This window comes from Dama dama, chromosome 8 (genome assembly GCF_033118175.1).
Source record: "Dama dama isolate Ldn47 chromosome 8, ASM3311817v1, whole genome shotgun sequence".
In the NCBI taxonomy this organism is placed as follows: Eukaryota; Metazoa; Chordata; class Mammalia; order Artiodactyla; family Cervidae; genus Dama; species Dama dama.
Window position 1 is genome coordinate 31828320 of NC_083688.1, and position 144179 is coordinate 31972498.

Here is a 144179-nt window from a genome sequence, read left to right on the forward strand (position 1 = left end):
TAAGTGAAGTCAGAAAGAGAAAGACAAATATCATATGATAACACTTTGTGTAATCTAAAGTACAACATAAATGAAACAGAAACAGACATTAAGAACAGACCTCTGGATACCAAGGGGGAGGGGGTTTGTGGGGAGGGTCTGAGACTTTGGGATTAGCAGATGCAAACTATTACATATAGAATGAATAGACAATAAGGTCCTACTTCATGGCACAGGGTGTTATATTCAATATCCTGTGATAAACCATAATGGAAAAGAACATAAAAAAGAATATCTATATATATGAAAAGTGTTGAAAGTGTCAGTCTCTCAGTTGTGTCTGACTCTTTATATGTGTGCTTAGTTTCCCTTGCTATCATAGGTCAGTTAAAATCTTTAGTTTTCTCCTTCCACTTCTACTAACCATGGGTTTATTTGGAAATGTTTTAGATAGTTGCAGTGTAGCTTAAAGATTGAAGGGGACTTGGGGGGACACCGGGGAATCAGCTAGAAGGTGATGGGGAAAATCTAGGCGAAAATGATACAACTGGACCTGTAAGACAGAAATGGGAAAATTTGAGAGTAAGTTGGGAGGGGGGGAGGGAATGCAAAGATTTGGCAGTGGAGTGGATGGGGACGGGGTGAAGGGGTGAGTAGTAGTTAGTGTCTATATATATCTAAGTGAAGTTGCTCAGTCGTGTGCGATTCTTTGCAATCCCATGAACCGTAACCTACCAGGCTCCTCTGTCCGTGGAATTTTCCAGGCAAGAGTACTGGAGTGGGTAGCCATTTCCTTCTCCAGGGGATCTTCCCGACCCGGGAATAGAACCCAAGTCTCCCGCATTGCAGGCGGACGCTTTACCCTCTGAGCCACTAGGAAAGCCCATCTGTATATATGGCTATCACAGAAAAGCCTGGGGTGGGGGTAGAAGAGGAAGTGGGGAAAGAAAAGAAAGATACTTTCTTAGGAATCAGAGAGGCATCTTCAGTGTCACAGCAAAGCTTTTCCAAACAAAGCAACTGTCGAAATAGCACTCCTTATAGGGCTTCCCTGGTGGCTCAGACGGTAAAGAATTCGCCTGCCAATGAGGAGACCCAGGATCCACCCCTGGGTCCGGAAGATCCCCTGGAGGAGGGCATGGCAACCCACTCCAGTTATCTTGCCTGGAAAATCCCATGGACAGAGGAGCCTGGCGGGCTACAGTACACGGGGGTTGCAAAGAGACACGACTGAGCGAATAACATAGATAATACTTGAAACTTCTCAGCATGTGACTTTCCAGTGATTAAATTCAGTGAAAGTTCCTTTGAATCTTCTCAGTTTTTTGCATTTATCCCTCCAGACAGCCTGTGGCCCCGCCCCCTTTCCGGCCAACACAAGGGTCCAGCGGCGGCCGCTCCCCTTGCCTAGGCCCCGCCCCACCGGCTAGCGTGCCCCTACTTTTGGCGCGTTTCGGCCTTGCCCCGCCCACGCCGCGCGCCCCGCGCGCCCCGCCCACCCCGCGCGCCCCGCCCCCTAGGCGTCCCGCTGGCCCAGACCTAGGAACTGCTTGGGCTTGGGGGCAAGGAGTCGGGTCGCGGGTCTCCGGTGTCTCGGAGGTTGCCCGAGCTCTCCCAGCCTCCCGCCTTCGGAGGAGCCTACCCCGCGAGGGCGGGGCGATGCAGGGGAACCGGCAGCCGAGGGTCCGCTCCGGGAACCAGCCTCATCCCGCGCCCGCCATGAAGCCGGCGGGCAGCGGGGCCTGGGCCCACAGCCGCGCCGCGCTTGACCGGCTGGAGAAGCTGCTGCGCTGCTCACGCTGGTAAAGACCGACTCTCGAGGGGGCTGCCGGGAGGGTCGCGGCGTGGCCAGGGGGCTCCTCAAACCTCCGATTTCCTCCTCTCATTCCCGCTCCCCTTCCCGCCCCCTGTTTGGGCGGGCGAGTAGTGTTAGTACCTGCCCAGGGATCTGGCGTGCTGCAGCCTAGGGGGTCGCGAAGAGTTCCACGCGACTTACGACAACAGGGATCTGGTGTTCGTTCTCCCCAGTCTGGCCCCCATTCAGTCCTTTCCCGGAGACTTTCTGTCTTTCAGTTGCACCAAACACCATCTAAGATGGTAGTTTTTGAACTTTAGCGGGCAAAAGAGTCTAGAGGTGTGGCTAAACAGGAGGATCCCAGTTCCCGCCTCCAGAGTTTGAATCGGTTAGGGCTGAGGCATCTGCACTGTTCACCTTGCCCCTGGTTCTTGTGTCCAGGGTAATTTCAAAACCTTAGGCCCAGGGCTGTAAGGTTTGAAGAGGCCTGCTAAATATAAAGCTGCAGTCACTTTGCTGAACTGGCCCCTTTGACCAGTTCTCCGTCGCAGCCTTATTTGGGGAGGGGAAGTTTTGGGTACCCTTGTTGACAATTGACTGAAGATGCCAGTGTAATGGACACTGCCAATTGCTCATTCAATTCCACATTTCCTTGGTTTGATCAAAGACTGTGTGGTTTGGGATTCCAGCTCCTAGAGCTGCTATGTGTTATTAACTTTTGCTTATTTCCCTTCATACTGTTATACCATAGGAATCCTTTCATTTCAAGGTTTTCATTCCATCATTTTTGTGTCTGGTACTCCTTGCTTCTCCTTTTCCTGTAGTTTCTCCTAATATAGAGGTCAAGAAGGTCTATAAAAACAGAAAAGGGTTTGTCTCACTTTTCGTGCTCAAAAATCATTTATTGAGCCCCTGCTGCGTGCACATCGCAGTATTTCTGCATCACTATCACTCTGGCAGCTGTTCTCTCTGCTTGTGACTGTTCTGTCATATTTCTTTTTTGGACTTTGTTTTCTCACTGTGATTTCCAACTTGCAGAACTTAGTTGTACAGAAAGCATAAGTAATATAGCAACTTTTTCAAATTGAAAGGACTTAACTGTCAGAGTTTTGTACTTACATTTTGTTTTACAAAAACTTAAACACTTGTGACGAAATGACATCATAACACTCTAGAAAAGTGGCATGTTTGTACATGAAGACATTCTGATTATGTGTGTTTTCCCATAGTTCACAGGTCATCCATCTGAGAATAAAAAATTTCAAACAAACCGGCTCTGCCGGTTGTTAAAACAGAAGCAACTGTAGTCACACCTTTAAAATAAGTCAATGAAAGTTAGACATTCAGATGGTACATTTCAGCATGGAAGGCGTGAGGATAGCAGCATGTTGCTTCACTAGACAGTAGAGTTCGACTATTGGGGTGGCCACTGTGGTGATTATCATAGAACAAGTGATTGACAATAGTTGTCTTTTTTTTTTTTTTAATTTGGCTGCATTCAGTCTTAGTTGCTTCACCTGGGACCTTTTTCTTTTTTTGTTTTGTTATGTGGGAGATCTTTCCTTGGCGGCACACGGGGTCAGTAGTTGAGTCACTTGTGGGCTTAGTTGCTGCAAAACTTGTGGGATCTTAGCTACCCAACCAGGGATGGAATGCGATGCATTCCCTGCATCGCAAGGCAGATTCTTAACCACTGGACATCAGGGAAGTCCTACAAGTGTCTTATAAAAATGCAGAAATACAGCCTGCTTGCTGAATGGTTTGGGGGAAGGTGGACAAAAGAGGTAATCTATGGGAATAACCTATAGGTTGTCCTCAAATCTAATAAGGCCAGTTTCAGTTTTATCCCCACCAGTATTTTTCCAGTTTTACTAAAGTGAGCAAACAATAAGAGCCAAAAGACTGAAAGTAGACATCAGTAACTAGGTCCAGACTTTTAATACAACTCATCCTGCATGGTTAATAATATTTAGCTCCAGTGATTGAAAACAAAAAATTAATATGTGAACCACTGATGGATTAACTAAATCTTAGCTATTCCTTTTGTGCTTGTTTTAACATAGGGCTCTGCAAACTCTAAGAGTCATATGGTACATATTTAAGGCTTTGCTGGCCACACACTGTCTGTTCTTTTATTTTTTACAACCCTTAAAAACATAAAAAAATTCTTTTTTTAAAATTTAATTTAATTTTTTTTTTATTAGCTGGAGGCTAATTACTTCATAATATTTCAGTGGGTTTTGTCATACATTGATATGAATCAGCCATAGATTTACACGTATTCCCCATCCCGATTTTTTAATGAAAGGTTGTTGTTGAACGATAAGACGCGGGATTCTTGGCCTCCGGAGGAGATGAATTCAATCCGGGACCAGAGACGAGGCTGGATCGCTCAGAGCTTTTGTGTAATAAAGTTTTATTAAAGTATAAAGGAGATAGAGAAAGCTTCTGACATAGGCATCAGAAGGGGGCAAAAGAGTACCCCCTTTGCTAGTGTCAGCAATGGAGTTATATACTCTGCAATGAATCCAAAGAATGTCTGGAGGTTGCAAAGACCTCACCAGACCTACTCTCATAATTTACATTTTAAGATAACAGAGTTGGCCAGAAGGTTTAATCCAAAGATTGTCCTCAGGCAGGATACATCCTTGTAAAGACCAGACCTACTCCCATAATTTATGTTTTAAGATAACAGAATTAGCCAGAGGGTTTAATCCAAAGACTGTCCTTAGGCAGGATACATTATTGTTATATAATCCTAAGGAATGTAGAGGAAAAAAAGTAAAAAAGTTTGTCCTTTCTTCCTCCTTCAATGTCCCAGACCTCTCTCTCCTTGGGGACCCCTAGACTTCTTATCAACCTGCCTAGGAAATGACTCTCTCATTAGCTCGAAGGCTATACAAAAACAGGCTTGATTTGGTGCATAGGCAGTAGTTTGCAAAACTATGTTAAAACATCTCAAGGTTAAAAAATCCTTTTTGATGGGAAATTTAGTGTCAAATGGGGTTTAGTGTTTAGAGATGATCAGTGTTCCTCTTCCTGTCATTGCACATTTGACATTGTCTGTGGCGAGTAAAGTATGGGAGAAAACCAGCCCAGTCTTCCCACTTAGGCTTTGTCTAGTGGCCGTATCATAGCTTGAAAGGAGCAACTCAGGATGTCCTGCTTCTTGCTTTTGCTGCGCATCATTCAAAACAACATCATATTATCTGCAGTTGTGTGTCAGTATGTCCTTTTTATAGAGCTTCACAGTTTTACCCAGTGGGCTAGTGATTACCCCAATTACCCTGCATTCAGCTTGCAGCTGTTATCCATCTCCCTGTTCCCAGCTGTCACCTGTCCTGTGTAGCACATTGTATCTGTTTTGGAGCAAGCATTACTGGTGGGTGAGGGTGGATTGGCTACATTACAGGGCATCCTTTCTTGACCTTTAACATGAGTGTGACTTCAAGGCGAAGCTGATGAAATTGTTCAAGAGGCCAGATGTGACATGCCTCACAACTAGATAGTAGCTATTTAAAGATTTGGAAAAATGGTGGCAGGAAGACTGTCGGTTTGAGAGACTGATAGAAAGCATGAGAATAATGTGTTCCTAAAGGAAGTAGGAATTAGGAAATGTAGTGGGAAAGCCCAGGTGTCATTTGTCACTGTTTTGTGAGTTAAAATAATTAGATACCTCTTGATATATATTTTTTGGTGGGGGTTGGAGTTTAGCATCTAACACAATTTTAACTTGGAATTCTAGTGACTTTGTAAAAAATTGAAGTGTAGTTGATTTACCACGTGTATTAGTGTCTGGTGGACAGCAAAGTGATTCAGTTATCATATATGTACATTTGTTCATATTTTCCATTATGGTTTATTACCATAAACCATTGATAGTGAATATTCTCTGTGTTGTATTATAGGTCCTTATTCTAATGATTTTTTAAATCAACTTTTAGTAAAAAGTAAAAGCATAGTTTCGTGTTTTTTAAGATAGGTGATTTTATTTTTCTAAATTATCTCATCATTTTATTAATAGTAAAGGTGGTTGACATTGTTTTGAAGTTGCATAGCTTAGTGGTTAAGAGAATGGATTTTGGATCCTGGCTTCACATCCTGGCCCAGTGATTTTGGACAAATTATTTCATCTTTATATGTTTCATTTTCTTCATCTGTGAGATTAGTTAGTAGTTTTTTACTTTGTAAGTTTGTTAAGAGAATTAAATGCGTTAATATTTATAAGGTACTCAGAGCAGTGTGTGTTCTGTTTGAATTGCTATATGGATGCTTGTAAAATAAAGGATAGAATTCCTGATGCCAGCATCAGGAATTTGTCTTTCTTCACTAGTTCTGATTGTTCAGAGGCATTTTTACAGGCCATCGATCCTTTGATGGGATGATTATTGCCTTCATTGTTAGGACAATGAGCAACCGCTGAGGCACTACCTGTGTGCCCTGATGCTTTCCACCCTCAAGGAGGGTATCTTTAGCTGTAAGAGGTGAAATGTGTTACCTAATACACAATCTAGGGTGAATTAGGGGCTGCAGAAATGAGTACTTGTGTAGGCTAATGGAGGAAAGCTTCCTGGGCTTTTGAATTGGGATTTGGATAGACTTTTATAGGTGGAGCCGGATAGAAGATTATAACAAATGAAAATATGCTAAAAAGTATATAGAATAACAAGGGAGTGAGTCAGGTGGGCAGAGTTAGGACAAGGTCAGATCCTAGATTAGAAGCATTGTTACTCCCTAAGGAAAGCCACTTATCAACCTTTCCCTGGACTCTGGCATCCTCATAAGTAAAATGAGGAAAACGGATGACTTGATTTTTCAAACTCTTTCCTGTTCTCAGATTCTGGAATTATTAGCGTGTTTTGGATGCAAAATATCATTTAAAACTTTTTAGTTAAGTTGGATATACACATAGAAAAGGGCACAAACCATTGTATAATGTCCTCCAAATTGTGGGATTTGTTTACTTCTGTGATATTTTGATTTCTTTGATTGACACCTGTCTCTTTCACTTATACTACACATTTCATAAGGGTAAGTTCACATTTGCAGCCACAGTGTTGGACATATAGTTTCTTAGTGTTTGCTAAATTAAGGTATTAAAGCATTTAGGTTAAGGTTACATTGCAGGTGGAAGTACAAGAGGACGTTGTTAGTTCATTTGAAATGCCAGGAATCCTCTATAGGTTCCTGGGGGATAATTACCCATAGTAAACATCGACTAAGGCATCATCATCACATCCAGTCCCATCATTTCATGGCAAATAGATGGGGAAACAATGGAGACAGTGACAGACTTTATTTTCTTGGGCACCCCAAATCACTGCAGGTGGTGACTGCAGTTATGAAATTCAAAGATGCTTGCTCCTTGGACGAAAAGCTGTGACAAACCTAGACAGCATGTTAAAAAGCAGAGACATTACTTTGCCGACAAAGGTCTGTATAGTCAAAGCTATGGTTTTTCCAGTGGTCATGTACAGATGTGAGAGTTGGACCATAAGGAAGGCTGAAAGCTGAATTGATGCTTTTGAACTGTGGTGCTGGAGAAGACTCTTAGAGTCCCTTGGACTGCAGGGAGATCAAACCAGTCAATTCTAAAAGAAGTCAGTTCTGAATATTCGTTGGGAAGACCCATGCTGAAGCTCCAATACTTTGGCCATCTGATCCAAAGAGCCCAATCATTGGAAAAGACCGTGATGCTGGGAAACATTGAAGGCAGGAGGAGAAGAGGATGACAGAGTACAAGATGGTTGGATGGCATAACAGACTTTGCTGCAGTCCCAAGGGGTTGCAAAAAGCTGGACAGGAGTTAGCAACTGAACAACAACAAGAACAACAACGCTTCAGGGCACATGCAAAGGTGCAGGTCTTTTCCCTAGGGATTTAGGGCTAGAACCAGGACATGCACAGTCCTGTGACAGGCTACACAGACTTGATGTTATTTAGGGCTTGTGACTGCTAGGGAAACTTAGCAGACACATTGAGCACCCTTTAGTTACTGACCTCTGTAGCAGAGGAGATGGTCTTGCAAGTGAAGTTACTGTTATGCAGGTCTGGGCCTGAGGAGAGTTTCAGGCTCAGAGTTCAAATTTGAAAGTTACCAGCAAATACATGGCAATCGAAAGCATACTCCTGGAAGTGAGTGGGAAAGAGGGTATAAAAATATCGACTTAAAAAGTCACAACCTAGAATTTGAGAGTTATGTTTTATTCGGTGGGAATTTTTAGCACTTCCAGCACAGGAGACAGCAGGTCAAGTAACCCTGAGAGAATTGCTTGGGGGCTGGGAGGAGTCAGTTTACATAGAAGTTGCAACAAAAGGTGGGTAGTCTGAATATCAAAAGTATTTTTGTGAATTAAAACTAGATATCTCAGGTTAAGGAATTTAGCACTTTTCTAAAGTGCTGCACTCAATATGCCAGCAAATTGGGAAAACTCAGCAGTGGCCACAGGACTGGAAAAGGTCAGTTTTCATTCCAATCCCTAAGAAAGGCAATGCCAAAGAATGCTCAAACTACTGCACAATTGCACTCATCTCACATGCTAGTAAAGTAATGCTCAAAATTCTCCAAGCCAGGCTTCAGCAATACGTAAACAGAGAACTTACAGATGTTCAAGCTGGTTTTAGAAAAGGCAGAGGAACCAGAGATCAAATTGCCAACATCTGCTGGATCATCAAAAAAGCAAGAGAGTTCCAGAAAAACATCTATTTCTGCTTTATTGACTATGCGAAAGCCTTCGACTGTGTGGATCACAATAAACTGTGGAAAATTCTGAAGGAGATGGGAATACCAGACCACCTGACCTGCCTCTTGAGAAACCTGTATGCAGGTCAGGAAGCAGCAGTTAGAACTGGACATGGAACAACAGACTGGTTCCGAATAGGAAAAGGAGTACGTCAAGGCTGTATTTTGTCACCCTGCTTATTTAGCTTCTATGCAGAGTACATCATGAGAAACGCTGGGCTGGAGGAAGCACAAGCTGGAATCAAGATTGCTGGGAGAAATATCAATAACCTCAGATATGCAGATGACACCACCCTTATGGCAGAAAGTGAAGAGGAACTAAAAAGCCTCTTGGTGAAAGTGAAAGAGGAGAGTGAATAAGTTGGCTTAAAGCTTAACATTCAGAAAATTAAGATCATGGCATCTGGTCCCATCACTTCATGGGAAATAGATGGAGAGACAGTGGAAATTGTGTCAGACTTTATTTTTTTGGGCTCCAAAATCACTGTGGATGGTGACTGCAGCCATGAAATTAAAAAGACGCTTACTCCTTGGAAGGAAATTATGACCAACCTAGATAGCATATTAAAAAGCAGAGACATTACTTTGCCAACAAAGGTCCGTCTGGTCAAGGCTATGGTTTTTCCAGTGGTCATGTGTGGATGTGAGAGTTGGTCTGTGAAGAAAGCTGAGCGCTGAAAAATTGATGGTTTTGAACTGTGGTATTGGAGAAGACTCTTGAGAGTCCCTTGGACTGCAAGGAGATCCAACCAGTCCATCCCAAAGGAGATCAGTCCTGGGTGTTCATTGGAAGGACTGATGCTGAAGCTGAAACTCCAATACTTTGGCCACTTGATGCGAAGAGTTGACTCATTGGAAAAGACCCTGATGCTGGGAGGGATTGGGGGCAGGAGGAGTAGGGGACGACAGAGGATGAGATGGCTGGATGGCATCACCGACTCGATGGTCATGAGTTTGAGTAAACTGCGGGAGTTGGTGATGGACAGGGAGGCCTGGTGTGCTGCGATTCATGGGGTCTCAAAGAGTCGGACATGACTGAACGACTGAACTGAACTGATGTATGGGAAGATGCATTCCCGGCTCACAGAAGTATTCCTTTCATAGGCATCTCAGCTATTTGGGGCCAGTGGCCTCTGGGCTCACTGTAGGGAGTGGCTGCACGTTACTGACTGCTGGATTGGGGGTATTGTTTTCCCTCCTGGTTGCCCTTGCTGCTGCTGCTAAGTCACTTCAGTAGTGTTCAACACTATGCGACCCCATCGACGGCAGCCTACCAGGCTCCCCCGTCCCTGGGATTCTTGCCTGGAGTGGGGTGCCATTGGCTTCTCTCCTAGTTGCCCTTAGGGCTCAGAAAATCAGGGTTGAAGTCGCTGACTGTGATCCTTGTTTACTATACGGCAGGAATACTCCATCTCTCAAAGGTGAATGCCTGTGTCTAAGCCGTGAAACTCAGTATTTGAACATCAGGTAGGGGAAAGAAGTGAAGTGAAGTGAAGTCACTCAGTTGTGTCCGGTTCTTTGCGACCCCGTAGACTGTAGCCTACCAGGCTCCTCCATCCATGGGATTTTCCAGGCAAGAGTACTGGAGTTGCCATTTCCTTCTCCAGGAGATCTTCCTGACCCAGGAATTGAACCCAGGTCTCCCGCTTTGTAGGCAGATGCTTTACCATCTGAGCCACCTGGTAGGGGAAGTGATACTTTAAGGACCGGAGTATCAGCAGTTACTTAGATACTGTTTTGCTTTGATAGAAATGGAATATATTGGAAGACAAAATAACCAAAACTGTTTGAGTTGGATATACATGATATTCTCTGTGGCTTATCTGTCTCATAATAGCAGATTCTATTCTATTAGACATTAATGTATAGAATTCTGTTAACCCCTTTGATGTTTGACTCATTGATGTATTCAATATTTATTGACACTAAATAATTAGATATGCATATGACACCAACTTATGGCAGAAAGCAAGAGTTTCTTGATGAAAGTGAAACAGGAGAGTGAAACAGTTGGCTTGAAACTCAACATTCAGTAAACAAAGATCATGGCATCCGGTCCCATCACTTCACAGCAAATAGATGGAGAAACAATGGAAACCATGAGAGACTTTATTTTGGGGGGCTCCAAAATCACTGCAGATGGTGACTGCAGCCATGACATTAAAAGATGCTTGCTCCTTGGAAGAAAAGTTATGACCAACCTAGAGAGCATATTAAAAAGCAGATACATTACTTTGCCAGCAAAGGTCCATCTAGTCAAAGCTATGGTTTATCCAGTAGTTATGTATGGATGTGAGAGTTGGATTATAAAGAAAGCTGAGTGCAGAAGAATTGATGCTTTTGAACTGCTGTGTTGGAGGAGACTCTTGAGAGTTCCTTGGACTGCAAGGAGATCCAATCTGTCCATGTCCATCCTAAAGGAAATCAGTCCTGAATATTCAATGGAAGGACTGATGTAGAAGCTGAAACTCCAGTACTTTGCCACCTGATGTGAAGAACTGACTCATTTGAAAAGACCCTGATGCTGGGAAAGATTGAAGGCAGGAGGAGAAGGAGAGAACAGAGGATGAGATGGTTGGATGGCATCACCGACTCAATGGACATGAGTTTGAGTAAGCTCTGGGAGTTGGTGATGGACAGGGAGGCCTGGTGTGCTGCAGTCCATGGGGTCACAAAGAGTCGGACACAACTGAGCGACTGAACTGAATAATCAGACATGAATTATTTTTCCCTGTGATTTACTTGAATCTGACATACAGAATAACTGTGCAAAATAATATGCTTTCCTATCATTGTCCATATTCCTTTATTTGCTAGCAATTTTATTTTTTCCCCTCAAGAAAAAAACCCAGGTTGTTTAATTAACTTGGTGAGCCTTTGCAGTTTGGTAAGTGTGTTGGTCCACGCTTAAAAACAGCATGGGGATTTTCTGAAATGCATGAGCACTGTAGTAGCTGTCTTTGTGTTTGTTGTTATTTAGTCGCTAAATCAGGTCCTTCTCTTTTGCGACCCCATTGACTGTAGCCCTCCAGGCTCCTCTGTGGAATTTTACAGGCAAGAATGCTGGAGTAGGTTGCCATTTTCTCCTCCAGGGGATCTTCCGGACCCAGGGAAGTCTCCTACTTGGCAGAAGGATTCTTTACCTCTGAGCCACCAGGGAAGCCCAGTAGCTATCTTGCCTAATACTAAATAGCAGTTGATATCTCATGGAAACTTAGGGACCAATTCAGTTCAGAAATAGGTCTGCCTCAGTATTGTGATCACAACTGAATTTACTTTCTTTTTCTTCTTTGCAAAGAAAATTTTCTGTCAGTAAGACTTTTAAAAAAAAATTTGTTTTCCCGACTTATTTCTTCACTTAGTTATAATCCTCTGATTACAGGTCTTTCTAAATCAACTACATGTAAAGTAACAAAAGTATGATGGCAGATGGAAAAAAGTAAAGTAGCTGAATTTTCAAGGTGCAGAAATCCGGTTACCATGCAAGTGTATTTTCTTATTCCTCTGGAGTTTTTCCCCTATATATCAGGCAAAATACAGGGTGGAGATAAAATAGTATTGCTGATATAAATGCATTTTTGTATGTAGTCTTCTGCTTGATTCATTCCCTAAGGATTTATTGAAATCACATAGCACCATGCTAGGTAGGTAATGGTGTGTTGGGGAGCTCAGAAAAAAGGAAAGTCAAGATTTCTTGTCCGTAGGACTACGATCTATTTGGAGACTTAAAAAAAAAAGGAATCAGGAAGATAAAATACAAAATACTTAGTTTTCTTTTTTTTTTTTTAAATTTATTTATTTATTTATTTTTTCAGTGTGTTTTGTCATACATTGACATGAATCAGCAATAGATTTACATGTATTCCCCATCCCGATCCCCCCTCCCACCTCCCTCTCCACCCGATTCCTCTGGGTCTTCCCAGTGCACCAGGCTCGAGCACTTGTCTCATGCATCCCACCTGGGCTGGTGATCTGTTTCACCATAGATAGTATACATGCTGTTCTTTTGCAACATCCCACCCTCACCTTCTCCCACAGAGTTCAAAAGTCTGTTCTGTATTTCTGTGTCTCTTTTTCTGTTTTGCATATAGGGTTGTCATTACCATCTTTCTAAATTCCATATATATGTGTTAGTATGCTGTAATGTTCTTTATCTTTCTGGCTTACTTCACTCTGTATAAGGGGCTCCAGTTTCATCCATCTCATTAGAACTGGTTCAAATGAATTCTTTTTAACGGCTGAGTAATATTCCATGGTGTATATGTACCACAGCTTCCTTATCCATTCATCTGCTGATGGGCATCTAGGTTGCTTCCATGTCCTGGCTATTATAAACAGTGCTGCGATGAACATTGGGGTGCACGTGTCTCTTTCAGATCTGGTTTCCTCAGTGTGTATGCCCAGAAGTGGGATTGCTGGGTCATATGGCAGTTCTATTTCCAGTTTTTTAAGAAATCTCCACACTGTTCTCCATAGCGGCTGTACTAGTTTGCATTCCCACCAACAGTGTAAGAGGGTTCCCTTTTCTCCACACCCTCTCCAGCATTTATTGCTTGTAGACTTTTGGATAGCAGCCATCCTGACTGGCGTGTAATGGTACCTCATTGTGGTTTTGATTTGCATTTCTCTAATAATGAGTGATGTTGAGCATCTTTTCATGTGTTTGTTAGCCATCTGTATGTCTTCTTTGGAGAAATGTCTGTTTAGTTCTTTGGCCCATTTTTTGATTGGGTCATTTATTTTTCTGGAATTGAGCTGCAGGAGTTGCTTGTATATTTTTGAGATTAATCCTTTGTCTGTTTCTTCATTTGCTATTATTTTCTCCCAATCTGAGGGCTGTCTTTTCACCTTACTTATAGTTTCCTTTGTTGTGCAAAAGCTTTAAGTTTCATTAGGTCCCATTTGTTTAGTTTTGCTTTTATTTCCAATATTCTGGGAGGTGGGTCATAGAGGATCTTGCTGTGATTTATGTCGGAGAGTGTTTTAAAAATATGGAACGCTTCACGAATTTGCGTGTCATCCTTGCGCAGGGACCATGCTAATCTTCTCTGTATCGTTCCAATTTTAGTATATGTGCTGCCGAAGCGAGCACCAAAATACTTAGTTTTCAACATTGGTTTCCAGAGCCCTGCTTGATGCCATGTGTGGAACTTTAGAATATTTTGGTCGTAAGTCACATGTTAACTTGGCTTATAAAGCTACCTAACTAGATTAGTAAGCCCTTTAGGAAGGAGTATAATGCAGTCAGCTTTGTGTCCTGTGTGTATCTGCTGTAGAGTACAGGTTCTGCAGAAGTGAATGATACGGAAACAATATTCCAAGTGTTTCTATGCTTCTTTGTTTAGTGTCACTTTTATTCTGTCATCCTGGAGAGTATTTGGAAAATGTGTTGGGCTTGAATAGTGTTGGAAGAGGAGGAACTGTTGATATATTCTAGACTGGGGACAGTCTGAGCAGTCCTCGGCTTGGCATTGGACTTAAGGTGTTTGAGAAATGTTAACAGACACTGACGGGTGTGATAAGAGCAGTTTTTGCTTTGGAGTAATCAAATTATGAAGAACTGTTTAAAACTGAGTTTTAAAACCTGAAAGTAATACATGTATATGCCAAAGAATTAAAATAACACAGTATACAGTCATTCAAGATTTGTTAAATGAATGACAAGTAAGTCTGAACCTTCTTCAAGAACCCACTGCAATCAATTACTTGTGTGTCCCTTAAGTGGTTCTCCATTTGTATAAGCACTTTGTACCTCAGATGAGAGGATACCAATCATCAGGTAGATGTATCATGATTTATTTAACCATTTCCTTGGTAGAAATTTAGTTTCCAGTCTTGTGCTATATAAACACAAGACTTAGCCTAGAGTGAATGTCCTTGTCCATGTGTTTTTACATGTAAAATTTTAAAATTGAAATTATGCCTGAACACAGTTGACAAAATCAATGACTGAACTACTGTAATGAAACATTCTTTTGCCTCATTCCTGTCACCTTTGAGTTCTGTACTCCAGGTGCAGCCTCTTTCATCTCTTAGTTCTTTTAACTTCCACGTGACCAAATGTGTTTCTATTGCTAGTTCTAGATTTTTTTCCATTTTGGACATTATTTGTTTATTTTGTAACTTAACTACTCTGAAAGATGACTTTTCTGATTACCAGTGATCAACTTTCTACTGTGGAAGATGACTGGATAGCGTATTCAAAGTACAAAATAATTTTTAGTCATTGCTGTGAAGACCTAATATCCATTGTCTCCCTTGAGATGACTTGTGCTATTCTGAATTCTTTAGAAAAATATGTATGTATATATATCTAACGTTTTATCTTAGTCCCTGGAAGCTTTTGGTATCTTGTTTAGATAGATATCTTTACTATTTTGAAGTTTCAGTTTTGCAAGCTTCTGAGATTATCTGAAAAATAACTTGCTGGCAGTAGAATAGTTGAGTTAAAGTTTGGCACATTTAAAATTTTGATAGGTATTGTTTGTTTGTGATAAGAATTCTTTTATTCCAGGGAGTCTTCTCAGCGGAGCTCTAGACATTTGAGGAAGTCTCACTTTTGACAGAAATTGGTGTCACCTTCTGTGTAGGGAATCTATTCTTTGAGCTCTTCCATTAGAATTCTTTTGAACTACTTCCAGCTTTGGCTATAACACTCCTCTCCCTGCTCCCTCCCCTAACTCATACAGGCATGCACTTTTCATTCACTCTCCCACTGTCTTTTCTCATTTAACAGCAATAAAAAATATTTTCAAGGTCATTAATTAAAATAATTACTATAGTTGACCAGTTGTTTATAGTACTGGATTCATTTCTAATTGCACTGTAGTATCTTGTTGCTGGGGTGAAGGGTAAGAACTGTAGATCAAGAAATTCATTTTAGGAAGGAAATTTATGTTTATAAATAGAATCAAGTCATTGAGTCACGTATTGGCAGAGAAAGCCAGAAGGCTCTGGGCTGCATCCTGAGGGTACACCTCCACTGAGAAATAGGAAAAGAAAGAACTAAGGAAGTATTGAACTCAGCAAATTAAGAAAATTAAAACTCAGGGAAAGTTTCAGGAAAGAAGGTGAGGTTGATGTTATTTCACAGGGATGTCGGGGAGAATGAGGACCAAAACATGTTTTGGAGAGCATTGTGAACAGGCGGATGGGAGTTAAAGCTAGGAAGAAAAGGCAGATTAGCTCAGTGGTCCCCAACCTTCAGGATCTAACGCCTGATAGTCAGAGATGGAGCTGATGTAATAATAATAGAAATAAAATGCACAATAAACGTAATGCTCTTGAATCATCCCCAAACCCCACCCACTCCCCACTCTAGTGCATGGAAAAATTGCCCTCCACGAAACTAGTCCCTGTGCTATAAAGGGTTGTGGACTCCTGGATTTGCTGGTGAGATTTCTTACTTAAGATGTTAAATATACAAGAAAGGGAAGAGCTAGAGTGGACGGGAGAGTTGGGGGTAGGGTCTAAAGGGTTTTATTTTTTTATGTTGCAGTAGAGATTAGCTTTGCATGTTTAGATGCAGCTAGAAGATGAAAGGTGGCTATAGTCATGTGAATAGACTCTTTTAGAAAGCAGAGAAGATAAGGGATCCAAGGACAAATAGAGCAGCACATTTTAAGAAGGAAGAATGACTGAAGGAGGTCTTTCCCTCTGAACCTGGAGGGTGGGGAAGTAGGAATAAATCTGGTAGGACAAAGCTCACACTGTTTGGCTTCAGTAAGATTAATGGGATTTAGAGCTTGGGCATTGCTTTAGTAGTCTATTCATTTGTTTGTTTACTCACAGAACACCTACTACATCATTTTAGTAGAGATACAATGGTGAGGAAACTACCTGATGAGTTTTAGAGACAAGTTTGTATGTATTTCTGTCTTTTTATAGTGGTTATTCAGAGCCTGAGTGCAGGCATGGAAGGAGCTGACTGAGGGGTCTGTCTAGCATTGTGGATTGGCATTCTTGAGTTTCTGAGAGGTTGGTAAAACTAGGGTGATGGTGAAGATGGTGCTGAAGCGTTTAAAACTCTGTGGCCTGGGCTGGTAGGGAATCCAAGCAGCTAATACTGAATGGAAGGCTCTCCAGGTGGAGAGCAACCTGAATGTGGAGGTTTGGTCAGGGTGACGGGATAAAAGGGAGGGGGGATATTATGATAAGAGGACTTTTGGTCACACCACTTTTGAGATCTCAGAGGCAAAGCTTGTAATGAAGTAGAGTTTAACACACTTATTCGGAGATCAGAGGTTAGGTTTGGTAGCTCGAATAATGAACAGAAATTATAGGACCAGCGTGAGCATTGTAGCGGAGATCATCTGAATTGCCAGAAGTTGCCGGCACCAGTCATATTTTTGTCACTTTGTTCTATATAGTGTGATAGAGAAATCAGATGTTCTGAGTTTTTAAAAAGTGATGGGTTTTATAATGTCAGTGAGCACCATTTTCAATATCTTGAGAATAACATTGTGGGCGTGCTCTGTTTTTAGCACTCTTGCTGAAAGCTCAATTTCACTTTAATGTTCATATCTATTAAAATGTGCAGTGTGATGCATTTGATCTTTCAAGAAACTTAGAGAGCTATTTTTATTGATACGTGAGATGTGTGCAGAGATAATTGGATAATAATGATGTAAATACCGAAAGGTCCTAGGGTTAGTATAATAAACTAGAAAAAGTTCATTTTTAAAAAGCTTTACTTCTGTTTTTTCTTACTTCATTACGCCCTCTGACTTTAATGACTTGATCTGTGTTTATTAGTTAAGTAGCTTTACCTTCTTAGGATTATCAAACTTAGCAGGTGTTTTTTGATGGACAATGCTGGGGATACGTAATTTTCTGCAGACCGCCAGCCTGACGATTCCTATTCCCGGTTGCTTTAAAGAATAAAACAATTTCCTGTAAGTAGAAAGAATAGCTGCATTTCTGAAAAGACATCTGTAAAAAATAGATGGCTACTTGACAACAACTGGAAAGCAATTTTTTTTAATGGGAAACCATAAATTTTTATGGTCAAGGGGACCAGATGTCCTATTTTTCTATGACAGTCTTGGTTTACACTTGCTATTCTATCCAGTTATCACTCCCCTTCACTCTCAGAAGTATTTTCATTTGGACAATACACTGTACAGTCATTCTATTTGTGGGTCTCATTTTGAGATTTATGGTCTACACTTTGAATCATGAATTGAAAGAAGTGGCCAGTGGTTGGTTTTATTTGAAAGAGGTTCAGAGATATTGAGCAAAGTTGCTTCTTTCTATGATTTCTCAGCGTATGCATTATAAAAAGTGTTACAGTTTGTCCTGAGTTCAGTAGTTGCTATTTGAATTCAGCAGATGTGTGATGATACAGTATTTAATCAGGGAGTTACAGCCTTTCAAATGAATATGACCTTAATATCTTATGTTTTGAGAAACAAGTACAGTAGTGTTGGGTCTTGGACTCGTGAAACGTTGGGTAAAAAAATGTTTAACAGTGACCTAAGTCTTGATTATTTTTCTTTCTTCAAACAGCACTAATATTCTGAGGGAGCCTGTGTGCTTAGGTGGATGTGAGCACATCTTCTGTAGGTAAGTAATGGTGGCTTATGATAGATAGACACACACATTTAATGTAAGTGTATTTTTTTAACCAAGGTAATTGTCACGTGATCATGTTGATACTAGTATTACTTTCTGTTGTATAACTCTCATGGACTGCAAAATGACTTAATGTACATTATCTCCTTTTGATCCTTTTATTTGTCTTAATTTACAAATCAGAAGCTAAAAGGTCAAAGAGGGTAACTTATCCACTGGTACAAAGCTTAGAAAATAGCTTTACTGTTTGGGGAGAAAGTTTGGGGGAGAAAATTAATTACTATATAATTTAAATATGCCTCTCTTACCCTTCCAGTTAATTTTGAATCTAGGCCTCTGCAAATTGTGAAACCTAAGTTCTTATCATTTACTGTAGTAGTTTCTGAAGGCTGCCATAACAGAGTACCAAAAACCAGGTGACTTTGAGAACAACAGAAATTTATCGTCTCACAGTTGTGGAGGCTAGAAGTCTAATAGCGAGGTGTTAGTGAGGTTGGCCCCTTCTGAGGGAGGTAAGGGAGTATCTGTACCATGCCTCTCTCCTACCTTCTGGTGCAGAATCTTTGGTTTCTGGCAGCATTTCCCTTTAGAGATACATCACTCTGCTCTTAGCCTGCAAGTTCCCATGGCAGTCTCCCTCGTGTGCCTTTTGTTGTTGTTGAGTCACCAAGTCGTGTCCGACTCTGCGATTTCATGGACTGCAGTAGGCTAGGCCTCCTTGTTGCTCACCTTTTCCCAGAGTTTGCCCAAGTTCATGTCCATCACATTGGTGATGCCATCCAGCCATCTCATCTTCTGTCGCTCTCTTCTCCTTCCACCTTCAATCCTTCCCAGCATCACAGTCTTTTCCAATGAGTGGGCTGTCCATATCAAGTGGCCAGAGTAGACTATTTGTGTCCAAATGTCCACTTTTTATAAGACTAAGAATACCAGTTATATGGGATTAGGGTGCTCACTCTAATGATCTCATCTACACTAGATCAGTTACAAAGACCTTGTTTCCAGATAAGGTCACAGGTCCTGGGGTTTAAGACTTAAGCATCTTTTTGTGGGGGGACACAATTCAAGCCATAACAGTTCCTATGAAATTATATCTACTACAGCCCTGGCTGAGAGGTTAGAATGTTAGATTTTCACCTCATCTTATTTCTTATTCAAGAGGAAATCAATTAAAGGAGTGAATGTCTTAGTTTAATTGTCTGTGAGACAGGGTTAATATATCCTCCTTTGAATCAATCTTTTAATTATTTCAAGTTATGACTGTGATTATCTGGCATGAGCAAACTGCGATATGAAGTGTAAGCACATGTGAAAGTAACACACTGTGTCACTTGGGTGCGCTGGGGACTGTGGGAGGCGGCTGTGCTTAGGGTCTGAATCTTATTTCTATGTAGAAACACAGGTCTGCTCCATGGGGCACAGCCAGCAGGAGGATGGGGTAGGAAAAAGTATCTCGTGCCTACCTGATAACTCCATTTGGATGACGAAGCGGGATGCCAGGCTTAGTATGTTCAGAGCAGATCTGTTGCTTGTCCTAGCCTTTTCCCTGTTCCTGCCTCCGTAATCTTCATAGCAGTAAATGGTGCCATTGGAATAAATGGTACCAAAGTTGCTCAAAGCAGAAACCAGTAGGCACACCTGGCTGCTATTTTTCTTGCTTATCCCATATCATAAAGTTCTCCATTTCACCTGAAAATGCACCCTAAGTCTTTTATTTTCCCACTTTTCTATTTCCTGTTTATGCTTTTGTCCAAGCCACTGTCAAATGATCTCTCTCCAGCCTATTGTAAAACGTTCAGAGCTGGTCCCCTTCCCCATTTTCTACATTCTTGTGAGTGATCTTTTAAAAATCTGAGCCACATTTCATATCATTACCACTCTTAAAATCCTTCAGGGGTTTCCTTTTACAATCAGAACACTCTGCTCTGGGGTCCACAAGACTCTGCATGGGGCAGAGCCCCTGACTGCCTCTTGGACCCGCTGTTCAGCCACCTTCTCCTTTTGGGTCATTGAACATGTCAAACTCACCCTGCCCCAGGACTTTTGCACTCACTGATTTTTCCATCTGAGCTGTACTTCTGCCAGATGTTTGTGAGGGTAGCTTTTCATCAGTTGTGTTTCAGCTCAAATATTACCTCCTCCAAACGTCTCCCATAATGCCTGTCTGAAATTCTGTCCGCCAGATTTTTGTGAGCCTAGCTTTTCATCAGTTACATTTCAGCTCAAATATTACCTCCTCCAAAAGGCCTCCAATAATGCCTATCTAAAATTTGTCTGCTTCCTGTCTCCACTCTGGAATAAGCAGATGTATTTCATTTCGGGGTTGTACTCACTGTATATAATAGATCAGTTACACATCTAGAGCATAACAAACTTGAAATTGTGTGTAAAGCATGCGTATATGTGTGTGTTCCATACCTTTAATTGGATTCTGAAGGGATCTGTGATTTAAAACAACCAATGAAAGATTAAGAGAGGCATGAGAACCATCTTAAGAGAGAAAATGGTTGTCCATATGTGAACAGAAGAAAGAACTGATTCAGTGTAGTTTTGATTCATTTTCATTATATGGTGCCAAGAATTAGGGTAGCTGTTTGTGTTTCTTGGAGATTTGGAGATATTAAAGCTGTTGACCAGTGCTGTAAATGCCGTGAGGTTTTGTTTTCATTTTGGGGAGCTGTGCTGTGCATATTGTGGAATCTCAGTTCCCTAACCAGGAATTGAACCTGGGCCATGGCAGTGCATGCCTGGAATCTTAACCACTAGGCCACCAGGGAACTCCTGCCATGCAGTTTTGTTTTTTTTTTATTTATTTAATTAATTTATTTTAATTGGAGGCTAATTACTTTACAGTATTGTGGTGGTTTATGCCACATCGACATGAATCAGCCATGGGTGTACATGTGTCCCCTGATCTTGAACCCCGCTCCCTTCTCCCTCCCCACCCCATCCCTCTGGGTTGTCCCAAAGCACCGGCTTTGAGTGCCCTGCTTTATGCATTGAACTTGCACTGGTCAACCATTTTACATGTAGAAATATACATGTTTCAATGCTATTCTCAAGTCATCCTACCCTCGCCTTCTCCGACTGCCATGCGGTTTTAAAAGATGGTTTTAATATGTCGCAGTGCGGCTGAAGCCTTGGAGTCAAGGGAAGATTGGTAGGAACACAGGTTTTTATCTTACTGACATGTTCTGGCAGCTTCAGAATGTCATACTTTCATGCCAGTCCCTGATAAAAGTAGTTCATGAACTCTCAGATGTAAATTTTCAAGATATGTGGCAGGGGAACCCAGACATTGGGCTCAAACCACTTTGCATTCTTGAAAATTGAGCCCCACAAAGAGCTTTTGTTTATGGATGTGTGTTTTTCCCATGTAAAACTGAGACATTTAAACAATACTAATTCGTTTAAAAATAACAATAATAAACACATTGCATAGTAATATTAAAGAACTCTTTTTAAGGGAAAATAACTCTGGCAAACCAAAGACAAAATGTCAGGTTGGCACTGTTTTTACATTTTTGCAAATTTCTTTGTTTTGCTGAGTAGAAGACAGGTTAAATATTCTGAAGGGGGCTCCTGTGGGAGGAGTCGTCTGCCTGCAGACAAGATGGTCACAGGAAAAGGGGTGTGGTGTTTGGAGGAGATGTGGCTGTAACGGCTATTATTTTACCCCTTCCTGCTGCAGCCCATCTGGTGAAGCTAAAGAAGGGGCGGAAGGTTTATTTTTTTGTTTTTTGTTTTTTTTTTTCCAACTGTGCTGTCCAGGTTGCAGAATCTCAGTTCCCCAACCAGGGACTGAAGCTGCGCCCTGGCAGTGAATGCCTGGAATCCTAACCACTCGGCCACCAGGGAACTCCCACCATGCAGTGTAGAGGGTTCTTGTTTCGGGATTCACAGATAGGTTTCGGGGGGAATTGTGAACAAAAGCTTGTGCACATCTTCATCGGAATCACAAATGGTGTTTTTGTGCTGTGCTGTGTTTAGTTGTTCGGTCTTTGCCACCCCATGGACTGTAGCCCACCAGGCTCCTCTGTCCATGGGGATTCTTCAGGCAAGAGTACTGCAGTGGGTTGCCATGCCCTCCTCCAGGGCATCTTCCCAACCCAGGGATCGAACCCAGGTTTCCTGCATTGCAGGCGGGTTCTTTACCATCTGAGCCACCAAGAAATTTAAGAAAAGTCTTTCTAACTATGAGATTGTAACTCTTGGACAGATAATCTGAGGTCATTTAACTGAGTCTGCAGATTAAAAGTACCTGAAAGAACCAAAATCTTTCCTCAAAAACTACTTTATAAGCCTTTAGACACTTGAACACAAATAAAAGAAAAAATACCTTTACCTCTGTCTTTGCAGTAATTTTGGGAATTTCTATGAAGCACAGTGTTAGGTTTAGAATAGGAAAGATTCATATGCATGACTTGTATGCATTAGGGACTAAATTTTTTTTTTTTTTTTAATCTCCCTCTGTACTCTCTTTAGAAGCTATAGATTTATTTACAGGGAAAAATTATGCAGACTCTTGTCTGGCCAGGTATAGTCTCTTCGTAGCAAGTTACATAAGCAACTTTAGATGTGGATTGCATGCTGTGTGCGTTAGTGTCATGTACTCTTTCAAAAACACTGTTTTAACTGATATTTTATGATTGACCAATGTTTATTAGAACAGCCTTTGCTTCATTTACTTCTGTTTACGCGGTTTATTTTTTGGAATTTAGATCCTGCTGAATGTGTGTTGACATCTGTATATTTTTTAATCCTTTTTAAGTAATTGTGTAAGTGACTGCATTGGAAGTGGATGTCCAGTGTGTTACACCCCAGCCTGGATACAAGATGTAAAGATAAACAGACAGCTGGACAGCATGATCCAGCTCTGTAGTAAGCTTCGGAATTTGCTGCATGGCACTGGTTTTTCAGGTAAGAGGGAAATATCACTGTCTCTCTTAAATGACTGAGGTTCGTATTGATTTTATAAATGTATAAAATATGAGTGACTTATTTCAGATTTGAAGGTTTATAATGTTATGAATCAAGAGGTGACAGGCACCTTAGAGATAATTAAGTCTGACTCCCTTATTTTATAGATGAGAAGCCAGGGTCCAGAGAAGTTAAATGATCTTGCCTGAAGTCTCCCATACAGTTAGTACCAGGAGCAGGAGAAATAAAACCTGTTTCTTTTGATTGTCAGTTCTGAGACTTTTCGTCACCTACACTACCCGCTTTTTGAGTTCAGTTCAATCACTTAGTTGTGTCCGAGTCTTTGTGACCCCATGGACCGTAGCACGCCAGGCCTCACTGTCCATCGCCAACTCCTGGAGTTTACTCAGACTCATTTCCATTGAATTAGTGATGCCATCCAGCCATCTCATCCTCTGTCGTCCCCTTCTCCTCCTGCCCGCTTTTTACTGTTAGAATAATTTCTGTATAATATATATGGAGTAGTGATTTTTGTCCCTAGTAATAATGATTTTGTCCTTAAAACTCACTTAAATATCACTTCACAAGACAGAATGCAACCTTCTGAGTATCACTTTCCTACAGATTTATTAGATGTGCATATTTTGAAAGAGCGAAAACCTAATATTCATTTTCTTTTCTATTTAAACAGAGGTTAATGTTTTTCAAATTGTTCTTAGACTCTGTATTAACTATGTATCTTCCCATTGTGCTTTCTGCTGAGAGCTAATCAGCTGTGGAAAGAAAGTAAAGCATTCTGCATCTTCATAATCAGATATTGGAATTGGTTTTTTATTGACCAGATAATACCATGTTAGCTTGTGTTTATCGGAGAACCTTTTCTTGACTGGTAGGATGCCATGAATGATTGATTGAGCTCATATAAAATGGTAGAATTTCCATGTTTTCAAATTTATGGCCTTCTTTTCCCACATGATACGTTATTGTCAACTACTAAAGGTGAAGTTGTTTAGGCAAAATAAATAAGACAACTACTTTGAGTCTTACTGACCAGGTCCATATTTTTGAGAAGACTTTGAACCATAGTTTACCAAAGAGAAGTTTTCTTTATCTAGTTTTCTGATTATTGTATTAAATTCTATTCTTGCATGATAAAATGTGCTATGGTGATAAAGTTCTGCTTATTTTCAGATATAATTTTATATACACATATTTTTAAAAGTACTTACTTTAAAAAATAGCATAAACCTATTTAAAGGCATAGTGAGGAAAAGTTTTATTAGTTCATCTGTGTTCTTTTCCTTCTTCATCAGAGACAGTACTGATAGTGTTTTACTTTATACTTTAAAAAGATGGGTGTATGATCTGCTCCCTCCCCATCCATATACCATTGATTAGGCAGGAATTCTTAATCAAGAGTCCACGCATCTTTAGCAGTGTTGAGGGTGGGGATTAGTGATTCTCTTGAGTTAAGTGTACAATACGAAAAATGTCACGTCTGTGTGAAAGTGGCTTGCATCAGGTTCTTAATATGTGGCCTTTTAGTAATGTTGGCCAGGCACTGAAATTTGGGTGCAATTTTGTTTGTGGCTGTAATGATGTTCTGATTTGATTCTTCTTCAGCTGCTGTATAGTCAGATATTAGCTTGCTAGGACTGCTGTAAAAAAGTCCCACACACTGTGCGTTAAACAACAGAAATTTACTGTCTCATCATTCTGAAGGCTAGAAATCAAGGGGTAGGTTAGTTTGGTTACTTTGAGGTCTGTGAGGAAAAGATGAGTGCCAGGCTTCTCTCTTTGATTTGTAGAAGGCGGTCAAGTGGTATTCTCCATATATGCATGTTTGTGTCAAATTTCCAATTTTTGTTTGATCATGGTTCATATTGCATTAGAGCCCCATTTTCCTCATCTTTACTAATTATATGTGCAATGACCCTGTTTCCAAATAAGGTCATGTTCTAAGGTAATGGGATTAGGACTTCAAAATGTGAATTTTGGAAGAGACATGGGTTAGCCCCTAAAGAATTACTGACACTTCTGATGGTGCTAACGGGGAGCAGCGTAACCTGCAGTGGGTTGCTTATAGTCACTTCTGGCTCACTGGGGTCTGCGTGCCATGTGGTGCCAAGAGGAATCAGGGGGCTGGCTCCTCAAGGAATTTTACTGTTAGTTAGTGACGTTTGAGTTATCAATATGGTTTTCACATTTCATGGACCTTGGAATATTAAATGCCTTAATATTTCATCATTAAAAAAGAGAGGTAGGAAAATTGCTGAGTAGAGAACAAGTTTTCGTGTGGAACCTGAAGCCTTCTGAAATTCTTTCTCATCTAAGAGCAGACGTGGAACGTGGGGAGTGAATTACAGTGATTCACTTTCCAAAGGCCATTTTGTGTTTGTTTTCCTTATTATGACGAATGATGATTACATTAGTCATTAGCAGACTTGAGCTGTGCTGGCTTTAACATTTTACTTATTTTAAAATGAATTGAGAGTTCACTGTTTACCTAACCTATACTCAGAGTTGCAGGATTTTTATTCTGTAGGTGAGGAAACTGAGGGCCTAGATTTTGCACGGTGGTCATATTATCAGTATCTTGCCTGTTATTTTATCATTTAGTACAATACTTTTGTTAGAAGTGTGGGTATTTTGTTGAATTGTGTTAGAAAAAAATTGGTAGTGTTAAGACTAATTCATATCCTAGAGACTAAGCTTAATTAAATCTATTAAAACAAATTCTTACATTTTGGTTTCAATAATCCATTTTATAATGGTAATATCTCTTTTGGTATATTTAGAGAAGATGAAATGCATCTAGAATATAAATTTCTATCTGGATGTGTTATTTCCATGGTACAAAGTATTTTCTACTTCTTGTGAGCTGCATCATTATCACCTTTTCCTCTCAAGGTTTAGCCTCCCAAAACAGGTTTAGTCTTGAAGGGAATTGAGGTGGTTTCTTTTGGTATATCCCTTTGTGTCTTTATAGTTTATGCCATATATTTTTATCTAGCAAGTACTTCTAAAACAAAATATTAGTACTTCTAAAACAAAATATTACAAGGCAAACTAGATGACTATGTAAAGGGAGCTAACAGTTGGTGACAAATAATGGTTCATCCTCTTTGTAATGAGGAACTTGGAAAATAATATCATTATAAGATAAAGGTATTAGATTAAGTGATTCCTAAGTTCTAGCTCCAAAATCATATGGTTCTATTAAATGGTAATCTGTTGAATATGATTAATTAAGTGTAATGGTTGGACAGAGCCACACTTTCTCTATTTTTTTTAAACCTGTAATTCACAATTTATCTTCTGAATGAACCTTGTTACTTTCATTTACTATAAAATATATAATTACTGTAATTAAAATGGGTAATTAGGAAGAACTTGTCAAATCATGGACATCGTATATGGTATACTGGAGACAAAGAAGCCTAATTTATAGTAATACTTTCTAAAATGAGCTTTTAAATACTTGAACAGATTTTTCTTGGTTCAGTGTTCTTTAAAGAGAAGAGATTGTCATAAATTTTTCTGACAACCATTTATGGGTAATTTTACCTTATTCTTTAAAACATAATCTGCTTTCTACGAGTGGCATTAAACTTTAAAGTTTTTATTTTCTCTTGCCCTCCATCTTATTAAATCAGACATTGCAGGTGCTGGCCAGGTTTTGTGAAGCATATGTTGGTGTTGGTGACATTAAAAAAAAAACAGCAACACTTTGATTAGGCTTTCATGGGTCTCAGTTTTCCTTGCTGTTAGAAAAGGTTTTGGGAGAGATGCTGGTCTTTCTGTAGCGAATTGCATAGTGTTTCATATATGCTATGACTTTTTTATAATAGATGAAGATGAGCATTTGAATAGCTGTGTTGCTGCTGTCTTGTTTTAAATAGAACTGAATACTTCTTAACTCACAAAATAATCATTCTTTAGTGAAGGCGTTAATGTTGCACAGATGGTAGCAAAGTATTTTCCTTTGATTTTTAATAAGGGACTAGTTTGTCAAAGAGATTTCTCGACTTCTGTTGTGAAACTTACAATAGAGAATAATTTGAAAGGCACACAATGTACATCATTATAATCCTTTGATGAAGATTAATGATAGCTAAATCACATTTGCTAATTGCTTCCCTTTTCTATAGTTTATTATTAAATTTTAAGAAAAACACTTGGCTAAGCAGCTCCTTAGCAGCACGTATGTCTCCGTTCCTCGGTGTTTTGTGGGGTACTCAGAAATATTTAAATTCAGAGAGTAGAATTCTTTCAAATGTCATCATCATTAAGAAATTTACTATGCAGAGGAAGAACCAATATTTTTCTTCATGAAATGAATATGATAATTTATCATGCTTAAAAGCATTCACCCGTAAAAACTGTTGTAGCTGTTGATAGTTTGATTTATGTTCCAACAGTGGTGGTGTTTTCTCTTTTTACAATCTTAACTTAGTTATGTTGTGTAACTTAGTTATACTGTGTAAAATCCAAAACTTAAAATCGTGTTTGCTGTAGTCGTTCTTGCTTAGTGAGGACAAGATGCATTATCAAAATCATCCTGAGTAAATTTATTACTGGATGATTAGTGAGATAAATAAGGTTATTGTGTACATGTAAATTACATGAATATATGCTATCTTCATTTACTCCTTTATTTGTGTTCCTCATTTTAAAGTCTGTTGTTGATTATGTTATTACTGAAGAAAATATGTGCTCCTCAGTTTGAAGTTCTGTTGTCTTTTTAGGTTTAGATTTTTTTAGTTAATTATGTTATTACTACCTGTAAATCTTAATTTTCCTTTAAAATGCCTAATTCTACATTTTGTAAGTTTTATAACTGTTAAGGACTTCAGAATTTAATGTTTTTAGTTGAAAATGTCATCAGCTGTGTTTAATATTAAATTAAAAAAATCAAGTATGAGTTTTTACAGACTAGCAAAGGATTAACTTTTAAGTCTTTGTAATTCTGAGTCTTTCTTAAAAAGTAATTCTGATACTGTTTCATTTTGACCTTTTCTTTCGTCTCCAGATTATGTTGGAAAGGACTTAGTTTTGAAATCTATTTGTCACTGCAGAGAAAAGTGACATTTAGATGTTGAATTTAGATGTAAATCTGTGTGACTGGATCTTCATTTGGATTGTCTTTATTTCCAAGATCCTGTCTTAATTGCACTTTTCTGCGCATCAGTTCAGTTCGGATGGAAAAAGGGTGTTAGAGGGTCTGCTCTCACTCTGAGACCCCCTTCTCCTTCCAGCTGGCTTATCGTTAACTGACTTTTCAGTGCAGTGGCTTCCTTTCCATTCCCAGGAGGAAGGAATAGCTTCTATGGAGTGAGTGGGGGTTTCACTGAATTTTTTTGCTTGACAGGGATCACATCTCTGAAATTTCTCCAGAGATAAATACAAGTTGATTTTCAAAATCCAGTGTTTCATTTTTCTGAATCTGTTTAAAGAGCTGTTTTTTACTTGGCAGATCTATTTATAAAGAGAGGAATTTTGTACTTAAGAAACATGAGGTGAAGGAATACCCCAAAGGGGTTTTGAACTTTAGAGAGGATCTGAGAGTTTAGTTTATTAATCCTCTCGTGTATTAAAATAATTTTAAACTGTTCTTTGTGAATAAAGAGTATCTAAAAGGAGTTCAAAAATAATATTTCATAACTTCTTTTCCTCTTGCTAATTTTTAAGACATGAGAAATGTTGAAATGTATTCCCAGAAACAATAGAAAGATGAAATTAAAATTACTGTGTATCTCTTTAAGTATGAAAGCTCCGTAGGAATAGCACACTTGACAGTTGCACCGTGTAACATCCATCCATGCTTACTTCCTACTCAGTGGCTGTTAGCGGTCCTTAGGAGTAGGATGCACAGCTTGATTTTCTTCTTAAAGCAACTTAGTGTTAGAACTTCATTAAAATTTTTCTCTAGATTCCATAATGTAAGAAAGATTTTATATAGAACTCTTGGAAAAGAGTCTGCCAGCCAGTGCAGGAGGTGCAGGGGACGCGGGTTCCATCTCTGGGTGGGAAGATGCCCTGGAGGAGGGAATGGCAACCTACTCCAGTATTCTTCCCTGGAGAATCCCATGGATGGGGGAGCCTGGTGGGCTACAGTCCATAGCATTGCAAAGAGCCAGACACGACTGAGCACTCATGCGTGCTTCAGCTTGAATGAAGAGTGACCTTTCAAGAGAAAAACATGAGTCAAATAACTTCCTTATTCTTTTTTAAAATAGGACTCCTAGTTATAGGAGATTCAGTCTGTGTTAATTCGGGGAGTAAGCATTAGGCAATATGAAGTTATTTGTTGGTCATTGTCAGTCCTGTCAGATGATCCTGGTGATTGTGGTTTTTCCAGTTTCCCTGCTTTTCTGGTGTTCTTCATAACTGAAGTGGCCTCTTGATAATCCAGTGTGTGTGGAGAGAAGAGCACTGGATTGGGAGATGGGAGACTCCCTCTTCTTTCTTTTTAACTTTAATTCCTTATATTTAAAATGAGAGAATTGGACAATCCCTCAACTTTCTTCTGGCCCTTAAATTGAATTCTAACCTCTCTTGTATAAATACCAGTCAAGATTTAAGAGAACATACCAAATAATTTATTCATCAATTCAGCAGTGTTTTCTGAGCACTGTTTATGTGCTCACCACTGTGCTGGGCTGACTGGGTTGGTTTTACCTGTCCATACGGAGTGAGAGAAGAGACTGTTAAGGGAATATTTTTGAATAAAGGTGAATGGGCTTAAGGGCAAAAAAAAAAAAGGGGCAAGAGAGCTTGAAGAGGGACCACTGTTCATTCTCTATTTCTGGAGCCTCTGTTAATAGGCAAGATTGGTAGGTCCGAAAAAATAAAATACACATAAAGATTATACTATATGTTGTGTAAAGAAAAGGTCTCTTCCCCTTATGTGTCCTCTACTCACCCTACTGGGCTTCCCTCATAGCTCAGTCAGTAAAGAATCTGCCTGCAATGCAGGAGACCCAGGTTCGACTCCTGGGTTGGGAAGATCCCTTGGAGAAGGAAATGGCAACCCACTCCAGTATTCTTGCCTAAAAAATCCCATGGACAGAGGAGCCTGGTGGGCTACAGTCCATGGGGTCGCAAGAGTCAGACACGACTTAGCGACTAAACCATCACCACCACTCACCCTACTATTACCTACAGTACTGTTTCACTTCTGACGCCAGATGTGCGGGTTTTCCACACATCGCACCCTTAAGTGACACCCTTAAGCTGGGTGTCAGTTTACCCAATTCTGACATTGTCCACCTGGAGATAGTGTCAAATCTTTCAGGTTAGGAGTCCCGTAAGACTGCCCCCACTTCCTCCTAGGTGCCACTCTCAGGCCAGCTTGTGCTTCTGACCCACTGGCTATAAATTGTAGGCTCCTGTCAACACCTCGAATTTGAATAATTTGCTAGAGTGTCTCACAGAATCCAGGCAAACGTTTTACTTACCAGATTCCTGGTTTATTATAATAGTATATACCACAGGAAAGCCAGACAGAAAGAGGTGCATAGGGCTAGGTGTGTTGAAGGGCAAAGGGCTTCCATGTCCCTTCTGGGTGTACAGCTTCCCCAGCACCTTCACACGTTCATCAGCCCGGAAGCTCTCCAACTGTGTTTTGGAGTTTTGTTTTTTAATGGAGACTTCTTTATGTAGGGGCGTGTGTGTGTGTGTGTGTTTGTGTGTGTGTGTGTGTGTGTTTTGGAGTTTTGTTTTTTAATGGAGACTTCTTTATGTAGGGGGGTGTGTGTGTGTGTGTGTGTGTGTGTGTGTGTGTGTGTGAGTCGCTCAGTCATGTCTGACTTTGTGACACCATAGACTGTAGCCCACCAGGCTGCTTTGTCCCTGGGATTCTCTGCCCAAGAATACTGGAGTGAGTTGCCATTTCCTTCTCCAGAGGATCTTCGCAAGACAGAGACTGAACCTGGGTCTCCTGCATTGCAGGCAGATTCTTTATGGTCTGAGCCACCAGGGAAGCCTGATCAAGGTTTTGATTGATTAACTCATTGGCCTTTGGTGATTGGCTTAACCTCTGTCCCTCTTTTCCTGGAGGTCAGGGGGTGGGATTGAAAATTCTAACCCTCTAATCCTTGTTGGTTCCCTTGGCAACCTGCCTCCGACATTAGGGACTTTCTGATATCTTATTAACATAAACTCAGGTGTGGTTGAACTAGGGCTTGTTATGAATAATAAAAGACACCCATTTTATCTTTTTTTTACTGGAGCTATTTCGGTAACTAGGAACACAATTAAATGTAACAAAAGATGCCCCTGTGGTTCATATAGGAAATTTCAAGGGTTTTAGGAGCTCTGTGCCTGGTACAGTGGGCTTTCCTGGTGGCTCAGTAGTAAATAATCTGCCTGCCAATGCAGGAGACACAGGTTCAATCTGTGGGTTGGAAAGATCCCCTGGAGAAGGAAATGACAGCCCCCTCCAGTATTCTTGCTTGGGAAATCCCATGGACAGAGGAGCCTGGCGGGCCATAGTCCATGATGTTGCAAAAGAGCTGGACACAATTTAGTGACTAAACAGCAACAACAACGGTGGACAAAGACCAAATGTATATTTCTTATAAATCACAGTATTACATATAGTATGTATTTAGTGAAAAGTTTTAATTTTTACTTAGTGAAAACTTAGGAATTCAAATGCCAGCTCAGTCACCAATTAGGTGTGTAACTTTATACCAATTTTATTTTCTGTTTGTTTAATTTACATAAGAAATATAAGAGAACATTCTTTTAGTAACTAAGTAAGCAGTATGAAAGTGTGTAGAGTAAAATGTGAAAGTCCCCCTCTACCCTTTATTCCCAACCAAAAAACACAAAATCTTTTTCAGAGGTACTGTTTTTAGTTAACTTTCCTAATCTTCCTTTTTATGAATTTATGAAAGTATTTGAATATAAACACAATAGAATTTTTAAAATGTAAATAGGATTGTACTACACTTAAAGTGTCTTGAGGATCTTTGCATGTTAGTTGACATGTATAGCAGCTCCATAAGATTTTGTAATAAGATTTTGTAATTATGGAGCATCATAGTTCACTGATTTCCAGTTGATAAACACTGACTTTTTTCCTCAGTTGGGCTATTACAAATATTGCTGCAGTTAACACTCACACATCCAGATTTGCAGGCACATGTGTGACTGTTTTGTATATTTTGTAAGATAGGTTACTAGAGGTAAAATTGCCTTGTGAAAGAGTATATGCTTAAAAAAATTTGCAGATATTTTATCACATTGCTTTTGAGATTCCTCAGTGTACCTTTGCATCTGTGATGATACTTGGCAAAGGGCCCATCGTGGATTCCTACACATACAGGTGGTTGTGATACAGGAAAGGAACTCTGAGCTTTGGGGAGTTGACTGTATATAACACTAGTACTCTTGCCTGGAGACTCCCAGGGACAGAAGAGCCTGGTGGGCTAGAGTCCATAGGGTTGCAGAGGTCAGACGTGACTGAAGTGCCTTAGCATGCCCATAGACAGCAGAAATGGGCCTGCTTTTTTCCCTGGGGAAACAGTTCTGCTCCCTCAGGGTTGCTTGCTGCACACACAGTCCTGAGAAATGGCCTGGGTAAAAAGCATCCAGGGCCTTGCCTTCTTGGTACACCCCACAAGGGCATGTCGGTGCTCGGGAGCCTGGGCAGATTGTCCCTGCCAGCACCAGTGTTTTTTCTCTAGGTGCATCCAGTGCTATAAGCCAGAGACATATGAATTGTTTTTGTCACCTTCTTCTCCTTTATTCATTTCATCACCAAATCCTTTAAATCTTATCTCTTAAATATTTTTCAAATAATTCTACTTCTTTCTCTATTATCACCTCCCTAGGCTGTTATCTTCTACTTATATTACTACTTTGCCTCTTAACGATTATTCTTGCATCCACTCTTGCCCTCTTCCAACCTATTCTCCCACACTCCAGTCAAGAGGGAGCTTTTGAAAACACAGATATAATCATGCCACCTGATTGATGTAAAACCTTGTAGTGGTTTTCTTCTGCTCTTAGCATAGGTTTTGAAGTCTTTAACATTGCCAACAAGAATTTGCATTGTCTGGTAGTTTCCATATGTTCATTGTTAGTATATAGAAATACAGTTGCAATTGAACTTGGTATATTGACTTTGTATTCTATGACCTTGAACAGTCACTTGTTTTATTAGTGGTTTTTTGAGAGATTCTTTGGGATATTCTATATAGCCAATCAAGTTAGCTTTGAGCAGATACATTTTTATATCTTCTAATTCATGTGATTTTTATATTTCTTTCTTAACCTTGGTGTGCTATCCAAGACTTTCAGTGTGATGTTGAACAGGAATGGTGAGAGTGGACATCTTTGCCTTGTCTTGATGACAGAAACAAGATAATAGGAACAAAATAGTATTCCATTTTTCTTCATTAAGGATGGCACTAGTGGTGTGTAGTTTTGTAGATGTCCTTAGCACGTTGAAGAAGTTTCCTTCTATCCCTAATGGTGAGCCTTTTTAAAAATAATGAATGGACACTGGATTTGGCCAGTGTATATATTTTTCTATATCTGTTGAGAGAAACCACCTGTTTTTCTTTTTAGATTTTTTTATAAAGAATTATATTGATTAATTTTCAAAAGTCCTCTTTTAAAATTAAGCATCAGCTAATAAGTTTTTATTTTCTCTTGACTTTATTCCCTCCCCAGATAATAAGTCTTAATTTTTTTGACTACTGTTTATTAATAAAGTCTCTCCTGTTAATCTGTTAATTTAGTATAGCATTTCCCCATGACTCTTATCACTTCCATACAGCAGACTGTATGTTCTAATTATTTGTTTGTATATTTTGTCTTTTGCAGTGGCATATAAGTTTCTAGAACATGGTCTGAAATCAGGTAGGACTCTGTAAATATTTGTTGAATGAGGATATTTGCTTTCATAATCTAGGAAGGAAGGAAGGGGTACACAAATAAGAGGCGATACACCTTAGGAAAACTATCAACACAATTCTTTGAGAGCCCAAGATGGGAGAGATTAAGTTCATGTAACAAATTTCTTTTCCTTTTTCCTATCCTTTTCCAGATTTGAAAGAAGAAACATCTAGGAAAAGTTTTTTTAATGATGCACAAAATAAAAAGAATTCAATAAAAATGTGGTTTAGTCCTCGAAGTAAGAAAGTCAGATATACTGTGAATAAACTTTCAGTGCAAACCCAGCCTTCTGTGAAAAATGATGAAAATGCTCAGCAGACCTCCATGTATGAATTTGTCTCTACGACCCCTCCGGTGGAGGTTTCTGAGAGGCCTAAGAAGCCTTCCACAAAGTCTAGAAAAAAACAGAAAAAGAAAACTTTAGCTGAAGTCAACCAAAAATGGAATTTAGAGGCAGAAAAGAAAGATGATGACCTTGACTCCAAAAAAGAAAGTAAGGAAAAGCTGGTGTCCTTCTGTAGCCAACCATCTGTGATTGCTAACCTGCAGATAAATGGTGAAATAGACTTACTAGCAAGTGGGTCTGTAACAGAATCTGAATGTTTCGGGGACTTGGCTGAAGTCTCTTTACCATTGGCTGAGCATATAGAGTCTCCAGAAATTGAGAGCAAGAATGAAGTAGTGACTCCTGAGAAGACAGTCTCTGCAAACTATCTTCCGTCCAAGAAGTCCTTGCCATCAGGTTGTAATGGGAAGCGTGGGCGTCACAACAGAGTTTCCAGTCCTGTTTCTAAGAGATGCAGAAGCAACAGTCAGAGCACTGGTGGAAACTCTGCTAAGCAAACAGTGCTGTCAGAAAACATGCCATCGCCTGGCTGTTCTTCACCACCTTCAAACAAAGTTGGTGACACGTTAAGGAGGAAAAGCATTACTATATTGGATGAATCCATTAGCCTTTCACCAGGTACGCCGCCTTCTTCACTGAACAGTCCCAGTTACAGACGAATGATGTGTAGTCCCTCAGCAACGAAGCTGAGGCCCATTAGCCTTACAGCTGTGAAGAGAAATCATCGAGGAGAGACTTTGCTCCATATTGCTTCAATTAAGGTAGGATGCTTACTGTGAAATACAGCTTCACAATGAGACCCAGTATAAAATGGTTTCTTTGGAGTTTGTGAAAAATGACATGATTACTAGGCTAATAAGCCTGATCAAAAGTGGTACTTCCTATGAACCGGGGAAGCAAGAATTGATAGGGACTGGAACCCTACCTCAGAGCGGGGGCCCTGGGGCCAGAGGAGCGTGACCTTGCAGGAGAAAACCAGTATTTCCGTATTTCAGCTTCAACTTTGCCAAGTGCTTTTGCTTTTTTCTATTCCATAGTGGTTTTGCTTGGGCTTCCCTCATAGCTCAGTTGGTGAAGAATCCGCCTGAAATGCAGGAGATCTTGGTTCAATTCCTGGGTCGGGAAGATCCCCTGAAGAAGGGAAAGGCTTCCCACTCCAGTATTCTGGCCTGGAGAGTTCCATGTGTCGTCCATGGGGTCGCAAAGAGTTGGACATGACTGAATGACTTTCACTTTTCACTTTCAATGGTTTTGTTAAGTTTTCTCCATTTTGTTTACCCATTCTTCTCATGCTTTATGGATATAGACACACCATTGCCACATGTCTTTTACCCAGCTTCTGAACTCATGGCAGTTCGAGAAGGCATGAGCTTCTCTATGTTTGACCCTCCTAGAGGGCCCGTGCAGAGTCCGGGAGGTCATACTACATGGCTTGTGCATTCTTCCAATGACTGGAAATTTGAGTGTCGTGAATGACTCCTGTGGTTCACCACAGAGGGACTTCTCTGGGCCCCACAGCCAGCCCATTCCTTTCAATAGCCCATTCTTTGAGTGATGTCTGTTTATTGCCTCTATACCTCGGAAGTGGCAGTATTTGTCTTTTGGAAGCTACCTCTTCTGCTGCGCTTGAGGTGTACTTGCAGTGTTACTCCTTGAACGTGACACAGGTGGTGGACATTGAGGGAGCACTTAGTGATACAGCTGCATAGACTTTGGTTTGTGAATTCGTGCAGGTGTTATGCAATGACAATATGGAAAAGATTAGTACTGAATTAGGATAGCTTTTGTGATCTTACAGTAAATTCACTGGGAAACTGTTAGGTCTTTTGCATGGGTAGAGAACTTTGGGAGGTCTGGAAAGAACCCCTCAAGACCCATGAGCATGAAGGTGGTGAGCATCATAAAATGTTTGGGAGGAACATGGAGTCGGCTGAGTCCAGATATATTCTTTCTGTGTAGAAAGGAAAAAACACAAAAATGAGTTTCTTCTAATGCTTTTCTTTTCTTGTTTATCTTCTAATAAATGATGAATGTAGAATACTCTTTGTCTGATTCCCCTGTAAGATGACTATTTTCTAGGCAGTCCATGTACTTTGAACAACTTGAATTTTTGGAGTTGGCTCTAGTTCCATTTTAGTCTGATTTTTGCAAGGTATGGTTTAAAAAAATCAGACTTTATTTTTTGTCTTCTTTGTTTTATTTATATATATATGTGTGTGTGTGTTTGTGTATGTATTACAGTAGGTATAACAGTATTAACATTATAGTGTGTTATTAATGCTTTATAGATATAAGTAGCTAGCGTAGTAATCAATTTCCTTTGTTCATTTTTCTAGCTAATACATGAATGTAGACTGCTTTCGGGGAATTATTTTCTGCCCACCAGTTAAGCATCCACTTACTTTGGTAGAGAATTTTTCTTTCAATCATAAGAATCATTTGTCTTATTAGTGGGGATCTCTAGGACCTAGAGTCCAGGCCATGGTTCGGCAAACTCTTTATTAAAGGAGAAATTAAAGCGAATATTTTCAGCTCTGTAGTAATATGGTCTTAGCTATTCAACTCTATTTTAGTGCCAGAGTAGTCATAGACAATATTGTAAACCAGTAAAGCTTTGCACACAAAGTCGGGTATCAAGCCTTCAGGCCATAATTTATCTATGCTCATCATGGGCCATGGAAAAAAGCCCAGGGGAATCTTAAAGCAGGAAAATATGGTGGTATGATGCTGTCTTGGTGAATTTTCTCCATTGATAATGTTCAAGATTGCTTCAATGCAAGTTTTGTCAGATTGTCATTTTACTTAGAAATTATAATGCCAGAACTAGAATTTTGATTCTCTGCAACTTATCAGATACTGTTTTGTCACTCACTGGCAGATTCTGATACAGTACCTTTAAGAAAAGTTAATTGATTTCTATTGTTTTTTAAATACCTATTTAACAGTAATGTTCTTTGAAAAATTTTTTATAAGTAGAATGTATGCTCCTGTCTCAGCTTGATTTTAATAGTCAAAACAAATACTTCAAGAAAAATCAAAGGATTTATCAGTATATTTATCTTTTTATAATAGTATTCATTTCACTTACTATCTTGATTTTTTTGTTTGCAACCCAGAATGAATAATCCATGCATACTTGAAAACCGATTGCTGTGGTTCTGCTGTCTTGTTTGGGCTGTCTATCCACCTACTTCAGAAGAGGGTTTGAGGTGACCCTAAAGTTAAAACTATAGTTGACCCTTGAACAAGGCAGGGCTTAGGAGAGCTGACCTCCACACAGTCAAAATCCACGTGTAACTTTGGACTCTTTAAAAAATTAATAGCCTTCTATTGACTAGAAGCCCTTACTGGTAATATAAACAGTCAATGAATACATATTTTCTATATTGTAAGTATTATATACTGTATTCTTACAATAAAGGAAGCTAGAAGTGAAAGTTGCTCAGTTGTGTCTGACTCTTTGCGACCCCATGGACTATACAGTCTATGGAATTCTCCAGGCCAGAATACTGGAGTGGGTAGCCATTCCCTTCTCCAGGGCATCTTCCCAGCCCAGGGATAGAACCCAGGTCTCCCGCATTGCAGGCGGATTCTTTACCAGCTGAACCACAAGAGAATCCCAAGGAAGCTAGAGATACGTGTTAATTAAGAAAATCATAAGGAAAACATTTATGATACTGTACTGCTTTTATACAATACAAAATAACATTAGTTTATGTCATCTGTTTATGAGATGAATAGTCTGTCAGTACATAAATCAGTGCTGTCTTGTATGATATAAAATAGTGTACTTGGTATATGCAGTACTAACACTAGACATCAAAAATGAAAAGATACTGTGAAAAAGAAATTCATATTTATTAGCAGGTGTAACGATTCATGCGTTGATAGTGAAGCAGCAGTGTGATCGCTTTATGGTAGACTAGTGTAACTGATACACTTGCATCACTGTAGCCTAGCCTGTACTCTGTAAGTGAATCATAAGATTTTTATGGCCTACAGTGTCATACTCATAATACACTATTGGAAATATTGTTACAGTTTTTAAAAAATGACTTACCTGTGATGATAGACTGATGTGCAGTTTCTCCAGTTGCAAGAGAGAGGCATACTGTACAGAGAGGCATCTTGTATGGTAGTGTAGTTCTTTGAGAGCAAAATTATAAAAGTGTAAGAATACTAATGCATTATTAATTTAATTTAAATATCACTGTAGATCAGGGTAAGGATCAGCTGTTATCTACATATGTTTTATTCATTCATGACATACCTAACTTTTCTTAATTTTTTTTGACAGTTCTATGCTACCTGGTGTGTCTGCAAGTTCTTTCAAAGTGTCACAAACTTCGAAAATTTTTCCAGTATATTTATGGAAAAATATGTGTGTTTGAGTGGACCCATGCAGTTCAAATCTGTGTTATTCAAGGGTCAGCTATACGATAACATGGAACAAAGAGCAGGGAAAAGGAAAGAGTTACAGCAGCCGAGTGATGAATACAGATCTGATGAGACTGCAGGTCGACAGAACAGATGAAGTGTTTTGCTGTCAGAGATAGATTTTGTTGTTGTTATTATTTTCTCCAGAAACATCTTGTAAACATGCAGCGCCCACATTTTCCTTGTTTCCGTCAGATCCTAAGTGTGCACTGTTGTACTTTGGACACCTGGTGGATGTGCTGAAGTCTGAGAATCCCATAGTAGTTCTACTCTTCTGTTGGACTGGCTAGCATCCCTTGCTACAGTGATGGCTTTACAGAAGGACCTTTGAGCTTGACCACATCATTACTGAAAGCTACTTGTGCTTTCCTGTCCTCGCCACTTGAAATAGTTACCTGTTGCTGTCATGACTAGTAACCACAAATTTAGTGAGTTAAACAAGGCAAATTAACTTTCTCACAGTTTTCTAGGTCAGAGTCTGGTATGAGTCTCACCAGACTATAATCAGTTCATCGACTGTTATTTTCTGGAGGCATTAAGAGAGAATCCATTTCCTTGCTTATCTGGGTTATTTGCGGGAACTGTATACTTCCTTGTGGTTGTAGCACTGAGATCCTGTTTTCTTGCTGGCTTATAGCTAAGAGCTTTTCTCAGGTTCTAGAGACTCACATTCCTGGGTATGTGGCCCTTTTCCTCTGTCTTCAAGCTGGCACCAATAGTACCTAATTGCTAAAAGGAGAAATTTTAGGTACCTGGTTAGTTCATTTATGTAAAAGCTTAGCCTTTTTGGGTGTTGCTGTGTGTATGTACTCAGTCTTGTCCGACTCTTTGTGACCCCGTGGACAGTAGCCCACTAGGCTTCTTTGTCCATGGGATTCTCCAGGCAAAATGACTGGAATGGTTTGCCATTTCCTACTCCAGGGAATTTTTCCGACCCAGGGATTGAACCCACATCTCTTGCATCTACTGCACTGGCAGGGACTTTCTTTACAACTAATGCCACCTTCGGTAGGTCATTATTATTGTACTTAACTGTACTGTCCTCTACCATTTTTATACAGATATTTATTCTAAACAGCTTACCTTTAAAAGGAAACAGTTTTGTGTGTGAGAGTATTTGTTTTTGAAAAGTTAACTTATATTGATGCTATATGCATGAATACGTGAAGAATATTTCCTTTGAATGAAAAGTTAGCAATAAGAAGATTCAATGTGACACATGTTCCCTTTAAGGTATTATTTGAAAACATCAAGTCTGTTTAAAAATTTTTGTAAGCCTTGGTAAATACTGTTTCCTCTGATTTTTTCCTCCTTCTGTGGTTTAAGAGAATCTCAATTATTCTTGTAAGTTGTGAGAATCCTAGAAGTGAGTTCTTATTACTCAGAAAATATTCTATTTGAGAAGAAAGTAATTTCAAGAAATCAGAAGCAGAAGTTAATTCATTTCTTGGAAACTATATATTGGTTCAAACTTACCTCGTTGCTGTGGACACTATCTAATTATCATAATTTTATTTATGTGCATGACATTACATCTACATAAAGGAGAAGGAGAAAATATGACAAACTTTTCAGAACTAGGGAGGAAAAAACAGATTGACTATAAAAAACAAGCAATTTGTAAATCAACTATACTTTTCAGGGTTCAGTTCAGTTCAGTTGCTCAGTCATGTCTGACTCTTTGTGACCCCAAGAAGCGCAGCACAATAGGCCTCCCTGTCCATCACCAACTCCTGGAGTTTATCCAAACTCATATCCATTGAGTCGGTGATGCCATCCAACCATCTCATCCTCTGTCGTCCCCTTCTCCTCCTGCCTTCAATCTTTCCCAGCATCATGGTCTTTTCAAATGAGTCAGCTCATCACATGAGGTGGCCAAAGTATTGGAGTTTCAGCTTCAGCATCAGTCCTTCCAATGAACACCCAGGACTGATCTCCTTTAGGATGGACTGGTTGGATCTCCTTGCAGTCCAAGGGACTCTCAAGAGTCTTCTCCAACACCGCAGTTCAAAAGCATCAGTTCTTCTGCACTCAGCTTTCTTTATAGTCCAACTCTCACATCCATACATGACCACTGGAAAAACCATAGCTTTGACCAGACAGACCTTTGTTGACAAAGTAGTGTCTCTGCTTTTTAATATGCTGTCTAGGTTGGTCATAACGTTCCTTCCAAGGAGTAAGCGTCTATTTAATTTCATGGCTGCAATCACCATCTGCAGTGATTTTGGAGCCCCCCAAAATAAAGTCAGCCACTGTTTCCCCATCTATTTGCCATGAATGATGGGACTGGATGCCATGATCTTAGTTTTCTGAATGTTGAGCTTTAAGCCAACTTTTTCACTCTCTTCTTTCACTTTCATCAAGAGGCTCTTTAGTTCTTCTTCACTTTCTGCCATAAGGGTGTTGTCATCTGCAAATCTGAGGATATTGATATTTCTCCCGGCATTCTTGATTCCAGATTGTGCTTCCTCTAGCTCAGCATTTGTCATGATGTACTCTGCATATAAGTTAAATAAGCAGGGTGACAATATATAGCCTTGACATACTCCTTTTCCTATTTGGAACCAGTCTGTTGTTCCATGTCCAGTTCTAAGTGTTGCTTCCTGACCTGCATACAGGTTTCTCAAGAGGCAGGTCAGGTGGTCTGGTATTCCCATCTCCTTCAGAATTTTCCACAGTTTATTGTGATCCACACAGTCAAAGGCTTTGGCATAGTCAATAAAGCAGAAATAGATGTGTTTCTGGAACTCTCTTGCTTTTTTGATGATCCAGCAGATGTTGGCAATTTGATCTCTGGTTCCTCTGTCTTTTCTAAAACCAGCTTGAACATCTGGAAGTTCACAGTTCACATATTACTGAAGCCTGGCTTGGAGAATTTTGAGCAATACTTTACTAGCGTGTGAGATGAGTGCAATTGTATGGTAGTTTAAGCATTCTTTGGCATTTCCTTTCTTTGGGATTGGAATGAAAATTGACGTTTTCCAGTCCTGTGGCCACTGCTGAGTTTTCCCAGTTTGCTGGCATATTCAATGCAGCACTTTCACAGCATCATCTTTTAGGATTTGAAATAGCTCAACTGGAATTCCATCACCTCCACTAGTTTTGTTTGTACATTTCAGGATAGTCTATGGGTAAAATGTTAACAGAAGACACCTTTGATGACATGAAGGGGTGACTTCAAAGAAAACTACCACCGGCTAGCAAGTTTAAAAGAGATTTTGCTTTTAGTTTCCAAATTTTTGCTCTAATTGTCTACATGACTTCCATAAGACTCTTCCATTCCACAGATGTGTTTATATTATTTTACAGGCTTCTTTAAGTTAATATGTTTTTGTGATTGCTGTGTAGAATTAGATTGAGGATATTTTTGAGAAGGTTTTTGTGTATTTTTTGTGGGTACATTCATTTTGAAGGTTGGGAATGTGTGTGGTTCTGGCAATTCATCTGCCCCAGTATTCATGGGATTCTTTAAAAAAAATCAAATTTGTATCTATTTTTTTTCCCCAATTATTTTTATTAGTTGGAGGCTAATTACTTTACAATATTGTAGTGGTTTTTGCCATACACTGACATGAATCAGCCATGGATCTACATGTGTTCCCCATCCTGAACCCTCCTCCCACCTCCCTCCCCATCAAATTTGTATCTTGACAGATGTTCCCGAGCTCATTTGGAACTGACTTAAACATAGTGCAAAAGTACTAAATGTACGCTAACTTGCACCAGAAACGTAGAATTGCTCCTCTGAGGAACTATGGGAAATATTTTTTTATTGGACATAGGGCAACTGATTTGAAACATGTAGAGTGCTTTCTTTTTAGGCCCATTGAATATTTAAGGTCTTTTTGGTAATTTAGGAACTTAAAAATATACATTGCATGAAGATTTGTTTTTGCTTTTTTCTTTTAGCAAACTGAGTAAGCTACCATCTTAAGATTTGCTGTATTTGAGAGGTAGTGTGAAACAGCCCAGTAAAAGCAAATGTTACTGTCTTGAGGGGATTTAGTGACTTCTACATTTTCCAACCAATACCAAATAGCTTATTTCGTAGGAGTTGGGGCTGCTTGTTGTAGGAGAGAGACTTCCTTTTCCCTAAAGAAGCTCTTCTCAAAACACAACATTGACATATGTAACTTTTATCACATGTAACTTTTATTTATTCAGCATTTCAGAGTAAGCTGTCAGGTTTTTTTTGGAGAAAATAAGCCTTGCCTTTGCCTGAAAAATAACTTTGAGAAATTAAGGTGAATATGATCACTCACTCACCTAGAGCCAGACATCCTGGAATGTGAAGTCAAGTGGGCCTTAGGAAGCATCACTAGGAAAAAAGCTAGTGGAGGTGATGGAATTCCAGTTGAGCTATTTCAAATCCTAAAAGATGATGCTGTGAAAGTGCTGCATTCAATATGCCAGCAAACTGGGAAAACTCAGCAGTGGCCACAGGACTGGAAAAGGTCAATTTTCATTCCAGTCCCAAAGAATGGCAATGCCAGAGAATGCTCAAACTACTGCACAATTGAACTCATCTCACACACTAATAAAGTATTGCTCAAAATTTTCCAAACCGGGCTTCAACAGTACATGAACTGTGAACTTCCAGATGTTCAAGCTGGATTTAGAAAAGGCAGAGGAACCAGGGATCAAGTTGCCAACACCCACTAGATCATCAAAAAAGCAAGAGAGTTCCAGGAAAACATCTACCTCTGCTTTATTGACTATGCCAAAGCCTTTGACTGTGAGGATCATGACAAACTGTGGAAAAATCAGAAAGAAATGGGAATACCAGACCACCTGACCTGCCTCTTGAGAAGGAAGCAACAATTAGAACTGGACATGGAACAACAGACTGGTTCCAAATAGGAAAAGGAGTACGTCAAGGCTGTATATTGTCACCCTGCTTATTTAACTTATATGCGGAGTACATCATGAGAAATGCTGGGCTGGAAGAAGCACAAGCTGAAATCAAGATTGCCAGGAGAAATATCAATATCCTCAGATTTGCAGATGACAACACCCTTATGGCAGAAAGTGAAGAAGAACTAAAGAGCTTCTTGATAAAAGTGAAAGAAGAGAGTGAAAAAGTTGGCTTAAAGCTCAACATTCAGAAAACTAAGATCATGGCATCCAGTCCCATCATTCATGGCAAATAGATGGGGAAACAGTGGCTGACTTTATTTTGGGGGGCTCCAAAATCACTGCAGATGGTGATTGCAGCCATGAAATTAAATAGACGCTTACTCCTTGGAAGGAACGTTATGACCAACCTAGACAGCATATTAAAGAGCAGAGACACTACTTTGTCAACAAAGGTCTGTCTAGTCAAAGCTATGGTTTTTCCAGTGGTCATGTATGGATGTGAGAGTTGGACTATAAAGAAAGCTGAGTGCAGAAGAACTGATGCTTTTGAACTGCGGTGTTGGAGAAGACTCTTGAGAGTCCCTTGGACTGCAAGGAGATCCAACCAGTCCATCCTAAAGGAGATCAGTCCTGGGTGTTCATTGGAAGGACTGATGTTGAAGCTGAAACTCCAATACTTTGGCCACCTCATGTGATGAGCTGACTCATTTGAAAAGACCATGATGCTGGGAAAGATTGAAGGCAGGAGGAGAAGGGGACGACAGAGGATGAGACGGTTGGATGGCATCACCGACTCAATGGATATGAGTTTGGATAAACTCCAGGAGTTGGTGATGGACAGGGAGGCCTGGCTTGCTGCGGTTCATGAGGTCAGAAAGAGTCAGACATGACTGAGCGACTGAATTAAACTGAAACTAAATTAATGTCTTGAGGATCAGTGGATTAGCTACCAATAAGACAGCAATTTTGGGTTTAACATTGGCTTCAACAAGATGCCCTCTCGGCTTTAATTTTGTTTTAAATGATAATCAGAAACCATTTTCTTGTTTGCTCAAAAAGGATGTTTTTAACAAATGAAATGGCAAATTTCAAAACTTCATTGTGATCAGATGAACTTTCACAACTCTCCTTTGTATTTTGAAATGAATTTTGATACAGGTTGCCTATTGCAGACATATTGGACTCTATTCAGAGATGGACTACATGAGTTTGAGTTGATATCTCAGAACAATCCATGCATGAGTAACTTATTATTTATTGACTCATGAGCAATGGGCATAGAACAGATTTAAATTTTATCTTGAAGAAGACAAAAATCTTAAAGAAGAAATAGAAAATCATGAGTTGTTTTTTTTTCTTTCCGTGGTGAATTTTAATTGTACTTTCTCATTGTTCTACTAGGGCGACATCCCTTCTGTTGAATACCTCTTACAAAGTGGAAGCGACCCAAATGTTAAAGACCATGCTGGATGGACACCATTGGTAGTTTTCTTCTTGTTTTTTTTTTTTTTTTAATCTTTCTTTTATGGTTTATAGTTACTGTAGTTATGTAGGTGTCTATATATCACCTTCTGCCGTATATATATATAGTGTCTTTAATCTGAAGAACTCATGTTTTAGATAAATAAGGGTAAACGTCATGTTTCATCTAGCTTTCAGTTGTGACAGCTGAAAAACTGCCTACCTTTTGACTGACTACATCTAGATTTAAGAATCTGGTTCCACTATATTGCTGAATTTAGCTCATGTATGGAAAGCTAACTGCTACAATAGACATCAGGCTCTATTCTGCAGCACTGCATGTCATTGGAACCACAGTTTTCAGGAAAAAGAAGTCAAGAACTGGGTGTAGGAATGTAGCACACGGCAGCGGTTCTTACTGAGGGTCTGTCTTGGCCTCACTTATACCCTATCCAATTATAGACACACAGAGGTAGTAGAAATCTTTGCTCACATTAAACACTTTTTAAAGTCTTTGCTTTTCATTGCTACAAATACATTGTGAAGAACAGAAAAGAATGGCACAGGTACGTGGAAACAAGTGCTGTGTGGACCATGAGGACAGTTAGCATGTGGTTTGAATACAGCCATAGAATATCAAGAGGTGGGATGGATACCCTTATTCCGTAAACTGTAACTTCGAAGAAATCGAGAGATTCTCCTTAGACTAGGTGCAAAAAAGGTTTTAAACTTGTCTACAGTGACTTCTCCCTGCAATTTTTTAAGCTGGGAGTGTTTATTCTGGATTAGAGTCACTTTGTTGTTTGCACTCCACGGACAGTCTGTCTAACCTTTTCACAAGAAAGGTTAATTTTTCTTTTAAGCAACTGAGGCAAACTTTAATGAAAATTGGTGAATGATTTAGGGGATGTGAGACCTAATTTGGAGTCCTTTCTCTTAGATATAGACCTCCCAGCATTCAGTGTGGTGTTTTGCCTATTAAGATTTGAATGTATGTACTTAAAAGGCATGGTATGCCAGAGATTTCTTAGAATACAACACAGGGCCATCGTTAGGAGATCATTAAACACAAGGAAGATTTGCAGTGTGAAGCATCTTTGAACATTCCACCATTACCAGTTATGTCATTTATTAAGTTCCTTCTCAGCACCTCCTCTGTGTTACATCTGTTGTCACTGACACCAGCCATACAATATCTGTAGCTTCCACGACTAGAGAGGCTTGTCTCGTCAATTCTCATTCTAGGATATTCACTTTGCTGGGTGCTTACGTACATATGCGCCGCTTAGCTTATGGCTGAGCACTTGATTTAGTGAATACTATTCAGCCTTGAAGGATTTCAGATTTTATGCATGACCTGGTTTTGAAATATTTTCTATGTTTTTTTTCCCCCTTGTTTTAAATTTCTTGCTATAGAGCAATTTAGGAACTGTAATTGGAGCAAAGCTACTTTTTCTTCCCAGTAAAGAGCATTTGACCCAAGGCTCAGATGAAAAAAATCTTTTTTCATGAATTGCATAAATCTTGATTGCAGCCTATCTTACCTTAACGACTATTAAGAATGCTTTTACTCTGTCAATAATTTACGGTCTGTATGAGTATTTAGCTAAGAACCAATTTTCTGACTGAGGTTCATATTTTATTTTTCTGAAGTGTGGTTTTGTTATGATATTTTTCATTGGTCGTCCTCATTACTCTTCTGACTCTCCTTTGATCAGCATGAAGCCTGCAATCACGGGCACCTGAAGGTGGTGGAATTGCTGCTCCAGCACAAGGCGTTGGTGAACACCACTGGGTATCAGAACGACTCACCCCTTCACGACGCGGTGAAGAACGGGCATGTGGACATTGTCAAGCTGCTGCTCGCCTATGGAGCCTCCAGGGAGGCAGTGTAAGTAGTTCACCTTAAAGCCAATTTTTTTCTGCCGACTTTTTATTGAAACAAGGCCTTTGATGAAGCAGAGACTTTACTACCTAAGTTGATGACTGTTTCTTTTCTTTTTCACAACTATATTTAGATGTGGTCAATATATTCTAAACTTAAAATCAACATTCATGCCCTTTTCCTTTATAATTCTTACTTGTTGAAGGGAGGTGTACTCTTTTAATTCAGAAACAGTTTTCAGATTAATTTTGGAAGCTTCAGGTTTCTGGAAAAAGTCATTCAGTTTTTATATTATATAGATTGATTCATACTTATTAATAAGGCAAGAATTAGAAGCCTGTAAATAACTATTTTGTATGCTCCCCAGTACTTTAAAATTGTAAATCTTCTGTTCGTTTTCTTCTTTTCCTGAATATTTAGTATAACCACATTTAAAATATGTAAGAATTCAGATGTTAGGCAAGTGCAGTCAAATTATTTCTTAGATTTTTCACCTCATTCAAGTGAACCTCCAGGTAAATTGTTTCCCAGTATTGAAGCACAGAGACTCATCAGTGAATGCTGGCGGCTACATTTTAAAGTTGTTGTCAAGAGTGTCACAAGTAAATGCTGTATGTGGATTTTATATCTGTAGTCTCTAACTTGGTTCATGTCTCCCTATATATTATTTTACTCTTTTTACTTAATGAAGTAGTTGAAATGAAAATGTAAGAATTGCCTCTCTGTTTACCCATTACTGCTGCAGGTTTGGAAGTAGCACACAAAAGTCAGGACTTGCTCTGTTTACAGAAGGGTATAAAGATTACAAAATGCAGATCTTCTAGGTTTCAATTTTTAAAAAAATAGGGAATCATATAATATAGTTGAAAGATAAATAATAATGCAGGAATCTATCATACCTTGGTGCTGTTAGTTTTCATGTTTTTAATGTCCTTTATTTCTCATCGCATGTGATAAGATGGTTGGGGCAAACTCAGAAAATACATATCTTCTATTTTTAAAATTTTTCTGTTTTTTTTTTTTTTTTAGTTTTTTACACACACATGTCACATACATGTGTATTATACTAGGCCGCGTGTGTGTATGTATACATATATACTTGTCTAACAGGTATGACCCTCTTGTGGGGATATTGATCCATTTGGTAGAGCAGGTGGTTGCTCTGTTGAGGTAAAACAGAACAGTTCCTGTTTGTGGGCGCTTAAATCAGCCATGACTACTCTAACGAATGGAGCACTGGTCAGGGTGTTTGGGATTCCAGCTTTTATTTGTGACTCCATTATTGCCTTTATAGCTTCAGTCAGGGTAGTTTCTGTGCCTTGGTGTCCTCACCTATAAAACATGGGTGATGCCTGCTGCTTTTCTATTTCTTCAGAGTATAGTGGGGATTAATGAGCCAAAACGCAGGGTCTATCATGTGGTTTGTACACCATGATTCTTCACGACACTGTGAAGGTGTGGGTCTAAGACGGTAAGCAGGTCTGCTTTCAGAGGTGCCTTCTCATATGGCCGTGTTGGTCCCATTAGGGTTCTGGGGTGAAGCCGCAGGTGTAGGCACACCGCTTGCCCGTTACTGTCCAGTAGACCTTTCTGCACTGATGGAAATGCTCTGTAACAGTGTGGGCACTCAGTAGCCACTGGGCATCTCTTATTATTCAGCACTTGAGATGGATCTGTTGCTACTGAGGAAATACATTTTAAAATATATTTTAATTAATTTAAATAGTCACATACGCCAGATGCTTACTGCATTGGAGAGGTGGTTGGTACAGTTTGGATATAGTAGGGAAGGCAGGTTTATTTGGTGACTGACATCAGGAATGACTTTGGGTAGAGGATACGAAGGCAACTGTAGGACAGTTGCAAGAGTTGATTTCATTTAAGGTGTAACAGACCGGGAGCTATTTCTAAACATCATTATTCCTTCTGTTCTGGACTGTGGGTCATCAGACTTAATTATTTTCTGTACTTTTTGGTTTCTGTTTTATCTTGTGATCATTGCTGTTGACCTGATTAGCCTCTCCATTTCCTAACTGATCTCCTTTTCTGATTACTTTTCATACCACACAGCCCAAGAGTTTTCAAAATATACAGTTCTGGTCAAGTGACTTATTTGCTTAAAACCCTTCCCGGTAACTTAATGTTTTTAAAATAGAAGTCAGACTTAAGAACCTGGTTTGTAGGACCTCAGGTGGTCCAGCTTTCCTCATCTCTCCAGCTCTGTCTCTCTGGTCCCTCCTCTCCCCCTTCTTCAACTTTTTTTGCACTAGCCTTTCTAAATTTTTATTTCCTTAAGATGTGCAAAGCTATTTTGCCTCCTAACCATCACATATGCTTTTGCTTTGTGTGGTATATTCTTCCTTTGGGTTTCATCTTAGGCATGGTTTGTTTTTGGCTGGCTTTCGCGAGTCCTCTGTATGTCTATGGTGCTTCCTCCCGGTCATAAATGGAGGTGGTAGTGTACCTGCTTCTTACTGTCTTCTCGTTAGGTTGAGTGCTCTGTGTTCCAGGGATCACGCCTGCTCTCCCAGGCCCCCTGAGCGCCTGATGTAGTCTGTTGTTCAGTCACTAAGTCGTGTCCAACTGCGACACCATGGACTGTGGCATGCCAGGTAGTCTGTACCCACATTTATTTGTAGAGTGAATTTGTAAGTCTTTGAATGCATAAAGGGTTTCCCTTGTGGCTCATCTGGTAAAGAATCCTCTTGCAGTGTGGGAGACCTGGGTTCGATCCCTGGGTTGAAAAGTTCTGGAGAAGGGAAAGGCTACCCATTCCAGTATTCTGGCCTGGAGAATTTCATGGACTGTATAGTCCATAGGGGCGCAAAGCGTCGGACATGACTGAACAACTTTTACTTTTACTTTTCTGAGTGCTTAAAGGGCTTCCCTGGTGGCTCAGATGGTAAAGAATCTACGTGCAATGCAGGAGACCTGGCTTCAATCCCGGGGTTGGGAAGATCCCCTGGAGAAGGGAATGGCGACTCACTCCAGTATTCTTGCTTGGAATATCCCATGGAGAGCCTGGTGGGCTACAGTCCCATGGGGTTGCAAAGAGCCGGACATGACTGAGCGACTAACACTTGCACTTTTCTGAATCCATAAAATGAAGATATATTTTTTCATCTCTTGGTTAAAGGGACTGACAAGATGAAAATAGGAATTGCCTCCCTCTGCTCCCAACTTCATTGTGACTCTGAAGTGTAAATCCAAGTTTCCGTAAGCTGCACCTTATCTCGGATGGTAGAACTGGTTCCTGGTATTCATCGGCATGAACGAACGGTGTGGGCTCCCTGGGCAGAAATGTTGGTGTCTTGCCCATTGGGCATTCCTGTTCCCTCTTGTGGGATCAAGGCCACCCAAAGTGATTCCTCTAGCCTTGACATTTTTTAAGGTCTATTTTTCTTTCTGCCAATGTTCTATATATATATTGTTTTTCTAGAGTTAAGTATTAACAGGTGAGAATTGATGAATTTTGTTTCTGTGCTTTCCTCCATATCTGAGGTAGAGCATGGAGATGGGGTCGTGGAGACTTTGTAGGGTTCTTACAAAGAACCTTTGTAGGGTTCTTACAAAGAACCTTTGTAGGGTTCTTTGTAGTTTCTTTTTTCGCCTAAAGTTCATTTTCCGTTTAAGCCATTAATATCTCAGACTCTGAAATCTGAGTTGATAGGCATGCTTCCTTTTTTTTCTCTGCTTACCATGTATTTTGCTCTTGATATATCTTGTCTCAAAGTAACCAGAACTAGACTTTTTCCATCTCTAGAAGAGCAGTAGAGACGAGAAAGGGCAAAAACTGTTCTTTTATCCTTCCTTCTTTGGCACTTGGTGCTTTGGCTAATTGAAGTTGTAGATAAGTAGTGTCCTTTTGCCTATTCTAAATTTCTAAATGCCATTCGTTAGCTCTAGAAGAGACATTTGGAATCTTCTTCATTATGTCAAAGCTAAAGGCTTCTTTCTACTTAGATGCCTTCTTTTCCTGGATTTCCAGTGGAATGCGTGTTAGATTTTTCTCTTACACTCTTCTCCATTGCACCCTTGACATCTTCGTCTCCCCAGTAGTTTTATCTGCTACTGGTACTCTAGTAGGTGAGAACAGACACTTATGTTAGTGGTTGCAGAACATGTCTTCATAGCTCAGTGCCCCCAAGATTCTATGAATATCTAGGATAGGGGCTAGAAATATGACTAGAGGAAGTCATGAAAGATTTTCTAGAGGATGTAGCACTTCAACTGAATTTGAAGAAAAAGGATAAGAGGGTGGACTTTTCAGAAAGAGGATGATGGTTGCTAAGGTACTAGGCACTTTTTTCACTTCTAGGAGCTTATACAAGACTGGAATGAAGGGAGGGAGGATGGTGAGATAAGAGGACAGAGAAGGTGGGCAGAGGCAGTGAAAGCCCTTCTGTGCTAAAGAGTTCACATATTAAGTTGAAAACTTTCACCTCCACACTGGGAAGGAATCCAATTGAAAAGGTCTGTTCAATAATCAAGGGGAGAAGTAATGAGAAGGATCAAATATTAACTTTTATTTTGTATTGCATTTGTCACAGTTTCCAGAGCAATATTATAAAATAATAGTGATATACTTGGCATACTTGCTTTATTCTCATTTTAGAAAAAGTATTGGCTGTTGGTTTACAAGTCAATATTGAGTTTGTATAAAAATAATGATCTTATCATACAGATGGCCAACAGAGACATGAAAAAATACTCAGAATCTCTAATTATTAGAGAAATGCAAGTCAAACTATAATAAGGTACCACCTCACACCAGTCAGAATAGTCACCATAAAAAAAGTCTATAAGTAGTGAATGCTGGAGAGGGTGTGGAGGAAACACTGTTGATGGGAATGTAAATTGGTACAGCTACTATGGAAAGCTATATGGAAACTCCTTAAAAAACTAAAACTAGAGCTGCCATATGATCCAGGAATCCCACTGCTGGGAATATATCTGGAGAAAACTTTAACTGAAAAGATGCATGCATACTAGTGTTCATAAAAGAACTATTTACAGTAGGTAAGACATGGCAGAAACCTAAATGTCTGTCAACAGAGGAATGGATAAAGAAGAGGTAGGATATGTATATAATGAAATATTAAGAGCTGGAATATTAATGGAATATTACTCCAAAATAGAATGATACAATGCCATTTGCAGCAACATGGATGGACTTAGAGATTATCTTCAGTTCAGTTCAGTCACTCAGTCGTGTCCAACTCTTTGTGACCCCATGGACTGCAGCACGCCAGGCCTCCCTGCCCATCATCAACTCTCAGAGTTTACTCAAACTCATGTCCATAGAGTCAGTGATGCCATCCAACCATCTCATCCTCTGTCATCCCCTTCTCCCACCTTTGATCTATCCCAGCACCAGTATCTTTTCAAATGAGTTAGTTCTTCACATCAGGTGGCCAAAGTATTGGAGTTTCAGTTTCAGCATCAGTCTTTCCAATGAACACCCAGGACTGACCTCCTTTAGGATGGACTGGTTGGATCTCCTTGCAGTCCAAGGGACTCTCAAGAGTCTTCTCCAACACCACAGTGCAAAAGCATCAATTCTTCAGCACTCAGCTTTCTTTATAGTCCAACTCTCACATCCATACATGACTACTGGAAAACTGTAGCCTTGACTAGATGGACCTTTGTTGACAAAGTAATGTCTCTGCTTTTTAATAATATGCTGTCTAGGTTGGTGATAGCTTTTCCAGGAAGCAAGTGTCTTTTAATTTCATGGCTGCAGTCACCATCTGCAGTGATTTTGGAGCCCCCCAAAATAAAGTCAGCCACTGTTTCCATTGTTTCCCCATTTGCCATGAACTGTTGGGACCAGATGCCATGATCTTAGTTTTCTGAATGTTGAGTTTTAAGCCAACTTTTTCACTTTCCTCTTTCACTTTCATCAAGAGGTTCTTTAGTTCTTCTTCAGTTTCTGCCATAAGAGTGGTGTCATCTGCATATCTGAGGTCATTGATATTTCTCCCAGCAATCTTGATTCTGGGTTGTGCTTCCTCCAGCCCAGCGTTTCTCATGAAGTACTCTGCATATAAGTTAAATAAACAGGGTGACCATATACAGCCTTGATGTACTCCTTTCCTGATTTGGAACCAGATATTGTTCCATGTCCAGTTCTAATTATTGCTTCCTTCTCCAGAGCCAGGTCAGGTGGTCTGGTATTCCCATCTCTTGAAGAATTTTCCACAATTTGTCATGATCCTCACACTCAAAGGCTTTGGCATAGTCAATAAAGCAGAAATAGATGTGTTTCTGGAACTCTCTTGCTTTTTTGATGATCCAGCAGATGTTGGCAATTTGATCCCTGGTTCCTCTGCCTTTTCTAAATCCAGCTTGAACATTTGGAAGTTCACAGTTCACATATTACTGAAGCCTGGCTTGGAGAATTTTGAGCATTACTTTACTAGCGTGTGAGATGAGTTCAATTGTGCGGTAGTTTGAGCATTCTTTGGGATTGCCTTTCTTTGGGATTGGAATGAAAATTGACCTTTTCCAGTCCTGTGGCTGCTGCTGAGTTTTCCCATTTTGCTGGCATATTGAGTGCAGCACTTTCACAGCATCATCTTTTAGTATTTGAAATAGCTCAACTGGAATTCAGTCACCTCCACTAGCTTTGTAGTGATGCTTCCTAAGGCCCACTTGACTGCACATTCCAGGATGTTTGGCTCTAGGTGAGTGATCATGCCTTCGTGATTATCTGGGTCATGAAGGTTTTTTTTTGTGTAGTTCTTCTGTGTATTCTTGCCACCTCTTCTTAATATCTTCTGCTTCTGTTAGGTCCATACCTTTTCTCTCGTTTATTGTCCCCGTCTTTGCATGAAATGTTCCCTTGGTATCTGATTTTCTTGAAGAGATCTCTCAGTTCAGTTCAGTTCAGTCGCTCAGTCATGTCCGACTCTTTGCAACCCCATAAATCGCAGCATGCCAGGCCTCTCTGTCCATCACCAACTCCCGGAGTTTATTCAAACCCATGTCTATCGAATCAGTGATGCCATCTAGCCATCTCATCCTCTGTCATCCCCTTCTCCTCCTGCCCCCAATCCCTCCCAGCATCAGGGTCTCTTCCAATGAGTCAACTCTTCTCATGAGGTGGCCAAAGTATTGGAGTTTCAGCTTCAGCATCAGTCCTTCCAATGAACACCCAGGACTGATCTCCTTTAGGATGGACTGATTGGATCTCCTTGCAGTCCAAGGGACTCTCAAGAGTCTTCTCCAACACCACAGTTCAAAAGCATCAATTTTTTGACACTCAGCTTTCTTTATAGTTCAACTCTCACATCCATACATGATCACTGGAAAAACCATAGCCTTGACCAGACGGACCTTTGTTGACAAAGTAGTGTCTCTGCTTTCTAATATGCTGTCTAGGTTGGTCATAACTTTCCTTCCAAGGAGTAAGCATCTTTTAATTTCATGGCTGCAGTCACCATCTGCAGTGATTTTGGAGCCCCCAAAAATAAAGTCTGACACTGTTTCCACTGTCTCCCCATCTATTTCCCATGAAGTAATGGGACCAGATGCCATGATCTTAGTTTTCTGACTGTTGAACTTTAAGCCAGCTTTTTCACACTCCTCTTTTACTTTCATCAAGAGGAGACTAGAGAAGAGATCTCTAGTCTTTCCTATTCTGTTGTTTTCTCTATTTCTTTGCACTGATCACTGAGGAAGGCTCTTATCTCTCCTTGTTATTCTTGGAAACTGCATTCAAATGGGTATATCTGTTTTTTTTTCCTTTGCCTTTAGCTTCTCTTCTATTCACAGCTATTTGTAAGGCCTCCTCAGACAACCATTTGGTCTTTTTGCATTTCTTTTCCTTGGGGATGGTCTTGATCCCTGCCTCCTGTACAATGTCAGGAACCTCTGTCCATAGTTCTTCAGGCACTCTGTCTATCATCTAATCCCTTGAATCTATTTCTCACTTCCACTGTATAATCGTAAGGGATTTGATTTAGTTTACACCTGAATGGTGTAGTGGTTTTCCCTACTTTCTTTAAGTCTGAATTTGGCAATAAGGAGTTCATGATCTGAGCCACAGTCAGCTCCGGGTCTTGTTTTTGCTGACTGTATAGAGCTTCTCCATCTTTGGCTGCAAAGAATAAAATCATTCTGATATTGGTACTATCATACTGTGCTATTTATCTTAGATTATCATATCAGAGGTAATCACATCAGAGATTATCATACTGAGTAAATCTGAAGGAAAAAGACAAATACCATATGATATCACTTACATGTGGAATCTAAAATATGATACAAATGAACTTATTTACAAAACAGAAACAGACTCACAGACATAGAAAACAAACTTATGGTTATCAAAGGGGAAAGGGGGAAAGAGAGGAATAAACTAGGAGTTTGGGATTAGCAGATACAAACCACTATATAAAATAGGTAAACAACAAGGCCCTATTGTGTAGCACAGGGAACTGTATCAATATCCTGTAGTTAACCATAGCGTAAAAGAATTTGAAAAAGAATATATATGTGTGTGTGTATATATTTATACATGTATGTGTGTATAACTGAATCACTGTGCTATATACCAGAAACTAGCACATTGTAAGTCACCTACCCTTCAATTTTGAAAAAAGAAGATCTTCCTTCTGGGTATTTTACAATTTTTAAACAAGACTGGATTTTATTTTATTAAGTGATTTTTGAGGTGATGTTACACTTTTTGCCTGTTGATGTTATTAACACGTTTAAAAATATTACTCCATCTTGCATTCTTGGGATGAACTTAGTGTATTGTGTTAATCTTTAAACTAATACTTCGCATTAGTTTCTTAGGATTTATTTAAGACTTTTGCATCTATAGGTATACATTGGAATAATTTGTTGTTTTAACTTCCATTTTTTTACCCTCAGATTTTGATGTTAAAATCATACTTACAGTTCTTAAAAATAACCAGGATGCTTTCCACCTTCTCTGTTGTTGGGTACAGGAGTAAAGTATCTAACTGAAATAATTCCCACCCTACTTCCTCTTTCCCATCCCCTGTCCTTTTCCCCCAACCTGACATAACATTATTTATTTTTATCTCTTTCATACTATATATTTGGAGATAGCTCTCAATTTGGTTACTAGTAGTTATCACTCTGAAATTCTAATGTATTAACAGTAGAATATAGGTACTAAAGAGAAGATGGACTTTTTGTTATCCTTTTAACTTATCCTGAAATTGTCCTTGTGAACTATAAAACAAAGTTACCTATCTTGTAGTTAAATCTGAGGCCATATAGTATACACTTCTTACTTTATCTTTTATTTTGATTTAATTTTAATAATCTGTTTCTTTGCTTTTTTCTTGCAAGTCACATTTGCTTAGAATACTTTTTAATGCACTTTGAGCTCTTGCTCTGCAAACGTTGGCATTTTTTAAATGCCTGTTGCATTTGAGTATAGTATTCATTTGCTTAGCTCGGAATTTACTGTGCTTTGCATGAGACATTTACCCCTTGAGGGCTAAAATAAGAGTCTGTTACCCAGGAGGGAAAATTCATTCTGTTTTTAGCTTCATATCTGAAAATAAATTTCGTATCTTCTGTGTTTCTTTGTTGCTCAAAAATGTGTTGGTAACTATTCAAAACCTCATTGGCTACCCTTTCCCACAGCCTTCTATTTGTCTCAGAGTGAACCTAAAACAGAATTATTCCAGTCACATCAGAACTATATTGAGTGTTTGGAGCATATCATATGCTTTTTCTTTTTTTTTTTAAACAGAAATACAGAGTTCAGGATTTGGTACTTGGTCTGCTATTAACAGAGTTTTCTTTGCAAGGATGTAGAATTCTTAGTTAGAATATAGTATATAGGCCGTTGGACTTACTATTCCACTACTCTTGTTAATTTTGAAAATATTCATCTTCTATAGCAGAGATAATTTATATTTTATAGCTGTTTAGAATCATGTTGCCCTTTTGAATTTCTCTGCTTTTTCTTGTTTCACCACAAATTAAGTGACTTGAAAAATTAAAATCTATGTGTTTGCAGTTTCATAGTTATTCATAAAGGATTTCATCGTGGATCATCTTGGTATCCTGTCATATGTGATAGGTTTAGTATTAGTAAAAATGCTTTCTTTCATGTGTTATTTGGGATAGTGATTTCTGTGTGCAAGTACAAGTTTAAATTTGCCTATCTCTCCTTCTCCCCTTGTACTAGTGGTCAAGTTCATCTCGGGCACAGCTGTAGGTGCGTGTCATTTGTCATTCTTTTTTTTTTTTTTTAATTTTTTATTGGAATATAGTTGATATAAAATGTTCTGTTATAACATTTATTGTTAGCTTCTGATGTACAACAAAGTAAATCAAATAAGCACATACATATTTGTTGTTGTTCAGTTGCTAAGTCATGTCTGACTCTTTGCTACCTCATGAAGTGTAGCCCACCAGGCTCCTCTGTCCTTCACTAAATTTCAGAGTTTGCTCAAAACGTATACATATAACCACTCCTTTTTAGAGTGTTTTCCCATATAGATCACTACAGAATGTTGGGAAGAGTTCCCTGTGTTATACCGTAGGTCCTTATTAGTTGTTCTATCATTCTTGAGGGGCAGGACATTGAAGGCCTATACTGTATTCTGAGCTCTGCCTTTGGGGTAGAACTGAAATGTTAAAACATACTCCAATGGGTACTTTCTTTTTATTAGCCTTAGTGATGAAAAAGAATCCTAGTGAGGAAAAGAATGTTCAGTCATGTAATTTATACTTTTTATCTTTACAACGTACCTTTCATCTTTTTTTATCCTTGTGTTGTATCCTATGGGTGTGTGCTCAGTCACTAGGTCGTGTCCAACTCTGTGTGACTCCATGGACTATAGCCCGCCAGGCTCCTCTGTCCACGGGCCTTTCCAGGCAAGGATACTAGAGTGGGTTGCCATTTCCTCGTCCAGGGGGTCTTCCCATCCCAGGATTTGAACCTGCATCTCCTGTGTCTTCTGTGTCTCCTGCATTGGCAGGCGGATTCTTTATCACTGAGCCACCTGGGAAGCATATAGGGCAACATAAATCTGCACGTATTTTAATGTTGCTAAAAAACCAGGCTTCTGTCCTTCCCTTTAGTGCACATCCATATTGTCATATCTGTGCATGCTTGAAGTATGTCATAAAATTGGGGAAAATGAAGAGGCCAGTACTTGGAATATAACTTATATTCCCAAATCTTCATTTTGTTTCTGTCTCCCCCAAAATGCCAATCTGATAATATTAATAACAAACAATTATTGAGCTCTTACTGTCTGCCATGCACTGTCTTACGTGCTCTTGATACATTAATTCACTTGGTCCTTACATATATTAATCCTACAAAGTGGGTTGTATTCCCATTTTACAGATGAGAAAAGAGGCATAGGAGATTAAATACCTCTGAAGTCATACAGCTATTGAGTGGCAGAGGTGGAATCTAAATTCAGGCTGTCTGACTGTGTAGCCCCAGCTCCCAGCTGTCCTGCTCTATTGATGCCTCCCTCCTGCTGACAGATGTTCATGGAGCTCTTCAGGGTTTCTCGAGTCCTTGGGAGACAGTCCACCTCTTCAGCTCCTTCCTTTTCGTTTCATTTTACATTTCCAGAACACTGCATTCTTTCTCTTCTCTTCTTCTTTTCTTCTTTCTTGCTCTTCTCTTTATATTTTTTGGTGTTTCTCATTTTCCATACTAGCTCATGTCAAGGCCTTCACACAAGCTTTTCTCTCTCCTGGGAGATTCTTATTCTACTTCTGTACCCCTTTTATTGTTTGTCCTTTTGTGTCTGAGCAGCTTTACCAGGCTTTAAAGTTCTTCCTGTTTTCTTTCGTTGGCTTTTGCCCCACTGAGCTCTGTGAAGCCCTTTTATCTCTTTGGTTCTTTAGTGACCAAGAGAACTTAGAAGTACTTGAGTGCATGACTGTTTGCCAAACTTACCACAAGAAGATGTTTGTATCTTTTCCCCTAGGTGTACAGAATTGCCTCTTGGTGTCCAGAAAGGACTTGGAAACAGTCCCCCCATGGATACCAAAATCTGGTGCTCAGGTCCCTTAAATAACGTGGCATGGTATTTGCATATAACTTACACATGTGCCTGCCTGTGCGTGTCAAGTTGCCTCAGTCGTGTCCAGCTCTTTGTGACGCCATAGCTTGTAGCCCACTAGGGGCTCCTCTGTTCATGGGGTCATCCTGGCAAGAACACTGGAGTGGGTTGCCATTTCCTACCCTAGGGATCTTCCTGACCCAGGGCTTGAACCCAGGTCTTCTATATCTCCTGCATTGGCAGTCAGATTCTTTACCACTAGTGCCACCATGCACTTCCTTCAATATGCTTTAAATCACCTCTAAATTACTTATAATACTTAATACAATGTAATGCTGTGTAAATAGTTGCTAGTATATGACAAATTCGTTTTGTTTCTGGAACTTGCTGAAAAAAAAAAAAAAAATTTTTTTTTTAAATGTTTTTGATCCACTCACTGTTAGTTGAATCCATGGATATGGAACCTGTGGAAATGGAGGGCAGGCTGCATGCACATATACTCAGTCTATGTGTGTTAAATAAATAAATGATGATTACTAGTTGTGATATATATACATTATGTATATTAATACATATACACATTTTTATGTTGAATCTATTAACCTCGGTCAGTTACAGGTCAGTAACAATGACCCTCCAACATTTCTCATTAATTTTTCTGTAGTAAAGATTTTAAACTAGATTTTTGAAGAGAAATTTAAAATCTTCAGTCATACCTTCCAAACTGTGAAATATACTTAAATATATATTTATATATTTAAAGTTATTTAAAATCAGCACTAAAGAAATAGAGCAGGAATATAGCAGAGGAAAAAAACTGGTAAAATTTGCCAGTGTACTGTGTTGTGAAGAAACAGAAAAAAAAAGTTGGAATCAGAAAGATACTTCCCTGGTTCAGTTTAGTTCAGTTTAGTCGCTCAGTCGTGTCCGACTCTGCAACCCCATGAACTGCAGCATGCCAGGCCTCCCTGTCCATCACCAACTCCCAGAGTCTACCCAAACCTGTGTCCATTGAGTTGGTGATGCCATCCAACCATCTCATCCTCTGTTGTCCCCTTCTCCTCCTGCCCTCATTCTTTCCTAGCATCAGGGTCTTTTCCAATGAGTCAGCTCTTCGCATCAGGTGGACAAAGTATTGGAGTTTCAGCTTCAAAATCAGTCCTACCAAAGAACACCCAGGACTGATCTCCTTTAGGATGGACTGGTTGGATCTCCTTGCAGTCCAAGGGACTCTCAAGTGACTATATAAAATGTTTTACTTAATCAGTTTTTATGATGTAGTATTGATAAATATGTTATCTATATGTAGTCATTTGCCATTCACTGAATCATAAAGAGCTTTCTTTGATAGGAAGAGAACTGAACTGTCAAAAATGGTGCATATGAAAGTTGTTAATATACCGTCATGTACTACATGTAAATTCAGCAGTGAAGATGTGGATGTTTTCCTATATTCTGAAAATAGTTTTAATTATATTGGTGTTGCATTGACCCATAGTTTAGCCAGTAGCCATTTATGTTTTTCTGTTTTCACAGAACATACTGTCTTTGTCTCTAATGACTATTCTTTATGCATTATTTGTGGCTTTCATTTGCTCAGTCATATCTGACTCTTTGCAACCCCATGGACTGCAGCACTCCAGGCTTCCCTGTCCTTCACCATCTCCTGGAATTTGCTTAAACTTATGTCCGTATCATCCTCTGTCACCCCCTTTTCCTCTTGCCTTCAGTCTTTACCAGCATCAGGGTCTTTTCCAGTGAGTTGGCTCTTCGCATCAGGTGGCCAAAGTGTTGGAGCTTCAGCATCAGTCCTTGCAATGAATTCAGAGTTGACTTCCTTTAGGATTGCCTGGTTTCAACTTGCAGTCCAAGGGACTCTCAAGAGTCTTCTCCAGCACCACAGTTCAAAAGCATCAATTCTTTGGAGTTCTGTCTTCTTTATGGTCCATCTCTCCCATCTGGACGTGACTACTGGAAAAACCATAGCTTTAACTGTACAGACCTTTGTCAGCAAAGTGACGTCTTGGCTTTTTATTTTTTATTTTTTTATTTTTCGTCTTTGGTTTTTAATGCACTGTCTAGGTTGGTGATAGCTTTTCTTCCAAGGAGCAAGCATCTTTTAATTTCATGTCTGCAGTCATCGTCTGCAGTGATTTTGGCCCCCAAGAAAATAATGTCTGCCACTGTTTCCATTGTTTCCCCATCTGTTTGCCCTGAAGTGATGGGACCGGATGCCATGATCTTCATTTTTTGAATGTTGAGTTTTAAGCCAGCTTTTTCACTCTCCTCTTTCACCTTCATCACGAGGCTCTTTAGTTCCTCTTCACTTCTGCCATGAGGGTGGTGTCATTTGCATATCTGAGGTTACTGATATTTCTCCTGACAACCTTGATTCCAGCTTGTGCTTCATCCACCCTGGCATTTCACATGATGTACTCTGCATATAAATTAAGTAAGCAGAGTGACAGTGTACAGCCTTGACGTACTCCTTTCCCAATTTGGAACCAGCCCGTTGTTTCACATCTGGTTCTAACTATTGCTTCTTGACCTGCATACAGTTTTCAATTTTCTATGTTCTATTTGGCTCAGACACATAAGCATATAGTAAGTAGGCTCTTCAACCCTGTTAGAAAGCTTTCTTCCATTAATTCCATCCATTTCAACAACCGCATTGCTTATTCCCCGTACAAGCCCTTCACATTCATCTTCCAAATGCTAGTTTCTAGTCCTGAGTTTGAGTTCATTTTATTTGTTACTGTATGTTTCTTTTTTTAACCTCCCGTAAAATCTATCTCACATTTCACTTCATTATTTGTGTCTTGATTAATACTTTTTAGTTTTATACTTATCTATTGAAAGAGTATTTGTCCTCAGAAGGATTACAGGCAAAGACAATGTTTTCTGAGTATTATGTATCCCTCCCAAATAATCTGTTTTAAGGTTAAGGTTTTAGATTAAAGTATGTCAGAAAATAAAGAATATGCTGTATTTAAGAACATTTAGGAAAAAAATTGTTCTATAAGCTCCCTTGGTAACCCAGTCTAATAGCAAGTTATTGATACTTATTCTGCATCCATGATATTGCAGTAAATCTAAAGCAAACATAAAACACTTCTTCCTTATATAGTGATGGGGAATAATTGATTTGTCATGTCTTCAGTGGATAATTGATCACCTCAATAGTCCCTTGTGGCTTTTCCCCCATGTATCACCTATTTTTTAAAAAAAAAAAGAATAAATCTAATTATATTTTAAACTGATTTTGGACATAAATATGTAAGCAAAGTATTCATTCAAATATATCATTACGGGGAAAAAGTTTTATGCCTTTCTTGTGCCCACATAATAAAGGAGAAATGTTACATATGCTCTGTCTTCTCTTGCTATGGTTTTTGAAGGTGTCACATAAAAACTTGTGTCTAATTCCAAATTTCAGTGGTCCATGGCAAAGCAGTATTACGACAGGATTTAATAGACTGCATGTCCCATGATGCAGGACTAAGGGTTAACTGATTGTCTCAGTAGCATTTTTAATGTGCCATTCTCCAGTTCGTTAGCAATGCAGGAAGGCTAAGGGTTTAGCAAATTGTGTATAAGCAGAAGCCATACATAATCCAGGTAGAGAAATCACATGTTTAAAAACCATATGAGGTAGTAAGCTTTGTGTAGTAAGGACTCTAAATGACTAGAATCTTGCTAGTCATTTTATGAAGCAGTTTTTTTAAGATTGTAAAAGCATCTTTCTTGTTCAGAGACCACTGTTTATTTTTTATTTAAAGCCTTTGTAAGCTGATTTGGTTCTTTGGAAAGTACTTTCATTTAACATTTTTAAATGTTGTCATGGTGCTCTTTAGTTTGTATTTGTGTGAAATAATTATGCTGTAGTTACTGTGCATTAAAGTACACTTGATTGGGCTCTTAAATTTCATTTCCTTGGAGAAATCTACATTTGTCTTTGATAAAAAGTCCTTATGTGTGCACTGATTGATTTTTTTTTTTTTTTTTGGATGCATATAGTGTGACTTTTTTTTGTTTATTTTTGCATCTGGGGATATAAGATCTAGCATATTGATTCCTTCCTTTTTGATTGTCATACTTACAAAGTATGTATTTGAGGAGATTGTGTATTTGGTATGGGGGAAAACAGATAATAAAATTGAGAAATGTCAAGTATAGTGGATGAGATCAGTTCCCTTTTGAAAGAAAATGACCTTATCTGCTTTGAGAGTGAAAGTGAAAGTCGCTCAGTCCTGTCCAACTCTTTGCAACCCCATGGACTATACGGTCCATGAAATTCTCTAGGCCAGAATCCTGGAGTGGGTAGCCTTTTCCTTCTCCAGGGGATCTTCCCAACCCAGGGATTGAACCCAGGTCTCCCAAATTGCAGGCAGATTCTTTACCAGCTGAGCCACAAGGGAAGCCCCCACTCCTGCTTTAAATGTATAATTGGGAGGACCCAATTTCCAGTGCAGTAACTGGTGTCATTTTTTTGTAATCAGAAAGCTGAAATATAAATGACTGTATTATACTTTGGTTTGAGAAAAACTATTTCCAGAAGAAAGACGCACGCTATAGGACTTGGGCATGTAAGGGAATCTGAGAATACACATTGTCCAGAGTTTACGTAGCACTTTCCCAAGGAGAAAGAATGACTAAACCTGATAGTTGTGAAAAGCAGTCATTAGAGAAACATTTGCTGTGGTTCATTTCTTTTCCCACTTTGCCATCAAAACAGCTTTCTCTTAAGATCGTTAATGACCTTGGCTCTAAACCCAGTAGGTGCTCATATCTCTCATCTCTGTGCTCTCAGATTTGACACCTTCTTCCTTCCTCTTCCTCTTAATGTTTCCTTGTTTCCATCCAGATCTTTTCCTGCACATTTGATACAAGTTTAAAAGCTCGTATTATACCAAGTTTATAATTTTATATCCTGTTTAACACATTGCATTTTTTTATATGAACAATAATGACCGTTGTATGGATATCTTGTAATCTAAAAACAAGAGAAGATTTCAAAAGACATGTTCAGTTTAGAAAACTTTTCTGCCATGATATAATACATTAAAATCATTTTGAAACGATATGTAAAGAATTGGAATAGTAGACAAAGTGCTGTGATTTTATCAGTGTAGTTATGATTGAAAGACTAATCATGGGCAATAGGGAATATTGTTAGAAAGAATGGAAGGAAAGCGAGACCTTTGTCAAGTCAGTGGAAGCTTTCTCTCAGGGAAATAACAGCCGTGCCACATGTCTGAAGTCTCTTCCATTGTGATGTTCTGTGACTCTCGAATTAGTGCATGCTGGGAAGTCTGCGTCAACATACTTTCTGAACTACATCAGTTTATTCTGTGATGGCTGTAATTATTATAGATTGTAGTGCACATATATATTAAAAGTTAATTTTAAAATACCCTGTTTACTACTTTTAAATTGTCATGTGGCATAGTTTTCCTTCTAGTGAATCTAAATACCTATCTTGTGAAATTATCTAATTTCTGTATTTGTTTATATAGACTACAGAGCCTGTAACAGCTACAGTAAGTGATTTTTATTTGCATTTGAAAGCATGTAATCAGCCCATAGTGATTAATGATAATGAAGCTATATTTTAAAATATGAATTTGAATACCAGTACCGAGTTGTGAAAAAAATTCATGTTTAAGTAACAATATATTTGGTTAAGAATAGTCCCTGTAATGGTCTGGTGTTAAATTTCACATCTTTTTCTATTTTTCAGCAGCTTGTAGTACTTGATTCTTATGCCTTATGTGAATTCTTGAGTCATTTATTTTCAAAAAATTGTGTCTTATTAGGGAAGTTGAAAAAATTGTTCTACTAGTGTTTCATTTAGTTAAAAATCAGACCACACATTTTATTTACTTAAACCCATCTGTACTTATTTTACCAGCAACATATTTGGTCTGCGGCCTGTGGATTATGCAGACAGTAAAAATATGAAATCGCTGTTGCTGCTGCCGGAGAAGAAGGAATCATCATCAACCAGCCATTGCTCAGTAGTGAGTATGGATGTAGCCTTGGGACATTTATGTGTTTTATTGAAATCGGTTATAAAATGAAGAAAATGGCAAAATTTCCAGTCAGTGAACTGCTTTCATTCACCAGTTATTGAGCACTTTCTGTGTAGTAGCTATTGTGATTTCAAAGACATAATCAGAATAAATCAACAAATACTTATTGTTTTCCCCCCTCCATATTTTAGGTAGCATTCATACAGTAATAAATATGACTGATAGAACTCTTATTCTCAAGAAGTATACTTTCTAATGAGAGCTAGGAAAGAAACAGACTGTGAATATATAAACTAATATAAGTAAAATAATTTTGGAAACTTACAAATGAGTTCTTTGAAGAAGACTTTATAGAATGTAATAGACTGGAGGTTGTGGGCTTCCAGAAAGGTACCATTTTACCTGGGTCATCGAGGAGGGCGTTTAAAGAACTGATATTTGGTCTGAAACCTGATGTCGATGGAGCACCCAGGTGAATATCTGGAGGACAAGTGTCCTAGCAGAGGGAACAGCGAGTGTGTAGGTCCCTCAGTGGGTGACCTTGGTGTGTTTGAAGGTTAGAGAGAAAGTCATTATTGCTGGTGACTAGGGCATGTCTCAGAGTAATGGGGAAACCACTGAAAGAATTTAAAGGAAGGAATGGTATAATCTGATTTATGCTTTAGAAAGTTCACTCTGGCAGCTTCTAATCAAAAGACGGGGTGGTGGCAAGAGCGGGGCAGCAGGGAGATTACCTGGACTGTTTCTTGGTAAAGAAGAGAGAGAGACCATGATGACCTGGACTAAGGGAACAGCAGCGGAAGTTGTGAGAAGTAATGAGATTGGTATGTTTTTTTGAGTTACTGCCAACAGAACCTTTGAATAGATTATGGGTGAAGTGTGGAGAAAGAGCAGAATTAATATGACTTAGGCTTCACTGTTTTCTCAGATGGTAAAGAATCTACCTGCAATGTGGGAGACCCAGGTTTGATCCCTAGGCCAGGAAGATCCCCTGGAGTAGGAAATGGCAACACACTCCAGTATTCTTCCATGGACAGAGGAGCCTGGTGGGTTACAGTCCATAGGATTGCAAAGAGTCGAACACCACTGAGCGACTAACACTTCCACTTTGTACTTTAGCAATGGAGTAGATGTGGGTGCCATTTGCTGCCTTGTGGGAAGAATGCTATTCCTTAGGAACCTATAGTTTAGTGGGGAATATGGATGTAAAAAGAATTATTACACACTGCAGTGAATTTGTAATAGATAGCATACAAATATATAGTAGAGTCTTAAAGAAAGAAGCTGATTTTAGGAGGGATCAGAAGAGAAGGTAACATAATGTCTACGTAAGCCTTTAAAGGTACAAGTTTTAGCAAGATATCTAATACTGTGTTATATTGGCTACAAATAACAGAAAACATTCATTCAAATGCTTAAAGAGTGTATTCTCTTATATAATCTCGATATACGACAGCTCTTGTTATAATTTGGCTTAGCAGTTGCAAAGCTTGCACCAAAGATCTAAATTCTTTTCTGTTCTTCTGCTTCACCATCTTCAGTGTGGTGGTTATGTCCTCACTATTCTCCCTCCTGGTGATTGTAGAATGATTGCCACAATTCCAGATACAACAGTGTCTAGCTCCTAACGCTAAAACCTTTCCCAGAAGCCTTCCAATGGACTTCCTCTTACATCTTATTGGTCAGAACTGGTCACATAATTGTTTTTGACATACATTGTGGTTGCAGATAGGGTCAATCCTTGAAGAGTGGTTATCTGAACAGAATTAGGACTCTATTAATAGTCTAGGAGGAGTGAGGAATGGATTTTCATTGCCCACTGCAATCAGGTACATGAAGCAGAAATAGCAGCCTGGATCTAAGGAACAGCTGCTCAGAGACAAGGAGACATAAAGGGCTTTAGAAATTTGAGAAACTAGAATGTAGTGTGAGAGGAGCATGAGGTACATTAAAGAGGAAGTGGAGGTAAAGACCTGGGTTGGGATCAGGGGGTGAAAGACCTTGACTGTCTGTGGAGGAGTGGAGACTTCATTCCCCAGTCAGTGAGGCACCCTCAATGTGTCTCAGTGGAACGGGACTCTAAGGGATAGTGAAGGCGGGCTGGGGCTGAAGACTGGTGAGGAGGCTGTTGTTGTGTGTCCATGTGAAATGGAGAGGATTGGAACTACAAGTGATGTTGGGGGTGGGGGTGTGAAGTGAAGACGAGAGGCTTTAAAGAGAGAGGAGTGATGGACTCAGTGTATCTTAACAACTGCTCAGATGGGGGAAAATGAAATCTAGAAATGTTCAGAGAAGGCTTCTTGCCCAGTAGGGGCAGCAGAGTAGTGATTGACCTGATTGTTTAAGATGAGGAGGTAACTGAAGGTGTTTATAATTTGAGGTGGTCGTTTCTTGGGCTCCAGAATCACTGCAAACGGTGACTGCAGCCATGAAATTAAAAGACACTTGCTTCTTGGAAGAAAAGCTATGACAAACCTAGACAATGTATTAAAAAGCAGAGACATCACTTTACTGACAAAAGTCCATCTCGTCAAAGCTATAGTTTTTCCAGTAGTCATGTACAGATGTGAATGTTGGACCATAGAGAAGGCTGAGCACCGAAGAATGGATGCTTTTGAAGTGTGGTGCTGGAGAAGACTCTTGAGAGTCTTTGAGACAACAAGGAGAACAAACCAGTCAGTCTACAGTCTGCAGTCCATGGAGTCACCAAGAGTGGGACATGACTGAGCGACTGAACTGAAACTGAAAGGAAGTCAACCCTGAATATTCACTGAAAGGACTGAAGCTGATGCTGCAATACTTTGGCCACCTGATGCAAAGAGCCAACTCGTTGGAAAAGACCCTGATGCTGAGAAAGATTGAGGACAAGAGGAGAAGGGAGCAACAGAGGATAAGATAGTTGGGTGGTGTCATCAACACAGTAGACATGAGTTTGTGCAAACTCCAGGAGACCGTGAAGGACAGAGAAGCCTGGCATGCTGCAGCCAGTGCATGGGGTCGCAAAGAGTCAGACATGACTGAGCAGCTGAATAACAGTAGATGCTATCGCAGGCTGGTTACCCTTATTCTTTGAAAACTCTTCATCTCCTGCTCCAGGCATCAGCCTTGTAAGTGTGCCCTATCTGTAGACCTGAAAGAGAACCTAGAAATCAGCAGCTTAATTTCCTTGTTTTATAAATGAGGAAACTGATATGTAGTGTGATTTGCTCAGGGTTAGCCAACCATCAGAGAAGGCAATGGCACCCCACTCCAGTATTCTTGCCTGGAAAATCCCATGGACGGAGGAGCCTGGTGGACTGCAGTCCATGGGGTCGCTAAGAGTCGGACATGACTGAGCGACTTCACTTTCGTTTTTCACTTTCCTGCGTTGGAGAAGGAAATGGCAACCCACTCCAGTGTTCTTGCCTGGAGAATCCCAGGGATGGGGGAGCCTGGTGGGCTGCCGTCTGTGGGGCTGCACAGAGTCGGACACGGCTGAAGTGACTTAGCAGCAGCAGCCGACCATAGGAAAAAAAACAACAACACATTTTTCCCCCCAAATAGATCAATTAGAAGTTGACTGAATTCAGAATATTAAGAAAATTTTAGGTCAATATTCATTCGGTCCTACTGTACTTAACTATAAATTGATCCTTACTCTATTCATTTGGACTTGGATTCTGCTGGCAGAACATAATGTAACTGAGTTGTCATTTGCCAATATTTCTTTTATGTAAAAAGCTGAAAAAGGATTATTTTAGTTGTGTCAAAAATAAAGATTAACTGTTAATGGTATTACTGGAATCTGAGCATGGCAATCTTCCTCTTAATTTAGCTGTCCAATTACTCTTGTGTTTTTGTTAAATGTAAGAAACCTGTACTTTCTGCATGTCCACTACCCGTGAGTGAATATTGTTATTTACTCTCTTAATGGTAGGTACTTGGCTAAGGAAATGATCATGAATGGTAACAATTCCTTAAGTTGAAAGAGTTGTTTCTTTGTGTATACTTACTAAAGACAAGATCTGGGATCTGCTTTGCCAAACACCATCAGACTCCTTTTCACTCATCTCTTTCAGCCACACAGGCTGACTCGCTGTTTCTTGAATCCCCCAGACATGTTCCCGTTTCAGGTCCTTGGTGCTAGCAGTTTTCTCCACCAGGAACAAACGTAGGGAGCCAGATGTACACATGGCATGCTTCCTCACTCCCTCTGGCTCTTGTTGTAGTTTTTTAAACTCTGTTTTTGATAAACTCATTAATTTTGATAAATTCAGAGTAACTAATTTTTCCAAGAAAAAGTTTCATATCAAATTATTCCTTAGATAAGTTTATTTAATGTCAACGTACATAGTATCTAAACTCTCTAAAAACAGAATATTGAACCTTTGGAATATTTTCCAAACAGCTTTTGAATCTCCTCATTCTGAGCCCTCTGCTTACTCAAATCAAATGCCTCCCCACTCCCACCTCCTGCCCCAAATCAGACATGTGACTTTGACAGCTCTTTGCTTGATTTTGTTTATTTATTAGCTTTCCTTAATTATGAGAAATTAGTGCCAGTTTCTATTTTTTATTCAAACTTAGAAACTAGATAGAAAAATGCTTGACCCACTTTGGTGCTTTCCTGAGGTTGATGGAAGTAGTATCATATGCTATATTTACAACTGATATCTTTTCACTTTTTATTTTGTGTAGAGAACTCATTTAGCTGAAATGGAGTTATAAAAATTGAACAGTAATGTGTTCCATTTAGAACTACTTGATGATGCTCATTTGTAAACTGACAAGAATATTTGAAATGCTGTTTTTTAATATGATTAAAATGTAGTAATTGATTGATAAAGTAGACTGAACTATTTTCATGCTATGGAGTGTTTACAGTGTTTAGGTTAAACATGGTTACCTCGTCTTATAACTGAGTGAGTAGGAAAGACAAATGGACAGAAATGTGATGTCAGCATGTGTGTGGTGTGTGCGCTGCATGTCCAGTAAAACCTCTATAGCTTGAACCTTCAAGAAGAGTAGTTCAGGAAGCTGAAATTTTAAGTGCTGAATATTGTCATTAGAAAAACTTTATAGAAGTGTTTTTTAAAATGTCATGAATACATACTGACTTAATACATAGTAGAATCCTATTTAATGCATTTTGAGTGAATGAATTATTGAGATCAGTCTGTTTAGAGATGTAGCCAGCAATTTACATGTAATATTGTAGGGCATCACACCAGATAAATTGCCATTATTCAGATATGTGAAGTGAATATTTAAATATAAATTTCCTCCAATCTAGTTGCTGAACTATACTGGTAATTGTACCTGCAGTGTTCACTCATGTTCTGCGGAACTTCTGAGAACCCAGAGGTCCAGAATACCTAGACACTCATACATGTAGGCGGGCCCTTTGTGTTGTATTTGAAAATTATTGTGTCTTTCCTTTTATCTTGTAATACAGTAGTGCTCATTTACCCTTTCTTTCTTATCTGCTGGGTCATTGCTTTTCTTCATCAGGTAGCTTTTGTCTAACTCTCATTCCAGTTTCATTTATTAAATTTCTGTTGGCTGCTATTGAAAACACAGTCCCATTGCTTCTCTGAATCTTTCACTTGTAATCTTTGACAGTATCCACTGGTGCCTTCTTTTTATTCTTGTCTTTTTTTGTCTCCGGTAAGTTCTAAGTCTTTTTATTAAAGTGAAAATATTAATCTTAGAACACTTTCCTTTTCATAAACTGCATTGAATTATTTCTGTTGGTGAATCTGATATAATAACTTTGGTATTCCCTTGTCTGTTTTTACTTTGTTGGTTTTGAGAAATAATTCTTTCACTGTTAAAATTTTGTTTTCTGTCTTTGAGATCAGTACTGTTCTAGAAGCTTTAGTTTTTTTTCATTTTTTACATAATCTCAGTTTAAATTAAACACATCAGGTTGGGTTTAGCTCTGTTGGAGTAAGTTAGTTTGTGGGGAGGGTAGAGAGTTGATCATTTTAAGTGGGTGTTTGGGGTTACTTTTTAAAAAAGGTGAGGCTTACTGGTAACAGAATGAAGTTCTAAAACCCTAGAGAAATCCACTTTAAAATCGAGGAAACAAGACACCCTAGGTGTAGAGAGGTATCATAAATAGTGTTTTATTGGGGGCAAGGGGTAAAGAAATAGAAAAACAGTTATTCAGATGCATTGAGCATTAAGGTTCTGAGTGACGATTCAGTGGAAATTATTGGGAATTACTAGATAAAGTAAACCAAGGAATGAAATCCAGGCTCATATCAAGTGAAACTCAGTTTAATCTTTCTCTAGCCTTAAATGTCTTTGACACGGTGGCATCTCCTCTTCTGTTGGCAGGTAAACACTGGTCAGCGTCGGGATGGGCCTCTTGCACTTATAGGCAGTGGACTTTCTTCCGAACAACAGAAAATGCTCAGTGAGCTTGCAGCTATTCTTAAGGCTAAAAAATGTGCTGAGTTTGACAGTACAGGTGAGGATTATTTATTTATTTAGTTTTGGTAGAAGAGAATTTTAAATGGGTAATTCCATTGTAGAACTCACCTTGATAATTTATACATTTTACCCATTGGAATCTGACTATGTACTTTGAATCTGGTAATAATTCTAAAATGTTTCTATGGTTATAAATTACTTACAGTCTTCATTTGGTTAGGAAATACAAAGTTTAAAGCTTTGCCATATTTTAGGGCATATGTCAGAAGAGCAATTTTATGAGTTTGCTAATGACAGATAAATGGTTGAACTATGTAATGCTTTAATTCCTTAGTTGTAATTGGAAATAGAAAAGAAATTTGCTTTGGCCAATATAGCTTTGGGCTTCTCAGATGGCTCAGTGGTAAAAGAATCCACCTGCCAATGCAGGAGATGTGGGTTTGATCCCTGAGTTGGGAATATATCCCGGAGGAGGAAATGGCATCCCATTCTAGTATTGCCTGGAGAATCCTGTGGACAGAGGAGCCTGGGAGGCTATAGTTTATAGTGTCACAAAGACCCAGACACGACTGAGCACACACATGCACTCTGTGTGGCTTTAAGATTTATGGTTTATGATCTGAATAAAACTAAATAAGAATAAGAATAAATAAGAATAAAACTAAATAAGCTTTTACTGAAGTATATACTTTACTGAAGTATAAAAATTGTTGCCTTTGAGGAAAATTCAGATGTAAGTGGACTAGTTAAATAATTATTTTGGTTTATATTTCTGTTTCTCTTACTGCTTTTTTTATATTCTAGTAACTCATGTCATTGTTCCTGGTGATACAGTTCAAAGCACCCTGAAATATATGCTTGGAATTCTCAGTGGATGCTGGATCCTAAAATTTGAATGTAAGTATTGGATTTGGGAGAATTACAAAGGGAATTAACTAGACTAATTTCATTTTTATACTGCACTATCCAGTAATTATTTAAGGACCTTATGCTAATGTTTTTTACCTATGTTTAGTCCCTACATTTTGAAAAAGCTTTTCATATTAATGGTATCATTTTGGTGTTCTTGGTAAATATATACAAGTATGTTTTCATTTCAAAATCTTCCTGTAATACCAACTATTTTAATCCAGAGTAAAGGATCCTGTAATAGACCTGTAAGCTTAAGCAGTCTGTGTTACTGTTATTGTTGTTTAGTCGCTCAGTCAAGTCGGACTCTTTGTGGCCCCATGGACTGTAGCCAGACAGGCTCCTCTGTCCATGGGATTTTCCAGGCAAGAGTACTGGAGTGGGTTGCCATTGCCTTCTTTGGGGCATCTTCCTGATCTAGGAATCAAACCCATGTCTCTTGCTTGGCAGATGAATTCTCTACCACTGAGTCATCTGGGAAGCCCATATTACCATTATGTGATATATTTAACTTAATAAATGCTTGTTCTAAATATATGACTATTAAATGAAATTAGTTTATTGCTTTTCTTTGTGATATCTAAAAACTTACCTGCACAACTCTCTATAGCTCTCTCAGCTAATATGGTTTGTTTTAGAAAGGTCTTTGGAAATTGAAACTGCCTTGTACCACCTGATTGGGGGTAATTACACTAGCTATTCTCTAAACCTCTGATGAAAATGTGTTCCTGTTATTCCTTTCTAGTTAGCAGTCAACCACCTTCACCTTTGCAGCTGCCTCTCACCTTCCCAGCTCTTACCTGTTTGTTTTACCTGAGTGAAGTCGCTCAGTCGTGTCCGACTCTTTGCCACCCCATGGACCGTAGCCTACCAGGCTTCTCTGTCCATGGGATTTCCCAGGCAAGAATACTGGAGTGGGTTGCCATTTTTTACCTAGAACTTAACAAAATAAAAAGAAAGCTCATACAAGGTTATTTTCTACTCCTCAGTCACTAAAGTATCTTCTACTTTTGATATGACAGCTAAAGTAGGACAATGAAATGACCTTTTTGCCAACTGATTGTTTATAAAAAAAATAGTGTCTGTTAAAGAGGGACCTGGGAAATCCTGTTATGATACAGTTGAATATCTTGATCTTAGAGGTAGTTGTGTTACACAGTCTACATATATGATTAAATGTCAGGTCTGTGTGTGCACACACACACAAATGGTGAATGTATAACTGATGAAATCTGAGTAAGTTCTTTGGACTGTATCAATGTCAAATTCTTGTTGCTGATAATTGTGCTATTGTTGTGTAAGATATTAACACTGGATACTAGAAAAAGAGTGCATGAGACTTCCCTGTACATTTCTTTGCAATCACCTGTGACTCTATAATTATTTCAAACTAAAAAATTAAAGAATAGAGAGTGTTTTTTAATGAAACTTTCTTTGTAAGAAGCAAATGGTGGGTAAGAGTTCGTTTTGAAAAATCTTTTGTTTTATAGATTTGTGCTTTCAAGGTTTTATGGTAGAGTTGCTTGATTCAATCAAAGCCTTTATTATTAATTTAGTCTGTTGTTTGAAATTAACTTGGTTGGTAAAAAGTTTTCTTTTAGCAGTTGATATTCATCTCAATAAAATACAGCTACCACTTTTCTTGTGATGGTTGTCTCCACTGATTTGGTCTGTGACATATATAACTAGCAGTGCCACTCTATCTGTTCTAGTCTGTATCTGTTACTCTGCTCTGCCAGTCAGCCAAAAAGTATGAGAAATTGGACTGATTGACCATTTATGTAGAAAAAAAGTTTTTTCTTTAGTCTCTTATTTTTGGACCTTTGTTTCCCTTTTAGATCTGTGTCAAGTCTTATTGGGCCTCAGTATTTTAAAAATTGACCTAAAATGTTTCCATGATTATAGATGTTTTTGTACTGAACTTTTTCCAGAAACCTTGCCAGTTGTTATAGAAAGGAATGGATTTTCATAGTAACAAGAATCTCAGTAATAAAGAAGCTATGTGAGATTTTAAATATTAAGGCACTTACCACTTACCCTGTAAGTCTAGTTCTTGTGAATTTGCTGAACTTGCATCTTGTTACATATACAGACTACATGATTCATTTCCATAAAATCTGCCTTCTTTAAGAAATGGAAGTTTTGTCACTTTAATGGCTTGGTCATGTCATTTTTATAGAATCACTGATGGACTCAAGCTGACATAATAGTGTGCTATTTGGTGATTGTCACAGTAGTGAATAACATACTCTAATATCAATGGTTCTTTTAGGATAAAAGATGGATGGAATCTCTTACTGAACTTCATATCCCCATATTTTCTAATTCAAAGTCCAAAGAGGAATAGGTTCAGGGTTTGAGACAATGAATTTAAATAGTTGCTGGGTTTAGTTGCAAGAACACTTTCTATCCTAATATATTTTTCTATGGTTTTGTGTTGTTCTTAATGTCAGGCAACTTAGTGTGATTTTTTTTTTTTTTTTTTAATTTTTATTATTATTTTTTTCCAGTGGGTTTTGTCATACATTGATATGAATCAGCCATGGATTTACATGTATTCCCAATCCCGATCCCCCCTCCCACCTCCCTCTCCACCCGATTCCTCTGGGTCTTCCCAGTGCACCAGGCCCGAGCACTTGTCTCGTGCATCCCACCTGGGCTGGTGATCTGTTTCACCATAGATAGTATACATGCTGTTCTTTTGAAATATCCCACCCTCACATTCTCCCACAAAGTTCAAAAGTCTGTTCTGTATTTCTGTGTCTCTTTTTCTGTTCTGCATATAGGGTTATCGTTATCTAGTGTGATTTTTAAAAACATGTTCAGAGCTATTCAAAATTAGTTGAAAATCATCTATATTAAGGAACAATATGATGGGCCAAAGCTTTCAAAACTAATCACAAAGATCTATGAGTTATTAAAACTAGATTTTGTGTTTGAGATATTCACTAACTTGCCTGGAAGACAAAATCTTTATTGGCTAAACTCTGTAGAATGTTTAGTATTAACTTTTTCAGTATTTTCCATAAACCAAGTAGACTGAAGAGGAAGTTTCATGTAAACTTTCTCTATAGGGAATTGACTTACTTAAAAAATTAAACAAATTTCAATAAATTAACAAAAATAATTATATAAAACAGTCTGGATTCCTTGGATCCAAATTTAACTGGAAGTTTTCTGTTTAAATGTATTTTTCTCTTAACTGGTTAATATCTCTTATTTTTCTACTTTACATATATGGAGCATCTTATAGTGTCATAGTTAATGAACTTGGCATGAACATTCTAAGAAGAGGCCATAATTATGCTATTGTACCAGGCATTCTCTCTCATCATGTTTATTTTACAGATATTTTATCGGATGGTATTTATTTTACAGAAGAGGAGGTATAGATAGGAAAGTTCCTTCTTCAAGATTGAATTTGTGCCTGAGATTCTACTTTAGTCCTAGTTTTGGTGCAGATTCCTCACAGGAAACTAATAGCCATCCCTGTACAGGGTGATTTTGGTAATTAAAGAGGTGGTTAGAATGAAAAAGAGATGTATAAATTGTTTTCATCTCTTAGAGAATGAAGAAGATGGAACTAGATCCTAAAGATGTAAACTAACCTTCAGAAAGAGAATATATATTTTACTGAACTGTTCTTTCAGTACACTGCTTTCAAATCTCTAGCCTAACCTTTTTTTTTTTTTTGGAAAAAATTGAATTCTGCCCCTTCATTTCTCATCTCATTGTGAAGGGGAGAGCAGATGGCTGTCATCTTTTCTTTCATAATCTCTTCCTCTTCCCCACCGTCTTCTGAGTTGAAATAAAATGTAGAAGTTTTGAAGGACCTTAGCACCTAAGGAAAATGGTGTGGGAATGTGCCAAACATTTTACTCTGGACTTTTATCTGAGAGGAGAGTAAGGGCCAGATACAGTGTTGCTTTGTTTTTGTTTTAGATGTGGAAGATGGAACCTAAAAGGCAATCACTACATCATCATTTTATAAATAACTTCATAATCAGATTAATGAAGATGTTTTTCAATTAAAATTTCCTTTAAATGGATATTGACAGTGCTGTGAAATTTTTTAAAGGAAAAATTTTATTCATATTTTTGCTAATTATCAAAAAATAAATATACCAAGACATTTCTATCAACTAAGATTAGTTAGGCAACTTCATGCTTACAGAAATCTGTTACCAAAGATTGTCTTAAGAAAAAGTAATAATAACATGTTAATATAATAATAGTCCTATTTCTGAGATATACCCCAAGCAAGTAATAGAGAAGAAAAAAAAATTGATTTATATTGTTATTTCTTATAATAAGAAATAGGGGGGAATAACTAGAGTGTCAGAAAATTAAGAAAATTCTGAAACGCTTAAAGATATTTTCTGAAAAAAATTTATACTTTTATATGATAACTTAGGTCTGCAATATGAAAAACATATTTGTTTAAACTTTTTAAAGAGCATAAAACATTTATATCTTTTCTGTCAATATTACATAAATGTGTGAATATGTATAGGCAAAGGAAGTAAACAGTCATGGATTGGTAGGTAGAGGTCTATTTGTTTATAGCAGTTTTAACATCAATATATGTCTTAAATGTTTTAGGAAGAAATTCAAATTCTTAAATTCTAACAACAATTAGATCTTCTTTTTGACCTTTTCTCAATATTTATTGAAGAGTTAATGGTTTCATTCTTAATCAGGGAAATTAGATCCTATGTGTATATATTACTTCAATCTGATACAATGAATTTATTATACCTGTTACGCAGATCTAGCCAGATACATTTTAATATGGTTATTGTCCAATGAACATAGACATCTTACATAAATAATTTGTGTTAAATATATGATGAAGAAAGAGCACCAAGTATGAGTTTTTAAAGTATTTTATTAGGAAAACTTTTGGATATTAGACTGACTTTGTTTGTTAACCACATTTATAAAGAGAAGGATTGTTTTGATATTGTTATTCATAATACAAGGTTTTAGAATTGATACCAAATTTTGCCTAAGCAAATTTTTATCATACAGTAATATATTTTTGTGATAGAAGTTGACCTGCTTCTCAATATGCAATAAGTAAAATAAACTTAGCAAACTGTCTTATGAGGAAATATATTTTATGTATAAATATGCTTGTAATTAGAATATTGGCTTAAAATATAGCTAAAAATAAACAATTGTTCAATGATATTTATATGAAAATGCAAAATCTAATGATTTGTGACAGTTGATTTCTAAGTCCAAATGTTTATGATGGCATGAGACGAGCATTTACCTTTTATGTTTTCAGCCTTCATTTTATTGTCCTTCCATCCTCACTGTGAAATTTCATGATACTGGATTTAGCTCTTTTACTTGCCATCCAATTTTTTAAAAATTACAGTGAGAATAAAAGTTGTTTTCCCATTTTTGTCATTGTTGTAGAAAGTTTCCTCTTAAAAACAATTTCCTTTTGTCTAAAGTTTAGTGATATGATAGCCTATTTGACTAAAAATCCCACTTAGAAAAGCACCTAAAAAATAAGTTTTTGTTTTGTTTTGTTTTCACAGCTTGGGTGTTCATTTTTAATAGAATCAGAAAGGAAATTTACTAATATGCAGTTTTCTTGAGTTATATTAGTGCCTAGTTTGGATCTAATGACATATTTATTAGGATTTTTGATTTTGACATAAAATTTTTGATTCTGTATTTTTATTTTTTTTTTTTAGGATACCATTTAGCATTGGCTGAGAGTAATATTTAATTCTAATTGTCAATGCAGATAGCCACTGGCTCCAGAAGAATAACAGTTCTTTAAAATAAGAGTTTGTTCATTGCTCTGGCTTTTGAAGAGAGTGAGCACGTTCTGTGGCTTCATCGAGGGATCATTTCCCCTTTGGACATTTGGAATTTGGAGCTTTTGACAGATTTCCATTTTAAAGCTTTATTCTGTCTTCATTGAATTCTATAATCATTTGTGTGTAGCTGTGGATTCAGGAACCTACTCCCATTTGTGTAATCCTTTTTTGTCTTCTAAAACTAGGAAAAGTGACTAAACTAATGAACATCATCAGTGGTTCATGTAGCTAAAATGAAAATACACATCCATAGATTTGTATGGTTTTATGAAGTAGGAGGCAAGAGTGGTTACTGGAGATTTAGAATAAAGAAGTACATTTCTGGATGGTACAAGATTCTTTTTTTAAAAAAAAAAATCATATCCCAGAATTCATAAGCTGCATTAGTATGCAGGTTCCAGATGTTGCTTAGGTAGCCGGAGCTGCCTTAATGAGTTAGAGTTAATGACTTTGAGTTAAGCAGTAGTTTGGGAATTGGGCTGCTTACCTCTGTATCAAAAAATAATAAAATCAGGGCACAAGGAAAGTTTACCTGAAATGGTAGACATGATCAGGAATACATCTGAACTGAAAAGAATCTTTTTGTTTTACTAAGATAGCTAGTTCTTCATTCCTATGTCTCTGCAAAATGATAGCTTTGGTCACAGTCTTAAAATACATGTGACAAGTAAAGATGTTATAAAGCATATATTTTACAAGGATAGTGGCTTGACACATTTTAAAGTATGTCTCTTTCTGGCATATTCAGAACCTCCTGTGTTTATATAAGCAATGTAAGTTACTCATGTAAAGTCATTTCAGTTTGGATTCAGATCCTCCTATTTAGCTGAGAAAGTTAAGCAGTGATCTTGCATAGATTTTTATTTCTGCTGAACTATTGCAGATGATGAAATAATATTGACTTTATTAACTACAAATACAAAATATAATTTGTTCAGTTTTAGAAAGTATTTTTATTGTGGTATAATTGGTTTACACTGTGCTAATTACTGCTTTATAGCAAAGTTCAGTTATATGTATATATACATCCTTTTTTTAAAATATTCTTTTCCATTGTGGTTTATCATAGGATATCAAGTATTGTCTCTCTGCTATACAGTGAGGAAATATTAAATTGGTGAACATGGCCTGTTTTAAAGTCTTTATAGAGATAAAGGATTACAGTATATATTATTACTTTAGATGAGTTTATGACTAGGAGTATTTTGAAAGTTCTGATTGTTGAATATGGGAAATAGATTTAATAATTTTTGCTGCAGTTTGGTTAACTAACTTATAGTAATGAGTAATTAAAACTTTGATTATTTTCTATTATTAATAATTATCTTAATCTTAATAATAATTACCTTAATGATTATGTATTTAGGTTTGTTAAAGTAGTAACTTTAAATAGTATTTTGGCTTGTAGATTAGTCCATTTCATTGCTTTGGATAAATGAAATTGGATTAGATAAATATCACCTTTTAAGTTACTGAAAGTTTAAAGTATTCTTTTCATGTTGTAGTAAATCTGTTCAATTGGTTTATCGCAAAAGAAGTCAACTAGGAAGTTGATATTAAGTGTAATTATAAATGTCTACTGACAAGTATTATTATTCTGAAACTCAAAGGGTACAAATGAGAGAGTGGCAGCTTTGGTTTCAAATTAAACAAACTCATTGATTCACTGAAGACAAAGTCAAATGCATTATTCTCCCTGCTCCCAACCTCCCAGGTAGTCAGCGGTTTTTGACATTTTGGTACACTTTTTGGCTAATCTCTTAAAAAGAGGGATCCTCCTATTTAGTCATCTGTTTAGTGGTTAGGTCATTTATTTTAAGAGAGATACAATATATTAAATCTGAGTAGAGAGTACCTGGTGTTTCCTAAGATGCTTTATTTTTTTAGTAAAATAAAGATAGGAAAAAACTGATCTAGGAGTTGGAAGATATCTGAGTTTTTATCTCACTTATGTCATTTAAAGAATTTAACTTTCCTTTACCTGTGAAATGAAGAATTTTATTAGATGAAGCATCAGGAGTTTCAAATTGGCAGTCTCAAGTCCAAAACAGGTACAATTAATGTGATTTAGTTCATCATAATCATTTAATTTTTGTGTCTTTAAGTAAGATGTGCATATTCCCATCACAGTCTCCATAACTTTCTCCCACTTAACACGAGATACCCAACATGATTATGTAATTTGAAAGGCCCTTGTAGGCATTATTCTCACCCAGGCTTCAAAAAATTCTCCATGTTTTCTATGCAGCAATAATTCTACCATTTTATCATAGAACTGGAAACTGTTCCTTAATTTTCAGTGGGGGGGAAAGCTATATTTTCCTTCTTTAGTTGATATTAAGTGGCAGAGAGGGTTGGCAAAATGTTTCTCTTTGTAATAAGAGAATATCAGAGGAATGCATTCTTCATTTAGCTCAACAATTGTCATTAGAGCCTTGGATTTTTCTGACTATCTTTACAGAAATTTACTGAACAATTACTGTAAGGCTGGAAGTTTTATGGCTTGAGGCATATTTACACTGAAAAAGCTGCCCTCTTGGTGTCTGCCATCTCATTTCTCCTGATGCCATGCTTGTCTCATCCTGCTATCTGTTAAGGCTATATTCTGTTAATTGACTAATGCTGGCACATCCCTTGGGTCAATTAAAGTAATTTTAGTGTAATTTTTTTATAGTTTAAATAACCAATCAAATAAACCCATAAGGTGGGTAAGCAGCCAGCGTAGGCACGGTGTATTTATGTATTTCTGTAGTTATACATTAGCTGTTTACTTGTTACAGTTAGATATCATAGGGGTATTCAATGTTCAGTTCTTGGCTTTATGTACTGGCATGTACAGTTCATCTAAAGAAACCAGTATGAATGCTCTGCAAATATCATTAGGAGAAGGGGACTACATATTTAAGTGACATAAAGTAAAAGGAATAATTTATATGTGAAATAATAAGTCTGAGGTAAGTCAGTTATTTGGTTATATTGGTAACATTTTTTATATTGATATTTAATATAGGATATCATGTAAGCACACTGTCAGTGTTTCTGGTATGATTTTGACCTAGTCATAATATTTGTTTTGAAACTCATTTTTGATAAATGGTAAAATTGATAGTTTAGTATTAGCTTCATTGGAAAGATAGTTTTTTATACCCTATATATTTTATACCCTATATATTTTATACCCTATATTTTTAAAATATAGTCTTTAATTACATACAAAAAAACCAATTTTTATAAAACCATATATATAAGTTATTGATCAGAATAGGATTCAGCATAGCAGACTTAGCTAAATAGGATTCTTGTATTGAAAACATTGGGGGAAAGGGGCCCCAAAACACAGGCAAAACTAGCAAAAATTAAGAATCACATGATAGGGAATTACAGATATGCCAGGGTTGAGCATTGAATTGTAATATGCATTCATAGCTCCATATTAAGAAAAATTCAGTCTCTTGACAAAGCTATGCTTTTGGAGAGATGGAGTATTCAGTCATTAAAATACTGACTTTTGTTTTACTATGTAGTAGCTTGGAACATCTCAGCTGAAGCACCTGTCAGTTCAGTTCAGTCGCTCAGTTGTGTCCGACTCTTTGCGACCCCACGGACTGCGGCACTTCAGGTTTCCTGTCCATCACCAACTCTTGGAGCTTGCCTAAACTCATGTCCATCGAGTCAGTGATGCCATCCAACCATCTCATCCTCTGTTGTCCCCTTCTCCCCCTGCCTTCAATCTTTCCCAGCATCAGGGCCTTTTCTAGTGAGTTAGTTCTTCACATCAGGTAGCCAAAGAATTGGAGTTTCAGCTTCAGCATCAGTCCTTTCAATGAATATTCAGGACTGATTTCCTTGAAGCAGCTCTCAGGCATTTGAAATACTCACCAGTCATCCCTTGGTGACTGCAGTGTGTACCTGTCAATTCCAAACACATCGCAGATTCTGCTTTGCTGTTTACTTTAACAAGTGCTATAGATCCCTGTTAGGCGACCAGCTTAAGTGAGGTGCTCTGGACTCTAGTACTTTCCTGAATGTCAGATCACTTATAGTCTAACAGGAGGTTAGACATGGGATTGCCAGGATGAGTGAGGCAGATGGTTAGATCTTAGGGTCAGATCATTGTGAGCTGAACTTAATGTGGGACTTTTTATTCACTCTAATTTTGATAATGGCCATAAGCTAAAATTTAGATTTTTACTTTTGTACATGGAATAATGTATTGATTTAGGTTTTTCACAAAGAAAACTTAAATTTGTATTCAGTACTGCTTCATTGCTTAGTCTTCTGAAGGAAAGATCAGTTTTATTACCTTTTGTTTTGGCATAAGTTAGGTTTCTTTTTCTGTTTCAGAGCAATACTTAACCATGAAGAGGAAAAATCGCTTAGGTAAATGGCTTCATTTCAATGTGAAAGAAATAGTTTTCACTTGATATTTATTTTGCTTTTATCCTTGGTTTTTGCCAGGGGTGAAAGCATGTCTACAAAGCAAAGGATATGAACAGGAAGAAAAGTATGAAATTCCTGAAGGACCACAGAAAAGCAGGCTCAACAGAGAACAGCTGGTATTTTCCTTTTGATTCTACTTTCATTGTTCTTTTCATAAATTAATACTGTTATTACCATCAGGAAAAACTTCTCCTGCCCTTTTAACAAGTACAGGTGACGGATTAAAAAATTTTGTAATCATTTGTTTATTGGCTGTGTTGGGTCCTCATTGTTGTGCAGGCCTTTCTGGCTTTTGTGCAGCCAGCAGGGGGCTACACCCTGTAGGTGTGGTGTGCGGGCTTCTCTTGTGTGGACCACCGGCTCTAGGGCACGCGGGGTTCAGTAGTTGCTGATCCTGGGCTCAATAGTTGCGGCCCACGGGCTTATTTGCTCCACAGCGTGTGGGATCTTCCCCACTCAGCGATCGAACCCATGTCTCGTGCCTTGGCAGACGGATTCTTTACCACTAAGCCACCAGGGAAACCCCTGATTAAAATTTTAATTGTGCTCATTTCAAGTGCTTGATTCTGAGAGATGGTAACAGTGAGCAGTAAAATCCAGAAGGTAATGATTTCACACGGTTACTGCATTTTGGGCGTTTCAAACATTCCCATAAACCTTTCAGAATCTGAGGGAAGTCTTATATACAGGAAGCAGTCTGAGAGAGGACAGAGCTGCTGCTCAGGTTTCGTTAACCATGTCTTTATATTACCACATATTGAGGTTTTAATGGACAAAATTCCATTGTTCTGTTGACATACAAGTGTATTAAAAATGTTGAAGAAGAATCTTTGTAGAAGGGACTTGTGAAGCTTTTTCTGTAAAGCACACAGCAATGTGTCTCATAGCCAAGTGGATCTCTGGCCGTGGCTTTCTAACGTGTTGTGCTCTAAGGAAAATGTTTCTAGAACCCTGGAGGCCACCTTCCCACATGCTGCCCAGGGGGATCCTAGGTTGGTAGCATATAGGGACCTGAGTGTGGATGGGCAGAGTTGGGAAGCCCCGTGGACAAGCTGTGACACTTACAGTTAAGTTTAGCTTGGTATACCGAAAGCATATTTTAGATGGTGTAGGAAGGAATTCTTGAGGCTTTAAGTCCTACCAAGTATGACTAAACATTCTGATACAAGAAGTTTGAGGAACAGATTTTAAATGTGTATATGTACTACACACACATATACACACACATTCATAGCACACCTAAAATGTGAGAAGAGTGAAAGGGGCCAGAGTCTTCAGGAGAAAAATGATAGGAAACCTTTGTTTTCATGAGTATCTTTCTTAACCCAGAGAGTTACTTAACCCAAAGAGTTCACTTGAAGTGTGTCTTGTCCTTGCACCTCATTAAATAGCTTCTTAACTTCTTATGACTTTTTATTTCCCTTATTTCATGTGCAGTGTTTTAAAATATTTTTGTCTGATTTTAATGAGCTTTTTTTTGTTTGTTTTTTTCAGTTGCCAAAGCTGTTTGATGGATGTTACTTCTATTTTGGGGGAACCTTCAAACACCATCCAAAGGACAACCTTATTAAGCTTGTCGCTGCCGGTGGGGGCCAGGTCCTCATTAGAAAGCCCAAGCCAGACAGTGATGTGACTCAAACCATCAATACAGTCGCGTACCACGCCAAACCTGATTCTGATCAGCGCTTCTGCACACAGTATATCATCTATGAGGACTTGTCTAATCATCGCCCAGAAAGGGTTCGGCAGGGCAAAGTCTGGGTGGCTCCTTCCAGCTGGTTTATAGATTGTGTGATGTCCTTTGAGTTGCTGCCTCTTGACAACTGAACTCGCACAGTGTGATAACCTACTGATTGCACTGTTTTCATCAGTCACATTTTTACAAATAGGTAGACTCATTCATATACTTTTTACCCTTGAATTAAAAAATATATATATATTGTTTGTCAGATTAGGAATTCATTCTGTATTTACCATTTAGATGCTGAGTGCTGAGATTGCTTTAAAGAATTTTTCTTTTTAAAACTAGCATATGTGTTGATTCATCATGTCTTTCTATTCACATTGTGCTCAGATGCTCAGTCATGTCCTACTCTTTGCAACCCTGTGGACTGTGCCCACCAGGCTCCTCTGTCCATGAGATTCTCCTCTCAAGAATACTGGAGTGGGTTGCCATCTTCCTCCTCCAGGGGATCTTCCGGACCCAAGGATAGAACCTGCATCTCTTGCATCTCCTGCATTGGCAGGAAGATTGTTTACCCCTAGCACAACCTGGGAAGTCATTATTCATGCTATCAGATATCAAAGATTAATGAGATGGTATCAGAACTGTTGGTTACATCTACAAGTGGTATCATTGTGTCTCTCGCTTTTAATGTTCTTTGATGAAAAGAAATCCACACCTGCCACCAGCAAAAATATTTGCCTTTGTTTAGTAAGTAGACAGTATTGTCAAATAATTTATTCTGGTTTTGTTATAATGAAAATAGTTTACCTGGTCTAAATGTGCCACCATAGGTGTTAAATTTCTTTTGCTTTCTACAGTTGTGTTTTAGTTCCTTATAATTTACTTGGATGTCTGTTCGTACATTTTTATCCCCCTTTTCTAAAAAGAAAAAAAGTCTTTTAATCAGGAAATCATGATTTGAATCTTCACATTACAGTTTTTTGGTGAAAATCAACATTGGGCTCATGATATTTTATTGTATATACTTGCTTATTAATAATCAGCTTATAACTGTGTTAATAGTATATATATCTATCTGTGTAGAACATTTTCTCTAGCACATTTTTATTTCGCTATTTCTTAGGAAGTCTCACCAGACTAACAAATTTTTAGTCAAATATAAGTGAATTAGAATACAGTCTTTCTGGTAGACCTTAACATATATCCCTAACATAATATTTTCATAGGTCTTAATTTCTTTCTTCATAAACTGTTTTTCATGTTTAGGTTTCTGGGAGGGCAGAAGTTGGTAATTACTTGATTTTGAACAGAGTTTGTCCAGATGATACAAAAGGCTGTGACAATAAGTTTAATGGTAGCAATGAAAAGGGCTCACTTATGATTCCAGGACTGCCAAGGCCTCGAAGTAGTGGACAGGACCTCATCTGAGAATGGGGAGACCTGGGAAGGTTCCTGTGGTCTGAGTGTTCTTATTTGTGAATCAGCAAGGTAGATTGGATCATTTAAAAACATTTTTCTAAGAAGTAGAATTCTTTAATAAGTCTTTCTAGAAATTTAATGTACTTATAATATTGAAAACACGGGAAGGGCGTTACTGTGAGACTTGCCAGCTTTGTCCCTTTTGGTAATCATTAGGTTAGAATATGGAGAGTCTGAAGTTCGTGAACATTTTAAGATCCATTTATTTGAAGTTTGAAATTTGGCTGATTGTTTCAAAATAAAGTTTACTTTAATTTCTTCTTTGCAATGTTATTTTTCCATATCAAGAAATGTATTATGTGAACACAATAAAACTGCTGATCCTGACCTTCAAAGGGTGAATTAGCTCTGAAACATCCTCTTCAACCAGTAATGTGTGTGTTTTGCATTTCATTCTAATGGAGAATGATGAACAGCATAGTTAGCACCAAGCAATTCTGAGGGGTTAGACAATGTCTGGATTAAATAATTTAAGACTCACTGGGATTTTGGTTGTCATTTTTGATTTATAACTGACTTTTGGTTGCTTTCTATTGCCTCATTGGTCATATCCTAGACAAATTTGTGTTTGTTTTCTCTGATATGAATCCCTATTTGTAAAAACACTTCTGATATTTACATCTCGCTTTCCTTCATTCATTCTCTTGGTTTGTCCTCCCTCTTTGTCATATTTTGTGCCCCACTGTAAGCATTTTTATATTTGGTTTCCTTAACTGTTTATTTTGACAGCAGCTAATTGATGTTAAGCTCTTGAAAACTTGTGTTTTCTGTATAGATACACTTGTAATTATTTGCATTTTTCAGTCAGAGATTCAAGCTTCCTTCTTAATTACCGTGAAACATTAAAGTTGTTTGTACTTCCCTATCTCTGTCCTTCTGTAGAAGGGGCTCAGTCTGCACTGTTGAAAAATGAGGCTCAGCAAGACGTGTGAGGAAATCTTTCAGCTGCCAAAAGCTTAATCTTTTTGAGTACTATATTTCAAATGTATATTAAGTACTTTATTACTTAAATAAAATTTTTTGAATAACAGTGTAATGATAATTTGGAATCATCATTAAGAGTGTCATTTATTACACAGTGATTCCCTTGTGGTTCTTTTTTTTAAAATTGAAATTAATTGACAGTATTGTATTAGTTTCATGTGTGCATCATAGTGATTCAATACTTACATACATTTTAAATGGTAACCTTGTTAACTAGTTGCTGTTTATCACCACAGTTATTACAATATTATTGACTATATTTCCTATGCTGCATATTACACCCAGTGACTTAAATTTCTTTTATAACTAGACGTCTTTACTTCTTAATCCCCTTCACCAATTTTGCCTGACTCCCAACCCACCCACCCCTTTTCCCTCTGGCAACCATTTCTGTATCTGTGAGTCTTTTTTTGTTTTTTAGATTCCACATATAAGTGAAATCATAGAATAATTGTATTTTTCTGTCTTATTTCATTTAGCAAAATACCCTTTAGGTCCTTCCATGTTGTCATAAATGACAAGATTTTATTCTTTTTTATGGCTGAATTTGTTAATATTGTATATTTACATTGTACATATGTGTCACATCTTTTTCCATTATCTATTGATGGGCACTTAGGTTCTGTATCTTGGTTATTGTAAATAATGCTGCAGTGAACATTGGGGTGCATATATATTTTCAAGTTTAATGTTTTTGTTTTCTTCAGATAAGTACCCAGAAGTAGGATTGCTGGATCATAATGGTAGTTCTATTTTTAACTTTTTGGGGAACTTCCTATTGTTTTCTATAGTAGCTTCACCAATTACAGGGCTTCCCTGATAGCGTTGGTAAGGAATCTGCCTGCAATGCAGGTAGACCCTGGCTCGATTCCTGGATCAGGAAGTTCCCCTGAAGAAGACACAGGCTACCCACTACAGTATTCTTGGGCTTCCATTGTGGCTAAGCTGGTAAAGAGAGTCCACCTGCAATGCGGGAGACCTGGATTCCATCCCTGGTTTGGGAAGATCCCCCGGAGAAGGGAACAGCTACCCCTTCCGGTGTTCTGACCTGGAGAATTAGTCCATGGAGTCGCAAAGAGTTTGACACGATTGAGCGGCTTTCACTTTTCACTAGTTACATTCCCGTCAACGTAGCACAAGTATTCCTTTTTCTCCTCATTCTCTCCAACACTTTTTTTAAAAACTAGGTTGGTGCAAAAGTAATTGTGGTTTTGCATTGTTGAATCTTGCTGTTTGATATTAGAATGCATTCTTAAATGTTATACATCATTTTAATGAGCATTGCTTGCTTTATGTTTTTTTGCTAATGACATTACTTGCTATGTATTTTATATGTATTTTAGACTATGAAAATGATGTTAGAAAAAAGAAAATTGGAGCAATTTTCTTATTTGAGTTCAAAATGGGTCACAAAGCAGTGGAGACAACTCAACATCAACAATGCATTTGGCCCAGGAGCTGCTAACAAATGTACAGTGCAGTGCTGGTTCAAGAAGCTTTGCAAATGAGACAAGAGCCTTGAAGATGAATGTAGTGGCTGGCCATCAGAAGTTGACAAGGACCAAATAGGAGCAATCATCAAAGCTATATTCTTAGAGCTATACTAGAAGGTGTCAAAGAACAACCATTCTAAGGTCATTTGGCATTTGAAGCAAATTGGAAAGATGGAAAAGCTCGATAAGTAGGTGGCTTATGAATCGACTGAAAATCAAAAAGATTGTCATTTTGAAATGTTGTCTTTTACTCTATACAACAATGAACCCCTTTCTCAGATTATGATGCGCCATGAAAAGTGGATTTTATACAACTGATGATGACCAGATCAGTGTTTAGCCTGAGGAGAACCTCCAAAACACTTCCCCAAAGCCGAACTTGTACCAGGAAAAGGTCATGGTCACTGTTTGGTGGTCTGCTGCTGGTCTGATTCACTATAGCTTTCTGAATCCTGGCGAAAACATTACATCTGAGAAGTATGCTCAGCAAATCGATGAGGTGCACCAGAAACTGCAAGGCCTACAGCCAACACTGATCAACAGAATAGGCCTAATTCTTCAGGACAACGCCTGACCACGCGTTGTACAGCCATCACTTCAAAAGTTGAACAGATTGGGCTATGAGGTTTTGCCTCATCCACCGTATTCACCTGACCATTTGCCAACCAACTACCAGTTCTTCAAGCATCTTGTTAACTTGCAGGGAAAATGCTTCCACAATGAGCAGGAGGCAGAAAACGCTTTCCAAGAGTTTGTTGAATCCCAAAGCACAAATTTTTATGTTACAGAAATACTTATTTCTCACTGGCAAAAATGTGTTGATTTTACTGGTTCCTATTTTGAGTAATAAAGATGTGCTGAGCCCAATATCTTTATTGAAGAAATTGTCTTTTCTCCATTGTATATTCTTGCCTCTTACCATAGATTAATTGACCATATATACATGGTTATTTCTGGGCTAGTATGTTTTGAAATCAGGCAGTATGATGCCTCCAGCTTTATTCTTTCTCAAGGTTGTTTTGGCTATTTGGATCTTTTGTGGTTCCATACAAATTTTAGGATTCTTTGTTCTAGTTCTGTGAAAAATGCCATGGGTATTTTGATAGGGATTGATTGTACATTGCCTGGGGTAGTATGAACATTTTAACAATGTTAATTCTTCAAATCAGTGAGCAAGGTATATTTTTCCATTTAATTATGTTGTCTTCAAATTCTTTTAAAGTACAGGTCTCACCACCTGGTTAAATTTATTCTTAGGTGTTTTATTCTCCTTATGCAGTTGTAAATTAGACTGTTTTCTTCTATTCCTGGTACCTTATTTTTGGTATATGGAAACGCAACTTTTCATACCTGGAAGTTTCTATTAGAATGGTGATGTGGGAGAAGTGGGGAAAACACTGGACTCTTCAGACTCTGACCTGGTTTGTGACTAACACCCTAGCTTAGATAAGGATTACTTTGACCACAGTGCTCCAGTTTGCCTGTGCAGGCCATTCTGAGAAGGGTCAGTGAGCCTAATGGCAGGCATGGAGATTGGATTAAAGACCTAGGAAGGGCATGCCTCCTGCACAGGCTTTAAAGTCAGTTGGACTTGTTTACCATATCTTTACTAGTTCAGTTCACCTGTGTCTACAATTATAAAGGTGGGGAAAATGCTGTCTCTGACCCATGGATGTCAAGGTGGATGAAACCACTGAGCACCATGCAGACACTCACAGGATCACTTTTCATTCCTATGTGAGCAGATGGATCAGAGACATCTCTAAAAGCAGCTCATTGAGAAGTCGGTTGGTCCTGGTCTTGGTCGTCTTGGTCCTGAATCCTTCTGGCCATCGTCATCAACTCTAGCTTAACTGCTGCCTGTGCTGTCTTCACTTTAACTGATGTTAGCCTTCACAGCATCCAGGACCCGGCTTCCCTGGCTTATTTTTCTCCTCTGGCTTCTCTCCCCAGCTGTGAGTGAAGCTTCCCCAGCTATGTAGCTTCTCCTGCCCATTCAGGTAAAATTTTATTTAGCTTTCATTCCCTGAATTGTGTGTATTATGCTTTGGTTACCAAGATTGCTTAGGTTCCATACTTCCCATGCACATCTTAGTAAGCACTGGCCAAACCTTTCCTGTCGGCTTTGTGTCACAGTACTTTCTGGGCACCTCAGTCCTTGTGCTGTATGACTTTGGGGTAACCTTACTTTTTGTGCTCAGTCGCATCCAACTCTGTGACCCTATGAACTGGAGCCTGCCAAGCTCTGTCCATGGGGATTCTCCAGGCAAGAATACTGGAGTGGGTTGCCATTTCCTCCTCCAGGGGATCTTCCCAACCCAGAGATCGAGCTCATGTCTCTTGTGTCTCCTGCATTGGCAAGTGGATTCTTTACCACTAGCACCTCCTGGGAAGCCCAATCTTTACACATCTCTTTAAAAAAGGAAATTGATTTTTTTTTTCTACCTTTAGTTAATAATTTGTGAAACTCATATTTTCATATTTAATACTACAGAATTTTCAAAATCACTCTCCATTGCCTGCTGCTAAAATAATAGTGCCAGAATATTCTTCCATCAGTGAAATATATAGGTCTTTTTCTGAATTTTACCAATGTGACTACCTTCAAGTTTTCAAGTTCTTACAGAAATATCACATAATTACTGCAGAAAATTTGCAAAGTATAAAAACACAAGGAAGACAATAGTAGCCAGATTCAGGAGCCATAAGCTGACAAATTGGTTTTTGGCTTTCATAATGTAAAAAAAAAAAAAAAAAAAAATAGATTGAACACTATTGAAAGTGCTTGAGTGCTTCAGTTTTCCATCATTCCTTACTCTCCTGCCTCTCCATTTCCACTTTGTTTGTTTACTTGGGCCTTGGGAATATTGAGTTTGTCCACAACTCAGAAGCACAATGATTAACATTCTTTTCTGTTCAAGCACACACACACATACAGCTTTTATAACTAAGGATTTAAATCCTAAATATACTTACTATATTCCCATGTGATTAAATATTTTTATATGTAATTTCCTATAGTTGTATAGTTGCCTACTAAAAATGTGTTATAATTTTATCAAATTCATGCTATTGAATATTTGAGTTATTTCTATTACAGAGATTGGAGATGGAAATGGCAACCCACTCCAGTACTCTTGCCTGGAAAATTCCATGGACAGAGGAGCCTTGTAGGCTACAGTCCATGGGGTCACAAAGAGTCAGACATGACTGAGTGACTTCACTTCACTATTACAGATAAAGCTGTATAGTTCAGTTCAATCGCTCAGTCGTGTCCAACACTGCGACCCCATGAACTGCAGCACGCCAGGCCTCCCTGTCCATCACCAACTCCTGGAGTCCATTCAAACCAATGTCCATTGAGTCGGTGATGCCATCCAGCCATCTCGTCCTGTCGTCCCCTTCTCCTCCTGCCCTCAATCTTTCCCAGCATCAGGTTGTTTTCCAATGAGTCAGCTCTTCCCATCAGGTGGCCAGAGTATTGGAGTTTCAGCTTCAACATCAGTCCTTCCAATGAACACCCAGGTGTGATCTCCTTTAGGATGTACTGGTTGGATCTCCTTGCTGTCCAAGGGACTCTCAAGAGTCTTCTCCAACACCACAGTTCAAAAGCATCAGTTCTGCACTCAGCTTTCTTTATAGTCCAACTCACACCCATACATGACCACTGGAAAAACCATAGCCTTGACTAGATGGACCTTTGTTGACAAAGTAATGTCTCTGCTTTTTAATATGCTGTCTAGGTTGGTCATATATATACCTATTTATATAAACATTTTGGGCCTGGGAAAAGGGAGAGGATTTCTTTAAAATGTCAAGCTAAGTCACTATCATTATCATCTCTATAAAATGCAGTGTACACCCTACCTATTTAAATTAAGACTTACAGTTATACTTAAAATATAAAAATTAAAATGTGAGCCTTAGTTGATTGCTGCAATTTTCATGAGTTAATGAAGTTTTACATGTAAGGTTCAGAACACCCCAGCTCTTACAGGTTAGAAGCTAAAAGGAAAAAGAGGAAAAGGAATTTTAGGCTTTTTGGTAGAGATCTTATGGATCACCTTACCAGTGAGGGAGTTCCACTGGTAGCTCAGATGGTAAAGAACCTGCCTACAATGCAGAAGACGGGTTCGATCCCTGGGTCAGGAAGATCCCCTGAAGAATGGCAACCCATTTCAGTATTCTTGGAGAATTCTATGGACAGAAGAACCTGGCAAGCTAAGGTTACAGTCTATGGGGTTGCACAAGAGTTGGACACGACTGAGTGACTAATTGACCAGTGAGGAGCTCTTCTGTTAAGATGAGGAAATGGGTCTGGAGACCTTTAGGTCACATACCTCAGTATTGGCAGGGCCCACATTAAAAGCATGTGTTGTTCTGCTTCTGCCATCTCATCTTCCAGGGTACATTGTTTCTTTAAGAAACCCAAAGCGTTCACTGTTACAGAGCCTGTAATCTGATTCCTACTTGATTGAACTTTTCAAGCTGATCTAGAAGAGGAGAGAGCATTCATCCCACGTTTGCTGCAGCCCTACCCACCTCCACCTCAGCAGTCACTGCATCTGCATTTGAGACCAAAAAGGATCTTCACATCTTTCTTGTTTCAGGCAGTCACAGCCAACTAGTCAAATTGGTTTTTCAGTTAGGATTATTTACCTTCGCGAAAACCAGCCATGCTTGAAAAACTTAAGTCATCTTTATATGTGTGTTGCTTTCTCCGCAGTGTATGGGAAGTATGGGACCTATCCCAGTCGGTAACTGTGGCTCAGTCTAGAAGTGATTCTCAGCCGGGAGGCCATGCCCTCCTAGTTGCTGGTTGAAACGGGAAAACAAACCCAAAGGCAGGAAGTGAGTCGGAAGGAGGAAGGAATTTGAAAAAGCTGTCTAGGTGATCTTTATGCCTGCACTTCCCACAGTTGCAAGTTACATCTTTGGTACTGTTAATTGTTGGAAATTTGTGATGTGGTCACACCATTTAGAGATTATTTTTTGATTCAGGCACCTATTGCAATGCAAAAAGTGTGTGGTGTAATTTGACTAAACTTAGCCATATCTTACGTATGTAGTATAGCTGATCTCTCAAAACACACATTTATAAAGCTAAGGTATGTGGAATTTGCTATAGAACGTCATTGATGCATGTGTCTTAAAATTATCACCGTTCTCACTGTAATGATAATTTCTTTTTTCCCGTAAGTTCTGGAGTTCTGATACCTAGTGGTAAATTCATATTATATTTCTTGGCTGTGGAAGTAATGATTAACAGGTATGATGTTTTAATTTCTTTTTAAAAGGAATTAATACATTCTGAAAAGTAAATGAAGTCTGAAGCTATTTTTCATTGACCTTTCTTTTACAGATCTTTCTTTTACAGATACATGACAGAAGCACAAAGGGTAGGCAGACTTTTTCGGTAAGTATCCTCTTATTTAAAGTGGTATGCAAAGATGCACTAGTAATTACACATATGCAGTTTATCCTTTTTCTTTTTAAAAATGTAGATCTCATTAACATTTTTAAAGGAGGCTGAACAAGAGTCTGATACTGATTCACTCACTAGTTTGTACATTGATGCATTAGATATTTATTGGGAAACTGCTGGATATCACGTCTCGCTTGGAGCAGTGAAAAGTGAATGATGTGGCCACAGTCCTCAAAGGGCTTATGCTTTAGTAGGAGAGTCAAACAAGTAGACAGATGGCTGCACAGATACTGTGTCTGGCAAAGCAGGCCACTTTTACCAGTGCAGGAAGAAGGGCTTGGAGGAGCCATGTACCTTAGGGGGCATTTCTATGTCAGGACATCAGGAAGGCTGTTTTACACACAGCTACCCGTGCCTTACTTGGCAAAAGAACCCACCAGTGTTTGCTCTGGACATGCAGTTTAATGTTTTGAAAAGGGTTCTAGGACTCATTCTTAGGATCAAATGAATTAATATTCACCATGATATTCACTAAACATTTTTTGATTCCCCTTGAGTGATATTTGTAAGAGAATGACATTTTATCAATATTTTATTAGAAGGTTTTTTCTTTAATTAGAAAGTCAAGTCAGAAATAGGAAATGTATCTTACTGAAGCCATGAATAAGAAATGAGAGGGTTTTTTTTTTTTTTTTTTTTTGGTATCAGTGTTTAATTTGCAAAGTTACCAAATTTAATCTCAAGATAATTTAAACAGCAGTTAAAGCTATCCAGATTTATTTCATCTACCTTTTCCTCTCCCCAAACGTATGCTTTTAATATTCATGCTAGTTTTCTCTGAATTCAGATGCAGTCATTAAGAAGGTTTTTTTTTTTTTAATGTATTGTAAGAAAGGCTTTTAATATGGATCATTGGTGGTTAAAAGAATTTACATTTTGTAGAGGAGTAATGTGTGTACCTAGCTTAAAAAGTCAAATAATACTAAAAGATTCAGGTGAAAAAGCATCAGTTTCCTGAACTTCTCTCTCTGTCTCTCCCCAGAAGCAATCATTCTGCGTACTTTCAGCAGTTCACATCGGTATTTGCCTTCTCCATTAGTAAGTATGTATGCTCTGGGTCCTCTTGATTCATCCATTCTAGACATGTATTGATTTTCACTTACGGTAGATGGTCAGTCATCTCGGCCCTCCTGGCACATCTTTCCTCTACAAACCTTCCTAACAGGTGGCTTAAATCTCTCTTCAGGGTTTTCACCATAAAGACTGGAAATATTTCTTGCTCTTCCAAGTTATCTGCAGTGGTTGCATTTCCTTTTTGCAAACCTTTTTGGTTTTATTTTTATTAGTTTCTAAAATTTACACACAGGCATTTGAACCTATGTCTCCATCTCCCACTACTTCCTGAGATCTTTGAGAAAGGTCTCATTATATAATTTTTCTCCAAGAAACACTGGGTTGGGCAATAAACTGGCCTCAGTGTTTTTCTGGACACTTCCCTCCTAAGCCTTCTGTCTTCCCCTCTTGAGTGTTGACGGCTCACTTGTCAGATCGGCTGCCAGCTTTCATCCTGCGGCTTCCCTTCTTTCACAGGTCCTGGGAAGCCCTTTGCTTCTTTTCTCTATTGGAGTCCCTGTTTTCTGCTTTACACCAATACTTTGATGGAGAATATCCTCCAGTAGCTTTATGAGAAAGAATGCATTCTCTAAATATTTTGTCTGAAAAATATTTTATTCTCCCATTACCACTGACCTTTGGCTTGGTAAATAATTCTTAGGTGGTAATGGACTTCCCTCAGAATCGGGCTTTAAGGGGTGAATCAACTGCCTTCTTATCTGTCTTCCCTCTAAGGCCCTGGGGTTTGACCTTCTCCCATCTATGAAGTTGTTTTCATGGGCTTCTCTGTGTGGTTTTCAGGCAAAGAAAAGGGGAAGGCAAGGGTATGATGCCTTCCCTCTGAAAACCAGAAATTTTTACCTTTTATATACAGTTAATAAAACGGTACTTCGGACTGTTTCTGCCATTTGGAAATAATTGTTTAGAAAGGTGTGGTCTAACCTTTTAGAGTAATATTTGACAAAATAAGCAGGCTAGTTGTGTGGGGCTTGGAGCAACTTGACAACTGATATAAGTTCTACAGTTTCTTTTCCAAATGAGATTTGGGGCTTTGAATAATGATTTTAAATGGCTGACTCATTCTTTGCTCAGTCCACTGATTCTATCTGTAATATTCTATATACAAAGTATCATGATATTCATGGTTAATCTTTTAAGCAGTAAACCTTCTTTTCTAATGTTTCCTTGGCCAGGCATGTTTTTACCTTTGTTGTTGTTGTTTTTCAGTCGCTCAGTCTTGTCCGACTCTTTGTGACCCCCATGGACTGCAGCACACCAGGCTTCCCTGTCCTCCACCATCTCCTGCAGTTTGCTCAAACTCATGTCCATTGAGTCAGTGATGCCATCCAACCATCCATTCTCTGTCATCCCCTTCTCCTCCTGCCTTCAATTTTTCCCAGCATCAGGGTCTTCCAGTGAGTCTGTTCTTTGCATCAAGTTTTTTCCTCAGGTAGTACTATTGAGATTTGTAAGCCTTAGTACCTAAAAGTAAAGGCTGTATTCACAGGAGATCTGGTGAAATGAAGTGGAAGTCATCTAGCTGTAGCAGAGGTGATGGGTATTTTAAAAGTGTGTATGAAGAGGAAGTTATCAGGTAATGATGATACAAAAAGATAAGGCCAATTGGTGATGACCATTTGGACACTTTAGAGGATGGAAATACCAAGTGGAAAGTCTATCAATCTCCCAGAACTATGGTTGAGGGAAGAGGAAGAAAGAATAAACAAAATGAAGCATACACAATGATTGCTTTATGTCATTTTATTTTATACTGTAATTTCTTAAGAATTTGCAGGTAAGCCAAGCTTCTTTATGCAAAGATAAGCTTGTGGTTTTGTAATTTTTCCTCTGTAAGAAAATAGTCATTTAATTCTCAGTATATCTGTACCTTGTGGGAGTTTAGGGCAATAGACCTCTTACCTCCATTGGATGATAAATAATCCATAGAAATATCATATTCAGATGGTTATCTCTGGAGAGTATTTTAATATTTTATAATAATTTTTGAAAGACAAGAATCCATAGAACAAAAAACTAAAGCTTTTCGGAGTTCAACATGTCCTTGATGGGCTCATCCCTTGTAAAACTGTCAGCTTGTGTCGAGTGTCAGTAAGCGGTGATTTAGAATCTTGATCCTCAGCCGTTTCCTTCTCTTCTCTTCTTTTCTTCTCTTCCTTCTCTTGTTTTGAATCTTTTCCAAAATTCTCTTCCATTATAAATCATTTCCATTTGTAGGTGATGGTAAGGATCACTAAAAATAGCATTATTCTTTCAGTTGTCTTTGTGTTTAAAATGTTACATCACATGTAAACTGAAAGGTTACAGAGTTGGACCTCACGTGGAGTTTTTTCCCCATTATTCGCCACTTTCTATTTGAGTGTTTTCTTACTGTCAGTTCTGCCACCAGATGTCTTTAATACATTCTTCCTTAATAGAAAGGTCTCTGTCTCCATCCCTGCCCTGCACCTTGAGCAGAAGACTGATTGCATTGTCTTCAGCTAGACTTCCATTTCCCCTGTATCACTGTTCTCCTGCTCTCTCTGTATTTTTACACTTCATTGACCTTTCAGTGGCATTCAGTCTCAAAACTGAGCTTCTGTGCTCTCCAGTTATTTTCTAGCTTTGTCATCTAAGGGTAAACAAGCTTCCACAGGATTCTTGGAATTGTCTAGTTTTATAAAGCCATCAGATGTTCACCCACTTGTGTAGATAAAACACTTTTCTTTGCCTTATGAATTATTAGCTTTTTCCCCTTCTCTCTTTTTTCTCTCCGGAATTTGGGTTTTACTTCAACATTGACACAGTGTAGCTATCAGAAATTACTAGAACTCTTATTTCCAGTTGCTGGTGAAGGTCAATGATCCTTTGGCTCTTAGTGAAGAAACCATGACTTAATTTGTAAAAGCTACTTAAAGTCAGGACTGTATATTAATGAAAGCAGTGAATGTCTTCTTGTTGCATGCCTACCGTGATCAAACACCATTTTCACTGGTTAACATGTATTAAATAATTCTTGCAACAGCCTTGATATTGATATCCCCAGCACAATTGTTGTCCCATTTGAAAGATAAGAATACAGGCTTTGAAAGTTTAAGCACCTTACCAAAGTCATAGAGATAGCTTTAGTCCTGCTGAGAGTTGAGTCTAGATAATCTGACTCAATAGTATGAACTATTTACTACCACCTCAGCCCCCCACATCATCTCTGAACCCAGATGTGGCTCCAGAAGAGTATTTGGTGCAAAGAATCAGTGCCTGAGCTCACCGAGGGAACTCACTAAGGAGGATGAACCTGGAAAAGCATGTGAAAGAGACAACGTGGTGTAGTGGTTCATAATGGGCTAACTTTAAATTATGAAGTTATCCAACTAATAAAAATAAATGAAAAAAATTATGAAGTTAATTTGAATGATTCATGTCTGGCTCTCAATTTCCTCATCTGTAAAATGAGAACAAACATGTCTTGAAGGGTCATGAAGATTAAATGAATACATATAAGTTGCTTATTGTGAAAAGAGTAATAATTATACATGAAATCTGTCTTAGGAATGGATCTGGAAGGCAGCAATCTAAACGAGGTAGGGAATTACTTTTATCTCATGTAACACAAAATCTAGAGGCAAATGGTCTAAGGCTGGTACAGTGAGTCCCATTCTCTACCTTCAGTTCAGTCGCTCAGTCGTGTCTGACTCTGTGACCCCCATGGACTGCAGCACGCCAGGCTTCCCTGTCCATCACCAGCTCCCGGAGTTTACTCCAACTCATGTCCATTCAGTCAGTGATGCCATCCAACCTTCTTGTCCTCCGTCATCCCCTTCTCCTCCTGTCTTCAATCTTTCCCAGCATCAGGGTCTTTTCCAATAACTCAGTTCTTCACATCAGATGGCCAAAGTATAGGAGCTTCAGTTTCAGCATCCGTCTTTCCAATGAATATTCAGGACTGATTTCCTTTAGTATTGTCTGGTTTGATCTCCTTGCAGTCTAAGGGACTCTCAAGAGTCTTCTCCAACACCACAGTTCAAAAGCATCAATTCTTCGGTGCTCAGCTTTCTTTATAGTCCAACTCTCACATCCATGCATGATTCCTGGAAAAATCATAGCTTTGACGAGATGAACCTTTGTTGACAAAGTAATGTCTCTGCTTTTTAATGTGCTGTCTAGGTTGGTCATAGCTTTCATTCCAAGGAGCAAGCGTCTTTTAATTTCATGGTTGCAGTCACCATCTGCAGTGATTTTGGAGCCCTAAAAACAAAAATCTCTCACTGTTTCCATTGTTTCCCCATCTTCTTGCCATGAAGTGATGGGACCAGATGCCATGATTTTAGTTTTCTGAATGTTAAACTTTAAGCCAACTTTTTCACTCTCCTCTTTCACTTTCATCAAGAGGCTCTTTAGTTCTTCTTCACTTTGTGCCATAAGGGTGGTGTCATCTGCATATCTGAGGTCATTGATATTTCTCCCAGCAATCTTGATTCCAGCTTGTGCTTCATCCAGCCCGGCATTTCTCATGATGTACTCTGCATAGAAGTTAAATAAGCAGGGTGACAATATATAGCCTTGAAGTACTCCTTTCCCAATTTGGAACCAGTCTGTTCCATGTCTGGTTCTAACTCTTGCTTCTTGACCTGCATACAGATTTCTCAGGAGGCAGGTAAGGTGGTCTCATATTCCCATCTCCTGAAGAATTTTCCACAGTTTATTGTGATCCACACAGTCAAAGTCTTTGGCATAGTCAATAAAGCAGAAATAGATGTTTTTCTGGAACTCTCTTGCTTTTTTGATGATCCAGTGGATGTTGGCAGTTTGATCTCTGGTTCCTCTACCTTTTCTGAATCCAGCTTGAACATCTGGAAGTTCATGGTTCACATACTGTTGAAGCCTGACTTGGAGAATTTTGAGCATTACTTTGTTAGCATGTGAGATGAGTGCAATTGTGCGGTAGTTTGAGCACTCTTTGGCATTGCCTTTCTTTGAGATTGGAATGAAAACTGATCTTTTCCAGTTCTGTGGCCGCAGGTGAGTTTTCCAAATTTTCTGGCATATTGAATGCAGCACTTTCACAGCATCATCTTTTAGGATCTGAAATAGCTCAACTGGAATTCCATCACCTTCATTAGCTTTGTTCGTAGTGATGTTTCATAAGGCCCACTTGAGTTTACATTCCAGGATGTCTGGTTCTGGGTGAGTGATCACACCATCGTGGTTATCTGAGTCATGAAGACCTTTTTTGTATAGTTCTGTGTATTCTTGCTACCTCTTAATATCTTCTGCTTCTGTTAGGTCCATACCATTTCTGTCCTTTATTGTGCCCATCTTTGGATGAAATATTCCCTTGGTATCTCTAATTTTCTTGAGATCTCTAGTCTTTCCCATTCTATTGTTTTCCTCTATTTCTTTGCACTGATCGCTGAGGAAGGCTTTCTTATCTCTCCTTGCTATTCTTTGGAACTCTGCGTTCAAATGGGAATATCTTTCCTTTTTACTTTTGCCATACCTCCTTTTCCTTGTCTTGTTTGCCTTTCTCTCTACCTTACAGCATTGTATTAATATAGGTGTTCCTTATAGCTCTAGCCATCACATCTGCATTTTAGACTGAAGGGAGAGAGCAAAAAAGCCGCTGGCTCTGTATGCCACACCCCAAATCTGCTTCTTTTGTCTCACTGATCAGAAAGTCACATGATCACCCCATCTGCAAAGTGTTGACTGTAACAACAACAAAAGAAAATGGAACTGTTTGTAAAGAATCAGGAGCTAGCCAACATAGGTATGTGACTACATGTGTGTACGTACATGGTGATACATGTGTATCTTATATACGATAGGCCATAGCAGAAAAAACAAAGTACCACAAAACTACATGTATGTCGGTCAAGAAGCAACAATTAGCACTGAACTTGGAACAACGGACTGGTCAATACTGGGAAAGGAGTATGTCAAGGCTGTATATTGTCACCCTGCTTATTTAAATTCTATGAGGAGTACATCATCTGAAATGTAGGGCTCGATGAACCACAAGCTGGAGTCAAGATTCCTGGGAGAAATATCAACAACCTCAAATATGCAAATGATACCACACTAATGGCAAAAAGTGATGAGGAACTAAAGATCCTCTTGTTGAAGGTAAAAGAGGAGAGTGAAAAAGCTGGCTTAAAACTCAGCAGTCAAAAGATGAAGATCATGGCATCTGGTCCCATCATTTCATGGCAAATAGATGGGGAAGAAGTGAAAACAGTGACAGATTTCATTTTCTTGGAGGGGCTTCCCTGGTGGCTCAGATGGTAAAGAATCTGCCTGCAACGTGGGAGACACAAATTCGATCCCTGGGTTGGGAAGATCCCCTGGGGAAGGGAATAGCTAGCCCCTCCAGTATTCTTGCCTGGAGAATTCCATGTACATAGGAGCCTGGCAGGCTACAATCCATGGGGTTGCAAAGAGGTGAACACGACTGAGCTACTAACACAGCACAAAATCACTGTAGATGGTGACTGTAGCCATGAAATTAAAAGACACTTGCTTCTTGGAAGAAAAGCTAATGACCAACCTCGACAGCATATGACAAAGCAGAGACATTACTTTGCCAACAAAGTCCATCTAGCCAAACATGTGGTTTTTCCAGTTGTCATATACAGTTGTGAGAGTTGGACCACAAAGAAGGATGAGTGCCCAAGAAATCAACTCTGAATATTCATTGGAAGGACTGATGCTGAAGCTGAAGCTCCAATACTTTGGCCATCTGATGTGAAGAGCCAACTCTTTGGAGAAGACTCTGATGCTGGGAAAGATTGAAGGCAGGTGGATAAGGTGACAACAGAGGATGATGTGGTTGGATGGCATCGCCAACTCAATAGACATGAGTTTGAGAAAACTCCGAGTGCTGGTAAAGGACAGGGAAGCCTGGAGTGCTGCAGTTCATGGGGTTGCAATGAGTTGGACATGACTTAGGGAATGGACAACAGCAACCACCACAAAACTAGGGAAGAACTGAAGCAATAGTGTCCTATCCAGCAGAAACCTGAGGAGAAGCAGCACCTCATAAATGCTGAGGGAAATAATCTGGAGAGGGCATGAAAAGATGGTCCTACTACATATGTTAAAATATGAAGACAAAAAAACGTGCTTGACCATTGCAAAAGAATGACGTGTAAATGCCATTTTATATATATATGTCACATATATAGGTCTTAAGGTCACATCTAAAGGTCACATCCAGGTCTTAAGAAGTTGCCTTAATTGGTTAGGCAGAATTATCACAAAGCCTCGGTATTGGACTTGAACTCCACAGAGATTAATTACCCATCCCCTTATCATCAGTCCTTGGCCAGCCTTCTCATAAATGAATGTAGTCCAGACAGTAATGAATGTAAGTATTCTTTTCAACCTACCTTCACTCCCAAACCACAGAACATCCATTCAAATAGATAATGAACTGATAGCATCATCTTTGCTCTGAAGGGCAAGAGGAGGTCTGTGGCAGCAGAAGGCACATGCTTGGCTGGGGCTTTGCAACCATCAGAAGGGGCCCATTTGTCATCAGCCCACTGCACATTGGGTTCATTTCTGGAGTAAACTTCTCACATCAGAGGTCTCCTGACCAGGATGAACCAGAGGATTACCTGACATTTGCCCTGCAAGTGGTTGATTTCATTAGCCGTATTGATCTGTAATGAAAAATAAAGACTTTCAGTGCCTGGGCTACATTGCTCAAACGATTATATAATCAAAGGTTTATTTAACCTTGGATACTTGATTGGATTATATTTAGATGGCATTTTGGTGTCTTTTTGCTTGATAAGGCTTGAGTTCATCTGAGGGTAAGTGCACATTTCTGAAGTTGATTTGAAACAAGGAAATGGTAGGTAGAAAACCGGGCAATTTTAATGATACTGAGTTTCTTTTTTTTTTGGCCACACCTTGTGGCATGCAGGATCTTAGTTCTCTGACCAGGGATTAAACCCATGCTGCCTGCAGTGCAAGTGCAGAGCCATAGCCACTGAACCACCAGGGAAGTCCCAATGATACTGAGTTTCATTAAAAAAAAATTTAGTCATCAATATTTAATAGCTAAGATGATAAACAATCAGTCAGTCAGTCAGTTCAGTCACTCAGTCATGTCCAACTCTTTGCAACCCCATGAACCGCAGCACGCCAGGCCTCCCTGTCCATCACAAACTCCCGGAGTTTACCCAAACTCATGTCCATCGAGTCGGTGATGCCATCCAGCCATCTCATCCTCTGTCGTCCCCTTCTCCTCCTGCCCCCAATCCCTCCAAGCATCAGGGCCTTTTCCAATGAGTCAACTCTTCGCATGAGGTAGCCAAAGTATTGGAGTTTCAGCTTGATAAACAATAGGTTTATATATTTTTTCAGCTATATGTATATATGTAATGGGTTAAATAAAGAAGTCTTCAGGAGTGGCCATGTAAGATGGATGGAACAGATAGAAGTAGAGCCCACAAAGAATAATGCCCAGGTTCACTGCTAATGGTGAATTTCTTATAATGCTGGGAAACAGCTTGGCTGAAAAAGATAACTGACTTTTTCTCCCTATCTGCTTTAAAATATGAAGGTAATGTGATTTTAATATGCCTGCATTCGAGAGAGGACAGTGACCTATATACATTTTTTTTGCCTTTGGTCCAAGAAATTCATTTTTACCCTTTCACAAGATAGGCCATTTCAGAGAAGATTCTTGCTCGTTTACATGAAATAAACCAGTGACAAAAGAATGCAGAAAATAGACAGACTTTATCCTATCTAGTGAACAGGGAACATGGAAAAAATTGAGAAATTCTTAAGTGCTGGGCTGTCTGGGAAATTTACTAAAAAATGTCCTGGAACCAAGCCTTTCATGTTTGAGTCATCATTGCTCTTGGAGGAAGACAGGAATATTTGTGTCCTGCAGTTATGAGTTGGACCTGTTTCATTGTGTCAGTGATGGAGTTTGCTGGCTTCAGCTGCTGGGTGTTTGCCATTATAAAGATAAGAGCTGATGCAGTCATACAGAAGCTCTGATATTTATGTAGATGTACTGTCTATGGCTTGAAGGATTTTGCTTTACCTAATTTCAAATCACTGCTAGGCATGATTAGGCCAGGACAATGTTTCTCAATTTTTTTTGAGCTTTGCTACATATTTCTGCCACACAAAACCCAAGAATTTATGAAATTAAATCACCACTTCCTAATAATAAGATCTGCGACTGCCACTCTTGTGAGCATACTCACATATCCATCACTTCAGATGTCAAGCATTTCTGTCTCTATCAGAACAAATTCAAGTATTTCTGAAACAGGGTTCAAATGCAACATCTTACCAACTATTTTCATTTTAGATATTAAAACGTAACACTGAAACCATTTTTTTTAAACACATAAAAATTATTTTGGCTTATGTATCATTGCCCACAATGGCGACTCTGAAATCAGAATTTAGACAGCTATATTTTTGATTTGTGAGGCAGAATAGCATGTATTTTGCTCTTCTCTAGCAAGATTTGTTCCACAGAGGAGGTGGTAGTAAAAAATTTATTTTTTCTGAGTAAGCTAAGCAGACGTGAATCAGAAGACACATGGGGAAGAAATATATGTTCTTCTGAGGTGCTGTTTTTGTGAAGGCTCTTTTTGACAGTAACCATACTTTATGTCCCTGTCCTTTACAGTATTCTGTAATTTCTAATAAAACATAAAATAAATTTACCCTTCTCTTTTAAAGTCAGCAGTTGTAGGTTCTGCTATCAATCCCTCAAGTTAAAGTATATTGTGTCATCGGGAACAACATGATACAGTAGCAAGTGCATTAGACAAGGTGTTAGATATTCTGGACTGAGTTCCCACTGGGCCATTTACTAACTGTCGATTTGGACAAGGCTTTTCACAGCCTCCTTTTCTTGACCTATAGCACAAGAATAATCATCTTTGCCTATCCCATGGGGTTGCCTTGCACATGAAGTAATAATGTAAATGTAAATTGTTAGTTCCTTTGTAGATATAAAAAAATTCTAATTTAGGAGGTTTTTAACACCACATTAGCCTTTCTAAATTTAGGGTTTATTCTATCAAGGGAAGAAATTCACTGATAGATATAAAAAACAAAGTTACTGGCTATAGAAGAAATGGGACGAGTTTTTGACATCAAATATGTATGATGTTTTAGAAATGGATAATGTCTCTAGGAGCTCTCTAGTCTCAAGATATAGAATTGCAATAATTGTAAAATTATTATCAGAATATTAGCCACCTGTCTAAATTTGAAATATTTTATAGATGTCAGGTAATAAAAAATAAATAAAATCAATGGCATTTTTAAATGACTGCTTTACACTATCAAAATTATAGGTACATTTATTGTTGCCAAGATACAACTATTATGCAGTTCTGATAATCAGATGATTTATGGTCTAGAGTTATTTCTTGAAAAGGGTTATTTACATTCTTAGGTAAGGAGAAATTCTTAGGCAAAAATGTTTTATTCCTATTCCTTACATCTTTTTTAACCTTATAGAATAGAAAGGATATCTTCTTGAACTGTTCTTCATAATTGCATACTCTTACTGGTATCGAATAATCTTAAACTGCAGCTAAGGTTGATCTTTACATTGGATTCTCAGTCATACATAGATTCAACATCACCTTCAAGAATTAAAAAGGGGGACTTTAATGGCATTGACTATTGAATTCACAAAGTAATCACATGAGAGGCATTTAAAAATGCATGTATTCTTGTTCATTTCAGTGTAGTAAAATAGGCGAATTCAAAATTTGGATATGAACTTAAAAACTTGCAAGACTCTAATAGTACAGGAAATATGTTCTCAAAGCAGTCTGCCATCAGAGGTCAACTCAGTATGACTAACAGATTACTAAAGTCACTTTTTTTCTTTCTTCATTTTTTTTTTGATTATGTTTTGAGGGAAATCATTCTATGTATCATTCTTAAAATGCTCAAAATAATTTCCAAAAGAATGTTTTTTATTGATATTTTTATGCTGCTTATCAAAAAATCTTCATTCTTTACACCCCATTTACTTTTGACATTAAAAGTGTATATATTTTTAAAAATCCTCATTTCTTAAATAAATATTTACATGATGACCAGGTGTACTACTGGTCAAGACAGTATGGATTTAAAGATAAAACATAATTTTTGATTTGTGTAGATAAATTGTGTTTTCCTGATGATTTAACAAATTTAAGAATCATTTTTTTATTTTATTTTATTTAGGAATCATTTTAAAAAGACAAGAAATATTTTAAGTCTAAGTCAGAGGAAAGCAAATTATATATTTTTTCCTCAATCTAACATGGGAGGGTGTGTGTCAATTATTATTACACTAAAGAAAGACTTAGTGGCTAAAATGTATCATATTTCATGAAACTGTGGCTTGATTGGACTTCCCTGGGTGGTTCTATTCCACATAGTATCAGCTGGGACTGCAGATAATCTGTAACTTTGAAGGGGCTGGGCTATTCAATACATGTCACTCACAGGATGGGCAGCCGCTATTGACTGCATAACTTCCTCACGTGTTGGTTCTCTATGTGACCTCTCAACTTAGACTGCTAAGACTATGTCAGCTGGGCTCCAAAGAGAATAGCATTTCAAGCAGTGAAGGAAAGAACTGCAGACCTCTTGATGCTTTGCCTCAGAAGTTACAGCATCATTTGTGCTGCATTCTGTTGATCAGAGCACATCATGGGACCGCCCAGGTACACGGGAGGGAAGACAGAACCCACATGTCAATGGAAGGAGGGACTGAAGGATTTATAACTACCTTCAATCCCCGGTAGGGGGAGAAGTCTCCATGTTTGGTGAGAAATTGTCATGGCATCCTGTAAAGAATTTGAGATGCTGTCATTACTTAGATGGTTGTTTGCTTTTTCTAAATGTCTGTCCTCATTGTGTAATGATTCAAAACAAGAACTCATTGTATACATAGAACATTAGGACTTTTTGATCTAGCACACAACTTTTGAAAAAATATATGTTTGTAAATGGCTGCAGAGTAGTTACCATCACTGCATAAAAACAGAAGAAAAAACTTAAACTGTTTATGCTTGTTGTTTGCTTAGACTTGGTGAGCTGGCAAATTTTCATCGTTGCACATACTCTTTATGGCAGAGATTTCTAGATGTTGTCACCTTTTATGCATTCTTCCCTCTCTTAGATTTGCAATCTTTGAATCTAACCAAAAGACTACATTTCCTAGTATCCACTGCAGTTTTTTTCTGTGATTAAGTGCCAGCAATCTGTCAAAAAGTGTTGGATGAGCTGTTTTTGTCTTCTTTCATTTTACTGTTGAAAGTGGATAGATTTGCTGGTAGCTTCATTGAAAGAAACATTTGTATTCACACATGGTCATTTTATGCAAGGAAAATTAAGAAAACTTTAAAGCTGGCCTCAGATAATATCCCACTTTGTCATGGTAAATATTCCTTTTTATGTATTGCTGGATTCTTTTTGCTAGTATTGTGTTGAATTCTGTGGCTATATTCATAGGAGATGTTGGCATGTGATTTTATTTTCTCGTGACATCTTTGTTTGGTTTTGATGTCAGGGAAATTCTGGGCTCAAGACTGAGTTGTAAAGTTGCTTTCTTCCCTAATTTTTTTGGGAAGGATTGGTAGCAGACAAATGTTAAGTCTTATTTAAATATGTGGTAGAATTCACCAGTAAAGTTATCTTGGCCACGGATTGTTCTTTGTATTGTTCTTTGTAATAGTTTTGATTGTTAATTTGATCTCTTTTCCTGTTATGGATATGTTTAAATTAAAAAAAAAATCTTCTTGAGTTAGTTTCAGTAGCTTGTATTTTTCCAGAAATCTGTCCATTTCATATAGGTTATCTAATTTTTTTGTCATACAGTGGTTCCTAGTATTCATTTTAAATTTTTTTTATTTCTGTAATCTTGGTAGTAATGCACCCTCCTCTCTCATTCCTGATTCTAATAATTTTAGTCTTCTCTCTTTTTTTCCTTGGTCAGTCTAAACAAAGGTTTAGTCAATATTGCTAATCTTTTCAGAGAACCAACTCTTGATTTTATTGATTTTCTTTCTTATTTTCTGTTCTTCACTTCTACTCACTCTGATCTTTATTATTTCTTTCTGCTTGCTTTTGGTTTAGCTTGTTCTTTTTCTAGTTTTTTCAGATATGAAGTTAAAGTATTCATTAAAGCATTTTCTTTTTGTAATACAGAAATTTATAGCTATAAATTTCACTCTAAGTGCTAATATATTTGCATCCCATAAATTTTGGTATGCTCTATCTTCATTTTCATTAATATCAAAGTATTTTCTAATTTCCCTTTGCTGCTGCTGCTGCTGCTAAGTCGCTTCAGTCATGTCCGACTCTGTGTGACCCCATAGACGGCAGCCCACCAGGCTCCCCCATCCCTGGGATTCTCCAGGCAAGAACACTGGAGTGGGTTGCCATTTCCTTCTCCAATGCATGAAAGTGAAAAGTGAAAGTGAAGTCGTTCAGTCGTGTCCAACTCTTAGCAACCCCATGGACTGCAGCCTACCAGGTTCCTCCATCCATGGGACTCTCCAGGCAAGAGCACTGGAGTGGGTTGCCATTGCCTTCTCCAGGCTAAAAGCCATTACTTGCATTTAATAGAACATGCCATCGTTCTTTTTAATCTTACACCTGCGTTCCTTTATTATTACGTATTCCAAGATGGTATGGATGGATCTTCCCAAGGTTTTATCGTGTTTTCTATGATACTTTATATTTCTTTACCTTTGATCTTGGTTTTCCTGATTGTTTAATAATCAGTGAAATGTAACAGTTTTTCTCTTTCTCCCTCTTACAGAGGCAATATGGACAGCAAAGAAAGTTAAGTTTATATTATATCTCTTACTTTCAGCATAACAAGAATTCCAGAGAAAAGAACTGACATTTAATGGGCTTGTATCTTTTTCTGTGTGTATTATTTTAATTAATTATTGTAATACCATGTGGTAAGGCAGGTTGTTCTAATTTTTCATATGAGACTCAGGAAAATTAAGTAATGTTGCATTATATTACCTTGATAAATAATGCATCTGGGGTTTGAATGCAGTTCTGTCTATGTCAGAGCCCATTCTCTTTCCACTGATCTTCTTTCCAAGAAGCTAAGGAAATAGCTCCTCCTGACGACATTCTGGGAGTTTCTGTAACAGGTGATAAGGATCAATTAGCCACAGCCAGGCTATAAAATGTGTTCTCTACTTTGATCTCAAAGCTCTCACTTGCTCTTCCTTTAATTCTCACCTGAATATTTTCCATCAAATGGTCCCACTCTCTTTGATACCTTCTTTGCATTTTACATCTGATTATTGTATTATCCACATTCTAGCCATAATTTCCATGCCAGCAAAAGATAACATACGTAATTTTTCTCTACAATTCTATCTCCATTTTTTTTCATGTTATATCCCAGTACACTTGAAGTTAAGGTGATTATTTTTTTATCATTTACCCTCTTTTTTTTAAATTGGACTTCCCTGGTGGCTCAGTCGGTAAAGCGTCTGCCTACAATGCGGGAGACCTTGGTTCCATCCCTGGGTCGGGAAGATCTGGAGAAGGAAATGGCAACCCACTCCAGTATTCTTGCCTGGAAAATCCGATGTACAGAGGAGCCTGGTAGGCTACAGTCCATGGGGTCACAAAGAGTCGAACATGACTGAGTGACTTCACTTCTTTTTATTCTTAATCTTTTTGTCGCAGCTGTTGACCTTCCATCATCTCATTGTCCTACTGTTAACAGTATTTTCTCCATTTCCATTGTCGGCTTAAAACTAACAAGATTTAAGTAAAGTTTAAATAAAAATTCTTTAAGGAAAGAGGATAAATTCTGAAGTCTGACTGTTAGATTTCAGACCCTTTCTGCCACTGACCAATCCTAGCTGTTAGAACCTGAAGAAATTACTTCATCTCTTAAAACCTTCCTTTTAGACCCAGAGGAATCGGGTGGAGAGGGAGGTGGGAGGGGGATCGGGATGGGGAATACATGTAGATCCATGGCTGATTCATGTCAATGTATGACAAAAACCACTACAATATTGTAAAATAATTAGCCTCCAACTAATAAAAATAAATGAAAAAATTAAAAATTGAAAAAAAAAAAAAAAACCTTCCTTTTAGGATTTTGGTGAGCTGAAATAAGTAGATTCATGTCAAGTTCTCGAACAGAGCCCAGCATAAACTTTATCTGGCATGAAAATTATGCCACAAGATTATTAGTTTTGTTATTAGTATTATTTATTGTTAGCCACTATTGATCCAAATATATGGTTTTTTCTTTTTCAATGAAGGCATAGCTGAAGCCTAGCTTTATAATATTTTTGGAAGAATTTCTGCAAGTTTAGTCATTAATTTCCCCAGTTCCTTCACTTTTTCACTAGTGTATTCATAGCTTTTCCTGAAGAAATTAAAAAAAAAAAATTTGAGGAGGCAGCACACCAAAATGGAAGAAGTTCTACTTTGGGTTTTGAGAAGAGTTCTATAAACTTGATAGGGTCTAATTCTTCCTTGTCTGTCAAGTACAACGTAATCAATGATCCTTCAGAAGATTTGAGTTACCTTAATGGAGAGAATGCATCCTCAGGTAGTACTAGGAGGGCCCACCTTCTTCCCTTTCCCCTAGTCAACCCTTCACAGTATTTTGATCTTCTCATTATATAAATTGCCAACATCCACTGGGTCATCGAAAAAGCAAGAGTTCCAGAAAAACATCTATTTCTGCTTTATTGACTATGCCAAAGCTTTTGACTGTGTGGATCACAATAAACTGTGAAAAATTCTTCAAGAGATGGGAATACCAGACCACCTGACCTGCCTCTTGAGAAATCTGTATGCAGGTCAGAAGGCAACAGTTAGAACTGGACATGGAACAACAGACTGGTTCCAAATAGGAAAAGGAGTACGTCAAGGCTGTATATTGTCACCCTGCTTATTTAACTTATATGCAGAGTACATCATGAGAAACGCTGGGCTGGATGAAGCACAAGCTGGAATCAAGATTGCTGGGAGAAATATCAATAACCTCAGCTATGCAGGTGATATCACCCTTATGGCCGAAAGTGAAGAAGAACTAAAGAGCCTCTTGATGAAAGTGAAAGAGGAGAGTGAAAAAGTTAGCTTAAATCTCAACCTTCAGAAAACTAGGGCTTCCCTGGTGTCTCAGATGATAAAGTGTCTGCCTGTGATGTGGGAGACCTGGGTTCAATCCCTGGGTTGAGAAGATCCCCTGGAGAAGGAAATGGCAACCCACTCCAGTAGTCTTGCTTGAAAAATTCCGTGGACTGAGGAGCCTGGTAGGCTACAGTCCATGGGGTTGCAAAGTCAGACATGACTGAGAGACTTCACTTTCACTTCAGAAAACTAAGATCATGGCATCCAGTCCCATCACTTCATGGCAAATAGATGGGGAAACAGTGGCAGACTTTATTTTTTGAGGATCCAAAATCACTGTAGTTGGTGACTGCAGCCATGAAATTAAAAGATACTTACTCCTTGGAAGGAAAGTTATGACCAATTTAGACAGCATATTAAAAAGCAGAGACATTACTGTGCCAACAAAGGGCCTTCTAGTCAAGGCTATGGTTTTTCCAGTGGTCATGTATGGATGTGAGAGTTGGACTATAAAGAAAGCTGAGTGCTGAAGAATTGATGCTTTTGAACAGTGGTGTTGGAGAAGACTCTTGAGAGTCCCTTGGACTGCAAGGAGATCCAACCAGTCCATCCTAAAGGAGATCAGTCCTGGGTGTTCATTGGAAGGACTGATGTTGAAGCTGAAACTCCAATACTTTGGCCACCTGATGTGAAGAGCTGAATCATTTGAAAAGACCCTGATGCTGGGGAAGTTTGAAGGCAGGAGGAGAAGGGGATGGCAAAGGATGAGAAAGTTGGATGGCATCACCGACTGAATGGACCTGAGTTGGAGTAAACTCCGAGAGCTGGTGATGGACAGGGAGGCCTGACGTGCTGCAGTCCATGGGGTTGCAAGACTCAGACATGACTGAGCAACTGAACTGACTGAACATTATTAAACAAAGCATAAAAACTACAGGATATTGGCCTACCTTGATTCAGCCTTGATGTGAAATATAAATTTTTATGTTTCCTCATAGATACAACTTTCCAGCATTTAAGGATGGGGGTGGCAGAAATGCTTTTGGGAAGAGTACTCATTAGCTTTTCCAGGTTTGCCAATTTTCTTCTCTTTTCTACATTTATTTCTACCCAAACTTCCAACCGAAGATCTCTACAAACAGTAATAGCCTTTTTCAGCAACTGCACTAAAACAAAAATCACTGAGGCGCTTGTAAAATTATAGATGCCGAGATCTGACCCTTGATCTCCTGAATCAGAATCTCTGAGTACAGGGTTGTGCAGTTAAGTATTTTTTAAAACATCATCCAGAATGTACATGTCTTTTGTATTCCTTTTTTTCCTTCTTTTTGATATGCCCATCGGTTCAAGTGTAAACTGGTCCTTTTTCTTCCTTCTTTTCTTTCTCTCTCTTCCTCTCCTTCCTTCCTTCCTCTTTCTTTCCTCCTTTTTTACTTTCTTTCTTGATAATTTTCATACTTGTGTCTTTAAATCTACCTTCTGGGAGATTTTCTTATATTTTTCAATTTATTGAAAAATTTATCTCAAGAACATTGAAATTGTTTAAGTGCTTTTGTTTTCTAAATATCATAAATCTCTGTTCTTTTTTTTTTCTTAATGTTATCTCAAGTAATACCATAAATTGATTTGGAATTAACATATTTCCTGGAAGTTGTAGAATATTTAAAACAATGATGAGGAAAAAAAATACATAAATTTGAAATCCTAAAGAAGGTTTCTGAATTTAAAATTTTAGTGAAAATTTCCTTTCAGCTTTATTATTAAAAATGATAAGACTTGAAAAAAATCATGGCACCAATTTTGCTTGTATCTTCTGCATGCAGTATCTTCGTGAATATCTTCAAAGATGCAAAATCCCTTTCCTTGTATCTGGAGTTACTTATCTTGGTTTTCATCATTAATGTTTTAGATTTTTCTCAGCTTTTGATGACCTTGGATATTAAGTAAAATTCTAGAAAAAGGGATTGATAGGTGGGAAGCTCTATGTATAGGGGCAGTATTAGTATTTATACCACCAAGCTTTTTTTGTTTTTTTCTTTTTTTGTCTCCATAGGGACTGCTGAGGCAGCTATCTATTACTGCCAAGTGTCAGATTTAGCAGAACTACCCTCAAGGGCCTGAATACATTCACTAGCTACCCTAGTTATCCCTACATCTCAAAAAGAATTGTCTGGGAATTTCCCCTGCTTTTTCTTTTTTCCCTTGGAGGTAAATACCAGCCACCTAAATTCTACATGCCAAGTGTGGAATGTGAGGGTAAGTGGGCAGTGAATCAACTTTTCCATGGTGCACACAGACCAGCAATCGATTACCTATTATCTACTTTCTCTCTCCCTCCTGTCCTTTGTCTTAGCTGCTCTTTGTCCTAAGTCTGGAGATTTGATTATCTCTACTGCACTGAATCCTACTTTGTTTGGACTCTTATAGCTCCCATAATTTTATCTCATGTGTCAACACTCTTGCATCTGCTTTTTCTCTTCTAGTAATATATTGAAATAGCTCATCTGCTGAAGGCCTCATCTAGTCTTACAAGACTTTTCTCCTTTACTATCTTTTGAATGGTTAGATAAGCCGATCCGTTGGTCCTTTCAGCAGATTTCCTTTAAAGCTTTTAATTGTGGTAAAATGCACAAAACATAAAATTTACCCTCTGAACTATTTTTAAGTCAACTGTTCCACAGAATTAAATACATTCCCATTGCTGTGCAGTCTCCGGAGCTCTGTTCATCTTACAAAACTGAAACTCTGTACCCATTAAAATGATTACTCCAGAGTTCCCTTCTAGTGGTTAAGATTCCAGGCTTTCACTGCTGTTGGGTTCAACCCCTGGTCAGGGAACTGAGATCCCATAGGCTGCACAGTGTGGGCAAAAAGTAAAACAAAATGACTACTCGACACTCCACCTTCCCCTGAACTCCTGTCTCAATGAGTTTGGCTCCCCTAAGTCCCTCGTATAAGTGGAATCATACAGTTTTGGGGACTGGCTTATCTCACCTAGCATGTTCTGAAGCAGTTCTTATATAATGGGATTCCAAACCCATCCCAGTCACTCTTCTTTGAATTCTCTCATTTTTCCACATCCCATTCAGGGAGGTGAGGTACAAATAGCATATATTAATCTTGGAAAAGACCCTGATGCTTGGAAAGATTGAAGGCAGGAGGAGAAGGGGGCGACAGAGGATGAGATAGTTGGATGGCAATACTGACTTGATGGACATGAATTTGAACAAGCTCTGGGAGTTGGTACTGGACAGGGAGACCTGGTGTGCTGCAGTCCATGGGATCACAAAGAGACATGACTGAGTGACTGAACTGAACGGAATCTAGGTACAGTTTGCAAGGCAGAGAAAGAACTCATTCTGAATATTACATTTCTAATAAAGAATTTGTGAGATTTTGTGATTGCCTCCTACTGCTGTTGACTCATATTGAGCTTTGCTATCAACTCAGACTCCTAAATACTTTAAGCCACTTCTTCTCTGGTGCCCTTTCCTCACCATTTTGTCTCACCAGGCACAAGGAACATTAGAAATTGCATATTAAGGTCATAATGAGATTTTGAAAATCTGCATAAGATCTGCATGATGAATTAATTTTCTTATGCAGTTTCTCCTATCATAATATTTCACATTTTCATTAAAATCTAGTCCACAGGTAGAATGAATGCTGTGACTTTGGAAGATAGAAAATAATAAAAATTATTAATACACACTGACCCTGTTCTCCAAATGCATGTTCTATAATGATCCAGAATTACTATGCTGAGCATGTCTTTTGCTTCCCTGAAGGCACAAGCATACGAAATTGAATTTTTTCTTTACAAACACTTTAGTCTGCCTTTAATAGGCTAGCAGTTCTCAAAAATGATGTCAAGCCACACTTACACATCTGTGATAAAATGGATTGTGAACCCAGGTATAGGTCGTTTATTACTGACAAGAGTACTAAAGTTTATACGTGAGTTATCTTTTGTTGAAAATTAAGGTGTACCCAAAACTCTTCTCTTATCAGCTTTCTAATATGGGAGGAAAGGAGTTGAGTTGTAATTCATTAGCTGGGTGGGAAATGTTCATAATTCACAGCCTTGTCCTTGAAATGCAACTGCTGTTACTGTGCTGATAATACGTGAGAGATGATGAGTCATTTAAATCCTTAGAAGTACTTGGATGAAATGGACAAATTCTTAGAAAAGTATAACTTTCCAAAACTGAACCAGGAAGAAATAGAAGATCTTAACAGACCCATCACAAGCAAGGAAATCGAAACTGTCATCAAAAATCTTCCAGCAAACAAAAGCCCAGGACCAGATGGCTTCACAGCTGAATTCTACCAAAAATTTAGAGAAGAGCTAACACCTATCTTACTCAAACTCTTCCAGAAAATTGCAGAAGAAGGTAAGCTTCCAAACTCATTCTATGAGGCCACCATCACCCTAATTCCAAAACCAGACAAAGATGCCACAAAAAAAGAAAACTACAGGCCAATATCACTGATGAACATAGATGCCAAAATCCTTAACAAAATTCTAGCAAACAGAATCCAACAACATATTAAAAAAATCATACACCATGACCAAGTGGGCTTTATCCCAGGAATGCAAGGATTCTTTAATATCTGCAAATGAATCAATGTAATACACCACATTAACAAATTGAAAGATAAAAACCATATGATTATCTCAATAGATGCAGAGAAAGCCTTTGACAAAATTCAACACTCATTTATGATTAAAACTTTCCAAAAAGCAGGAATAGAAGGAACATACCTCAACATAATAAAAGCTATATATGACAAACCCACAGCAAGCATCACCCTCAATGGTGAAAAATTGAAAGCATTTCCCCTGAAATCAGGAACAAGACAAGGGTGCCCACTCTCACCACTACTATTCAACATAGTGTTGGAAGTTTTGGCCACAGCAATCAGAGCAGAAAAAGAAGTAAAAGGAATCCAGACAGGAAAAGAAGAAGTGAAACTCTCACTGTTTGCAGATGACATGATCCTCTACATAGAAAACCCTAAAGACTCTACCAGAAAATTACTAGAGCTAATCAATGAATATAGTAAAGTTGCAGGATATAAAATTAACACACAGAAATCCCTTGCTTTCCTATATACTAACAATGAAAAAACAGAAAGAGAAATTAAGGAAACAATACCATTCACCATTGCAACAAAAAGAATAAAATACTTAGGAGCATATCTACCTAAAGAAACAAAAGACCTATACATAGAAAACTATAAAACACTGATGAAAGAAATCAAAGAGGACACAAACAGATGGAGAAACATACCGTGTTCATGGATTGGAAGAATCAATATTGTCAAAATGGCTATTCTACCCAAAGCAATCTATAGATTCAATGCAATCCCTATCAAGCTACCAAAGGTATTTTTCACAAAGCTAGACCAAAGAATTTCACAATTTGTATGGAAATACAAAAAACCTCGAATAGCCAAAGTAATCTTGAGGAAGAAGAATGGAACTAGAGGAATCAACCTGCCTGACTTCAGACTCTACTACAAAACCACAGTCATCAAGACAGTATGGTACTGGCACAAAGACAGAAATATAGATCAATGGAACAGAATAGAAAGCCCAGAGATAAATCCATGAACCTATGGACACCTTATCTTTGACAAAGGAGGCAAGGGTATACAATGGAAAAAAGACAACCTCTTTAACAAGTGGTGCTGGGAAAACTGGTCAACCACTTGTAAAAGAATGAAACTAGAACACTTTCTAACACCATACACAAAAATAAACTCAAAATGGATTAAAGATCTAAATGTAAGACCAGAAACTATAAAACTCCTAGAGGAGAACATAGGCAAAACACTCTCCGACATAAATCAAAGCAAGATCCTCTATGACCCACCTCCCAGAATATTGGAAATAAAAGCAAAACTAAACAAATGGGACCTAATGAAACTTAAAAGCTTTTGCACTACAAAGGAAACTATAAGTAAGGTGAAAAGACAGCCCTCAGATTGGGAGAAAATAATAGCAAATGAAGAAACAGACAAAGGATTAATCTCAAAAATATACAAGCAACTCCTGCAGCTCAATTCCAGAAAAATAAATGACCCAATCAAAAAATGGGCCAAAGAACTAAACAGACATTTCTCCAAAGAAGACATACAGATGGCTAACAAACACATGAAAAAATGCTCAACATCACTCATTATCAGAGAAATGCAAATCAAAACCACAATGAGGTACCATTACACGCCAGTCAGGATGGCTGCTATCCAAAAGTCTACAAGCAATAAATGCTGGAGAGGGTGTGGAGAAAAGGGAACCCTCTTACACTGTTGGTGGGAATGCAAACTAGTACAGCCGCTATGGAGAACAGTGTGGAGATTTCTTAAAAAACTGGAAATAGAACTGCCACATGACCCAGCAATCCCACTTCTGGGCATACTCACTGAGGAAACCAGATCTGAAAGAGACACGTGCACCCCAATGTTCATCGCAGCACTGTTTATAATAGCCAGGACATGGAAGCAACCTAGATGCCCATCAGCAGATGAATGGATAAGGAAGCTGTGGTACATATACACCATGGAATATTACTCAGCCATTAAAAAGAATTCATTTGAACCAGTCCTAATGAGATGGATGAAACTGGAGCCCCTTATACAGAGTGAAGTAAGCCAGAAAGATAAAGAACATTACAGCATAGTAACACATATATATGGAATTTAGAAAGATGGTAACGATAACCCTATATGCAAAACAGAAAAAGAGACACAGAAATACAGAACAGACTTTTGAACTCTGTGGGAGAATGTGAGGGTGGGATATTTCAAAAGAACAGCATGTATACTATCTATGGTGAGACAGATCACCAGCCCAGGTGGGATGCATGAGACAAGTGCTCCGGCCTGGTGCACTGGGAAGACCCAGAGGAATCGGGTGGAGAGGGAGGTGGGAGGGGGGATCGGGATGGGGAATACATGTAAATCCATGGCTGATTCATATCAATGTATGACAAAACCCACTGAAATGTTGTGAAGTAATTAGCCTCCAACTAATAAAAAAAAAAAAGATAATAATAAAAAATAAATAAAGAAAGAAAAAAAAAATCCTTAGAAGTTGCAATTTTAATGATTATTGTTTAGTTTTACCCATAAGGAAGAATATAAGGATAAAGAAAGGATGAATAAAAATGTGAATTGTAACTGCATTACATCCAGAGGTCCCAGCTATTTCTTTCTTTTTATCAGCAAAATCTGTATAATGAAGGGAATGAAACTTGTGAACATTGACCATTACATATGTTAAAGCTGAAAAAAAAAAAAAAAAAAAAGCTGAAAAAAAATATTGAGAACCACTAATGTAGGCAATTAGGATAAAATACATGCACATATAAGATATATATGTATAACTGAATCACTTTACTGTAAACTTGAAACACACACATTGTTAACTAACTATACTTTAAAAGCATATCTGAGGACACAAATATAATTTTTACATTTAAAAAAAACTTATGCCTGCTAAGTTGCTTCAGTCGTGTCCAACTCTGAGACTCTATGGACTGTAACCTGCCAGGTTCCTCTGTCCATGGGATTCTCCAGGCAAGGGATCTAGAGTGGGCTGCAATGCCTCCTCCTGGGGATTTTTCTGACACAGTTATAAACTTGCATCTCCTATGTTTCTTGCATTGGCAGATGGGTTCTTTACCATTAGTGCCATCTGGGAAGCCAGTTTGTATTTTATGAGGCACCCAAAGCATTTGTATTTAGGCAAGCAATTATATTGTACTGCTGAAATACCCTAAGGATGTAATTCACTGGTTCCTGCTAGGGTAGCACTTTTTTAAAGTAGTCCTTAAAGTGGATTACATTCCATAAGAGCATAAGAAGACTCCCCTACAAGTAACATCAACAGAATTGCTTTCCCATTTCAGTGGTCAGCACTGCATTGTTGGACCAGCTCTGAAACTAGTCAATGGGGAGGGAAATGGAACTGCCATGACTGACTTATACTAAACAAGGATCTCTCCCTGATCTGAGGAGGGGCCCAGCTTCCGCTACATACAAGGGTACAGATGCTTGCAAAGAATCAAGATTTTCTTAGCAAGAAGTCAGGGATGGGATTGGCTATTGGCTAGGCCACAACTGTATCTGCTCTCGGAATGAAGACATTTGATTGAACATGACTAGGGCCAAATGGGGGCTTCCCTGGTGACTCAGACTGTAAGGAATCTGCCTACAATCAGGAGACCCGGATTCTACCTCCTGGAGAAGGGAGTGGCAACCCACTCCAGTATTCTTGCCTGGAGAATTCCATGGACAGAGGAGCCTGGCAAGGTACAGTCCATGGGGTTGCAGAGTTGGACACAACCCAGTGACTAACACACACACACACACACACACAGGGCCAAATACCAAATCCAATTTGAGAAACTATTGTGTCTAAAGGGACTTCTTTCAGGTCAAACAATCAGGATCCTTTTGATTCCTGAAGCAATTATTGATATAATACTCACTGACACTTTAGCGTGTCTGAACTTCTAGAGTTAATTATACTCTCAGGTATGTCTATGTTTGTTTCCCCCGCCCCCCCCCCCCCCCATCTAGATGAGAGTGGTAGATAATATTTTGACATGTGGAAATCGACAAAAGGACAACTTAGGGGTTAAGTTCATGACCTTGTTCCTCATCTCAGTCACACTTGCAGAGCAGAGACTGACTGAGTCAGAGTACTGAATGACTGACTCTTGCCTTCCTCTCATCCATCCAGAGGCTGCAGACTGCCAACTTGTGGGTGTATCAAGTTCACAGACATGCTTTGTCTCAAAATTACAGTGTTTTTGGAATATATTTTGAGTTTTTTATATTTACAAATTGAGAAATGTTATAAAAAAAAATCCTGATTTCTCATTTCTTTTGAAGAAATCTGATGCTATGATACCATTGGGTCTACATCCTTCAGGGCCACAGTTGGCTTGGGCTGCCCATTGCTGGCCTTTTGAGAATGGAGCGTGTGTTCGCCTGTCCTCCCAAGATGATGTTCTTTTTATTTTTTTCAAACTTTAAACTTTTTGTTTTGTACTGGGGTGTACCCAGTTAACAATGTTGTGGTAGTTTTAAATGAACAGTGAAGGGATTCAACTATACCTATACATGTATCCATTCTCTCTCCCCCAAGCCCCTGTCCCATCCAGGTTGGCACATAATACTGAGTAGAGTTCCATGTGTGTTCTTTTTATACTATGAGCATTTCATTCACTTAAAGTATTCATTCACTTAAGGCCCCAAGAGTATTTATATTTGCAACTCCTATTCCAAATCATTACGTACAACACTGTTATATTAATTTTTAAAAACATTCTTCTGTTCTACACTTTTGATTGCTTCCAGTTGCCTTTAAATATTTTTCAGCCTCCCTTGTAGCATTTTGTCCTACTGCTTAAATGTCCTACCTCTACTGCATAAACTCTTCCCTAATCATTCCTCCAGGGGCGATATCCCCATCTGCTTTCATGCCTTTCATAAGAAAGCGTTGGTGTCCTGGAACACTTCATGGTAGGCTGAATAATGTCTTCCCTACCCCTGAAGATGTCCACATCCTAATCTTTGGAATCTGTGACTGTGTTACTCTGTATGGCAAAGGAAACCTTGCAGATGTGGTTTAGCTAAGAATCTTGAGTTGGAGAGATTATTCTGCATTATCCAGGTCGGTCCCATATATGCACACGGTCCTTATAGAAGAGACACCGGATATCAGATTGGGAGAAGGTGAAAGGAAGACGGAAGCAGTGATTGGAATGATGTTATGAGTTTAAAAAGTGCTGAAATAGCCTTGAAAAGATGGAAGAGGCAAGGATTGGATTCACCTCTGGGGCTTCCCAGGTGGTGCTAGTGGTAAAAAATCCACCTGCCAATTCAGGAGACATAAGAGACTGAGGTTCGATTCCTGGGTTGGAAAATCCCCTGAAGTATGGAATGTCAACCATTCCAGTATTCTTGCCTGGAAAATTCCATGGACAAAGGAGCTGGTAGGTTCAGTCCATGGGACTACAGAGAGTTGGACACGACTAAGTTCATACTGGAGCCTCATAAAGAAACCGGCCTTATCGACAACCTTGATTTTAACCTTCTAACACATGATGGGTTTCTGACTTCCAGAACTACTTACTATGAGACTGTATTTACTATAAGTTTGTTCTGTTTTAAGCCACTAAGTTAGCTATCATTTGTTACAGCTGGAACTAGAAAAAAATCACTGTAACCTCCTTTTCTATCTTTCCTTATAAATGTTACCTTCTTGACACACTGGTAGCTTATCAAAACAATGCACAATCTCTCACTTATTTTGTGTGTATATATTTCTTAGTTCCCCTACTGGGTTCCAAGCTCGTTGACAACAGGCCCTTGGTGATTGATTGCTGTTTTTTTCCCTGGGATTTATTGAGTGTTTGAACCCAGTTAATAATTAAGAACTCTTTGTTGAGTGAAAAGACTAAGGATCAGTTCAGTTCAGTTCAGTTCAGTCACTCAGTGGTGTTGAGTCTTTGCGACCCCATGGACTGCAGCACACCAGGCTTCCCTGTCCATCACCAACTCCTGGAGCTTGCTCAAACCTTGCTCAAACACATGTCCATCAAGTCAGTGATGCCATCCAAACATCTAATCCTCTGTCCTCTCCTTCTCCTCTGGCCTTCAATCTTCCCCACCATCAGGGTCTTTTCAAATGAGTCAGCTCTTCGCATCAGGTGGCCAAAGTATTGGTGTTTCAGCTTCAGCATTAGTCCTTCCAATGAACACTCAGGACTGATTTCCTTTAGGATGGACTGGATCTCCTTGCTGTCCAAGGGACTTTCAAGAGTCTTTTCCAAATCATAGTTCAAAAGCATCAATTCTTCGGCACTCAGCTTTCTTTATAGTCCAACTCTCACATCCACACTATTGGAAAAAAGATAGCTTTGACTAGACAGATCTTTCTTGGCAAAGTAATGTCTCCACTTTTTAATATATTGTCTAGGTTGGTCATAGTCTTTCTTCCAAGGAGCAAGTGTCTTTTAATTTCATGGCTGTAATCACCATCTGCAGTGATTTTGGAACCCCTAAAAATAAAGTCATCCTCTCTTTCCATTGTTTCCCCATCGGCATGAAGTAATAGATCCAGATGCCATGATCTTAGTTTTCTGAATGTTGAGTTTTAAGCCAACTTTTTCATTCTTCTCTTTTATTAAGAGGCTCCTTTGTTCTTCACTTTCTGCCATAAAGGTGGTGTCATCTGCCTATCTGAGGTTATTGATATTTCTCCTGGCAATCTTGATTCCAGCTTGTGCTTCATCCAGCCCTGCATTTTGCATGATGTACTCTGCATAGAAGTTAAATAAGCAGGGTGACAATATACAGTCTTGATGTACTCCTTTCCTGATTTGGAAGCAGTCAGCCATTCCATGTCCAGTTCTAGCAGTTGCTTCTTGACCTGCATACAGATTTCTCAGGTGGCAGGTCATGTGGTCTGGTAGTCCCATCTCTTTCAGAATTTTCCACAGTTTGTTGTGATCCATACAGTCAAAGGCTTTGGCGTAGTCCATAAAGCAGAAATAGATGTTTTTTCTGGAACTCTCTTGCTTTTTTGATGATACAACCGGATGTTGGTAATTTGATCTCTGGTTCCTCTGCCTTTTCTAAATCCAGCTTGGATATGTGGAAGTTCATGGTTCACATACTGTTGAAGCCTGACTTGGAGAATTTTGAGCATTACTTTGCTAGCTTGTAAGATGAGTGCAATTGTGCGGTTGTTTGAACATTCTTTGGCATTGCCTTTCTTTGGGACTGGAATGAAAACTGACCTTTTTCAGTCCTGTGGCCACTGCTGAGTTTTCTAAATTTGCTGGCATATTGACTGCAGCACTTTCACAGCATCATCTTTTTGGATTTGAAATAGCTCAGCTGGAATTCCATCACCTCCACTAGCTTTGTTCGTAGTGATATTTCCTAAGGCCCACTTGACTTCACATTCCAGGATGTCTGGCTCTTGTTGGGCGATCACACCACCATGGTTATCTGGGTCGTGAAGATCTTATTTGTATAGTTCTGTGTGTTTTTGCCACCTCTCCTTAATATCTTCTGCTTCTGTTAGGTCCATACCATTTCTGTCCTTTATTGTCTCCATCTTTGCATGAAATATTCCCTTGGTGTGTCTAATTTTCTTGAAGTGATCTCTAGTCTTTCCCATTCTATTGTTTTCCTCTTAATTCTTTCACTGATCACTTAGGAAGGGTTTCTTATCTCTCCTGGCTATTCTTTGGAACTCTGCATTCAAATGGGTATATCTTTCCTTTCCTCCTTTACCTTTCACTTCTCTTCTTTTCTCAGCTATTTGTAAGGCCTCCTCTGACAACCATTTTGCCTTTTTGCATTTCTTTTTCTTGGGGATGGTCTTGATCACTGCCTCCTGTACAATGTCATGAACCTCTGTCCATAGTTCATCAGGTACTCTATCAGATCTAATCCCTTGAATCTATTTGTCACTTCTACTATATAAACCTAAGGGATTTGATTTAGGTCATACCTGAATGGTCTAGTAGTTTTCTCTACTTTGTTCAATTTAAGTCTGAATTTGGCAATAAGGAGTTCATGATCTGAGCCAGTCAGCTCCCAGTCTTGTTTGTGCTGACTGTATAGAGTTTCTTCATCTTTGGCTGCAAAGAACATCATCAGTCTTGTTTCGGTGTTGACCATCTGGTGATGTCCATGTGTAGAGTCTTCTTTTGTGTAGTTGGAAAAGAGTATTTGCTATGACCAGTGCATTCTGTTGGCAAAACTCTGTTAGACTTTGACCTGCTTTGTTTTGTATCCCAAGGCCAAATTTGCCTATTACTCCAGGTGTTTCTTGACTTCCTACTTTTTGCATTCCAATCCCCTATAATGAAAATGACATCTTTTTTTGGGTGTTAGTTCTAGAAGGTCTTGTATGTCTTCATAGAACTGTTCAATTTCAGCTTCATTAGCATTACTGGTCAGGGCACAGACTTGGATTACTGTAATATTGAATGATTTGCCTTGGAAATGAACAGAGATCATTCTTTCATTTTTGAAATTGTATCCAAGTACTGCATTTTGGACTCTTCTGTTGAGTATAATGGCTACTCCATTTCTTCTAAGGGATTTTTTCCCACAGTAGTAGATATAATGGTCATCTGAGTTACATTCACCCATTCCAGTCCGTTTTAGTTCACTGATTCCTAAAATGTCTATGTTCACTCTTGCCATCTCCTGTTTGACCACTTCCAGTTTGCCTTGATTCGTGGACCTAATATTTCAGGTTCCTATGCAATATTGCTGTTTACAGCATTGGCCTTTACTTCCATTACCAGTCACATCTACAACTGGATATTGTTTTTGCTTTGGCTCCATCTCTTTATTCTTTCTGGAGTTATTTCTCCGCTGCTCTCCGGTGGCATATTGGGCACCTACTGACCTGGGGAGTTGATCTTTCAGTGTCCTATCTTTTTGCTTTTTCAAACTGTTCATGGGGTCCTCAGGGCAAGCATACTGAAGTGGTTTGCCATTCCCTTCTCCAGTGGACCACGTTTTGTCAGAACTCTCCACCATGACCCATCCTCTTGGGCACAAACAAAACCTTGTGTTTACCATTACACAGGAGAAAGGAGCCGTGACCCCACAAGAGACTGACCCAGACTTGCCCGGGAGTGTCCAGAAGCCTCTGGCGGAGGTGTGGGTTGGCGGTGGCCGGCTGCAAAGTCAGGGGCACTGGGTGCAGCTGTGCATGCATGGGGCCTTTTGAAGGAGATCCATCATCTTCATTATCTCCACCATAGTTTGGCCCAAGGTGGATAACAGGGAGGGAACACAGCTCCACCCATCAGAAGAAAATTGGATTAAAGATTTACTGAGCATGGCCCCCCATCAGAACAAGACCCAGTTTCCCCCTCAGTTAGTTTCTCCTGTCAGAAAGCTTCCTTAAGCTTCTTACCCTTATCCGTCAGAGGGAAGAGAGAGTGAAAACCACAACCAGAAAACTAACCAAACTGATCACTTGTCTAACTCAATGAAACTATGAACCATGGCATGTAGGGCCACACAAGACTAAGGATGTCAGTGGCTAAAATGATCGTGAGGAGTAATTGTTGGTAAGCCAGATGGAAGAACCTGGTGGGCTGCCATCTATTGGGTTGCACAGAGTCAGCCACGACTGAAGCAACTTAGCATCAGTTGATTAGATGCCTAAATAATGAGGGGTTATATGCTTCAGTATCTTGGAAGGTTAGTACCTCTAGGTTACTTACATTGGCCCAATGAACCTGAAGAAGAGGAGAACATGACTGAAATGGAAAGAGTGATTTCCCCTTCAACTTGGTTGTGGTATGGATCATGAAAATCCTACATTGCCTGTTGGATCCCAGGAGAAGCAGTTTTACTCAGTGAGTTTTAAATTCGACTTCCATCAAGGTCTCCTCCTGCATGATATGGCTCAAGGATTTCTAAAGCATCGTTTCCTTGTGGGACCTTTGGTCTAGAAGGCTATTCCATTCTAGAAACTATAGATTCCATTTGCAAATGAGGTCAAGATAATTTTTCTTTGTCTTTCTGACACATTAGATTACAGCTGGACAATGTGTTATTTCAGTGAAAGCCAGACAATGGCATCCAGGTAGAAATTCTCCAGGGAAGGTGATACATTTGCATAATGTCACTGAAGGTTTGTGTTCCTGTATTAACTGACAGAGATGGGTGATGACAGGATGCCAGACGGATGCAATGATGACAGAGCTCTGAAAATAGAGATTGCATGTTCCCTCCAGATGACATCAGCCTTCAATTACTGGAAGGTGGGAGGACACCCAGACGAAGGAGACAGGGAAAGGTGGAAAGAGCTGCCGAGGCGCTGAGAGGATGAAGAGCAGTGTGTGATCACTGAAGGAAGGAGGGAAGCAAATGTTACAATTATGTTAGACTTTGATAACAGAATGAGAAAATTGGCACAGATGGGTTAAGCTTTTTATATAACTAAAGTGTTAAGGAAAGAGGAGAAGAAATAGATTAAGATTAGTCTAATATATGGCTGTTATTTTTTCAGTTCCATCTTGTTGATTACAACTTAAAGTCATGTGTTTTATATATGTAATGTGTGCATGCACAGACACTCAGTCGTGTCTGACTGCAACCCCATGGACTATGGCCTGCCAGCCTCCTCTGTTCATGGGATTTTCCAGGCAAGAATACTGGAGGGGGTTGCCATTTTCTTCTCCAGGGGATCTTCCTGACCCAGGGATTGAGCTAGCATCTCTTGTGTCTCCCACAATTTTATATGCCTAACCAGAATGAAATGCACCAGATCAATATCTGCATTTGTTTCTTGCTCCTCCTAATGAAAAACTCGGCACATGGCCATTCTTAAAAAGAATCCACTTGTGTGTATGAACATTCTAGAGGGTGACATACACATTATTTGATATTTTACAGAGAAGATGACTTGAACATATGTATGTCTGGGAGTGGTTATAGCACACAAATATCAGCTCTGTCTCAGCTGAATTTAAATTCTCAAATCCACTGGAACAAAGGGCTCTCCAGTTAACAGGCTCTGCCAATGTCAGAGGGTAGGTTGCCTTTTGTTCCCTAGGCATTCTTTTCTTGTTGCAGCTAACACAACTGAAGCAGGTCCCTGTCTTAGGCTGTGTTCTCAGAAGCAAACCCTGGGAGGAGAGGTTGAGCTCAAGTGATTTATTTAAGATTCTCTCAGGAGAAAACCAGAGAAGTGATGGAAGTAAAACATAGAAGAGGAAGAAACCAAACAGAGGTGTAGCCACAGGTGAAGCCCTAGGCTTGACCTGAAGCTGTGTGATGCAAATTACACCTTGTGTTTTGTGACTTAGGGCAGTAAGACTGGGCCTCCATGCTCTGGCACTTTCAGTCATTGCCAAGGACCAGCCTGGGGGTAATAAGCTCTCACGTATTTGAGGCTGTCCATATATGCAAGTAAAGGACTCTGGACCCCAAGTGCAGTCCCTTATAGAAGAATACCACCATGGGCCTTGAGGGCAAGTGCACATCAAAGCTGGGATGAAGAGCTCAAAAGAAAAATGAGGGATCCAAGAAGATGTAGACTGGATGCTGACAGTTTCTGCTACCCTATCAAAGTACTCTTTCCAAATGGTGACTGCCCTTTTCAAGAGGAATTCTTGATGACTTCTCTCTCTCCTATTTTATCTTTATTGCCCCTCCCCAGATTTCCCTGTTCTTGAACTTTATGATGGGAATTCATCAAGGCAAATTGCCCTTTAAAAATATCATAGAGAGTGGGACAGGCTTTATGGGTCAAAAATTTTCTTTCTATGTGAACACCTCATCCTTTTGACTCCATTTAAGTACTTTGTCTAAAGTGACTTTTTGGGTTCTGGTCCAGCGTTCCCAAGCCCCCCTTAGCTGTGGTGTTTCTGCTGGTTTTCTAACTAGTCTAAAGCTTTGTTGGTTTTGGAGTGACATCTTGATAAAATGCTTTCTTTCTGTGATCTCTCTGTCCATGGGGATTCTCCAGGCCAGAATACAGGCCAGAATACTGGAGTGGGTAGCTGTTTACTTCTCGAGGGGATCTTCCCAACCCAGGGATTGAACCCAGGTCTCCCACACTGCAGGCAGATTTTTTATTGTCTGAACCACCAAGAAAGCCCAAGAACAATGGAGTGGGTGACTGAATTACTGAGATTCACTCCTCCCTTTTTAATGATGATGATAGTAATAAAAGTGACAGCTACCATTTATGGAGTGCTTTGCAGGCAATTTAGGTATAAATTCTCACTAAAATCTCACATTGGCCCTGAGAACTGGTATTATTATCTTCCTTTTATGGATGAGAAAGCTGAGGATAAGTAGGAAAAACAGACAAAAACAAAAAACAACTTACCTGAGGACTTTTCTACTCTTTCCACCTGATACACTGGGTTTATTATAGCAACAACTCTGCACTCGTTCTCCCCTCACAGATACTCAGCCTTCTCTCCAGTGCAAGTGACTTTTGAATTTTACATACAAATTAAGGGCAAATTAAAGGCAAATACATGTTTCCTCAAGGTCAGTAGTAGGTTGTCTTCTTTAGATGAATGACAGTCTATTCTTTGACCCCTATGTGTGGGCTGTCAAGTAACAGCCAAAAGGATAGTTACCCATTCCTTTTGAAGCCTGATGTTTCTTTGAATTGATGGTTTCTGTCCTCATTTAGAGGCTCTCAGCCTATAAAAAGGTATTTTAAAAATCAGTCTGAGAATCCAAACAGCAAACACAAGCACAATCTGGTGTATTCATAATGAGGCTAGTTACTTCAGTTAATAAACAGGACACAGCGCTCTGAACAGAAGTGCCTCCCAATGGTCCACACAGGTGAATCTAGTGATGGGTAAGCCCCTGAGTGCTCAACCTTTCTACTATGCTGTGACTCTTGTGTCTCCATGCAGTGGTAAGAGCAGGGAAAAGGCCATCTGTATTGAGACCAGTCTGGGTAGCTTTTTCTTTCCTTTTAAAGTCTAGATTAAACACTTTTAGATTATTTTTATTTTCTTTTCAAAATCTAGACTGAAGTTTTATTTATCTGTCTCTCAAAGTTGCAACTTCATTTACCACCATCTCATGATGGTCTGGGGAAAGAAATGGCAACCCACTCCAGTATTCTTGCTGGGAAAATCCCATGGACAGAGGAGCCTGGTGGGCTACAGTCCATGGCGTCACAAAGAGTAGGACATGATTGAAGTGACTAAGCACGTGATGGTCTAGTTGTCAATTGTTGTATAGCTAACTCGGTAAAAATTAGTGGCATCTTTAAGAAAAAAAAAAGTATTATTTTTCACAAGTTTTTGCAAGAGGGATTAGGTCAGAGATCTCCCAGGTATGATCTCATGATTACACTATGTAGCATCAGTGACTTTGACTCAATAGTTTTCAGTTAATATGTAAGCTGTTGAAATAAAAGTGAAAAGAAAATGAAATTGAAGTAAGACTGAGTCAGTTGGAAGATTATATTGAGGGACTTTCTTTTAAGGCATCAGATAAGGGTTTAAAAAAATGGAAAGAATGAAAGAAGAATTAAGAGATATGAAGCTTAAAGGTAGAAATGCCATTACCTTTAATATTAAGCCCAGAAAGGAAAGGAAAAAAAAAGAACAGAAGATAGAAGATATCTAAATAAATAATGATGGATACTATTTCCACAGGCAAAAGTCAGTATCTTTCTTCTGCAAAAAAGAATAAAAACTAGGTAGAAAATATAAGAAAACAAAATGCCTTTCATAAGAGCAACAGAAACACTGAAATGTTGAGAAATACAGCTAACAGAATTTACAAGATCTTTCAGTAAAAAATATTTTTAAATTATTAAAGTTAGCAAAAGAAGGCAAATTAGGTCAAAAGATATAATTTGCCTATATCAATTACACATAAAGATTGTACATTTGAGGTATATTTTAAATGCAGTAAAGTAGGTGACTAGAGATGAGAAAAACGGGATGGGAACAGAGACAAAGCAGATATGTTAAAAAACAAAGTGGATAGCTAGGAATGATGATGGGCTATGAGGAGAGCCTCTTTATCTTAATTGTGTGTATCTAAGACAAAGGAACTAAAGATCAAAAAGGGAGGGAGGGAAAAAGAGAAAAGACAAAAAAGAGCAGGAGAGTGAAACGGAATGAAGGGATCTTGTGGAGTAGGGGACTCATGAGGCAAAATCCAGGCATTACACTGACTGGCCAAGTAAATCATCAATTTATAATCCCCTAAACTCCTACAGTCCTTGTAATTCATTCATTTAACCCATCACCATTTCCCTTCAAATTTGCTGATGAAGATGGGGCCAATGACAAATATACTTGGTACAAATAGCATTAGAAATATTTATAAAACAGGAAATAAACACAATACCCTTTTTACTAAAGGCTCTGAAAGCAATCATACAATTCTGCTGACTGCAGTCTGACTTCTATTAAAAGTGAGCTGTTTTTGAATTTTTTAAAATTAAAGTTGTAGGCAGAAGAGTCTATTTTCTAAGAACTGTTCTTAATGTAAATGTTGATTTAATCATGGACACCAAGAGTGGGTGATTTGTTTTTTCTGTGTTGCCCATCTTTACTTTGCACTGTCTTTAACATACTGTCAAATGAGAAACTGAAAAGTCACTCAAGTGCGAAGATATTTTCTCCAAATGACTTTCTATCACCTTGCATTTGGAAACTTGGTATTGACTGACATGCATGTCCAGAACCTCTTCTGATGAAAACCCACTGGCAACTGTTTTGGGAAATGGGAGATGGCAGACTTCTTTCAAAATAGGAAATAAACAAAGAGCATCAGTAGGAAATATTTGAGATTTTCAAAAACTTAAATGACATGTCAAAAATCTGATGATTTTTACACAGTTGTTTGGCTTCAAATTCTAGAGTCTAAGGAATTCAGACCAAAATAGAAGATTGCGAGAATTGTAGTTATATTTACTTATTTTGTGAGATTATAATGGCGGGAACTTTATACAGCTCCTGGAGCATGTTTCTTTGAAGGACAGTCATCAATGCATATAAAGAGGGAGGTTTGTGGACCAGATACGTAGAGAGCAGACATCCAGAAACACTTAATGTAGCTCCTGCTTGCAGAACCCTTTAAACATTCTGCACCCTGACCTCTGCCTTGATTGATTTCTGAGAAAGCATTGACATCTGGGGTTTTCTTACTGTGCCTCATAATGAAGAACTGGATCCAAAATGAAGACAAATAACACAAATAACAGAATTATTCTACCTAAAATAGTCCCTCATTTTGCTTTTGGGTAGCTGTGTCTTTTGAGTACAGTAATACTAAGAACACATTTTAAATTCCCAAAGAGACAGTATATCTAAAATGATGACCAAGTTACTAAAAATAAAACCATATATACATGTGTATATATACACAGTTATATGTGTATACATATATACACACTTGCATACATGTATCCATATACAGGTATATATGTACAGTTGCCTGTAGTATATCTAATCGAGTCATGTCTTACTCTTTGCCACCCCATGGACAGAGGATCCTGGCAAGCTACAGTCCATAGGATGGCAAAGAATCAGACAGGATTGAGAGACTAACATTTGCACACAAAAGTATGTGTGTGTGTATATATATATTATGCATTTACACATTTATTTATACATGTCACCGACTGACCTAGTCCATTTGATCTATCAGATATCCTTTGCAGCAATCTGTAGCATCCAGTAGATAGAAGGAGGCAAGCAACTGTTGGTTCTGTTTGCTTCGACCAGATTCTGTTAGTGCCTATTATTCTAGTGTACCATTCAGTTTAATAGCTTAGCACTCTTAAAAGTGGCCTGCTTGGATGATAAATTATATGGTTATCCTGCTTTGATCTCCTCCCCAGTAATCTCCTTACTGGGTAGTATATTCTGTTGAAACAAGCCTTAGGTCCAATTTTGTCACATATAAAAACATTTATTAGCAAGCAGGCACAAAAGCTTGCAGCCTGTTATGAAAGCTTGATCAAAACCCATCTCTGTTCTTACAGGATCCCAGGCAGCACCTTGTCTAAAGGTCTTGTGTGGCCTAAAGCTTAAATACTTCTGAGAGCTTTCTTTAAGCAAAAAAAAAAAAAAAAATAGCACATAAGGCCAAATTCAAAACTGCAGGTAAAAATAAGTATGTATTTAGAAAGAGAAAGCAATCACAAAAAAGTCATTCATTTTTTGTGGCGCTGATAGGTATCACAAGCAATACAAAATTCAGACAAATAATATATTCTACCTCACTCGGGACATTTCTTCATATATAAAATTTCATGTTATATAAATTATAAATTTTTTAGTATTTAGTTTTTCAGAATTATGTCTGCTGAATTCTAATTATTACAGAATTTTTAATATGTATTTTTAATATATCTGAGTCTAACTTTATATTATATATAAGAGCCTTAAACAACATTATGTTCATTTCTCCCTCCTGTCCCATTTTGCTATCATTGTTTCATTATATTTTTTCAACTGTTATAAATCCCACAATATATTAGTATTATTTTTAATAGGTCAAAAATTAGGAATATAAAAATTATATGTTACCTACATGTTAACTGTAGATAATATTACATACATTTTTCTTGCAAACTGGTCTTCCAGTGATAAGTTTCTCTTTTTTGTTGTCTGATAAAAGCCTTATTTTTTCCCTTCATCTTTGAAGTCTAATTTCACTGAACATAGAATTTGAGGATGATAGTTTCCTTTCCATCACTTTAAAGATGTCATTCTACCATCTTTTGGAATGTTTTCCTTAAAGTGATGTGTCTTTTTTCTCTGGTTGCTTTTAAGACTGCCTTTTTATCACTGGTTTTCAGCAATTTGATTATGATGTGCCTACTGGGGATTTGCTGAGTATATTGGATCTCTGTGGGTTTCCGTTTTTCAACAAATTTTGTAAAAACTGACCACTAGTTCTTTAATGATTCTTCCTTTACTTTCTGCTGATTCTTGAATTTCAGTATTTAAATTTCATATATATTTAAAGTCTTGATACTGTCTCATTTTGCTAACTTTTAGGCTGCTTTTTTCTTTTTGTGATTAAGTTTGGATGATCTGTTTTTCCGTATCTTCAAGTTAGTGTGTGTCTTATTTGATAATAAGCATATACAGTGAATTTATCATTTCATACTTTTTATTCCTAGAAGTTCTTATTACTTCTTTCCCCACAGGTTCCATTTCTTTCTTCATTTTGCTTGTGTTTTCCTTTAAACCCAAGAACATAACTTTTAAAGTTTTTGTGTACTAATTTAATAATCTCTGACATCCTGTGACCTTTCCTTTTGATTGATTTTCTTGGTTATGGATCACATTTTTTTCTGCTTCTTTGCATGTATGGTGATTTTTGGTTGGATGCCAGACATTGTAATGATAAATTATTGAGAATCAAGGTTTTATTGTCTTTTTTAGAAAGAATGTTGCATTTTTTTTAGCAAGCGGTTGGGATATTGTGATAGTTTTGAGGCTTGTTCCTGATTTGTTTGAGTGAGTCTTGTGTAGCCCCTACTGTAGGACTAGTTTAGCCCCATTACTAAAGCGGCCCTTCTGAGGTCTCTGTTGAATGTGCAGGTGCTTCAGTGATCTCCCCACTTTGGCTCATTGGAACTTGTATGTCTCCCAGTTCTGTGTGAGTATGGAAAATCATATAGCTTACACCTTTTCGTTTTTCTGACTCAAGAGGATGCCGAAGCAGGTTTCTTGATTTCTTCCTCGGGGGAACCTTTCTCTCAAGTGTTCTGCCCTGCAAATTTCAGCTGCCTCCATGACTCTGATCTTTGTCTTTTCTAGTCAGCAAGACCACTGTGGTTTGTCAAGGGTCCCCGTTTCTGTGTTACTGTCTGGAAAGTGACTTGGGCAGAAAAAGAGGGAAACATGCTGTTCATCTTTTTGTTTACCTTCCCTGAGGGTCCACTGTCCTGGGCTTCCTGTTTTTCAGTGTCTGTAAGTACTTATTTGTGTTGCTTAGTTTCCCGATTGAGCTGAGAGGACAGGGGACAAGTCAGGTGCTGTTCAATCCATCTTGGCTGAAAGCAAAGATCAAACCCACTAATCTAATTAAGAAAAAAATTTAGTATGTTAGATTCCTACAAGAATATAGATTTTTAAAAATTGTTATTGTTTACTGATTTGGGCCAAGTGCTAAAAATGCCTGTTATTATGTAGTTGCTCAATAAGTATTTCTTAAATACATAAATAAATGAATAAAATCTATTTTTTAAACTAACATGATCTTTTCTATTAACCAGAAAGCAAGACTGATGATATGATATATAAGCCTATTTGTGGAATGTGGGCTTTTGATTAGTACTTTTAAATATAAGTTATTATTAATAGTAATAGTTACCATTAGTAATTATTTAAGTATGTATTCCTGATTAAGATACTTCAAATATTAACAAACCTCCCAGGGTATAGGAATAAGTTTAAAATATTGAATGTGCACATACATACCACACTATCTATGTTAAACTCTTTTAGAGAAAACTACAGACAAAATACAACTCAGAAAAGAGAAAAATTCTTTCTGTCTCTAATTCCTTCTCTCTCTCAATCCTTTTCTGCATGATTATTTTTTAATATCAACTTATACATATACAAGTTATATCGACATATCTAGTCCTCATTTGTCCCACAAATGATCACATATTATATATACTAAACTGCACCTTTCTAATTTCACATAACTAGATATGGTAAGAAGAATTTCATAAATCACTTCATTATTTTAACACTTGCCTAGATTTTATTAAGCAGATATGTCATAATTTATTTAAAATATTTCCTGTTGACAGATATTTAATTTTTCCCCAATTATGTGCAGTTGCAAACAGTGCTGCAATCAAAAGCCTTGCATATATGTCATTGTGCTTTCATGTGCCACAGATTCCATCATACAATTATACAAAGCAGCAATAAAAGCATACCCCAAAGTAATGAACAAGTAAGCATTCAATATAATGGTCCTTTATTGCTGCATAATAATTGCATCTCCATAGTTCAAATTATTATAGTAGGAAACTTCAGACATATAAATTTCCACAAAATATAAACTCTACCTTGTAACACTGCCCCACCTCTTCTCCATGGACTCTGTGTCATAATATGAAGTATTATTACCTCATAGTAAAATTTCCTTTTACTAAGAAAAGAAACTACATCCTTGCCCTTGTTTGGTCTTTGGATTAGAAAGAAAAAAACTTGAAACAGGAGCCTTTTGCATGTAATGTACAAAAAAGAGAGAGATGGCTTCACATACATTAAGAGTCAGAATCTTATTTGTATTTGCATTTTTTGTCTACTGTGTAATTCATTAAATTAGCTGTTTGCAGTCACAAGAGAACTGTGTTTTTCTTGCTTTATTTTCATATCATGTTGTCTTGGGATACTACCTCTGATAAAGAAAGCTCTTTTTTGCAATTTCAAAACACATGATACTCTGTGCAGATAGAATTATGGCTACAGCAAGTTATCCCTGAGAAGATGAGGCACAACTATTCTTTCATATGTTAAAAAAATCCAATTTTCCCCCAAAATAATTGTAGGGTATGAAGTCCTTCAAATACTTTTCTTGTTCGCCAATTAACATCTTTGTGTATTGAAGAAATTCCCACTGGAAGACTAAAGACATTATTAAAACAAAGCAGAAGGTTGGATTTTGTAATGTAAAGATTCTAGATACACACACGAGAGCCTGGATGTGGAATAATTCTTAACTATTCACAATTAAAGGTTATTTGGTATGACATTGGAAATGTAATTTTCTTAAGGCTTTGATCCTTAATTGTTTTTTTCCGTATCAACATCTGGAAGGCTCCCCAGACCATGCATACTTGAGTGTTCCTTTTACAACAGCTGTCCCAAGTGTTCAGAGCAGGTGATCCTAGAGATGTTAGGAGGGAGAAGAGCCAGAGGCCATTTCTCTGGGAGACAGTCTGCTAGGTTAGGGGTTCAGTTAACAGCACGTGTTAGCCATGGGGAGGGATAGAGGGTAGCTGCAAGATGAGAGGTAAGATAGAGACCCAGATTTTCTGGAAAGCTAATGGAGCCATGCAGCTGTGGGAAAAACCAGGTGAAACTGCAGAAGCTACTTCCGTTGACATTCTGCATGTACCTTCACTACCCTGGGATCCATGGTAGACTCTGATTTGACTAGTGCTGTGATGTCCAAATGATTAGAACTTGCTGAACAAAGCCTCTTCCCTAATGCTCAGCTCTATAGTGATAACAACTATTTAAAAAAACCTGACAGCAAGCCATTGTTATTATTTAGCATTTATAGGACGTCAACAGTTGGTGCTCTGAAAAATGAGAACTACAGTACTGAGATAGCTTGATGAGTTTATGTTGTCAAGTGAATAGCGGCAGCTAGAGCACTTAGCTTATCCCCGTGAAAGGGACAGGACAGATTTGCTGAATTCAGTGACTTGTTTTCCTTTGCCTCTTTGCACCTTCTTTGTTGGATGTCTTGTATCTCACAGCTCAGAGTTTCTGACTTGGTTACTTATAGGTATCATTCAGTGAGGTTTTAAAAATAGATTGGTTCTTGCTTCTCATGCTTAAAGACACTAAGTTAAGAGATTAGGGTATGTTCTGGGCAACAGAACTTTTAAAAGTCTTCTACATAATTCCAATCTGCAGCTAAGGATGTGAGCCACTTTTGTGGTTTTGTTATTTTATGGTTGCTTGTTCATTTTTAAATCAACTGCCCCCAGTAGCACTTCAATTAAAATCATCCTTAGTCCCTATTATCCTTTTTGTCTCTTCTCTTTGTGCCTTTAGCAAAAAAAGAAAGAAAGAAAATTAACCTCAGTTAACCCCCTGACAGAGGATGAGATGGCTGGATGGCATCACTGACTCGATGGACATGAGTTTGAGTAAACTCTGGGATATGAGTTTGAGTTTGATGGACAGGGAGGCCTGGCGTGCTGTGATTCATGGGGTCGCGAAGAGTCGGACATGACTGACTGAACTGAACTGAACTGAACTGAACCCCCGCCCCACAATTTGTTCTATAATCTTAAGGGAAGAGGTATTTGCTCCTCTCCCATGTGGCATGTGCATTTTAACTGGGGTCTTTGGAGACAATGTCTTATCTCTATCCAAAGCTACGGGTCTGAGGGTACACATTTTAAGTGAATTATTTGTTAACGTCTCTCCTTAACTTATGAATTGTATTCCAGCCCTTAGACTGTTTGCTTGGATATGTAAGAAAGATATCTGTTGAAATCTCTATGTTATGTTTCTCACCAGCTTTAGGTACTTGTTCTGAATCAGAAGGATGTCCCTCCTTTGCCAAGATCCTTTACCCAGACCCAAAGAGTTGAGATCAAGTTACTTTGGTGCCTTTGCATACCCCACATCCTTCCTTTAATTCTATTATCCAAGAAGCATATTGGATCATTTGTAGGCTCTGGGATGCCATCCTGGAAGTAGCTCTTATGTTGGGGTGTGGATATCCTAAGACCCTGTACATAAGAAATGTTGTTCAGTCACTAAGTTGTGTCCAACTCTGCGACCCCATGGACTGTAGCATGCCAAGTTCCCCTGTCCTTCACTATCTCCTGGAGATTGCTCAAATTCATGTTCATTGAGTCAGTGATGCTATCTAACCATCTCATCTTCTGCCACTCCCTTCTCCTTTTGTCCTCAATCTTTCTCAGCATCAAGGTCTTTCCAGAGAGTCAGCTTTTCACATTAGGTGGTCAAAGTATTGGAGTTTCAGCTTTTTAATATGCTCTCTAGGTTTTTCATAGCTTTTCTTCCAAGGAGCAAGAATCTTTTAATTTTGTGGCTGCAGTCACCGTGCGCAGTGATTTTGGAGGCCAACAAAATAAAGTCTGCCCATATTTTCCCCATGAAGTGATAGGACCAGATGCCATGATCTTAGTTTTTTGAATGTTTAAGCCAGGTTTTTCACTCTCCCCTTTCACCTTCATCAAACGATTCTTTAGTTCCTCCTCACTTTCTGCCATTAGAGTGGTATCATCTGCATATCTGAGGTCATTGATATTTCTCTCAGCAATCTTGATTTCATATTGCAATTCATCTAGCCCAGCATTTTGCATAATGTACTATGCATAGAAGTTAAATAAGCAGGGTGATGATATATAGCCTTGTCGTATTCCTTTCCCAATTTTGAACCAGTCAGTTTTTTCATGTTCAGTTCTAACTGTTGCTTCTTGACCTGCATACAGGTTTCTCAGGAGTAAGATAAGGTGTCTGATATTCCCATTTCTTTAAGAATTTTCCACTATTTGTTGTGATACACATAGTCTAAGGCTTTAGCATAATCAAAGAAGCAGAAGTAAATGGTTTTTAGGAACTCCTGTCCTTTCTCCATGATCTAATTCATGTTGGCAATTTTATCTCTGGTTCCTCTGCCTCTTCAAAACTCTGCTTGTACACCCAGAAGTTCTTAGTTCATGTACTGCCAAAGCCTAGCTTGAAGGATTTTGAACATAACCTTACTAGTGTGTGAAATGAACACAATTGTATGGTAGTCTGAACATTCTTTGGCATTGCCTTTCTTTGGGAGTGGAATGAAAACTGACCTTTTCCAGTCCTGTGGCCACTGCTGAATTTTCCAAATTTGCTGATATACTGAGTGCAGCACTTTCACAGCATCATCTTTCAGGATTTGAAATAGCTCAGCTGGAATTCCATCACCTCCACTAGCTTTGTTTGTACTAATGCTTCCTAAGGCCCACTTGACTTCACACTCCAGGATGTCTGGCTCTAGATGAGTGACTACACAATCATGGCTATCCAGGTCATTAAATACTTTCTTGTAAAGTTCTTCTGTGTATTCTTGCCACCTCTTCTTAATGTCTTCTGCTTCTGTTAGGTCTTTACCACTTCTGTCCTTTATCATGCCCATTCTTGCATGAAATGTTACCTTGATATCTCCAATTTTCTTGAAGAGATCTACAGTCTTTCCCATTCTATTGTTTTCCTCTATTTCTTTGCATTGTTCATCTAAAATGTCTTTCTTATCCTTGCTATTCTCTGTAACTCTGCATTCAGTTGAGTATATCTTTCCTTTTCTCATTTGCTTTTTGCTTCTCTTCTTTTCTCAGCTATTTGTAAAACCTTCTTGCAGTTCTTTTTCTTTGGAATAGTTTTGGTCACTGCCTCCTATACAATGTTATGAACCTCTGTCCATAGTTCTTCAGGTACTCTGTCTACAAGATCTAGTCCCTTGAACCTATTCATCACCTTCATTGTATAATCATAAGGGATTTTATTTAGGTCATATCTGAATGGCCTAGTGGTTTTCTCTACTTTCTTCACTTTAAGCCTGAATTTTGCAATAAGGATCGCATGATCTGAGCCACAGTCAACTCCAGGTCTTTTTCTTTTCTTTTCTTTTTTTGCTGACTGTATAGAGCTTCTCCATTTTTGGCTGCAAAGAACGTAATCAGTCTGATTTTGGTATTGCCCATGTGGTGATGTCCATGTGTAGAGTTTTTTCTTGGGTTGCTAGAAAACAGTGTTTGCTATCACCAGAGTGCTTTCTTGACAAAACTCTGTTAGCCTTTGTTCTTCTTCATTCTATACCTTAAAGCCAAACTTGCCTGTTATTTCAGGTTATCTCTTGACCCCCTACTTTTGCATTCCAGTCTCCTATGATAAAAAGAAATCTTTTTTTGGTGTTAGTTCCAGAAAGTCTTGTAGGTCTTTATAGAACTATGCAACTTCAGCTTCTTTGGCATCAGTGGTTGGGACATAGTCTTGGTTACTTTGATGTTGAATGATTTGCAATGGACATGAACTGAGGTCATAATGTCATTTTTGAGATTGCATCCAAGTACTGCATTTTGGACTCTTGTTTACTGTGAGAGTTATTCCTTTCTTCTAAAGGATTCTTGCCCACAGTAGTAGATAAAATGGTCATCTGAATTAAATCCACCCATTCCCATTCATTTTATTTCACTGATTCCTAAGATGTTGATGTTCCATCTTGCCATCTCCTGCCTGACTATGTCTAATTTATCTTGATTCATGGATCTAACATTCCAGGTTCCTAGCCAATATTGTCCTTTACAGCATCAGAATTTATCACAGACATATCCACAGCTGAGCATAGTTCCCAGTTTGGCTCATTCATTTCATGCTTACTGGAGCTATTAGTAACTACCCTCTGTTCTTCCCCAATAGCATATTGGATACCTTATGACCTAAGGGCCTCATTTGCTAGTGCCATGTCTTTTTGCCTTTTCATACTGTCCATTGGGTTCTCCAGGCAAGAGTACTAGAGGGAGGTTGCCATTTGCCTCTCCAGTGGATCAGGTTTTGTCAGCAGTATTCACTATGACCTATCTTGGGTGGTCCTGCAAGGTGTTTCTCTCAGCTTCATTAAGTTACACAAGCCCCTTCCCCATGACAAGCCTGTGATCCATGAAGGGGATAAGAAATGTAGGCAATGTCTAACTCCCAACATTTCAGGAGTAGGTTGGTATACTAGATACCTATTGCTATATAACAAATATCCCACAACTTAGCAGCCTAAAACAACAAACATTAATTATCATCTCACTCAATTTCTGAGGGCCAAAAATTCAGAGCTGACTTAGCTGAGTGATTGTTGTTCAGGATCTTTTATAAAGTTGCAGATAAGCTGTCATCTGAAGGAACCCCTTATTGCAAAATTCAGACTTACATTGAAGAAAGTAGGGAAAACCACTAGACCATTCAGGTACAACCTAAATCAAATCTCTTACAATTATAGAGTGAAAGTGACAATAGATTCAAGGGATTAGATCTGATAGACAGAGTGCCTGAAGAACTATGAACAGAGGTTTGTGACATTGTACAGGAGGCAATGAACAAGAGCATCCCCAAGAAAAAGAAATGCAAAAAGACAAATGTTTGTCTGAGGAGGCCTTACAAATAGCTGAGAAAAGAAGAGAAGCGAAAGGCAAAGGAGAAAAAGAAAAGGAAAGATATATCCATTTGAATGCAGAGTTCCAAAGAATAGCAAAGAGAGATAAGAAAGCCTTCTTCAATGAATGCAAAGAAATAGAGGAAAATGATAGAATCCGAAAGAGTAGAGATCTCTTCAAGAAAATTAGAGATACTAAGGGACCATTTCATGCAAAGATGGAGACAATAGAGGACAGAAACAGTATGGACCTAACAGAAGTAGAAGATATTAAGAAGAGGTGACAAGAATGCACAGAACTATACAAAAAAGAACTTAATGATCCTGATGACCACAGTGGTGTGATCTCTCACCTACAGCCAGACATCCTAGAATGCAGTCAAGTGGGTCTTAAGAAGTGTCACTACGAACAAACCTAGTGGAGGTGATGGATTTCCAATTGAACTATTTAGTTTAGTTCAATAGTTCAGTCATGTCCAACTCTTTGCAACCCCATGGACTGCAGCACGCCAGGCTTCCCTGTCCAACACCAATTCCTGGAGCTTGCTCAAAGTCATCCATCAAGTCAGTGACGCCATCCAACCATCTCATTCTCTGTCATCCCCTTCTCCTCCTGCCTTCAATATTTGCCAGCATCAGGGTGTTTTCAAATAAGTCAGTTGTTTCCATCAGGCAGCCAAAGTATTGGAGTTTCTCCTTCAGCATCTGTCCTTTCAAAGAATATTCAGGACTGATTTCCTTTAGGATGTACTGGTTGGATCTCCTTGCAGTCCGAGGGACTCTCAAGAGTCTTCTCCAACATCACAGTTCAAAAGCATAAATTTTTCAGCGCTCAGCTTTCTTTATAGTCCAAATCTCACATCCATACTTGACTACTGGAAAAACCATAGCTTTGACTAGACAGACCTTTGCTGGCAAAGTAATGTCTCTGCTTTTTAATATGCTGTCTAGGTTGTTCATAGCTTTTCTTCCAAGGAGCAAGCATCTTTTATTTTCATGGCTGCAGTCACCATCTATAGTGATTTCAGAGCCCAAGAAAATAAAGTCTATCACTGTTTCCATTGTTTTCCCATCTGTTTGGCACGAAGTGATATGGGACCAGATGCCATGATCTTAGTGTTTTGAATGTTACATTTCAAGCCAGGTTTTCATTCTTCTCTTTCACTTTCATCAAGAGGCTCTTTAGTTCCTCTTCATTTTCTGCCATAAGGGTGGTGTCATCTGTATATCTGAGGATGTTGATATTTCTCCCAGCAATCTTGATTCCAGCCTGTGTTTCACCCACCCTGGCATTTTGCATGATGTACTCTGCATAGAAGTTAAATAAGCAGGGTGACAATATACAGCCTTGATGAACTCCTTTCCCAATTTGGAACCAGTCTGTTGTTCCATATCTGGTTCTAACTATTGCATCTTGACCTGCATACAGATTTCTCAGGAGGCAGGTAAGGTAGTCTGGTATTTCCATCTCTTGAAGAATTTTCCACAGTTTGTTGTAATCTACACACTTGAAGGCATTGGTGTCAATAAAGCGGAAGTAGATGTTTTTCTGGAACTCTCTTGCTTTTTTGATGATCCAATGGATGTTGCCAATTTGATCTCTATTTCCTCTGCCTTTTCCAAATCCAGCTTGAACATCCAGAAGTTCACATCTCAACTGATATTCCATCACCTCCACATGCTTTGTTCATAGTGATACTTTAAGCTGAGCTATGTCAAATGCTAAAAGAGGGTGCTGTTACAGTACTGCATTCAATATGCCAACAAATTTGGGAAACTCAGCAGTGGTCACAGGACTGGAAAATGTCAGTTTTTGTTCCAGTCCCATTGAAAAGCAATACCAAAGAATGTTCAAAATACCACACAGTTGCACTCATCTCACACACTAGCAAAGCAATGCTCAAAATTCTCCAAGCCAGGCTTCAACAGTGCATGAATCAAGAACTTCCAGATGTTCAAGCTGAATTTAGAAAAGGCAGAGGAACCAGAGATCAAATTACCAACATCCGTTGAATCATAGAAAAAGTAAGAGAGTTCCAGAAAAACATTTATTTCTGTGTTATTGACTACACCAAAGCCTTTGATTGTGTGGATCACAAAAATATATGGAAAATTCTTCAAGAGATGGGACTACCGGACCACCTTACCTGCCTCCTGAGAAATCTGTATGCAAGTCAGGAAGCAACATTAGAACTTGACATGGAACAACAGACTGGTTCCTAATAGAGAAAGGCGTATGTCAAGGCTGTATATTGTCACCCTGCTTATTTAATTTTATGCAGAGTACATCATGCGAAATGCTTGGCTGGATGAAGCACAACCTGTAATCAAGATTGCTGGGAGAAATATCAATAAGCTCAGATATGCAGATGAAACCCCTATTATGGTAGAAAGCAAAGAGGAACTAAAGAGCCTCTTGATAAAACTGCAAGAAGAGAGTTAAAAAGTTGGCTTAAAATGCGACATTCAAAAAACTAAGATCATGGCATCCAGTCCAATCACATCATGCCAAATAGATGGGGAAACAATGGAAATCATGAGAGATTTTATTTTCTTAGGCTCCAAAATCACTGTAGATGGTGACTGCAGCCATGAAATTAAAAGACGCTTGCTCCTTGGAAGAAAAGCTATGACCAACCTAGGCAGCATATTAAAGAGTGGAGACATTACTTTGCCAATGAAGGTCTGTTTAGTCAAAGCTGTGGTTTTTCCAGTAGTCATATATGGATGTGAGATTTGGACTATAATGAAAGCTGAGCACTGAAGAATTTATTCTTTTGCACTGTGATGTTGGAGAAGACTCTTGAGAGTCCCTTGGACTGCAAGGAGATCAAACCAGTCAATCCTAAAGGAAATCAGTCTTAATATTCATTGAAAGGACTGATGTTGAGGCTGAAACTCCAATACTTTTGGCTACCTGAAGTGAAGAGCTAACTCATTTGAAAAGACCCTGATGCTGGGAAAGATTGAAGGCAGGAGAAGGGGATGTAGAAGATGAGATGGCTAGATGGCATCACTGACTTGATGCACATGGGTCTGAGCAAGCTCTTGGAGTTGGTGATGGACAAGGAAGCCTGGTGTGCTGCAGTCCATGGGTTAGCAAAGAGTCGGACATGGCTGAGCGACTGAACTGAACTGAAGGCTTGACTGGGGCTGGAGGAGGCCCACTCACATGGCTATTGGCAGGTCTCAGTGTCTTGCTGGTTATCAGATGTCTCATTTCCTACCACACTGGGTTCTCCACAGGGCTGGTCATGATGTAGTAGCAGGCTTATTCCAGAGTGCCTGTCAGAGAGAGGGGGAAGGAAACCAAGTTGTAAATGGAAGTGCCATGTATAGTCAATGTTGGACATGACATCCATAGTTCCTACTGTACAACGCTGGTTAAATATGTGAGAAGACTGTATAAGGAGAAGCCTGTATGAGAAGACTATCAATACAAAGATTTGAGGGGTTTTGGGGGTCCATCTTAGAGTCTGACTACCACATATCAGCTGGACCAAATACAAGAGAATTACATGAAGTTTGGTGAGGTTTACCATCTTATTTATTATGCATTCTATCCAGTTGTCTAACTGTTCCAGTCCTGGCCAATTAAAGGAGGCAGATGAAAGTCAATACTCTCACATCTGGACATTTCTTGGAAATAGCTCTCTAGGACCCAGAAAACCCATTCACACTGATTGATAGGATCTTACAAGGTCCTTCTAAGTTTGAACAGCAGGCTTTTCTTCCAATGACAGACGGGTGAAGTTTATGTTCCTTATCTCTGTACTGCTTTGGTTTATTTGAAATATAAAGAAACACCTGGTGCCTTATATCAAGCCCTCAGAACTTGGACTCTGAATGTTCCATATAATACTACTAGATTATTTTCCATCTAAAGTGGTGGTCAAT

General features: G+C 38.5%; 1 protein-coding gene and 1 non-coding gene across 4 annotated transcripts; one reads left to right on the plus strand and one right to left on the minus strand.

The window, feature by feature from the left end:
* The first annotated feature begins 1499 nt into the window (after positions 1-1499).
* On the plus strand, positions 1500-85992 carry BARD1 (BRCA1 associated RING domain 1). 3 transcript variants are annotated; one of them, XM_061148812.1, is made up of 11 exons: positions 1500-1781; positions 18024-18080; positions 22861-23009; positions 34072-35027; positions 44962-45042; positions 46740-46912; positions 64841-64949; positions 71283-71415; positions 72183-72275; positions 82586-82683; positions 84062-85992. In XM_061148812.1, the coding sequence occupies exons 1-11, from the start codon at positions 1639-1641 to the stop codon at positions 84392-84394; spliced, it is 2325 nt and encodes a 774-aa protein (XP_061004795.1). In that variant the 5' UTR covers positions 1500-1638; the 3' UTR covers positions 84395-85992. The 3 variants fall into 3 exon arrangements, with proteins under 3 accessions (XP_061004795.1, XP_061004796.1, XP_061004797.1); XM_061148813.1 differs by lacking the exon at positions 18024-18080; XM_061148814.1 differs by lacking the exons at positions 18024-18080; positions 22861-23009 and having other exon boundaries at positions 1644-1781.
* LOC133061098 (U6 spliceosomal RNA) lies at positions 13502-13608 on the minus strand. Its single transcript, XR_009693928.1, has one exon. It is a non-coding gene; the product is annotated as a U6 spliceosomal RNA (small nuclear RNA).
* Positions 85993-144179: the final 58187 nt, after the last annotated feature.

Coding starts and splice junctions, on each gene's coding strand:
- BARD1 (XM_061148812.1), top strand. CDS start 1,639: ATGCAGGGGAACCGGCAGCCGAGGGTCCGCTCCGGGAACCAGCCTCAT. Junction 64,950..71,282: donor CAACCAGCCATTGCTCAGTA/GTGAGTATGGAT, acceptor TTCTGTTGGCAG/GTAAACACTGGTCAGCGTCG. Junction 72,276..82,585: donor CTGGATCCTAAAATTTGAAT/GTAAGTATTGGA, acceptor GGTTTTTGCCAG/GGGTGAAAGCATGTCTACAA.